At 45.0% G+C, this 140025-nt stretch overlaps 8 protein-coding genes and 1 long non-coding RNA gene across 28 annotated transcripts; 5 read left to right on the forward strand and 4 right to left on the reverse strand.

Annotated features, from left to right (window-relative positions):
• Positions 1 to 857: 857 nt before the first annotated feature.
• SMPDL3B (sphingomyelin phosphodiesterase acid like 3B) lies at positions 858 to 7614 on the reverse strand. The gene is made up of 7 exons (XM_023941017.2): positions 7252 to 7614; positions 5763 to 5860; positions 5131 to 5274; positions 4406 to 4578; positions 4080 to 4260; positions 3366 to 3499; positions 858 to 2328 (listed from the first exon to the last, which is right to left on the reverse strand). Exons 1-7 carry the CDS (start codon positions 7542 to 7544, stop codon positions 1936 to 1938), a joined length of 1416 nt encoding a protein of 471 aa, XP_023796785.2. The 5' UTR covers positions 7545 to 7614; the 3' UTR covers positions 858 to 1935.
• A 391-nt stretch (positions 7615 to 8005) lies between these two features.
• Positions 8006 to 12473, forward strand: RPA2 (replication protein A2). The gene is made up of 9 exons (XM_086863433.1): positions 8006 to 8103; positions 8248 to 8360; positions 8437 to 8538; positions 8638 to 8751; positions 9442 to 9516; positions 10557 to 10670; positions 10935 to 11045; positions 11131 to 11225; positions 11872 to 12473. Exons 1-9 carry the CDS (start codon positions 8088 to 8090, stop codon positions 11954 to 11956), a joined length of 825 nt encoding a protein of 274 aa, XP_086719559.1. The 5' UTR covers positions 8006 to 8087; the 3' UTR covers positions 11957 to 12473.
• Positions 12474 to 13104: 631 nt separating this feature from the next.
• XKR8 (XK related 8) lies at positions 13105 to 16047 on the forward strand. Its single transcript, XM_086863434.1, has 3 exons — positions 13105 to 13570; positions 14134 to 14330; positions 15025 to 16047. The coding sequence occupies exons 1-3, from the start codon at positions 13275 to 13277 to the stop codon at positions 15756 to 15758; spliced, it is 1227 nt and encodes a 408-aa protein (XP_086719560.1). The 5' UTR covers positions 13105 to 13274; the 3' UTR covers positions 15759 to 16047.
• An 894-nt stretch (positions 16048 to 16941) lies between these two features.
• Positions 16942 to 59882, reverse strand: EYA3 (EYA transcriptional coactivator and phosphatase 3). Of its 18 annotated transcripts, none has more exons than XR_015279336.1 (20): positions 59530 to 59831; positions 59139 to 59458; positions 56679 to 56798; positions 45958 to 46052; positions 44032 to 44075; positions 41912 to 41991; positions 38991 to 39057; positions 38161 to 38303; positions 29176 to 29258; positions 27613 to 27796; positions 26698 to 26837; positions 25842 to 25925; positions 25168 to 25257; positions 23793 to 23851; positions 22614 to 22771; positions 21940 to 22054; positions 21457 to 21578; positions 21107 to 21207; positions 19240 to 20242; positions 16942 to 18447 (listed from the first exon to the last, which is right to left on the reverse strand). XR_015279336.1 is itself a non-coding variant. In XM_086863418.1 (20 exons), the coding sequence occupies exons 4-20, from the start codon at positions 45988 to 45990 to the stop codon at positions 20162 to 20164; spliced, it is 1722 nt and encodes a 573-aa protein (XP_086719544.1). In that variant the 5' UTR covers positions 45991 to 46052; positions 56679 to 56798; positions 59139 to 59458; positions 59530 to 59831; the 3' UTR covers positions 16942 to 20161. The 18 variants fall into 18 exon arrangements, 14 of the variants coding, with proteins under 14 accessions (XP_086719544.1, XP_086719547.1, XP_023796780.1 ...); XM_086863418.1 differs by adding an exon at positions 33830 to 33967 and having other exon boundaries at positions 16942 to 20242; XR_015279337.1 differs by lacking the exon at positions 56679 to 56798 and having other exon boundaries at positions 59530 to 59610.
• Positions 59883 to 60947: 1065 nt separating this feature from the next.
• On the reverse strand, positions 60948 to 71159 carry PTAFR (platelet activating factor receptor). The gene is made up of 3 exons (XM_023941010.2): positions 71061 to 71159; positions 67047 to 67233; positions 60948 to 64838 (listed from the first exon to the last, which is right to left on the reverse strand). The coding sequence occupies exon 3, from the start codon at positions 64782 to 64784 to the stop codon at positions 63717 to 63719; it is 1068 nt and encodes a 355-aa protein (XP_023796778.2). The 5' UTR covers positions 64785 to 64838; positions 67047 to 67233; positions 71061 to 71159; the 3' UTR covers positions 60948 to 63716.
• A 1300-nt stretch (positions 71160 to 72459) lies between these two features.
• Positions 72460 to 82812, reverse strand: DNAJC8 (DnaJ heat shock protein family (Hsp40) member C8). The gene is made up of 9 exons (XM_086863439.1): positions 82640 to 82812; positions 81635 to 81736; positions 79866 to 79922; positions 78207 to 78273; positions 77494 to 77588; positions 76606 to 76677; positions 75372 to 75463; positions 74364 to 74439; positions 72460 to 73239 (listed from the first exon to the last, which is right to left on the reverse strand). Exons 1-9 carry the CDS (start codon positions 82700 to 82702, stop codon positions 73117 to 73119), a joined length of 747 nt encoding a protein of 248 aa, XP_086719565.1. The 5' UTR covers positions 82703 to 82812; the 3' UTR covers positions 72460 to 73116.
• Positions 82813 to 82850: 38 nt separating this feature from the next.
• ATP5IF1 (ATP synthase inhibitory factor subunit 1) lies at positions 82851 to 83691 on the forward strand. Its single transcript, XM_086863440.1, has 3 exons — positions 82851 to 83011; positions 83186 to 83298; positions 83415 to 83691. Exons 1-3 carry the CDS (start codon positions 82916 to 82918, stop codon positions 83551 to 83553), a joined length of 348 nt encoding a protein of 115 aa, XP_086719566.1. The 5' UTR covers positions 82851 to 82915; the 3' UTR covers positions 83554 to 83691.
• A 5139-nt stretch (positions 83692 to 88830) lies between these two features.
• HNRNPR (heterogeneous nuclear ribonucleoprotein R) lies at positions 88831 to 111355 on the forward strand. 3 transcript variants are annotated; one of them, XM_086863436.1, is made up of 11 exons: positions 88831 to 89147; positions 95252 to 95420; positions 97703 to 97821; positions 98239 to 98346; positions 98821 to 98934; positions 103323 to 103499; positions 105390 to 105525; positions 106606 to 106811; positions 107517 to 107666; positions 109739 to 109860; positions 110038 to 111355. In XM_086863436.1, exons 1-11 carry the CDS (start codon positions 88935 to 88937, stop codon positions 110648 to 110650), a joined length of 2127 nt encoding a protein of 708 aa, XP_086719562.1. In that variant the 5' UTR covers positions 88831 to 88934; the 3' UTR covers positions 110651 to 111355. The 3 variants fall into 3 exon arrangements, with proteins under 3 accessions (XP_086719562.1, XP_086719563.1, XP_086719564.1); XM_086863437.1 differs by having other exon boundaries at positions 88877 to 89147; positions 95255 to 95420; XM_086863438.1 differs by lacking the exon at positions 95252 to 95420 and having other exon boundaries at positions 88991 to 89147.
• Positions 111356 to 123972: 12617 nt separating this feature from the next.
• On the forward strand, positions 123973 to 126961 carry LOC147649255 (uncharacterized). Its single transcript, XR_015279340.1, has 3 exons — positions 123973 to 125684; positions 125808 to 125838; positions 126728 to 126961. It is a non-coding gene; the product is annotated as an uncharacterized LOC147649255 (long non-coding RNA).
• The last annotated feature ends 13064 nt before the right edge of the window (positions 126962 to 140025 follow it).

The raw sequence follows: 140025 nt of genomic DNA on the forward strand, positions 1-140025 counted from the left end.
GCAAACAGCAAACTGGACACAGGTAACCACAGGGCCTGCAGTGCAGGGTTGAGAGGAACTCCCCAGCTTTGCTGAGTTCAGTAATATTTATTTAGGGCATACATAAGTTTTTTCCCAGTGCAGCAGCAGCTGGGGCAGGTTCCCTTGCACTGCAGTGTTGACAGAAGGTTGAAGTTCACAGCTCGTGTGCCAGCTGCTCACCCACTACAGGCAGAAATAGCTGGAAAAGGTGAAGGTGTTCCCTCTGGGGTCTGACACTCAGTCTGGGTGTGTTCATCTGTATTAAATGAAGGATTGAAAGGGAGGAAAGCTGTATAATAATCTGAAGCTCTCTGCACTGGTAGTGCAGAGATGGGAACCAAGTGGAGACTACTTTGCAGCTGAATCAATGAACTAAAGAAATTGGTAATAGTGTCCAGGAACACTTGGCCTTGCAGAACTTGAGTTACCACTGTAACCCCTCCTCCCTGGTTTGGAAATTCATAAATAAATAAAGGGTGCAGCATCCAGCCCAAGAGCTTGATGTGAGGTACCCCATGGACACTGAGGTACCAACACATCAGCCCCTGTGCCAGCAGGCCTGGGACAGGACTTGGGGTGATGAGAGCTCCTGGGGCTCTTCAGGAGAGCAGGAATAGCTGCCAGAGCAGAGTAGGTGAGTGGCCAGGTGAAGTGTGTACTTATGGAATTACACCAAGGGCTTTGAAACTTCAGTGGCACCAGGAGAGACCCCCAGGACTGCAAGACATAGCTTGGGACAAGCCAAGGACCTGGGGCTGTGCAATGGCTGATGCTGGGCTCAGATGTCAATTGCTGTTTATAATGTTTTTTTCAAAAAAAAGGCAAATACAATCAGATCATCTGAAATTTTTTACTCTCAAAAGTCTCAATTGGTGGTAGATAAAGGGGCAGCAATGTTTCTGTACAGGTCTTCACACATAGGAGCTGTGTGGTGGCTCTGCACTTTACCTGCTGGGTGTGGGAGAGGGAATACTGGAGGGAGTGTGAAGTAAGAGCATGGAGTAAGGATCAACACCTTCAGGTTTGGGTTGCAGTTGTTAAGTAACCCTTCCCCAAAGGTCCTGGAACCTGTAAAGCAGTAAGGAGTATCTGACATTCCAACATCACAGAACAGAGCTTCCTCCCTTCCATCCCCCCCATCAGGGCCCCAGGAGAGCCCAGAGCCACTTTCACACACAGAGCACTGATCCTGCTCCCCCTCCACCCACACCTGGAGTCCAATACCAGCACTGCACTGGCTCCCTCCAGGGCCTCAGCACAGCTGGCAAACCCAAGGCTGTAAATCACCACCTCAGATCTCACTGCTGCCAAGCCCAGCTGAGGGAGGGAACACAGTGGAGCTGAGTGAAGAGAGCACAGAAGAGAGTGGAGAGCTATTTATGCTCAACAGTGAGGCACAAATCATCTGTACTTCATCTTCAGCACTGAAACACCAAAGTTTGCACAAGTCCAGACACTGCCACCCCACCTTGCTTTGCTCATAAGCCACAGGCTGCTGTGGAGCAAAACCACCACAACACGACTTCCTCTGTGCAAACTTGCAAAAGTGTGTGCCAACATGAGGAATGCTGGCAACAGCCTCTGGAACCTGTGGCAGCTCCCTACCCTCACCCCTTGCCAGTTCATGCCCACAGGGAGGCCTGGTCTTCATCTGATTTGTGAGGCTGCCCCAGCAGTCCCAGCAGAGGGGAGACACTCCTTGTTGTAGTCACTTTGGCACAGCAAGGCTCTCAAAAACGTTGCTCTTCATACATCAAGCTTATCTAGAAAAATTCAAATCAGCATCACAGGCCTTTTAGTAAACACTGACAATTTTGTCCTGGCTTCCAAGCAAGTTCTCAATGCCAAAATCACCAATTCATGTGCAGGGTAGTGTCATCTCATGCCCTCCTCCTTTTCTCCTGCTCTTGGCCATCACAGCACTTGCTGAGGACTGAGAAATCCTAAGAACACGCAGAAAACCAAAAGCCAAACACTGCTGGCAGCAAGGGCAGAGCTGTTGGTTTTCACACACTCATCATACTTTATAAAATCAACTTCCCTGATGGCACACACGTGATCCACACGGCATTCCTGCTTGCACGGCTCCAGGTCATATCTGGCAGAGTTAAACTCATAGTACAGCTGCAAATAGTGTGGGTCCCTCGAGATCCTCTCCAGCACCTTCTGCATGGAGCTTGCAGAGCCATCAGGGACCTGGAAGGCTTCTGTCAGCCTGTACTCTTCTTCCCACACTGGGAACTCTTCCTCCCGTGGCAAGGCCATCATGTTGGCATGAGTAAGGTTCAAGTAGTAAGTCACCATATCCTGAGGGAGAGAAAAACAGAACTGAGGAGACACCAGGACAAGATTAACCCTGGAGTGAGACACTGGGCTGGGCTTGGCCCCCCACCCCAGGGCCCAGCTGCCCTTGATGGGGTTTCCTACTGAGATGGGCACCTGGGGTCACCTCAGGTGAGGCCCTCCAGAAACCACCCCAAACAGAGCCTGTTCTCCTAAAGGGTGAAGGGGTGGCTTTGTTCTGCTTGACTTTGACCTGCAAACATCAGAAGCTTTGAGCCTGGACTGCTTCAGACATCAGTCAGTTACTCTCAACACCGTCCAGCAGCACAAGCAAGGGCTGCAGGAACCTTACTTACTGAGCAAAGTTATCTTCACTGTGAACAAACTGAAGAATCAAGTTTTTCACAGCTTCTGTTCTCAGTCTCTTGCCCTTTCTCTCTCTGCTTCACTGGCTCCCCAGGCTGCACAGCATATTTTAGCATTCATTTCTATGTTATCAATATGTAAACTGAGCAACTACAGAGAGTTTCATCCACTACAAAGCAGGGCTTAAGCACCAGTCCCCCACCTAAGCACCCATCCTTGGCAAACAAGATGGGAAACAGAAGTTACCCCTGCAATTCACCTCCATTCAGATCCACTTTTTGCCTCACTTTAGCAAGTAGAGGGACACAAATAATTTTCAGATGGTTTAAAGGTCTTGGAGGGGGTCTGACAAGTCTGTTATTACTCAAAGAGTAATTCTGTGATCCTTATCTCAGGAGAAAAGCAAGTGTCAAAGGAAATTTGCTAAGGACACGAAAAACACCACAAAAACTCTGACCCTGCCCAAGGGAATTCATCCCAGCAGGATGGGAAGCTGCCAGGGCCATGCTTCGATTCACTGACGCTCTGACTAAATCTTTGTGTCTGACACAAGGCTGAAATATCCTGGGTCAGTGCCCTTCCCTACAGTCACTCAGCTTCTGTGGACTGAGAAATCCTGAAGAGCCTGTTCTTACTACAGGGAAGAATTAAAGTTGCTCCAGAGCTGCAGTGTGGTGCACACAGGGATCCCCTACCAAGACCTGAAGGGTGTCCTGATCATAGTGGACCACCCGAATCGCAGGGTTGTTGGCTCCATTGCTCACTCCAGGTAATGTTGTTTTCCAGGGAGTCACTCCAGGGGCCAGGAACATGACATTGATTGGAGTACCTTTACAGAAATGCAAAGCAAATTGTGACTACATACCATGGCTTGTCCCACACCCTGTCCCCATCACCGTGAGCACCTGGAGCAGACTGTGCTGCCGACAGCACCTTTGTCACCAGCTCCTGGTGCCACCAGACACACAAAGATGATTTTGGAACAAAACTGGGGACTGAGCACAGGGCTGCTGCAGCCAGGAACGGGCTCTCCAGTGCTGGCAGAGGCTCTTGCAGTGAGGGTGGCCAGGGAACCACACTCAGCAAAGGTGTTCACCCAGAGCACCCCACACGCACAGATTCAGCACTGCTCCCTCAGCAATGCCCAAACCCTTCAAGTGGGAACAGGCAAGAAACTGCCAGGCATTGAGGGGAAACAATATATGAAAATGAATAGGAAGGAGGGCAGGAGCTATAGACTGGGGGTAGAGATGAGAACCACTGCTGCCTTTTGTTGCCCAAAGCATTTCAGAAGATTTTGCTGGCTTCTCAGCTGCTTTCAGCCAACAGCCACTAAAAATTCCCACGGACAGTGACTCTGGGAGCTGTCAGAGCTGTCACACAAGCGCTTGGGTGACCAGAACAGGTACCTGTGTCGCTGTAGAACATGCGAAAGCTGTCAGTGTGGTGGTGCCCAAAGAACTGGGCAGCGATCACCCTGTGGTGCTTCTGCACAATTCCCAGGTAGCGCTCGTTAAAGCCCTTGCGGAACCAGGGCTTGCCCCGTTTCTTCTCAAAGAAGCCAGGAGGGACGTGCCCCACAATGTAGACCTACAGAAGCAAGAGCTGCCCTGAGCACAGAGCCCACACTACCCATGGAGCAGCAGCCAGCTGCAGCTGCATCCAGAGGGAGCAGAGCAGGAAAAGCTTCTGGGCTGGGGACAAGCCCAGGTTGTTTATTCAGTCTTTTTAATACCATTTCATTTGCTCTAGAGGCGTTGGTCAGGGTTTCTTCCAGCCACTGGAACTGCCCCCCAGGATCCTCCTCACCAGCTGTCTCATCATTCTGGTCATAGTACAGGTTGGTGTTGAGGACAACAATCCGTCCCCTCATCCCTGGGCCAGGCAGCTTTTCACTGTAGAAAGCTCCTTAAAAATGCAACCAACAGAGAAAGAGCTGGAGGTCTGATCACACTGATGGCTGTGATCCCAGATCCCTTTGTTTCCACCTCTCTCTATTCTCCTTAACAATAGCCACAGCAGGGTCACTGCCTGGAACAGTGCTTTGACCACTCCAGGATGTGGATTTGGAGTGACTCTTCCCTGTGTGTCTGTCATTCTCATGCCTCTCCCAGTGAAGGGAGACCTGAATGGGTAAGATGGGCAGCACCAGGAGCTGGGCAGCTCTGGAGAGCCCCAGCACTGCCTGCACCAGCTGCTACCTTTAAAGGTATTTTTCCTCCCTCTGCAGGTCACCACTCTGCATTCTTCCCAGTAACTTGACAATGGCAAGAGAAACTAAAGTATAAAATAATTTATCTTCTTGCAGAACTCCAAGACAGAAATCAGCATTAAATTGGACCCTACCTCTGCAAATCCTTTATTGCTTTGAGCATAGAAGTAAGGAAAATGGTTCATAGTATTCTCCTACCACTCCTCATATCCCCAGCATGCTCTAAACGTGAGCCAGTGGTGCCAGACCTGTTCTAAAGAGAGGAAGGGAGGCATCACTCAGCCAGGGCCGCCACAGTTCCGCTGTCTGGTTGTAGATCCTGTGCTTCTTCCCAGGAAATTGATTCTTGGGGTGGAAGTCATGATTGCCCATCGCTGCATAGACCTTGGTACCTGGAGACAGAACCAAGGAAGTGCAGGGGAGGTCAGTGCTGCAGAGCTCCTCCAAGCTCCCTGAGGCACTCCCAGCCTTGGGAAGAGAGCTCTGCCAAGCCAGTCACCCTCTGCCCCCAGGGGCACCACACAGCTCTGACCCGCCCTGGGGACACGGCACCCACAGCCAAGGGACTGAACTGTCACCAGCAGTAATGCTCCTTGCCCCCTGCTGACACAGGTTATGTCTGAGGGTACCTTGCAGCCTTTTCTGCCTTCAGTACTAATGACAGAAACCTTTCTTTTCCTCTCTCCTGAGTGAGCTAACCTGAAACACGAGTATGCATCAATGCTGTATGGCACAGTAGAATTGAGGCCACCAAACAAGTCCCAGTGACCACAGCCCTTCTGTGCTTTTCCCTGTTCCAATTTTGTCATTTCTCCATCCTGGTTAACCCTTCCCATGAGTCTCTATGCCACACTCTCTTTCTCACCCCCTCAAATCCTACCTGGAAATGTCTCCTTTATCAGAGAAGTCAGATTTGCTATTATGTGCAGAACCTTTTCTTCTCCGAGCTGCTCATTGGGCACATGGGGAGTGTCATCTCTAGAAAAAGAGAAGCAGCACAGTCACTGTCTGGGACTAACAGGGCCTGTGCTTACAGCAGTGAGCAAAGCAGAGAAACTTGCCAACTCCTCTCTGTGCCTCCTAGAAGAGAAAGTTTAAGCTTTTGGGTGCAGAAGTCGGTGCTATGTTGACTGGCCAAGACACTGAGGGAGTTTCAAGAAATTGCTCACAGGGAAAATGAGCTCCACTCCAAACTTGCCAGTCAAGGAGTGTTCAGACAAAACTGTCAGGGATGCACAAGGTGGGATTGTTGGGGTGTCTGTGCAGGGCCAGGAGTTGGAATCCATGATCCCTGTGGGTCCCTTCCAGCTGAGGATATTCTGTGATTCCACAATTCACTTTACCTTAAAACTCCTATGCACAATGGTGTGAAGGGAAAGCTCCCTCTGCACGGGGAGTGTCACAGGCACTAAAGCTACCTGGAAATACTGCAAGGATCAGCACTTGGCAATCTGAGGGCACCTGATCTGCAATAATGAAGCAGAGCTGTTTGCACAGCTGTGATCACCATGAAACAAGGGAATGCCTCCAGTAAGGCAGCAATCTAGGGCTGCTCCCTGTCTGTGTTTGCATTAACATGCTTACAGCATTTGTAGAGGATGCTGGGCAGTCCAAAAGCCTACTGGAGAGAGAGAGAGACCATTCAAAATCATGTCAAAGAACTGGGGGAAATTGCTTGAGAGAAAATACTCAACATAAGGTCACAAGAACAAATAACTACATCTAAGCAGGAACAGGCATCTGCAGGGGCAGAAAATGAAAACACAGGACAGGTAACAGTCCTGCAAAATGACCTGGAGGTTACAGCAAGCTGAGGCTGCACTATCAGAAGAAAGACAATATACACAATCACCATGCAAAACAAAACTTTTACCGCCTGTAAGTGCTGTTGAGGCCTCCCATAGGAGACCCACCCCTGGAAACCATACCAGGGGAGAACATCCTCTACTGGGGAGGTTCCTCTGACTCTTAAAGCAAAACCTGTCTCCCTGGCACCTCATCAGAGCCAGAAGCAATGCTGCAGGCTGCTTGACACTGCTGTGACTGGCAGTGCCGGATGCAGGGACACACAGCCCCTTCCCCTGGGCATTGCTGGTCCTCGGAGTCACTGTGGAATCGGACACGGAGGGACAGGATGCACAAAGTACACACAGTGAGTGGTGATCCTTTTGTCACCTCACTGCCAGGAGCTTCTTGCCAGTGTCGAGAGCCCTCGCTGGGGTTGTGCTTTCCTCCAAATCCCTGTTTTACAGTACGAGGCACATTCTCCCTCCTCCTTTTCGAAGCGGGGACGGTGGGAAGAGCCCTGACACCCCACGAGCTCCGTACGGGCTCCCCTGCCCCTCTCCCGCCCGGCCCTGGTGGCTCACCCGGTCCAGAGCACGAAGTCCGGCGCGGGCAGGCGGCCCCGCATGGCCCGGGCAGCCGAGCCGAGCAGGCCCCAGGGCGCATCGCACAGGTAACTGCCCCACGGCCCGGCGGGCCCGGCCCGACCCCCGCCCGACGGGCACGGCCGTCCCGCTGCCGCCGCAGCCTCGTACCCCGGGTCCCAGTGCAGGTCCGTGAGGTGCCAGAACCTCCCGGAGGCGCCGCCCGCACCGGGCAGAGTCACGGCCAGTAGGCACAGCAAGAGCAGCACCACGAGCTGGCCCATGGGCTGCATGGCAGACAGCGCTACCACTGCCTTCACCCTGCGCTCAGCGCTCAGCCCTCACCTGTGCCCGGTACCGCCCCGGCACCGCCCCGGGACCGGCCCGGCACCGCCCCGGCACCGCCCCGGCACCGCCCCGGCACCGCCCCGGCACCGCCCCGGCACCGCCCCGGCACCGCCCCCTCATCCCGGCCTGGCCGGGCAGCGCCCGCTCTCAAGATGGCGGCGGCGGCTTCTCGGCGGCCTGTTGCCATTGGAAGGAGCGGGAGCGCGATTGGCTGCGGGCGGCAGAGCGGGGCTCCGGGATTGGCTGCGGGCGGCAGAGCGGGGCTCCAGGATTGGCTGCGGGCGGCAGAGCGGCGGCGCTCCGGAATTGGCGGCAGAGCGGCGCTCCGGGATTGGCTGCGGGCGGCAGAGCGGCGCTCCGGGATTGGCTGCGGGCGGCAGAGCGGCGCTCCGGGATTGGCGGCAGAGCGGCGCTCCGGGATTGGCGGCAGAGCGGCGGCGCGCGGGGCCCGGCGCGCGGGCGGTGGCGGCGGCTCCCGGAGCGGCGCCATGTGGAGCGGGCACGGTACGCGGGGCCGGGTGGGCCGCGCCCGCCGCCTCCGGGGGGCCCGAGGCCACCGCCGCCGCTCCCCGTGATGGCGGCAGCGCTGGGAAAGGGGGCTGCGCCCCCGCCGCCGCCGCCTCACGGTCCCTCTCTCTCCCCCCTTAGGGAATTTCGATGGCGGGTACGGCGGCATGGGCGGCGCGGGGCTCCCGGGCGGCTACACGCAGTCCCCGGGCGGGTTCGGGTCTCCCGCCGGCGGCCAGGCGGAGAAGAAGCAGGTAGGCCGGGCGGGGCGGCGGGCCGGGGCCGGGGCCGGGGCCGGGGCGGCTCTGACGGCCCCTCCGCCCCGTGCAGCGGAGCCGCTCGCAGAACATCGTGCCCTGCACCGTGTCGCAGCTGCTGGCGGCAGAGCAGGTCGACGAGACCTTCCGGATCTGCGACGTGGAGATCTCGCAGGTGGGCGCCGGGGCGGTCGCGGCCGGGATGGACGCGCGGCCGGCCCGAACAACCCTTCCTCATCCTCCTCCTCCTCATCCTCCTCATCCTCTGCCGCAGGTCACCGTTGTGGGCATCGTCCGGCACGCGGAGAAGGCGCCCACCAACATCCTCTACAAAGTGGACGACATGACGGCAGCCCCGATGGACGTCAGGCAGTGGGTTGATACTGATGTAAGAGTTGTGTTTGCTATGAACAGGCTTCTTTGGCAGCTTTTGAGAGCACTGGGTAGAGAAGAGTTGTAGAATTGTACAGTGTCTTGGCTGGAAGGAACCCGTAAGGATTATTGATCAGCACCAACTCCCTGCTTCTCACAGAGCTGTTTTAATCCAAAAGATACTGCTTTTCTGGGAAGTATTTTAGGGATAACATGTTCCTGAAATCCAGGGGAGATGCTGCTGTAGCAGAGGTCACTGGTGTTGTGTGTGCCTGCCTGTTTAGTATAGCTGAGTTCAGTTGAACAGATTTGAGAGGGTAATCAGGCAGTTTCCTTACTGCAAGTTTAGCATGAGTTCAGAAAGGGCTCTGGCCTGCCCCATCCTTCAGCCAGATTATGGAATTCAACATCTAGTCTTTTATTGTTCAAGGTTTCTTTCCTCTTGTTGCACTGTGAGAATCTCTTATAAGTGGACAGAGACAGCAGAGCAGGCAACTGGCTCTGACTGCTCTGAAATGTATACCTGTGTTTTTATTCATTTTTTATTTTCAGTTATGTTTCTCTAACTGCTCTTACTGGACGTAGGAATGCATGTTGTTTGTGCTTGCTTGAGATGAGCCTGCTTTACTAAGTTGCTTATTGTAATAATTGAGAAATGGAAATATGAAACAGCAAACATCTCTTTTTTTTCCTCCCTCTCTGTTAGGAGGCAGGAGGTGAGAATGTTGTGGTACCTCCAGGAACTTATGTTAAAGTAGCTGGTCACCTTCGGTCATTCCAGGTAAGCTCATGTTACCTGTGAGTCGTGGCCATGAGGCTGGAGCAGGGCTGTGAAGGATTTGTGATCTGCCTTAGTGCTAGGGGGCTGCTGAAAAATAACTACTCAGTTGTGGTCTCTGAAAAAATCCTTCAGTGTCTCTGCCAGGGTTTTATTTAATAATGTTCTAATTGTTCCTGAATGCAGAGGACTATTTAAAATGAGAATCCTTTCAAAATTCCCCTTGTCATCAGTGTGTTTTCAGCAGAGCAGAGTTCTGGCCACCAGGTTCTGTAGTGTGGGTACTGTGAGACTTCAACCAAGTTCTCATGGGGAGACTTCATGTAGCACTTAATGTAGCATCTGTGGTTTGAATATTCAGATAATGGTGCATGTGCATTAAGGTAAAGTGCAGTTAATTCCCAGCTGGTTAGAAAGAGCAGTGACTCTGTCTCCACTGTCTTTCAAAATCACATCCTGCTTTCTTGCTCCCAGTGGGATGTGGGGGGGGATTTGAAGGGTCAAAGTGAGAGAACCCATGAGGTCAGATAAAGGCAGTTTAATAAGTAAAGCAAAACGAGGAATTCATTCCACACTTCCCATGGGCAGGCAGGTGTGCCTCTTCCTCCTTCTTTCACCAGTTTTATAACTGAGCATGACACTGGCTGGTCTGGGTTCTCCCGTGGGGCACTGGGGGTCCCAGCTGTTTCCCCTCACAGCTTCTTGTCCCCTCCCAGCCTAATACTGGTGGAGCTGTGTGAGAAGCAGGAAAGCCCTTGGCTCTGTGCAAGGGTTGATGAGCAATGACTAAAACATCCCTGCATTATCAGCATTGTTTCCAGCACAAGTCCAAAACTAGCCCATGCTACTCTACCCCAGCCAAAACCAGCACAAGGTGAAGGTCAGAACATTTTGGAAGAACATTTCTCTGATGCAGAGCTCTCTCCCCACTGCTATCCCGCTCCTGGAGGGGATGGCTGGGTTGGCTGTTAGGTATCTCTGTGTTGCTGTGCTGTAAATTGTTTTCCTTGTTTTGTGTTTGTATTTTTTTTTTCCTCTGAAAGAATAAGAAGAGCTTGGTAGCATTTAAGATCATGCCTCTGGAAAATATGAATGAGTTCACCACACACATACTAGAAATCGTCAATGCACATATGATGCTCAGAAAAAATCTTATGGTACGTACAAAATCTTGATTCCATTGTGGTCCTTCCTGGGTGACTGGTGACCTCCCTCCCCCAAAAGAGGGACCTTTTGCTGGGAAAATTGCCTCACTGTGGGGCTGGAAAGCTTAAAGCTGGGCAACACTGAAGGTGTAACAGCAATCCACTTCTGTTCAGAAGCTGTTTTTACTTACTGGCTTAGAGATAACAGTGAGTCTTTAACTTTGTGGGCTGGGGCAGCCTGGGTAACCACAGCACTTTTTATTCTCATTATTCCAGTCAGCATCAAGAGTGCCACAGTCATTTTCCTCCACTGGGATAAGTGACATGGGGGGCTACGGAGGAGGTGGCAGCCTGCCAGTGAACGGGCTCACAGCAAACCAGAGCCAGGTGGGTGCCAGCAGCTTTCCCTGGAGCACAGCAGTGGCAGCAGAGGCTCCTCAGATGTGATGTAGTGTGCTTCTTGCTCATCCAGGTGCTGAACTTGATCAAAAGCTGCCATGTCCCAGAGGGGATGAGTCTACAAGACTTGAAGCTCCAGCTCCACAGTATGAGTATGTTAACGATCAAGTAAGTGTGTAGAAATGAAGGATGCTATGGAAATCCAGGCAGTCCTTCCAGAGGCAGAGAGAACAGTGGACAAGCCCAGACACTCACCTGTGAATCAGGGTGGGTAATTCAGGTGGTCCCAGCACCACAGGAGCCAGAGATTTTAAATGATTCACTGCCCTGAATGAATGAGCTTGTTGCCAGTTGCTTTGCTCCTTGTTTTCAAACCAAGCTGTTTATCAGCTCAGTAGCATTTCTCCTGCTCAAGGACTACCTTGCTCTCTGCACACTGATAAAAAATCTAGGAATAGGCTGTTCTATTCTCCTTCACTGTCTCTTACAACTTCTTTCTGAGACTTAAAAAAGTAGTCATTACCTTCCATGACCTGTGTATGTTCTGTCCCCTCTGGAGTAGGTGGTGGGTATTATTTAGGAAGTGCAGAGTGGTGGCTCAAGCAGAGTGTGAGCTTCAGTGGGATTGCCATAGCTTAGCAGAAACTCCCTGTGTCCATGAGACAGAAACACCAAAAGCTTCCCTTGGCAGCTGCCCAGAGGGAACTGTGGGAATGGGGTGTGTGAGTGGGAATTACCTGGCAGAAAGGTGGTGACTTACTCCCTTTGCTAACTAATTGCTAAATACTTACCAACTGTGGGGTTTTTCTTCAAGGCAAGCTGTGGAATTCCTCAGCAGCGAGGGACACATCTACTCCACAGTGGATGATGATCACTATAAGTCAACAGATGCCGAGTAAAGTTCCTTCCATCTGATTTTAGTTCCAAACAAATGTTTGTCCATGTTTCAAGATACCTTGCTGAGCTCTGTTACAGGAAGAGTGACCTTTGCTTTGTGGGAAGTCCTGGTTACTCAGGTGAATGCCAACTCCTTGGAATTCAAGGACGAGCAGATTGTGTGTGATTCTGGTAATTGGACCTGATTGTATGCTGTGACCATGTGACAGAGCATAAACAAACATGGGAAAACTGAACTCCTCAAAGCTTCAGAGCTTTCACTTTGTTTTGGCTCCTTAGAGAGTGCATGTTAAAAAGAGCCTCTTTATTTGTCCTTTATTTCTAGAGCTGTTTCTCCTAACCCAGCTTCCATTCCATTTTCTTTACAAAGTGGGTAGCCAAGAGTAATCTTCCTCTAATGTACAGCAATCATGCAGAGATGTTTTTATTTAGTTCATGCATTTAAATCTATATTTGTACTAGAGCTAATCTTGTTACTAGAACTTTTGAACTTTTCCAATAAAATGTTAACTTGGGGCACCTTGTATCATGTGTGACTCTAGAGGCTTCTCTGCCTTGAAGAAGAAAACTGCTTGACAAAACGTGGGGATAAAAGCACAGCTCATACTTCCAGTTTAACTGCCCTTATTTTTTCCTTAGCTTTTTACTTTGAAGGTTCAAACTGAAGTGAATGTTTAGCCATTAAGAAATTAAATAATTGTACTGCTGAGGAAAACGACACATATCAGTGTTCCAAACAGAGCCAGAACCATTTCTGCCACAAAAACAGACTCCCCAAGGAAAGGGTTATTTGCCCTAAGGCTGCTAGAGCTCCAGAATTGTTTGGACAACGCCCTCAGGTTCAGGGTGGGGTTATTGGGGTGTCCTGTACAGGGCCAGGAGTTGCACTTAAGCATCCCTGTGGGTCTCCACCAGCATGCTATCCCGGTGCCAAAATACACGCACGCTATGCTTTTAGCTGAAGCTCAAATTCATCACACCATGTGTGATTAATAAGGTTTTATGCCTCGTGCCGGGCGGTCGGTGGGTGAGGACTGAGCCTCACGGGGGCCCAGGCGGGCCCGGGGCCGCAGGGCTGCGGGAGGAGCGGGCAGGGCCGGCTGCTGCTGCCCGGGAGGGCCCGGGGCGGGACCCAGAGCCCAAGGCGGGACCCAGAGCCCAAGGCGGGACACACAGAGTTCGGGGCAAGACACACAAGAGCCCGGGGCGGGACCCAGAACTCAAGGCGGGACACACAGCCCAGGGCGGGCCCTGTCGGGGCTGGGCCCGGCCCGTGCCGGCGCCGCCACCGCCGGTTCCGGGCCGGTCCGTGGGGCCCCGATGTCTCCGCGAGCTGCCCCGCCGCGGTTCGGGCCGCTGCAGCTGGCGCTGGCGGCGGCGGGGACGGCGGCGGCCACCCTGGACCTGTGCATGGACGGCTGGGTGGCGGCGGAGTACGCGCGGCGCGGCCACCCCGGCTGGGCCGCGCTGTCGCTGTCGCTGCTCGCCGCCGCCTCAGCCGCCGGCCAGGCCTGCAGCTGGCTCTGGCTGCGCTCCGACCCGCCCGCCCTGCGCCCCGCCGTGCCCCCGGCGCTGCTCGCCGCCCTCCACCTCCTACAGCTCGGCTTTTTCTTAAGGTACGGTAGCCCCGCACCGAGTTCCCCGCGGGTCCCCGCTCCGCCCCGGCCTCCCCCGGGTGCCCGGCCCTCCGCAGCCGCCTCTCGGCTCCTCCCGGCGACGGGGCGAGCGGGGCCGCGGCTGTGGGGAGGGCCAGGAGGCTCCGGCGCAGGGCGGTTCGGCCCAGCCCCGGGCTGAAGCCGGATAAAGTGTGCCGGAGGGAGCCACCTGTGTCCCTGCAAGTGAAGTTTCCCTCCGGCTCTGCTCTGTCTCCCGGTGCTGTTGCCTTCTGGGCAGACGGAACAGCGCCCCGAAACCTTGAGGGGAGGAGCGAGGCCGAGCCGGGGGAAGGGAATAATCCAGGCAGGTCCGCTGAGGTCGATGCTCAGTTTTTCACACTGCCGCTTCACCCATAGCCGGGCATCTATGTGGTGCGTGGTTTGGGCAGGGGCAAGGAGGGGTTTGGGCGTGAAGCAGCGGGGTTTGTTGTCCTCTCAGGAGTTTGTTGGGCTGTCAACAGCGCGGGGACCAAGGTGTGTGGTGCCTTGCGCGGCCGCTCACCAGCAGCTGGGTCCCTCCACAGGTGCCTCCATGCTCTGAAGGTGGGCTGGAGGGTGTGCTGGGCGAAGGAAGAGGAGGAGGATGAGCAGAGACACATGGCCTTCCTCTCCCATGACATCAGCATGCTGCGTCTCTTCGAGACCTTCCTGGAGAACACCCCGCAGCTCACCCTGCTCCTCTACATTATCCTGCGGACAAACAAGGCTGAGCTCTCCCAGGGTGAGGGGGCTGGGGCCAGGGGAGGGGACTGTGGGGGTGCAGCCTTGGGCTTGGATGGGGCAGATCAGAGGGGCTGGAGGACCCAGCAAGACGCTTGTAGTGTCATTCTGCTCCCATGTCACTCCTTCCTTTGACATGTTACACTATAGGGTGGACCTCTGTCCTGCACTCACATGCCCCAGTAGATCACGCTGGGCTTGGGGTGGGGGTTTGAAGCTGGGGGACCACTGTAGTCATTCTCCTATGTGCCCCAGGAGAGGCTTAGGGACAGGTGAGAAGTCAGGCACCTTCTGGGGGAGTAGGGAGGTGCTGATGTTGGTGTGGGTGAAACACAGGCCGCTGAGCAGGTGCTGTGGTGTGACTGCAGGGAAATGGGGAGCCCAACAATGTGGGAGCCAGCACTCACCTGCCTGTGTGGGCTGAGGGCTTCCGTGCCTGGGAGATGGGCTTTGCAGAGCTGTTCAATCCCAGCACTTCTTCCTCATCTTCTGAGCAGGGTCAGGCACCAGCCTCCTTGTCCTTGGAGGGCAGAAGGCCAGGGGAGAGGTGCAGGTGCTGATGCTCTGACCCTGACAGCAGCTGCTTTGTGAGCTGGGTTGGAAACTCATTTTAGCAGTGGTGGGCAGGGAGGGGTTTGAGCCACGCTGGGCCACCTTTGGGTCCCCCCTCAGCCTTTCCACCTCTGTGTTTGCAGGCCTGGGGATGGGCACTGCGTTCCTGTGTGTGTCCTGGTCTCTGCTGGACTACCACCAGTCCCTGCGCTCCTTCCTGCAGGACAAGTACGAGCTGAGCCTGGGCTCTTCCATCGTCTACTTCCTGTGGAACCTCTTCCTCATCTGCCCCCGCATCCTGGCGGTCGCCCTCTTTGCCCTGCTTTGGCCCTACGGTGTGGCTGTCCACTTCCCACTTGTGTGGCTGGCCATGTTCCTCTGGGTCAGCCTGCAGGGCACGGACTTCATGGAATCACCCGGCCCCGAGCAGCTTTACCGGGCTGTGGTGGCTGTGATCCTCTACTTCAGCTGGTTCAATGTGGCACAGGGGAGGACGCTGCACCGCAGCATCATCTACCACGGCTTCATCCTGGTGGACAGCTCTCTGCTGGCCCTGGCCTGGCTCTGGGGCCGGGCTCCCTCTGAGGAGCACTCATACCTCCTCCCGGTGCTCTCTGCTGCCCTGCCCTGCTACCTGCTGGGGCTGGGGCTGAGGGTCACCTACTACAAGTGGCTGCACCCCAACGTGCAGGTGCAGCAGGAAGGCAGATATGACGAGGTGGATGCCAGTGGAGGGAGTGATGGGGTGAAGTTTCGCTCGTTTTTGGAACCAGACCTTGTGAACAGGAGGATGCAGTGGCTGGCCCAGACCCATTTCTCCTTGTCCCAGCCGGCACAGCAGCACTTCCTGAATGGGGCTGTGGAGTCTGCTATCTGAGGGCAGGTCCTCTGAAGGGACATGAGGGGGAAGTAGACTTGTTGGTTGTGCCCCCCAGGCTGCTGTTCTGGACAGCTAGAGGGGTCTGGCAGAAACCAGGGGTGATGTGGAAACACCTGATGAGTCCCAGGGCACACAGCATGGGCTCCCATGGCTGGACCCTCAAGGAAAACCAGTGTTTGTGGTGAGTCCAGCACAATGTAGCATATACCTGCTCTGCTGTGTTAGGTTTTCTTGTTATTTATTACTAGTTTTTTTTAAAAAAAATAAAGAGCACTGGTTTATTTTCTCCGTGCCTCTCCTGTGCTTGCTGCTGCCACTCCTGTGCAGGGGTATAGGTGGTGGGTCAGGGAGAATTTTAATTTCTCCATGGTTGTGGCTATCTGACCTTTCTGTTTCTAGCCAGGATTTTCATCCTTGTGTTAGTTTTGGTGTTAAGGTCAAAGCTCACCTGTTACCATTGTGTTCAGGGAGGGATGGGGAAGGAGGCCTGTGCTGGCAGGAGTGGTTGCAGGGTGGGTCAGGGCTTCTGGCTTATTATGGACACCTCATGCTCCCTTTGCTGCCATTCCCACCACCACAGCCTGGGCTGCGCTCCCAAGGCCATGACCAGGCTGGAGTTGGCCATGGCTTTTCTCAGCCATAGGTGGCCGCTGATGTGGCCAGCACTGGGGTCAGTGCTGTGCCAGCCCCTGGGCACAGACACCCCTTCCCAGATGGGGTTGCCTCCACCCAGCTCGGTGCCCAAACCCAGGCAGGCCCCAGAACAGCCCCTGCCTTTTGCTGTTGTCCAGCTGGCAGCTGTGGCTCATCCTGGCTGCCCACAGCACTGACCTTGGGCTCTTTCCCCTCACATCCCTCCCAGCACCCTATCCCAGGAGGGAGCTTCCATAACGAGGAGCAGCTGGAATGCTCAGCCCTGCCCAAGGCCAGCAGCACCACAGCAGAGGGTGGAAGAGGGCCTTGTGCAGAAGAAAATGGGAATGTTTGTGCAGGAAGCATCATGTGCCTCCCCTGGGCACCTCAGCAGGGCCCAGGAGCAGGTCCATGGCTCCCCAGGACTCCCCAGGGCCACTGGGGGCTCTGGTGGCTGCACTGTGACCTGTGACACCCTCAATGCTCCAGGTGCTGCCAAGCCTGGCTCAGGCTGTCACAGGGGCAGAGAACAGGCTGAAGCACTGACTATAGAAAATAAAGACTTTATTATTTTTTTCCAGTTCACAGGACAGTTCCCATTACAGACCATGAACAGGCAAAGGCCCCACAGCCAGCAGCACCTGGGACTCGTCCCTTGTAGCACAGCACAAGAGGTGCTGTGGGCTCCAAGGGTCCCACTGCTTCCCACCAGTGCCAGCACAAACATCTCCCCAAGGGCTGTTGAAGGCAACAAGTATTAGTGAATCAGGTGGTTTTTAAAGCCTCTGTGGCTGTGTTGAAGCCGAAGGGGAAGCCAGCAGCACCCAGGTGAGCTCAGGTGCTCTGGGCCTGCAGGCTGACTGTCCTTCAGGTGTTCAGGTTTGCTCTCCCATTACCCCTGACCTGACTGTAGCTGAACTGGTGACAGACACAGGAGAAAATCAATGCTTGGATAGAGATGATGTTCTTGCCTCGAGACAGGAAAAGGCTTAAATTCAGCCAGTAGAGGAAAAAACAAAATAGCCAGGTCACCCCTTTATTAACAAACACAGAAATGTACCATCAACCTCCTGTTATAAAAGTACTTTACATACATTCAAGGAAACATCATATAAATACCAGTATGAAATGTCAGTGGCTGCGAGTTCCACACTCAGCTAAAATTTTACCAACATCTTAAAATTTCCTTAAAACATTTGAAGTAAACAAACACAAAGCACAGCCAGCTGCCAGGCAGCTCAGGCCAGCAGGTCCAGCACCTGCTGCCAGTGCCTGGGCAAACCCAGCCCCTCTCCAGCACGGCTCTGGTCACGGCTCCTGATGGGAGTGAAGCACTCGGGCTGCTCGGCCGTGCCGGTGCTGGGAGGTTAAGGCACAGGTTTTAATCCCAAAGTTCAGCCAGCTGGAGTACAAGACGTGCTCCTGACAGGCTGCTGCACAGGTGGGACAGCTCCCAGACCTGCTTACAGGAGACCTTTGGATGGGCTGAGGGATGTTCAACATCAGCACAGATTCTTCTGATACTACAACTGAGCCCTGATCCTCTGGTTACATTTCCAACCCTGGGAGCAATGAGGTTGCTCCTCACCACAGCTCTGGCACTTCACAGGGACCTCAGAGGAACTGGACTCTATGGACTCAGCAGTAAGGGAGCTGGAGCTGCCTCAGCTGCCTTGGAGCAGGTGTGAACACCTTTGGTGTTGACAAAGAACATCCCTGGGTCCTGCTCCCCTTTCCAGATCCACTGCTGAGCACTCCCAGCCCAGCCTGTTTCCTCCCCCAGGCTCTGCGGGGCCAGCAGCCCCCAGGGCAGCCAAACACCTTTCCCTCTGCTGAGCTGCCCAGTGACACCCACAGCAGACTCCTCAGATTCTCCTCATGGGATGAGCAGTTCAGCTGCTGGCAGGCACAGCTCCTACATGAACAGCATGTTCCTGCTGCAGAGCTCCTGGGGAGACACAGACCCAGCATCCACCTGGGATCAGAGCACAAGGCCAACACCTGGCAAGGAGCTGAATGGAAAAGCAGATCACTCCTGACTCCAGTGACCACCCTGGAGAAAGAGAATTCTAATTTAATTAATCTAAAAAAAAACCCAAAAACCCAAAGAGAAACTGGGGCTGGTACCATGTGAAACAGACCTCCCAGGTCCAGTCCCTGAGCACGAGGTCTCCAAACCCCTGGCTCTAGGCACCTTCTGCCCCATGGTCACTGGAGCTGGCCCAGGAACAGCTGCTCCCAGGGCACAGCAGAGCCTGTGCCAAGCTGGCCCAGCAGCTCCTTGATGGAAATTAACCCTCAGTAATGAATGCCATGAAAGGAATGCAGCAAACACATCCCTTCCCTGCCTGTAAGGGCACAGCAAATGGGTCCTCCCTGCAATGACAGACTTTCAGCCCAGTCTCCCGATGGCTGATGTGGGGCTGATGACCACGATCTGGTGGGGTCTGGGTGCAGCCACAGGTCTGGCTCTGCAGGAGCAGCAGCAGCAGGTTCTGGGGCACAGCACACACCTGTCCTCAGGGCACCTGATCTGGTGCCATCAGGGTACATGGGGAGACCACCAAACACAGCCTGAGCTGGCACAAAACCAGCCCCTGTGCCAGCCCCAGTCCCTAGCTGGCTGTTCCTGACCAGGGCAGCTGCAGGTCACTGACTCCAGCCTCTATTCTGACACAGTAGCAGAAAAATCATCATCACCATCCCTCCCAAGTGCTCCATGCTGCCAAGTCACAGTGTCTTAAAATTAAGTCCCTCTTAACAAGGTGTTTGTTCTTCACTATGCAGTTAAGCTAATGCAAAGAATATAAGAAAACTGAATCTGATTCTACTAAAAGGAACTTACAAATAGGGTCAGGAACACAGAGGTGAAGGTTATACTGTAGCCAGAGCCTATTCTGCAACATTCTTGAGGATTTAGGAATTAGGTTATTCCTACTCCAGGTGAGGATGCTGTTCACATCTGAGCAGTCTGCACCAGTCTGCTGTACAGGCAGTTTCATTTTTCTTTGCAGGGAAAATCTGTGAGATGTACAGTCCAGACCAAGGCTGGAATCCAGTGATCTCCTGCTGGCTAAAAGGGCTTGTGCACACATTGAGTAGAAGCCACTGGGATCAACTTGGAACACCAATACTTGCCTCTACAAGGAACCACATATCCCAGAAGCATTCCCTTACCTTTTTATCTTCCAGTAATCCCACACTGAGGAAATAACATAAGGACATTGTAATAAATAACTTGTTTTGAACACCCAGGGAAGGAGAGAGGACACATTTTACAGCAATAGAGGTATTTTTGACATTTTCATTAATATTTCCTATGAAAAAAACCATAGCTCTTCGGCTTTGCAAAACAAGGGAGGTTTAAGCTCTGCCATCAGCATTTTCCTATAAAAATAAAGTTTTGTGTTTACTTGGGTTCTACAACTAAGCTGAATAGAAAGGAGAAGGCTCTTAAAAATAAATCTGCTGTTTTATGGCCCCTCCCTCTGGAGACACCTGCCAGAGGCATTCAGCTGGCTCTGTAAGTCCCTTCTGCAGACAAGCTCTAGCACTTCTGAGTCTAGGGCTTCTTTACAGGACACCTCTGGACTTGGCAGGGCCCGTGCTCCCAAGGAACAACCTGCTATCATACTCCACTGTACAGTTTGCATTAGGTATGTTTTCTTCATCAAGCTGAAAAGTGACTCCCCAGACATGTGAGATTTCTGCCCCCCAGTGATGGAGAGGGCCTGTGGGAGCTGCAGTCACGTCTTTGCTCCAGCTTCTTACAGGAAGTCTAACTCAAGGGCTTGGTGAAGGGACACGAGGTCAGCGTGATTCGTGATCCTCCAGAAGGGCATGTTGTGCTGTAAAAAGAGAGTACAGTCAGGTTTATGCAGGGATTTTCAGCTGAGGTGGAAGCTGGGTAGAGCTGCAGGGCTGTGCAGTGTGTTGGTTCTGAACACAGCTCTCTCAGCACAGACCTTGGACACGTGCACATCTGTATCTGAAGCCCATCTCATGTGCACATCTGTGTGTGCCAGGCACCAGCACTGCCAGCTGCTTGTGATGGAAACCCTGGCTGTGAGCTGCTGCTGCACCCAGGAATGGCAGGGAATTTCCAGGGCCCCAGGAAACCTGCACAGGCAACAGCTCTGGCACATGGCAGAACGTGTGAAGTCTGCAGAGTCAAGGTCCTGACAGTCATCTTTGCACTTTACTACTAATCAGCACAACTGAACAACCCATCCAGGCATGTCCAAATCAATCAAACTCTTTGCTCCTTGTTTGCAATCCAGCCTAATGGCAGGTGCTGTATTGTTCTGCTGCTGTTCCTGAGCCCTGACTCCTCCACACTCCTGAGAAACTGCGATATCCTGATAGTCACAGGCTGTGATCAGCATATAGAACCATAGAATCATCAAGGGTGGAAGGGTGGATTCCAAGATCTCTGAGTCCAGCCTTTCAACATGCTACATCCAACATGCCACACTAAGACACTGCTGACAGGGACAGTGTTATATGCAATCCTTAATAGTAAAAGCAACTTTAAACACCCAGGAGCCAGAAAACTGCCCATCTTAACAGAATGGAAGATCTCTTGCATCAAAGGCAAACTTTGCTCCTGGCTGCCCTGGCCTGAAGAGTTCAGCCTTGGAACAAGAGTCCTTGCAGGCAAAGCCTGCCAGCAGCTTCCCCTTGCATTGTCCCACCCCTGCAGTCAGACCCACCTGCTTGGCTGCGACCTCCTCATCACGCCCATCTCCAATCACCACGTAAGTGACCTTCTTTCCAAACCGTGACACGATCCTCTCAAAGCAGCTCTCTTTACCTGCCAAAGACAATCCCCCTGTAAGGAGCCTCAGGCAGAGAGAAATGGAGCCTGAACAGGTCCCTTCCTCCCAGTACAGAAACACTTGTCTTACTGAGCAGGGGCAGCACCCAGTTCAGCTCCTGAGGCCAGAAGCCTGGAGCAGGTGGACCACAGCACGGAGCTGCTCAGCTGTAGAAATGGCAGTTCCCCATGTAAAAATCCCAGCTAATCCTCAGCAGATGCCACAGAGCTGGCAAAACCCCTTACCTATTTTTGTAGCACTATAAATATTTTCAATGGGAAACACCTCGCCCAATCCATACAGAAGAACTTTGGCAAGAGCTGGCATCAGTTGGGTGGTTGTGATCAGGATGTTCTCACAGTTTTTTCTAAAAGAAGAAAAACACTTGTAACAGCACATCTACAGGCAGTGCTGCCAGGACTGCTCTGGGAAGTCTGATCAGCTTCCTCATGTGCTTTGCTGTCCTGCTTTCAGAAGGCATTTTAGGACAAGTTTTTGTAATTTTTGCTTTGCTTCTGGCAGAATTCCCTGTCAGAAAAACCATTTGGTGAGCATTAGCCTTGCTAATTACAGTTGTTGCAGCAGAGAAACAGGGGTGGAGTTCCTGCCCTCAGTCACTTGGCACCTGTGCTGTACAGCAGCAGTGATGGGGCAGTGCCCAGCACAGCACTGCACCCGAGGGCCAGAAAGGGCTGAGAAAGCCTCACAGGCACTTCCAGGTTCCATACCTGGACTGGATGAGCAGCAGGGATTTTAATGCAGTTTCCAGCCAGGAATCTGTCAGCACTTCTATGTCGGTCCTCAGTCGCTGCAGAGCTTCCCTCTTCTGTGGGCTAAGCAGGCCTGGAAGGTGAGGAACACATGTTTGCCTGGCAAGTCTGACACGGGGAGGGCTGTCCCCCAGTGCCTGCTCTGCAATAAGTAACAGAACTGAAGGCCTCTGGAAGCTGGACTGTCTCAAAGAAATGAAAGAAACCAGCTCCCACTGACATGAATGAGGTCAGATCCAGGAGTCTGACCGTGGGGAACTGGGCAGACACTTGTCTGCAATTATTTCAAAGCATTTCTCAGGATACAGGCAAAGGCTCTTCTCTCGTACAAAGCACTCACAGTAGCAGGGGTCCAAGGCCAAAGAGCAGGGGAAGGAATTTCTACAGCCACCCTCTCTCTCTGCTTTCTAAGGACCCTTTCCACTTTATTAAGTGGAATATCTTAATATTAAGATATTAAGCTCTTTCATGTATAATTTTTTAAATCACCCTCCCTTCTTTTATTGCCATGCTTGTAATTGCTTTTAGATATCATTTTCTTCAAGCCTCCAGTTTTGAATTAAAAGCAGACAGAAGTGGAGACCACTTCTGCTCCTGACAGTGCTCAGATCTCGGTGCAGGTGACCACTCACCTCCAACGTTAGTTTTGTATTTGTTGTAGATCTCGCGTACCCTGCGGTAGCGGAAGGCCAACTTCCTCATCCAGTCCACTCCTTGCACACCCACCGAGGAGCTGTGGTTTGCATTGCTTCCCGAGCCACTGAACCCATCCGTGGAGAAGTTGTAGTTGCTGTTCCAGGAAAGCAGATGCGTTAGGTGTGCCACAGCAGCAGAAGCACCACGGCATTTCTGGCAGGGCTGCCGATGGCAGTGCTGGCAGCAGCTGGAGAACACCTTGGAGAGGAGCTGCACAAGCACCGTGGCACCTGGAGAGCAGAGCCTGGCTCTTGTGGGAATGCTGACATCCAGCTACAGCTGCTGCTGGCTCTGAACTGCTGCACTGATACAACCCCTTTCACATCCTCCACGACAAAACCTTCCTTTACTCTTTGGCTGCTCACTCCTCTGCCATACGGAACATCCTGCCCACTGACCCCTTCCTCATCCTGCAGCAGTTAACCCCAGCACATCTTCCAAACATAGCATCCATGCCTTTCCACCACAGCTGCAGCTCCACAAGCAGATGAGCTGCTTCACCAGTTTATGACTGCATAAAGCAAGTCCTGCTTCACCACTTTCCCTGTATTTCCTTCTCTCTGACAGATTTTTCTCAGACTTTTTAATGAGCCAATTCAGCTCAGTTAAAAAACCTTCCTCCCCATGTTTGATAGTGAGCACCATAAGGTCTCAGAGGGATGCAAACCACAGGAGGACTTTCAAAGGTCAAGATAATGGAACTACAGGATGGTATAGGTTGAATAGGACCATCAAGATCATCTCATTCTAAACCCCTGCCACAGGCAGGGACTTCTCCCACTAATCCAATTAGAGTGACCATTGGATTAGGTTACTAATCTAATGCTGTCATCATGAGATCTGATGAGTTGTTTCTCCATTCCTCACTTGTCATTGAGCACAGAGGCAGCATTCAACAGTAATGTAACAGTAATGGACAATGTAATTCACAATATAATTTCAAAACTCTTAATATGCTTTGTAGGTCTTCAAAGAAATGCCTCCCAGCAAACACTTTGCCAGGTTTCATCCCCTGCACAATGCTGAGCTCCATCCTTTAACCCCACCTGCATTTGAAGGCTTCACAAAACCTGATTACATCAACAATACATCTCCTGCATTCATCACTACAATACCTTAGATCTTGGCCATTGTCATCAGATGCCACATCTTCTATGTGTACCTGGTCACACTCCTGTTCAAGACAAAAAAAAACCCCAAAAATAAAGTCATGTTGTGGTAATCCACACTGACATTTGCTGATTAAAGAAACTGTGATAGAAATCAATCCCTTCACACCTCTCAGCAGCAACAAGCCATGCCACACTGCCTCCACAAACCCACAGAGCTTACACTAGCTTCATCTGCCACTACTGGATTTTAATTCCCAGCCCCTAGAGGTCCTTGCCCAGCCTGGGATCTTAAGTACCAGAAAGGATTGAAACAAGAGCATTTCTATGGCATTTTGAGTTGTCTGCCAAAAAAAGAACTTCAACACTCACTGAATAGGTTGCACTCAAAGCTCACTTGTCACTTGAAAATCTTCTGCCATTTCAAAAAAGCGAACACAAAACAAAAATACCCCAAAAGCACATGATTTGGTCAAGCATTGCTATTCCATTTTCTCAACAAGGGTCAGTAGAGCCACAGCAGTGTGGTAGCACCGACTCTAGTGCTGAGTGCAGCTGATTTAACTCACTAACCAACACCTACAGCAGTGCGTTTGTGGCTGAGCACACAGCTAAAACATTGATGAGTCCCCTTCCAGCACAAGCACAAATTTGGCATTTTCATTTATTTTTTTTGTTGCTTTCTTCCCTGAGGTAAAATGAGGGAGGTAACTCATCACCACCTTTGCCAGTGGTCACAGCCACAATGGAAATAGCATTTAAGTCTCTGTTTGCATCAACAAAAGCATCAGTGACACATCTACAACTAACTGGTACCTGTTCATATTCACCCTTCCAAAGCCTAAAACTAGTGCTGTCAATTCTGAAAATTACATTGAGTGGAGTTACATCAAAGACAACACAGAAGAAAAAGAAAGGGTGTTGTGGGTCCTGCATGAGTACAGCCTGCTTGTCTATGCAGCATGTCCTTCAAAGCTGTTCCACAGCCAAAGTCACCTCCTGCATTCTGTCCTTGGCTTAGTCACAGCCCTTGAGAACAGACATCCTCAAAACTGCCTTTTTCTCACATCTCTGCTCTCCATTTCAAAAGAAAACCAGTGGAAGCAAAGTGTTCACCAGTCCAGAAATGCAAATACAGAATGGATCAGACATCACTCTATTTATTTGTACAGATTCAATCAAAAACCCAGAAGAAACTGAGAGAGCTCCTGACACTAGAAGGCTGCAGAATGCCTGTCTCAGCTAAGAGTGCACTTCTGATTTGGCTGTGCTTACAACAAGCAGTTAAGAGGCTCTGAAGCACAGAGCCCTCACAAAGAGTGAGGTCTAATTTTGACATGGTAATGTGGAATTCTGCTTTTCAAACACATTTGCCATGTACCTCCAAGTCATTGAAAAACAAGTGAGTATCAGCAACTTCAAAAATCATCTCCTCCATGGACAGACCTGAGCCAATCACTAGAGTTGGATCCTGGAAAAACACAAAAAGAAAATGTAAATGCACCGTAGATATAGGCAGAAGAAATTGTCATAAATCTCTCATCAGTTAAACTGCACAGAGTTTTCCACTCTATATCAAACCTGGCATAATTCCAGCTACATTCAATGGTGTGAACTACATTTTCCGTAATATTTTAAACAACTCACTTAAAAAAAACCCAGAAAAACCAAATACTTCAATGCTCCACAGAAGACTGATACATTTTCACAGTCAGCACATACAAAACATTAAAAAATCTACAATGTATTTTGAAGGAGAAAAACCACTTCTTTTCCCTAAGTACAAGGACCTCAGTTATTTATTCAATTCTGCTCATTTCAATGAGGATGAAACCAGTTTGACAGACTTGCATTGTAAGAAGGGACATGTTGGTGATGTCCATGTCCTAGCTCTGCATAAAGCCAAATTTAGTATTTTCCCAGCCCCAAACTGGCAACAACTTAAAAGTATCACCATAGAGAGTTTAAAAAACCCCAAACTATTCCTTTTCCAAAGACTAACATTTAATTCTGCATGACAGAAATGGGTTTTCTTCAATGGAAGAGCAGTATTACCTTGCCATATTTTTGAGCATAAGACCCTGTGAGAAGAGAGTGAAAGATGATGATGGTCTCATCCAGGTCCCAGAGAAACACCCGCTGCAGAGAGAACAAGAGTAGGTTAGAGCTGAGATATTCCAGGCACTGAACTGCAATAAAGGAACTGCCATAAAGGAAATTTTAGAGTTAATTTTGTGGTTAGCTGCAGTATGCTTTAACAGGTATGAACAACAGTCATCATCTTACAGGCTGAATACATTCAACTCTTCAGTTTATTGCAGTGAAGTTTATTTACTGCCATGGGCAGGGTCACCTTCCACTACACCAGACTGCTCCAAGCCCCATCCAACCGGGCCTCAGATACTTCCAGGGATGAGTCAGCCACAAATTGCCTGGGCAGCCTGTGCCAGGGCCTCCCCTCCCTCACAGGGAAGAGATTTTTTTCCTAATATCTAATCTAAACCTATTCTCAATTTGAATTCATGGGGACTGACCTTTTAGTAGGGGCTGCAGTGACAGAACAAGGGGAACGGTTTTGAACTCAAAGAGAGTAAATTCAGATTAGATGTAAAAAAGACATTTTTTACAATTAAAGTGGTGAGGCACTGGCACACAGTACCCAGAGAGGTGGTGGATGCCCCATTCCTGAAAACATTCAAGACCATGTTGGAGCTGAGTGGGCTGACATCTATTTGAAGATGTTCCTATTCATTGCATGGTGGTTGGACTAGAGGACCCTGAAAGGTCTCTTCAAGCCAAACCATTCTATAAACACCTTCCATTTCCACAGAGATGGAATGAAAAAAAGGGAGGAGAATTTTCACCATCACACTATTCTGCAATGCTACCTCTGGAAAAGATCACTATTTACCTCCAGTTCACTGTCCTGTGAGGAGGAGGTATCTGCTTTCCTCTTCCCTCTGTTCTTTCCAGGGATGTTTTTTCTTGCTTGCTCATCTAACTCTTTACTAGCTGTTGCTCTTGGTAGCAAAGGACTTGTGGATGCATCTCCTGGAAGAAGAAAAAACACACAGCTCTCATCCCCTTGTGTCTCAAAACAAACACCAAACAAACAGCATTGACCACAAACCACCTTAGCAAAAGCTAAGATGCTACTTTACTATGTGGATGCAGTAGTAGTTGAACCCTGATTAGAACATAAACCATGATTTCTTTGTCCCATCATTTCAAAACAGCTCTGTCTGCTCAATTCAGTCCCCCAGAACTGAGCTATTGCAAGAGCTACTGCCCTGCAGAGCAAAGCCAGAGCAGACACCCTCCATCCTAAGGCCTGGAACCCTGCAGTCATTCACTGCCCTGGACTTACTCTATCATTCAGCTATGTCTATTTTATTTTAAAGACAGTTGAATATAAAAGAGCAACAGTAATGATGTTGGCCATGGACACACAGCCTGGCCATGACTGACAGGGACACGTGAGAGAGCCTGTTCTGCTCCTGGTAAGAACACCCTTCCCAGGGAAAGAGTACACCACCACCACCTCCTCCTCCTGCACCTTTCTCCCCTGCAGCCAGGTGTTCAGGGTACTCCCTCTCCCCGGGGCACACAGAGTACGTGCTAGGTGTCCTGGAATGGCAGCAGTAGAAAACTTCTGTTATCTAAGTTTACTTGGCCCACCTTAATACTCTGCACACCAGTGAGACCAGCCTGACAAGTGTCCCATCAGGCCCAGCATGACAAGATGCTGCAGGCACCCTTTGGAGATGTTTCCCCACAGCTGCCCCTTGCACTGTTTAGCAGAGGTATTTTACAGAGCCCGCCTCACCAGAGGAAGGTCTCTGCACCGCCCGTGCCAGCACCAGGGCATTTGGTTTCTCCTCTGGGTATGTGGTGGTGGCTAATGCCAAGCTCTCCGTGCTGCTGTCTGCTGGTGGCACCACGCCGAAGCCTGAGCTCGGGTAACAGCTCTGGTACTGACTCTGGCCGAGGATCGTGTACGTAGGATATTCCTGTTGGAGGAAAGAGTTAGTGATGGTAGGACACCTCATTCAGAAAACACTCTGAATCAGGATGATTTTTGTATTAGAATATCCTGTCCAAGAAAAATCCCAGCAAGGACACAGTCTGACTATGCTGTTTCATTCTGCTGATGTAAGATGTTCCCAAAAAGGGCTGAGAGCTCTCGCTGCCCAATGGCTCCTGCACAGGCAGGTTTTGCAGAGGAGACCAGTGATCACTGGGCCATTCCTCTGCTTCCAGTGTCTGCAAATACTAATTCATAATGAATTCATGAAATTACAGTAACAGGGGAGTTGAGTGGATGCCAAGACATCAGTGCACTCTGGAATGTGTGGTTTTGTCTTGCATTGGACAGTGACAAAAAGTGACCTTGGGCCTCACTGAGGGCACAACTACAGGATAAATGGCCCTGCCATCCTGACTTCATCAAGCAATAATTCTGCATGCTGGAAGGTATCCATTTATGAAAACTACTTAAATAATTTAGGAGATCACTCAGCATCTGGAGCTGTGATTAAGGATTTTGACTTCTGCTACTCAGTAAAAAAAACAGTGACCCCAAATGTCACATCACACCACTCTGGTACACAGTGCTGTCTTGACTCCCTTGAAGAGCAGCCTGGGTTTGTGAACCAGGTACCTTGGTCTGAAATACCGAAAGAAAATCTTCTTTTCTCCTTACAGTTCCAAAAAAGTTTATATTTAAAAAGCAACAGCATAAGCACAGAAGGATTTTTGTGTATCCATTGCGTTTTCCACAGTTCCTGTATTCTCTTTCTAAAAAGCTGGACACTGAAGGCTTCCTCTGTATATCCAAGTACTCAAATGGTAATTAGACACCCACAGAGGAAAAAGGCAGGGGGTAATGGTCTTTGCTAGCTTGCAGGGCTGTCTCACTTTGTTCTAGTGAGAACATCCTGATTCTACCATCAGAATGCACACCCTACTTTATTGGGTTGGGGTTTTATTTGTGTACAACCTCATTTTCTATTCTTCTCGAGGGAGAATAAAGGCATCCAAAAAACATCCACCTCTAACCCTCCTTGCAGGTTTAGTCCTCTAAATAGCTGAATTGTTTCTTCCTCTCCATCTCTCTTGCAGGGATCTCAGTTTTAAGACTCACCTCACAATTTGCAGATGAGGCAACAGCTTTGAACAGATGAAGTGAGTTTGTTGCAAAGGCCAAAGGGAGAAGCACCGTGGTCAAAGAGACACAGGAGGGATTTGGTGACTTTGAGTTACACACTGAGCCCCACAACTCCAGTACCACTGTGCTCCACTTGAAGTGACATTTCCATGTTAGTTTTGAACAAAGTGTTAAACAAAGGTAAAGGAGATGGTGCACATAAATTGACCAAGGAAGTTTTACCTGTGAGATGCTGGCTACTGCTGATGTGGAAATATTGACAACAGTTGAGGATGTAGAGACTGGACTGGCATTGGTAGTTGATGCTGTAAAATTGAGAATTACTGCATTAAATATTCTAGAAAAGCTTAAGAAATGAGAAGTTGTGAAATAAATACTTACTGCTTCCAGCAGCACTCTGCTACTAACAGCCAAAAAAGGACTGGGCTGTATTTTGACACCAGCCACATTTCAATTGGGTTTACAGGAAAGGAGAGCTAATATATCTTCAAAAACAGTCCTTTCAAATGGTTCAGAAACCTTTTCTCTCCACGGTTGCTAAGCAATTGGTGTAGAATTAGAAAGGTTTTACATCCTTACTACATGTTTTGATAAAACAATCCCATTCTGATCAATCAGTAGCAGTTGAAAATTAATCAGAATAAATCGAGAAAAAGGACATAAATGTGTTTAAATCAGTTCTGTTAAAAAAAGAATCTGCATCAAACTTAGAATTCTTAATCTAATTAGATTTCAAATTTAAGGAAACATTAAGAATGTTTCAAATAGTAGAAAAAGAGTGTTTCCTGCTGGACAAAATGAGCATCTCTCTCAACATCCCTCTGTCTAGAACTGCTATTTGGATGTAACTTTCTGAAATAATCTGTCAACAGCTCATAGGACAAATTCTTACAAATGTGCAGTTGTTAGTACCAACTTGAAGATGTTTCATAAACTTTGTGGCACTGCATTCCAATCTCCCAAAACACAGAAGAAGCTGCTAGAACAGCACTTGGGAACACCAGTTGTTTAACAGTTTTTGGGGGGCTGCAGACACAGGGCCACTCCATTAAACATTCCTCAGCATGGGGTTTTGGGACTCACAAGGATAGCAACAAATAATTAAATCAGCAGGAACAAAACCAGATGCCACCAAGAACTATTTTCTTTCCTAAACCACCTTGTTCTGCACACAAATAAAACTAAAAAAATCGCTTTTAGATTCTTATGTAAAGAATTGCAGAAATTCACAGTATTCCTATTTTACCATGCCTCTAAGAAAACCCCTTATTTTCTGCAAATACCACCATGCAGAATTCACCCCAAGAACTTGAGCTTCTGAAGGCTTTAGTCCTGCTCCCCCAGGGAAACAGACCCACCATGAACTCCTGAAGAGTGCATGTTGTGCTATGGAAAGCACCAATACTACCTGGGGCCTCCTGGAAAGAGGAATGGATCCAAAACATGCCTCCAAAAAGTTAAGAAAACAAAAGAAACAGATCTTAAAAGATGTGTAGAAACCCACAGTATTTACAGGAGATGAGAAATACAAAGGGTGTCATCTCTGTGGAAGCAGAAACAAAGGGAAGTAATTAGCCCCAGAAATATTTAGAAAAAGACAAAAGGGCTGCACTGAACAGCAATAATGGCAATGAAGACACTCAAGGACCCACAGTAGCTCCACAGCTACTTGAAGCCCAGCTGTGCAAGCCAAGGAACCTGTCACAGACACTCTTCATAAAGTGCTCAAAAGCACTCCTCATAAACACTGCTCAAAATCAGGGGCCAGATTCCAAATAAAGCTCTTTCCAATTCCACATTATGGAAACTGTCAAGGCTGTTACCACCTTAAGAGAAGGTCCCTGCCTAAGCCCCTGTGAGGCTTTCCAGAAAAGACCCTTGCTACCTGAACAAAGCTGCCATGCAGCTGGGACAGAGCAACTCTCTGGAAGATGCTGTGACACCACTGCTCTCAAGACTTTTATGGAGAGGAAACAAAGTGATTCTTATTTGCAATGCTCTGCAGCAGCTGCTTCTCCACTGAGACTGGTCACAGAAGTTAAGAAATGAGAAAAAAAGTTTCAAGGTTTGGTGTTCCCTCACATGAACTTCATTGTGTGTTAACTCTGCTCTCCCTCCAACAGGTTCTTTTAACAATCCTGTACCTAAACAGTGCTACAGATCAGATTTTTTCAAATAATTCCCACCACACAGATGAACCAATTGTTTCTGACCTGTGGGCCACTTTCTTTTACCTGTGAATGGGCCAGAACCATTCAAAAATACTTGGCACAGATTTGCCAAACATGACTTCAAGGGCTGGGGTTTAAACACCAGCAAGCACAAGTACTGGATTATTAAAGATGCCACGACTCTTTTCCTCTTTTCCTTCCTTTATCCCCTGCTTCAGACCTCATCCTCAGACATTACATCCCTGCCTCCCCTACCTTATTAATCCCAATCTGCTTTGCTTCATTTTCAAATAGCCAAAACCAGAACCATGCACTGAAATTCCCCTCCAGTGGGTCAGCATTACAGTACGACTATGTCTCACCCTGCTGATTTGAGTGGACAGAAAAGACAGATATTCCAGGGATTACTATTAAAACAACTCTGTCCATCCTTCCAGCTCTGCTCTCCACCACCTCCCTGGCACCAGCCCCTGAACTGACCTGACCCCTTGGTTTGCTGCTTGAGAAGGAAATGTAGCAAATCTGAAAAAGGAAAATTTTCCTGCAAGTCTGCAAAAAGTTGTTCCAAAAAGCAACAGCATTTGCACAACTGCAGTGAATTTTACACACTTTGGGGTGACTTGTGCACACTTTCAGAGAGCAGCCTGCAGGGAAAGCTCTCACATCACACATTCTCTCAGCAGCACAGATTAAATCCTTTTCCTGTGTGAAAGCCTGACAAAGCTGGGGTTGAGCAGTCTGCAGAAGATTCCAGGGAGACCTTAGAGCCCCTTCCAGCATCCAGAGGGGCTCAGAGAGAGTTGGAAAAGGACTTTGGACAAGGGATGGAGTGACAGGATAAGGGGGAATGGCTTCCCATTGCCAGAGGGCAGGGCTAGATGGGATACTGAGAAGGAATTCTTGGCTGTGAGGGTGCCCAGTGAAGCTGTGGTTGCCCCATCCCTGGCAGTGTCCGAGGCCAGACTGGACATGACTTGGAGCAACCTGGTCTAGTGGAAGGTGTCCCTGCTCATAGCAGAGGGGTTGGAAGTGGATAATCTTTAAGGTCCCTTCCAGCCTAAACACATTTGTGATTTTATAATTTTACAGAGCGAGGCCTGACATGGGTCTGTCACCTCAGCAACCCCAGGGAGCCACCTGCTCCCCATGGGACATCACTGGGAAATCTGGCACGGGTCACACTGTGCAGAACCATTCCTGACCCTTGGCAATTAAAGCTGGTGTTAATTAAAGCAATTAAAGTGACACAGTAAGTCGCTCTGCTGGTGGGACTACAGGAAGGAGGGTTATGCTGGGAGGAAGAGAGTATTTCCAGTATTGCTTTCCTTGTGTTATGAACGTGAAAAGTGAATTAAGAATAAATATTACACTGGGCCATTGACTGTCATAATAATGCAAGCTGAGCAAGCACCATGACATACCACATGACTTTTCTCCATGAGAGATATGCTAGAACCCACTCACTGCTAATTTTAAGAATTATCCTTCTTTTCTTGGCTCTCATGAGACCACATCTGGTTATGGCATTCAGTTTGGCCCCTCAAGCACGTGAAATCTGTTGATAAAATTTGGTGGGTCTGGTAAAGAGACACAAAACCAGCAAAGCATCTGGAGAACCTGCCCTGCAAGGGGCATTTCAGGGGAGAGGAACTGTCCAGCCAGAAGAGGTGGTGGCTTTGGGGGCTTGATGCAGCCTGTTGGTACCTGCATGGGTATTAGTGAGAGGACAGACACAGGCTCTTTTTGCAGGTGTGCAGCAGCAGGAGGAAGAGAGAAACGGTCAGAACATGAAACAGGGAAAGCTCTGAGTTGGCAAAAGAGAAAACACTTCATTGTACTGACAGCCAGTTCTGGAACTGGCAAAATTTCCATCCTTGGAGATCCAACTGGATAAAGCTCTGAGCCATCTGGTTCTGAATTCTGTATCAACTACTCTTTGAGCAGGAAGCTGAACTAAAAATTTCCTGAAGTCCCTGAATTATTCTGTGAAAATATTCCACAAGAAATTACTAGTCCCTGAAATGCTTTATAAAATTTCCAGAGAAAGAGACAAATTTTCATAATTCCTCACCAAAACATAAATGACAAATTCCAGCCTAAAGAAAAGGTATCAATTTGTACACATATGCCATAAGCAACAACATTCCATTATTCAGCTATCTGGCACATTCAATCCTAAAAACTACAGTGGAAGTTGGTGAAATTCAGCACCTGCTTTCTTAGATGTGGCACTTCCAGCAATTATAAAATATTTGAATGGTAGTTCTGTACTGAGAAATTCCCTTCCTAGCAGCTCGACACTCGGTGTGTGTGATATGCAAGAGCCATCTACCTCCAGAAGGAATTAAAAGCAAATGTTTAAAAATCTCACTGCAGTCAGCACATTTCCTGACATCAAGCTAAAGACCACAAAAAGAGAAATGCAAGAGCATTCCCAGAAAAGCATGCAGGAACACAACATGTAGTCTCTTTCCCCTTCCCACTTGCTCTTCACCCTGTTCAGCCCAGCAGCATGGCACGAGCCAGCCTGGAGCACACACAGGTAAGAGGCAAATACAAACCCAGAAACACAAAGGCACAAAGAGAAAAGAGGCAAAGCATGAAGAAGCATGCACATACCAAGGACAAGCGTGCAAGCCTCTCTAGTTTGGTATCTGGACTCATTTAGGTGGAGAGAGATGCAGATAAAAACCATGCCAAGTTACCTTCAATGGAATAAGAATAATGTGCTGGGCTGGGCTGGCTTGTGGTTAACCCTGTAGTGCAGGTAAGAACACTGTGCTGACTTGTAGATGGAGTCTGAATTAAACCACTTTCAGGTTTCATACCTGGCCACAGTGCACCTGAATCAGATAAATTGGACCAGTTACAAACAAATATGCTGGGACCAAACAGCATGCTCCCACCTCAGATTAAGATTTTTGCTCATCACAAAAGCAAGTAACAAATGACACATGGAAAATGTTTAATTTCAGCAATAGTAAGTGCTGTCAGGCTGTGCAGGGATTAGAGCTGGTGACAAAATGGCTGAAAAAGAGAAAATTAAAAGCACCAAGAAGACTAATTTGCAAAGCTTTTAACTAAAAATCTGTTTGTGTCACTAAGATTCACTGCCCATGCAGGTAAAGGACCTGCCAAACGCTGTGATTTTGGGCTGAGCTGCACAGCACTGCAAGTGACATCAGCTGTTCCACACTGACACCACAGCTGGGATCTCTGAAGCTCAACACTTCCACTACTTCACTGGGCTTTGGGATGAATATTTTAAACCAAGCCACAGGTCAGGAATTTTCCTAGACTGACAACAACAAATACAGAGCTAAAAAAACAAGAGAAAAAATCTGAATGTTTCTTCAAAATTTCCTGTTGTTTTGGAATGCTTTTGTAACAACCCTGGGCACAGCATGGAGAGTAGAGTGACTATAATTATTTGTGTACAGGGCACACTTAGCATGTGGCTCAGCTCAGGTGCTGTGTTAAGGTCGAGGTCTGTGCACTGACGGGTGCCAACAGTGTCCAACTGAGGCAGCTCAGCTCAGGCCTCACTCTTCAGGGCTCTTCAGGCCTTCATTTGAGTGTCTCCAAATCTACAGCCAAAGTCAAAGACAGTTCTCCCTGGCCCTGGTTAGAAAGCAGAAATATTTTGAAAGAATCTACATAAAAACAAGCAGGAGTGTGCAAAGCAGAAGGACAAAGGACGTTTGGAGCTGGACAGAGTTCAGGGCTATCAGAAAGACCACCTTCCTTTTTAAAAACCCTGAAAACAGTACCAAGGTTGCAGAAGCCACCTGCAGCCCTTCACCCACTCCAGCAGGATTGAGCCATGGGCTGTGAGCTCTAGGTTTCTTACCTAGGAGACATGGGAGACTCCATCAAGTTGGACATGAGCATCAGCTCCAAGAGGTCGCTCCATGCTGCAGCTTTGTCAGAATTAAATTCTGCAATGGCCCTTTGATTTTCTACATATCTGATCTCAAACTGAGACCTATGAGTCAATTTAAATCATTCCCCTCTGCACAGCCACCCCAGGGTTTGACTCTTCGACTCTCAAGTTGTGTCTTCGTTAAGGTTTCAAACCTCCAGAACCTCAATAATTAGCAAACAAAAATGAAAGACTGATTTAAGAAAGACTGCAGATACATTGCAGAAACTCCAGAACAAAATATATGGGAAAAAGATCCTCCAAGGAGAGTGGGAGTACCTGTGTTTAGTCTGGAAAGGGAGTGCCACCATCTTCAAATGGATGAGCAGTTTTTACAGGGGACAGTAACCAGAAGCTCCTTAGGGCACAAGACAGAGGGACAAGGAGCAACACAGTGTGATGGTCTCATGACATGCAGAAGTGCCAAACAACCTGATAGTGAAACACAAACCCACCCTGAATGCTCTAGGATGATGCCCACAGTGTGGCACCAGGTCAGACACAGGCAGAGGGGTTGGCAGTGCTGGAGCTGATTCAGGTCATGTGCTAAGGCATCTTTCAGCCCCTGCCTTCCACGACTGCCTTGTTGTTACATGTCCTCCTCTCTGTACAGCCAGGCACACTCCTGGAGTGGTGGCATATGTTCTTCCCCTCTCATCCTGCAGGACAGCGTTGTAAGACAGCACAGCTTCAAGGATGATGGAGAAGAAGCTGTGAGAGGGGAAATGAGACTCTTCCATGTCCCGCGGCAGCACTGTATGCCTCAGAATGTCACAGCACACATCTACACACATGGAAAGGCCCCACACAGGACATCCCATCACTTGTTGGTTTTTCTTGAGTTAATGTAAGCCATCACAACCATGGTGTTTCTCATACCAACTTACAGCTACACATTTGCAGCCTGGATGTCACTACTCTTACTTTAATGCTTCTTTAAAAAAAATCTCCCCAGACCACAAGGGCATGCCATGCAGAACAATGCTCTGAACACCAAGAGAGGTGACAAATCAGCAAGAGCAGAAGCCATCCCTTCTATAAAAGGAGCATCCTGACTTCAACCACCTCAAGACTATGGTGTTTGTCAGCTTGCTTGAATTTCATGCTGGTTTGCTCCAGTTAGATAACCCATGGTGGCTTCCTTCTGGCACAGAAACAAATACTCGGTGGAAAGACACACCAGCCTCTGTAACAAGCCCTCTGGTAAAACATGTGACCAAGTTGTTGGCCCCCATCTGCTCACTGGAGATTTTGTGAGCAGAAGCAGTTTCCAGAATTCCCTCTGCAGTGTGCATGTTCAATCCTCTACCCTCTACCTCTCCATCAAACCATGCAAGGTCCATCTTCTCTGCATGACTCAGCAGGTACTTCTCCAGTAGGATTTTCATTACTGGAAATAATGACTTTTAACATCTTCCTAACACTTGATTTCACACTGAAAATTCAGGTGTTTAACAACAGACCTCAAAATCCACACCAGACATTTCAGTAACTGATGACATTTTGGATATTTTACAGATTAAAGCGCCTTTGAAGTCAATAGAAAATGCAGATCTTCTTCCAGATCTTCAGAAGAACTTCCAGTGTTACATTTAAACTATAATATTGAAGCAGCTGAATATCCCCATGCTCCAGAATCCTTTAAAAATGGCTTTTTTAAAATGAACACTCCCCCCAAATATAGCCACCACTACTGCCACCAACAAAACATCACACACACATCACACTAACAAAACCCCTACACCCTCCCTCCAAAATTGCAGAAGTCTAAACCACCATTTTACACAACTTCACTGGAGCACTCCACATATTTACAAATATTTCCCTTTAAAAACACCAACATGTGACACATTAAAATACACAACAGCACACGAAGCAGCCTCAATGCACCATGCACAACACACTATCAAGAAACACTAAATAAATGAGGCAAAGAAAACCATCAGCCACTGTTCAGATACAGCACAAAATAGTGCAACAAGGCACTGAAGCCAAAGTGCAGGCATCCAGTGAAGAGGAATATGTTCCAGCAACCATTAGTAATTACAGTATTAGTAATTTAACTTATGTTTAACAAAGCCAAGTCTGGATTTATTATCTTTTCTGCACCATCTTTCAAATATATCATGACAAATCAATTGTTTTGTAACTTTTAGAAAAGTCCATCCTCTGTCAGCAACTAACAAAAGCCAGAAATGTAGCTGCTCTTATTCAAAGACATCTAATTCTTTAACTAAAGAAAAATTCATCCTTACACACATCAAGGTACTAAGATTTTAGCACTACAGATCAATCTGCAAGAGGCTCAGTGCATATGGTTGTGCAGTACAACCACAAGCTCCTGAGACATATACTTAGAATCAAAAATTTGGAAAAGTTGGAAAAGACCTTTAAGATCAAGCCCAACCATTAACCCATCACCATCATGTCCACCACTAAACCATATCCTCAAGTGCCATATCCATATGTCTTTTGAACACTGCAAGGAGTGGTGATTCCAAGCACTTCCACAGGCAGCCAGGGTGCTCCCCAGGTTCCCTGCACGGTGGCATGATGCTCTCCCCTCTCATCACTGTTGCATGCTAAGGGATAAAACAGCCTCTGCTCTTTTCCATTCTTCTAGAGCTGCATTTGCAAAAACTGGAATAGCTATCAAGAGGGCTCAGTTATTAGAGCAAATTATTTGCCTAGTAAACTTGGAGACATTTTAGCATGAGCTCTCATTTGGTGAAAGATGAAATAAAAATGTCTTAATCTTGGACAACAAAAAGGAAATGAAAAAGCAGAGTTGTGGTAAGGGGTGTTGTGTCATTTCACTAACAAGGAAACAGCACAAACGTAGCTATACCACAACTAGAGATAATTATGATCCCAAACCAAGAACCATATGGCAAACTTCATGGGGAGATCCAAAGTAACAGCTTTATAAAAATCTTATTTTTTAAGCTGAAGTCCCATCAAGAGCTCAGTGCCCATCTACAATTTAAGCTACGCATACGCTCTCCTACAAACTCTTCTCTCCAACACAACTAGTTAAGCTTAACATTGGCTTTTTAATGAGACATAAAACAGTAATTGCAGGCACGGAGAAGTCTTTGAAAAGTCACTTTTTACCGAAAGGAGGTAGTCCGTAGGTCTGGGTGGTCTGGGGGTAGATGGTGTAGGGCTGGGACTGCTGTAGTGCTTGGTACTGAGGCTGACCAGGGTAAGGGCTCATTGTTTCCGATACTGGTACAGAAAGGATATGTGCATATGGCCTTAGTGGAAAGAGAGAACAAAAGTCAGAAAGAACTATTTACAGTATGCATCTTTCAGCCTTCAAACCAGAAGACACATTAAAAAAATTGCTCCAGAAAGGAGGAACTACTCAGACTGACATGTCCTCTTAGTGCAATAAGCTCCTTGTGCTTCCCAAGGCAGGCTCGTGAGTTAACAGACACTGCCAGGAAGTTCCCTCCTCCAGGATGCCAGAGCATCCCATTTTCCTGCCTTACCACACCAGACCCTGAAGCTACTGTAATCTAGCAGTACCTGTAACAAACAGCGGGACACACACAGCAACTGCACAAAAACAAGCAGCAGGGGGTAAGGCCTATCCTGCTCCAACAGCAAGAACTATAAAGATCCCTAAACACAGTGAATGGTGAGAAAATCTTATATTCTCCTAATATTTATTTATGTTCAATGTGTTTATTTGACAAATATTATGTGCATTATTCACCAAGACTATCATGTTAATTACTTGAAGGGTCTCATTTATCTTTGTGAACATAAAACAAGTCAATAAATCCAAAGGGTGAGTTCTGTAAGTTCAGTGTCCTCAGCAATGAGTATCTGCTGCCAGTAGTGGGATTTACAGCATTAGAGAAATGTATAAAGATACAAAAAGATTACTTCAGAGAGAAGTAGGAGTTACAGAACTCAGTAACAATTTCTTGACTTACTTTGCAGAATACATTTGTGAGGTATAATCATTTGATGACCTTGGGATATAATCAGTGCATGTCATAACTGAAAAAAAAATAGTTTGTGTAATTACAGAGGTGCTTTCAAAACCCACATATATATATATAAAATAAAAGAAAGACAAGTATCAATAGTCATGGTACATTTTAGTCAACACACAGTATTTACAAAGAGTTTTAGTGCCCTGAATATCTGTTTCAAAGCAAATTCTCAAAAATACACTGTTAAACTGGCACAAAAATGTTTTGCCAGCTCACAGCAGGTAGATCAGTCAGTCACATTCCTCCCTGTGAAACAGTGTTCTTTATCATTTTGTGCAGCTATTATAAAAACACTTTGATTTCAGTCCTCCCCAAAACCCTGCATATTTGCCAAAGGGGCTTCATCTGCACCAAGCATAACACTTCTATGTCCTGGAGCAGAGACCAAACACCTGTTTTGCCAAGGTTTCCTCTTCCCCTACATACTCTACCCATGCATGGCTCCAGCAAACAGTCTTTCCTGTAAAAAGGAACACCTCCAGCTCTATGAACTTAATCACACACAGCCAGTGAAGCACAGCTGCAGTGCGCAAGGCTCAAAGTCCTCTAAAGTAATCCTGTAGTTACATTTAACCAGATGTTTCCATTTTTCTGCTTGAATAAATCCACAGCAACTGCACTCTGAAAGAGGTAAGACAGAGTGGCTCTGCTGACAACCCACAGAGGAAATGTTTCAAATGTTCTCACTCAACACAGCCTGTGGCTCTAGCACACGTTGTGTGGGAGACCTCTCTTACAGCATTCCAGGTTGGGGTGGAAAAAGGGGATTGGGCTCCAAGAGCCACTAAAAACCCCTTGGATTCACACCAGCTGACCTGATTAAATACTCAGTTGTCCATCAAACTAGGAAAGCAGTGATGGACAGGAGCCCAGCACAGAACCTGGCCCATGCCACCAGCACAGTGCAGTTGGCTGCTGGGAGCTACAACTTCTGTGACTGTGTTATCTGCACACTACATGGGTTTATCAGTTCAGGTCTAGAAGCACCATAGCCAAGCCCTTAGCAAACACAGCTGCACTGCTGTGGATCCAGCTGATTCCCCCCTGAAAGCAAAGCACCCAGGGCTTGCCCAGGAGGTACCCCAGGCTAACAGTGTACCCCTTGTGTGGGCCCAGGGACCCTGCTCCCCCACCACTACCATTACAAGAGACCCCATTTTCCCTCTCCCTCTGGAGTGACTCGATTAACAGCCTTCAAAACGGCACAAGGTCACAGGTAACAGCCTACTCTGCCTTGGGATTTGATCCAAATGCCAATAATGTGCTCACAAAAAGTCCATATTGGAGCGGCATTATTGCTCTGGTATGACCACGTAGTTAACTCTGAGTTACACTGAGGAAAGCAAGACAGTCAGCACAGGCAACTCTAACCCTAATGTGCATTCTGCCACCTCAGTAACCTTCTCCTTGTGTAATCTGAACACAAGAAGTACAAACCATCAACCACATGTGCTGAACCTCCCAAATGATCCAGGAACCACCTTCCTCTGCTCCTCAGTGTTTGCCTTTACTCACAGTGTGAAACCCATGTAGCACAAGGATTCAACAGGAAACACAAACCGGCAACTTTTGGAGCTAAAGGCTTTCCTTTAACACCTGTCAGTTCCCACACCTCTCCTGCAAAAATGTTTAAGATTTGTGGGAGGTTTTTTTAAGAATTTTCATCTGAATAGTTATGTAGTAATGATATTTCTAGAATTTGTAGCTATAAAATTGCATACAAAGAATTAGGCATACATAGGCAGAAGAAGCAATTATTTTCTCTGAGTTTCTGAAACCAAATTTATTACATGATAACCTTTTCATTTTAAATAATTGCCTTCTTCTTTTCCAGATTAGCTGATTTCCAAATAACTGATTTTTAGTAAGTCTTTCATCATTCACTCATCTCAGAAGCTTCTGTGTACAAGCACAGAGAGTGGGATAGGTTTTCTGAAAATAGTTAATATGTGTTAATATGAAAATAGGTGAATATGTTTTTTGAAAATAGTAAATAGATGGACTGATCTTAGATTGAAATTCCATTTACTGTCTCCCTATATTTTTTTCTTCATTTAAACACCACCATATAATCTGGTTACTCAATAGCCTTTATGGTGTAAAAAAGCAAAATTCCCACAGTAACACTGCACACAATTTCTGGGATTTGTAAATGGCTTATCCAGTTAGGCAGCAAGTTTTGTAGGCTGAAATTTCTCATAACTTCTGCAACACCACAGTACATGGATTAAAATAGCAAATATTAAATCAATTACAATGGGAAGTTACACCTTACACACTTTCAGCTAAGATGAGCTGACTTACACTTCGAAATATGTATTGGCAGTCAAAGGTATTCCACACAGGAATCTGACTTTCCTACTAACTTCCAGCCCTCTTTTTCCAAGAGAAAGGACTCCACTTTGCACTTACTATGCAATCTTTGTATTCCCTGCCTCTTTCCTCTCTGTTTATTTCCTAAGAGCTTTCCACAGACACTCAATAAATACAATGCAGAGTCTAAGATGAAGTGTGTGGTATATTGCTACAAAGGACCCAACCAGCTGTGTAGAGATGATGATTTATCAAATATATTTACAATAGGCATTATATTGACATGATATTGACTCAACCCTCTAGAAGAATCATGTCTAAGGCAGTACTCAGAAGCTGAGGGGCAGTGACACAAAAATATTTGTTAGAAACAGATATTTCCTTACCATCAGGCATTAACACTTTGTAAACACTACAGCAAACGTTCACGTTACAACTGATAGCGAGGGCAGGCTAAGAATTACAAGGAGGAGACAAAGCTTGTGGTAGATGAAGCCAGGGAAAGACATGAGGACAGACAATGGGAGAACTGCAGAGATACTCACTCTCACTGGACATGGGAAGGTTTGAACCAAGGTTTGAAGATTCAGTTTTCTGATCGCTGACTTCTGTGTTGCTCACATGACTGCCAGGACAACAAAGGCTCAGTATTAGCATTATGAATTCTTAAATTAACATCCTTGGGCATCATAACCCCTGGGTTCAACCCTTCTGAGCAAGGGAAACTAACTCTTCACAAAACCTAGCCCTGTGCTCTTTGCTGTTTCATGAAGAGATTCTGAGAGAGAGATCTGCAGCTGGAGTAAGACATAAATGGGACATATATATATATATAGACATATATTAGATTTATATGGGGTTTGAGTGGCCAGGGTTTGGTAGAGGGGGGACGTCAGGGGTGGCTTCTGTGAGAAACATCTCTTGGCACCTCCATTCCCCCAAGAACTGCTGCCAGGAGAGGTGTGTGGCCCTGCTCCCCTGCCCACGGGCACTGTCTCACTGCTGGATTTGTCCCTGAAGACTGGTGTTGAAACATCCTTGAACTGGGGGTCAGTCACTTCTGTACTTAAATATTTGCAGGTTACTGGATTATTTTGGATCTGCCCCACATTGTTTCAGTTCCATGTTAATGCTGCTTTGTTCATGCATAGAGTAGGAGGTACAGGTAATTTCTGAATTAAACTGGTTTTTTCCTTGATGATTGCCTTCCTGGCTTTAATTTTATTATTGCTTGTTCTGCAACACAGCTTTTCACAAGGTTTTGAGCCACCTGTGTGCTGTTCTGACATTCTGAGACTGCAGTTTCTCAAGGGTGGAGGAGCCAAAGGAACTGTTTATTGCTGCTGAGGGGAGACTTCTCCCCTTGTAGATCAGCTGTGCACCGAGCATGGCGCTCTCTCCCTCCATGATCTGACTCCACCCAGCATCCCAATAAAAAATAACTGCACAGTTCTGTGTTGGATGAGCAAATTAAACTCTCAGGAAGAGCCTAAATGTGCCTACACTGAACTACAGAGGGAGCAGGAGGCTGTACAAGAAATAAACCCAAATCTTACAACACCTTCCCCCTCCCATCCCTGCTTTCTAGGCTCAACTAAACTGATTTTCTCTCCCTCCTCCACCTCCTGTAGTGCAGGGGAAAGGGAGAAACAGGTCCAATAAATTCTTTTAAACTAATCCATCGGTCAAAATCACGCATAGCTTTATCAAAACAGAGTCAGATTATTTAAACAGAATATTTAATCGAGTTAAAAATGCAACTTTATCCCTTCCCTCTCTTCTATTTTTAAATACTAAAAATACATTTTTAAATGTCTACAATTTTAAAAGACAAGGATGTTTACGCATCCATAGGGAAGCCGTGGTTGTGCTGAAGCAGGGTGACACAGAGGAAGAAGGGAGAGCAACCTGACACATTCAAACCTGTCATGCTACCCTCAGGCCCTCTCTATCCAAGAGAGGGAAAAATCTCTCCCTAGGATCTGATTCCTCTGACCTCAGAAAGGGAGCTTGTGTGATCAGATCAAAATTCTAAATTTTAGAATATACCACATCCACTCCTGCAGAAACAGTGTTTCCTCCTTGCTCCTACTGGAATGGCAGAGACTCCAAAAAGAAATCTTTCTTCACTGTATTTGCTGCTACTCAGAGAAACAGAGTAATTCCTAATAAAGCTATTCTCATTAAAAGTAGTAATAATAATAGTTAATTCCTAAATACAGTATCAGAAAGCACCTACTGAGGCTAAATATAGTATCACACAACAGCTTTAAATAGGAGAGGCTAACAACCCAAGAGTTTCATTTCTCATTTTCTCAATTTCTCCACACAGTTTCACTAAAGATAGTAGCACAGATATTATTTAAATATCCTGAATCTCACCAAATCAAATGCATATTATGTCAGTCTCATTCTGTAAAAAATGGGTGTGATTATGCCATTAAGACATTTTGTGGCCACTTTTATAAAGCTTTATACCATAGGGCCAGTTAATTATTTTGTATTGGGAACTTAATCAAAATTATACCTAATACAAATGCAACTATATCTTCCATAACCCTGTAAAAAAATAAATCAAGAGGCAAATTTCTAAAATGAAAGCTTTATAATTGTAGAAGACCATAAAGAAATACTCCACACTAAAATCAAATTTAAAATCTCATACCTCAGGTTCTGTTCTCTGGATTCCTGCATCTTGGCTTTTTTCACCTACAAAGACAAAAATGTTAAGAGCTACAATTAACACAAGCTGGAGGGTTCACAGTGGTGACTGAACACCCAGTTTTGTCCTGCACTCTGGTGTAACTACAGGCTCTTCATCTCAAAACAAGCTTTTTCCTAATTAGAAAACAAGGACTAACACTGGGTCTTGTACAGCAGAATTGTCAAGCTATGTTAGGAACAGGTGCTGAGATATACAGCCATAAAAAATGGCTGGTAAGGACAATTTTGTGGAAATTGAAATAAACAATTGTAAATTTTAAGAAAATCTTATTCTGCACAGATTCAGCATGACAGCCACAAACTTTGCTCTTTGTCCCCTATATTTTAATATTGCATAAAGATAGGAACATTAATGCTTTTTCTGTAATAAATTAGAAGTTTTGACTCCTGACTGAAACCAATGCAGCACTTTTTCTCATTTTGTAGGAGCCAGCTGGATCCTGTTCCTGTACAGGGTATTACACCACAGACAGCACTGGCTTGAACACAAATTTGGTTTCTGCAGGCTACAAACATTACTGTGAAACCCTCAGTAGGACGCCAGGGTGAGTTTCTCCTGCAAGAACATGCCATTACACCCAAAATATTACCTCACTCATTCATCATGATGCATCTATTCTCATATTCTGTCACAGAATGACTGACTGGTATCAGAAATTAAAGGAAATCTTTAGCTGAATATTGCAGCAGAATCTGCTTAAAGGACACACCACTGAAAATTAGCTGTACCCTATCTCTCTTGCTCTGAAGAATAAAGACAGGTTTTATTATATAAGGATGTATTTAGAGAGATTTCCTTTTTTAATACAGGCAATTCATTTTTAAACTCCTCAAACAGCTGGAGTACAAACTATATGGTTTTGCTGCTTAGTTTCACATTTTGTGGATATTACTCAGGCCCATCATCTGCAGGTGGTGGCAACCAAGTTCTGAATAATTTTAAGTTTACATTTGCACTTCATTGGATTTTGTTCCTAAGTCATAAAATTGCATAAATGACATTACAATGTATTTTCTAAGTAGTTTAACTGAAGTACATTAAATCCTCACATTAAAAAGGCATCAAAATCTTTTCAATTACAACACATCCAAAGTGCCCTCAAACACATTATTCTGTTTCTCTGTGCATTTGACAAGATTACAAACATCACTTCCATTGTAACTTGGCAATTTCTTGTAGAATTTGTACCAATTATATTTTGGGAACTGAACATTAATATAAACATCTCCCCTTAATTCCTATGCTATTATGTTTTAGATACACAATTTAATTCATCTCACACTGTATTGATAATTCTCTATCCGACACTTCTGTGTTGTGATAATATCAGTTAATGATAATGCAAACAGAATTGCAAATACTTCATATACATGTAGCAACTTTAACCTTCAGACAGGCTTCCAACCCCAACATATTGTTGCACTGGTGATTAAAAAATGCCTTCCACTTGTGGAAGCAATAAATCACAGGATCTTTTCAAGATCTCAGGCATAAGAAGAATTAAAGACTATACACTCTGTAATAACCAGCATGCTGATTCTGTCCCTGAAATAGTGAATTTTATTATTTCTACAACAAGCTTGAAGTAAGTCTGGTTTTCTGAGCATAACAAGTAATCATTTTGCATAGAAACACTATAGAGTTCAAGTACTTATAACTACTCCTTTCCTACTACTGCCTGTACAATTATAGTAAGTTAAATGTACAGCACATTTTACAAAGAACAAAATGCTTTTTGTCCTCTGGATAAATACACTAAGTAAAAGCCTTCTTTTCCAATATTTGCTAAAATAACTGTATACCAAAATTGTGAGATCACTAATTTGTTTTATATTTTAATTTTCAGCCTTTTTAAAATGTACTTACTGGTTGTTCAGGTAAGTCTTGTGGCTCTTCCATGGGTATTACTATTTTAATGCTTAAATGATTCAAATCGTGTGTTCCTCAGCAGCCTTCAAGCCCTGTTAAAAAAAGGTGTTCATAGCTTTATGTACTTTTGGAGGGCTTATCATGTAGACTATCAGAGAATATTAATTGTTATATACTCCTCCCACAAAACTCATGTGGCCATCTCCCAAATAAAATACAAAATTCATATATGGAAAGATTTCATAAACAAGGGATTTAGCTTTAAGCTTTGAAGATACAGATTCCTCATGCACATGGTACATTTCTACATCATTTACTAGGACCACACTGACTGCAGAAGCTAACACACTAATCAGACACGTGCACCATGATTTTAAAGACACTTTAAATGATCAAGTCTGGTCTACTAGGTCAGTAAACAGCATGATTCAATCTAACCTGTTTTAATTTAGAACATTTATATAACAATCAAAAAAAAAAAAAAAATCAGGACAAGACTGTACACCTAAATGCATTTACACACAGTGCTGTTCCCCACCAAATTCACAAAGCAAGTTCATTATTTCAACTCCACCTTTCAAAATGAGAAGTTTGATGAAATTTTATAAAATCATTTTTATTTTGGAAGCATTTAGCAGAGATCTTATACATCAAAAAGCTGCTGCATTCCTTAAAATCATGAAAAAGAAATTTTGCAGAATATTTTCACAACCTGATTAACTTCTGCAATTTGCTGAGCAAAAGATAAAAGGCCTGTGTCCTCCTGGCTTCTCCCTCTGCCCACCTGATGTGCATGAGCAGTATGATGTGTGTGCTTGCTTTCTCCATCTCATTTTGGAGCCACTTTATTAAAACCAACCCCAACCTCTTCAGAGCAGCTTTTCCTGAGCTGCCTCCTCACCTGCTCTCCCACACGCCCTCACAGCACAACTTCAGGGGATTGCAGAAATTAGAAGAAATGCTGAAAAACACTTAGTGGGTTGGAGAAATTAAATCCAGTGACTTTCTGTGCAGAGGTATAACTTATTCCTGCCTCCAGAGCCACGAAAGTCTAGCTCTGTCTGTAGTGAAAGGGCTGTTTTACACACCACTCCTTCCTCTACCCACCCTCTCCGCAGCACTCAGGCACCTTCAAATCATGGGATTATCCCCACACAAAACTCACTGAACTAGTTTTTACAGAAACAACTTTCTGCTGTCCTGAAAACCATGTCTGTGTCCCCTCCCTGGCTCGTGCCAGACCTACTTAACGTGCCAGCACGTGCAGCCTGCCCGCAGCCCGGTCCCACGTGCCAGCCACAGGGATGCTGTGCAGCCTGCCATCATTTCCTATTAACCACGAAAACACAAAAGGTTTCCTCCTCATTTGAGGACAGGTCTTACGTACCAGGGTGTATTGTATGTGCCAGAATAAAATTTCATTGAGGGTTTGAGGATTTTGCAAGGCTGCCATCCCTAATCAAAGCTACTGTTACTGCCTGAACTCTGAACTGAATTCACAATTAGTCTCTTCCATAACTGAGGTTCTTTGGAAATGACCCTATTCACAACACACAAGTCTACAATACAAAGCACTACTGTCACCTTTACAGTTTTTCCTCCACCAATTTCAATCGGTTTTAAATATAAATCTTATTTATTTTTTGTAGGAAATAACAGAAAAAATAGGACTGAAAAGAAAATCTGCCACTCAGAGATGATAAAAAGGAGTACAAAATACAATGGCCAAAAGCAAGATTTGAAATTCGTACTAAGAGGTCCTGTCCCTCATCCTTCACTTCTGCTATTCAACACTGGTTTGTTGTGTAATTTCATAGAAGAATCCTAAACTAAACTCTTCAGTATGGAAAAATATTTTACATTACACTGATCCATACAGCATTAACTTCCCATGCCATGCTTTGCTTAAAAGCTGTGAGTAGCTCTTTAACTTTGATTTTGAGAAGGGTTTAAATAATTACAAAGACAAGTCTGAGTCCCACTGGAATATGTTACATGTGTGAAGAAAACATTCTTCCCAAATAAGCTGGGCACCTTGTAGCAGACGACTGAAGCAAAGCAATGAACACAAAGTGCCTGCCTCAATAGCAGGCAGCACTTGACCTCTGGTGGCTTCATGCCTTCTCCCAGGGAAGTGAGCATTCCAAGTGAGAACCTGGCCTAGGGTGGCTTTGTTCTTTCCCTGTACCTCCAGAAACAGCAGCAGACACCTCACACAGGGCAGAGGACACCTCACACTCGAGGTGTGACCCCACAGACCGAGCAGCAGTGTGGGTCTGGCAGAAATGGAGGCACTGAGCTCCACATCTGGGAGCAAGGGCTGAGGGATCTCCCCCAGGCAAGCCCAGCAGCAGCTGACAGTGGTGTGGGAGAAGGGAGAGCTCCTGCCTCTCCCATCCTCCTGCACCTCCTGCCTGCCTGACACTCCCTCCTTCATGAAAGCAGAGGCTTGTGAGGTTGAACAGAAGTCTGGATGTAGGATCTGCCAAGGGAAAAGAAAAAGAAAAGAAACACCAAAGTGACGCAAGCACAGTCTGACAAGCTGATGTCAGAAAAATCAGCTCTGGCTCTGCTCAGCTCTGTTCCAGGGGAGCCAGCAGGATGAGGGTCAGGAAAAACAAGCAAGCAGAGCAGCAGGATGTCCCTTTTCAGCCACAGCCACAGTAAATGAAACCTTAATTTTATCCACAGTAAATGAAACCTTAATTTTATCATCTCTTTGATGTTCCACTTTGATGAAGCAGACATGACGGTGATAAATATACAGCAGCCTTTTCACCTGTATCACCCCCCCAGTCACCAGGTTCTCATGCAGAGCAGGCACACTCCTTCTCATGGCTGGGCACAGAAAGCCCTTGGATCAGGGCATGGCAGGAACCTCTCCCTGCCTCTCTCCTGCTGCACTGAGAGGCTGAGTGAAGCTGCTGTCAGCTCCAAGGCTGAAGCTACCAGAGGAGGATCCAGGGAGCAGCTACTCCTGCCCTGCTCATATCCCTGTCAGCCCTCTCCACCACAGCTAATCCCAGCTGCCCTCCAGCCAGCTCGGTGGGTACCTGCCCCAGGGCCCCGAGTCCCCCCAGGTGCTGTTGGACACCTCCTCACCCAGCATGAGAGGTGTGAACAACCCAGAGCTTGGCTTTCCCAAAAAACAAACCCAGCATCTTGCACTTGCTCAGCCTCAGCTGTCTCACAGGAGCACACAGAGCCAGCAGCTCACCAGCAACAAAGATGATTTTTAAAAGCTGAAAATACACAACGCTGATTTTTTTTCTGGGGGGGGGGGGAGGGTGTTTTCAGGGGATTTTTTTGGTTTGTGGTTGTTTTGGGGTTTTTTTGCACATCACACTCAACATTAGATTTTAACTTGTGTAAAACTCAAGTGCACTTCAGGTAAGCTTATCACACATTATTACAGAATATTTTTAAACTCTAACTGAACACAACAGAGGTATCAAAGAGTCAGGGGGTGAGAATGCTTCTGTGGGCCACTGTTTGTGAATGAGAACAACAGTACAAAATGGAAGCAAGTGTGCAAGAAGCCCTTAAATGAGTTGCTGCAATGAAACAAACATTCAGAAAAATGAGTCCATTGTTCTGCTTCTGGAAACCAGCAAAGTACCACACTTTTTTCCTTTATGGGATGATATTTATTAATTACCCAATGAAAACTATTCTGTAAGATGTGAATTAAACACCAGGTTTTATTTCATCTAGACTTGTTTTGAGTAACCATCCTGTTTAATTCCAACTTGCATGGAACACCAGCAATGCAAAATATTAAGAATTGGGTTTGCATGTAACTTAATTTAGTTCGCTCAATTTAAGGAGCCACATTATCTAAACTTCAAACCAGAAGGCATCAGAGCAGAGGAATGGGCTGCAGAATCACTCTCAGCAGCTGTCTTCTGCTCTGCACAACATTTTGATGCCAATAATTCACCATTAAAAGCCCTGGAAAGTGATCTCCAGTTTTTTGCACTAAATCCTGTTTTAAAAATCCTAAAATACAAAGTCCAGCTTAGTCAGACCTTCTCAAACTAGATACTCTGGATAGAATTTCTGAAAGCTGCCTGCTATGAGCAGCACCTGGACAGACTGCTATTTACTTTTAGCTTGTGTTTTCAAGCCCATCTGCCTTGGCTTTGAATATAAAGTTTCATGCAAGAAACAGTTCTCCCAAGCTGCAAATAATTAACATCAGGATACTGTGATAAAACCAACACACAGTAATTATACTGATTAGAAAAAAAAAGCTAATTGACTATGGTTTTATATTACTTTAAAACAGTTACTATTTTCCTAAGAACAAAGCTTTGATTGGGGAAATGAAATGACATCTCTTAAACAGAGTTGGAATAAAATCATAGGATCATTTATTTTGGAAAAGACCTCCAAGATCATTAGGTCCAACCAACACCCAGCACTGCCAAAGGCCACCACTAACCCATGTCCCCAACATGTGTCCCCTTGTCTTTTAAATTCCTCAAGGAATGGTGACACCTCCACCTCTGCCCTGGGCAGCCTGTGCCAGGGCTGAACAGCCCTTTCAGGGAAGAAATTTTCCCTAAAATCCAATCTAAACCTTCCCTGGCACAGCTTGAGTCCATTTTCTCTTGTCCTGTCCCTTGTCCCCTGAGAGCAGAGAGTTGTGGAGAGCAAGAAGATCCTCCCAAGCCTCCTCTTGCCCAGGCTGAGCCACACCAGATTCTCCAGCTGCTCATCAGACTTTGTGCTTCAGCCTCTTCCCCAGCTCTGTTCCCTTCTCTGCATACACTCCAGCCCTTCAATATCTGTGTTGTAGTGAGAGGCCCAAAACTGAACCCAAAAGAGGGGGACAATCACTTCCCTATTCCTGCTTGACACACCATTTTTCACACAGGCCAGGATGACCTTGGCTTTTTTGGCCACCTGTGCACATTCAGCAGCTGTCAACCAGCACCTCCAGGTCCTTTCCTCATGGGACCCCTTCCAGCTACTTTCCTCCCAGCCTGCAGTGATCCATGGGATTAGGATACACTCCATTCCCTTGTCCAGAACATTCATAAAGATATTAAGCAGGTCTGGTCCCAATACTGATGGGGCACTCCACCAGTGCCCAGCCCCAGGGATGTAGTTCCGTTCCCCTTCACTCTCTGGGCCCAGCCATCCAGTTTTAAACCCAGCAAAGAGTACACCTGCCCAAGCCCTGAGCAGCCAGCTTCTCCAGGAGAAAAGGTATCAAAAGGTTTACTGAGGTTCAGGTGGACACATCCACAGCCCTTCCCTTATCCACCATGCAAGTCACCTTGTTGTAGGTCAGGCTGGTCAGGCAGGATCTGCCTCTCCTAAACTCATGCTGGCTGGGACTGACCCCTGGTTGTCCTGTACGTGCCACAGGATGGCATGGAAGATGGTCTTTTCTACAAACTTCTGTCCACTGAGGTCAGGCTGTAGTCCCCAGATCCATTTTCTGACCCTCCTTCTAGATGGAAGGTCAACAAGCATTCAGTCAAGTGGGACCTTCCTGGTAAGCCAGGATGGCTGGGAAATGATGGAAAGAGACTCAGTGAGAACCTCTGCCAGCTCCTTCAGTGCCCTTGACTGGATCCTTTCTGGCCCCAGAGACTTGTCTAAGTGCTGTAGTATGTATTTATAGAAACATTTTTTATTGTCTTTTATAGCAATGGCTGTAATGTCGTGTACTAATCATTTTATACGAGTCACTATGCAGTTATTTTCACTCCTCAGTTATTCAGGGATCACCAACCAACAACAAACAGCAACAAAAATACATGAATTAGGCAGCAGAATAGTACAGTCTTCCCTTATTTTCTGGTGGGGTATTTCATGACCATGTGCCCCATGGTGCTGCATTACACACACACACAGGATGGAAGCACGCAGCCAGAGCAATCCAAGACATCACCCAAACTGGAGCAGAGCTTTTCCTCACAATGTTTTCACTCCATGCCACTCATCACATGACAAACAGCTTCTGACAGAAAGGAGCAAAACTTGGCAGAGTGCAGCATGGCAGATCTACCCCCCTTTCTTTTTTTAGATTTAATTAAAATACCCAAATAAAAACAAAAGTAGAAGAGACACATATTGATATTACTATGTACTGCACAGCTGATGAGTGCTTTTTATTCTGAAGGTTTGACTTAAGTTCTAATCTTCAGGCAAAACATGGTTTAAGTCATCCCCTGCACTGGCAATGGCTTGTGCTCCTCCACATTAAGGTGTAAGCAGGCATGTGAACATGTTTTATTCTTCCCTGTATCTCAGCTTTCCTATATCCAATCATTATAGTATTTCACCTGCCAAGCTGATGAAATATTTCCAACTTATTATTCAACACAGGCAGATCAGTGTTCTGACTATACCAAGGCAGCACATCCAACCTGCCGCCCACTCCTACAGGATCTCTCCTGAGGATTTGGCCAAAACAGGAATTCCCTAAAGTTTTGAAGAACCTCCCATTTGGTTTGAAACAGCTTGATTAAAGATCCCAGGAAATGACAGCATCAGTCTGGTTTACAGAATAAAACAGCCCCTTAAGGAACTGCCAGGAATTGAACAATTTTGTGTACTAAGCTTCATTTTTTTCTTCCTTCAGGCAGAACCAGAATTGTGGAAATTCTTCATGTGATTCTTGCATCATCACAGTGATGCAAACAAAATGAGTAAACTGGCACATAAAATATTCCATCTTGTGAAAAATCAAAATAATGTTAAAGACACTTAAAAGAAAAGGACTCCCCATAGCAGTGCAACCCTGCACAGAGACAGGAGCAAGCAGGAGGGGCTCAGTGAACTTTCCTCCTCCACCATGGAATGAAATAACTCACACAAGTCACTTGCTCTAAAGCAGAATTGGCAGTGGCACAATACATGCTCTCCTTCCCATGACGTGCAGGAGTTCATTTCTAACTGCCAAATTCAGGCTGCACATCCATGTCTGTGCCTGTTACCCCACAGCTTCCAAGCCAATGGGAATAGGAAACCTTACTGCAGTGTTTGAAAATCAGCTGAAGAAGGAAAAGGAAGTGTGATTTCCAACCTCACACTGTGGTGCCAACCCCTCTGCCCCAAGTCCTACTTTCTAATACTACTGACTCCTCAAACAGCTTTGCTCTCCAAAACAAGTCTTGAAAATGCCCTCTAAAATCCATCTTCAAGACACCAAGCTTTCTCTCATTAAATCCATCTTCTTTGTAAGCAGTTTTCTCCTATTTCTTTGTCCTGAAGCAGAGCTGAAAAAGGACTCAAGTTCATGAATGGAAGCTGGGCTGCACACCAGCCTGCTGATTCCCTGTCTTGAGCAATCCAGCAGAGCTCACAGCAAACACTGATATTCCACTATTGGCTTTTCTCATCCTCCACAAACACACACATGGCCCTAGCTACAACACACACAGGTATCTGCAAAATACTGTGACAACCAGAAGAATAAACCTTTGTGATGAGTGCTGCTGGAGGATTCCCCACTCTTTCTCTGTGCTCCTTCCCTTCCTTATCAACCAGGAAATATCAATATCAAACACTGTAAAAGTTACAAAAAAAGCATTTTGTATGCCCTATTTCTGAAGGTATGGATGGTCACAACAAGCCTCCAAATGCTGTCCTGTAGGACTGAAAACTCATTTCCTTAAAATGGAAAAGAAGTGCTGTGAGAAATAAAATAAGAAATAAACACAGTGAGGAAAAGAACTAAAATCAAACATGGAAATACAAATCTAGTTTTCTCTTCAGCAATGCCTGTTCCATTGACAGGAAGCTCTCCATGATTTTTAGACCCTTGAAGGGATATCAGTGTTTTGACTGTCTGCAGCTCACTCTACTTGACTGATGACACATGCTTGTTTTCCCAGTTCTTATGCAATGCTTTTTCAATTCGGGTTTGAAACACAGCAGGGAAAATTTTAATGGGGAAAAGAACTGTTTTCACAAAAGGAAGATTTGGAAAGAACAACTTCATCCTCAAGAAAAACAACTCCCACTGAGCCCAAAAATCATGTGGCAACTCCTGCTAGACAGAGCCAACATGCATCACCCACAGGGCACAAGAACACAGAACTGCTGCTACTTTTTAGTGACAAAACCAGAGTACATGATGATTTACAGAAACATCAGCCAAGCAGAAGAATTGATTCCCTCCTCTCTTCCTGAGGATATCACTTGCAAAGAGACTGGGCAGATTTTCTCCTGAAGACCCCACAGGGTGGGGTACCTGTAATCTCACAGCCCATTACATTTTTGTGTTTCTGGAAATCAATAAACAGGTCACAAACTTCTAGAGCTGTAGCCCTAGACAGAAAAAAAAAAATGCTGTCTGATTTCCATGGTTCTAAAAACAAACTTCCCAACAGCAGGACACACTGCCTTTAATTCCTAAAAGCAACTTCTGACATATTCTAATAGATTAGGACATTTCCTGAACAAAAGACTAAACATTTTTAACTTCCCTCAGTAAGACAGCAAATCTGCATCAGATTAACCACAAAAAAGAATTACTGACATTATGCAGTTCTAAATTTTATTTTCAATAAAAGATTTGACTCATACATATCAAAAAGTCACATAGCCAGCACCAGAGGCTACCATGAAATGCACCTGTACTTCTATTAGAGAAACTCTTTCAGTACTCAACTGTACCAGGAGAACTGAAGATGACAAATAGCAAAATAAACAGCCAGCTTACAGTTTGTTCAGAAGGCTGATCTGATCTGTACAGTGCTATGGAGGGACCTGAAAAGGCAGTGTCTGATCATCAAGGACAGCTTTCCCAAGCACAAGAGCCCAGTCCAACCCAAGAGGCAAGAAAATGAGCAAATGCAGAGGGAGGACAGTTTGGCTGGACAGACAGCTTCTGACTAAGCTCAAAAAGGAAGAATCTGGCAGGTCAAGCAAAGACCAGATACCTATGAGGACTTCAGCAGAACTGCTGAAGCGTGGCTTCCAGGAGGAAATGAAGATCATGGAGATATCCTCATTGCTATAAATATATTTTCTTCAGACCCTGAGAATCAATCCCCAACTGGATAACAAACAAATCCCAGTAAAACCAGTGCTGTACGTCCTGGAGTGCCTGATGACCACAGAAAGAGCGCAAGAAGAATGCAGGCAGATTAATGACAGGTCATTGCTTTACTAACAGATCTCTAATTAGCTGACCTGTGGCAGTGATAAGATTGTGCACTTCATTTCAGCTGACACCAGAGCTGTCACATGATACAAACTCCTGCAGTGGCAATCAAAGCACATCGAACCCAACACTCTGCTAAGCTACAACCAGTTTTATTTGACGACTGGGACAGGTGAGGAGCAGAGCACAACTCAATTCCGCAGCTCCTGTGGCACTGGAAGACTGAGGAACAGGACTGAAGTTTGCACAGAACCAGGGGCTGACACACATCTTCAAGCTGAACGACAGCCCAGGGAATTTTTGTCTTCTTGCTCACCATGTGTACCAGGTAACCTTTGTGAAAGAACAGCCCACAGCACTTTCTGCTAAATTTTAGCTCTAAAATCTGTAAAATCAGTATCAAGACCTTACCCTAAGGGCTGTCATCTCTGACTTAGGCCTAGTCTGCAAAAATCCAGAAACATCAACAGAGCAGGACCCCTGGCATGTGAGGTATTACTGGATAGAAGGGGAACAAAATAAAGTAGAATAAGAAGAATTAAATCTCATGAGTCTTTGTAGCTCCTCAGAATACCAGCCAAGCTAATGAAGAATAGAAGTGCCTCTGTTAACTCTGAATCACATCTTCTAGAAAGGCCAGCTTTCCTTCCTATACCCCAAAAGTTCTGGATGGACACGAAATGAGGATTTAAAGTACACAGAATAATCAAGGCAACAGCTTCTGAAATTTCAAGAGCTATTATAGAGGTGGAGAACAAAGCACCAGCTATGTTCTGTAAATGGGACCAGACTTGCATGAACTTCAAAGTCCTGAACCAACAGTGTTGCTTTCCCCAACAGGTAGATAAGAATAACTATGCCTTTGCTAAAAGGCCAGCATGAGGAAATCTGAAGTACAGAAAGCAAGTATCACTGTTTTTTCTACTCAAAACACCTCCATGTAGTTTTGAAAACAGCTGCTACATTCTTTTCTGTTCTGAATAATTAATATTCACCTTTTCCTGAATATTCATTTTTCTACCCTGATCATCTTAAGTCAGTAATATTTAAGCAAGAATTTCTTAAGCTCTCTCATAAAGTAACAGGGGAAAAAAAAGGTGTCACAGAAAAGACACTAGTATGGGGCTGACTTGGAAAATCCCAGAAATTGAATAATAGTGCATTCTGTATAGAAGTAGGAACATCAACATCACCCAAGGTTTAGAGCTGCCACACGCTTCACATGATGTTCCAGCTGTGACTCTCAAGATCTGTCAGTATTCAAACACAACCAACAAACATTTCAAGACACGGCAGGAAGCTCCTGGGATGTAAGAATAGTGTTCTGCTCAAGTCTTAACTCAGGAGAGACCCATCTGCTGCAGAACTAAACTGTTCCATCACCTCTGAAATTAGGCTAGACATACCCTTAACCCCAAATAAAAGTCTGTTTATGAGACGGAAGGAGTCCCCAGTCAGCTCCATCACAAAATTATATTATTTTTCTAAATATAAGGCTTGTTTTTAGTTAGCTTGTTCCGTTACAGGACTGATGAGTGACAACCTGGAAAAGACAGGGCAGTGATTGGTGTGAATCACAATGGCACCATACCCTGAAGAGGCTGCTGTGCCCTGCTGTGTCACAGCACTCTCCTAAACACCATGTTGGGTAAGGCATCAGGAGGAGATCCGAGCCCTTGCAACATCACCTTCACTGAGGCTCTGGAGGCAGCTGCAAGAAGAAAGAAAGGATTTGAAGTTACTCCCTCGGGTACTGGAGTGCCTCCAGTCATGGCATCTGCACAAATTATCCCAGAATCACTGCTAGAGAGGGGCCACCAGAGAATACTGCTGAAGGGATGCTGGCTTACAAACAAACAAAAATCTACACAAATTAGGATGAAATAAAGAAAATAAATTAAGAGTAAGACAAGGCAAGAAAAGGCTGAAAAATACCTTCCTCAATATATAACCAACCATTGAGTGCCACTGGTCACGGTATAGGGGCAAAAACCACTTCCAAGTTCCTGTAAGATGTCTGGAGGTGGGTGGTCTGTAGACACTGCTTGGTGCAAGAATATATATAAAATACCAGTTGTTAAGTCCTGACACAATTCCATTTCAGGCTCAAAAGTTTCCACACCTCTCCACCCTAGCAGTTCCTTTTCCAATCACTGGGTTTTGCAGACCCAGTAAAAGTTTATCAAACATCTGTTTTTCTAAGAGCAGATTTCAGGGAAGAAGAGCAGAGACTTGCCAAGAGGGGAAAAAAAATAACCCGAATTCTGCTGAGAGTAGAGGCATGGAGCTACTCAGATCCCAGTGACAAATTATCTGCTTTATGACTTGAGTACCATGGCTTGCACACAGGAACACACTACTTGCCTGACTTTCAGTTCAATTAAAGTATTTCAGTATATTTTATCTAGTTTTATCTTTAGCCATCTATAACCACCTTTTGGTACACAGAAGTTACGTGTTAGAACTTAGTTAATCTACTGTAGAGGGGCTCCAACTCATTCACACAACACATGGAAACCCATTTAGTGTCCTCTGATATATTCAACTTAAAATTCATTCAACACCTGGGTATTTCCGGGGCAAAGTTTTGAGAAGTTACAAATAATTCCAAAGTCACCAATTACTTGGGCTATTGCATACATCTGCAACAGCTTTTCAAATTACTTGAAAAGCAAAAATTTTTTGATCAGATGTGTTGCACAACTCAATAACGCACAGTTCCCCAGGTGCCATAGCTACTGCTGAGGTTGAGGGAAGAGCTGAGGGGGAGACAAAAGCTGCAGGCAAACACTCCAGGAATTGCAGCAGCTTGGAAACTGTGGGACCTCAAGCTCAGCAACCTTTCAAACACAGCAGCGAGAATGTACCAGCAGATCACTGCTTGTGTGGCAAAAGCTGGAGAACAAAACTCCACAGGTAAGAGGGATCGCACCATGAGGTGACAAGGAAAATCCCTCAAACACAGTAGACTCAGCCCAACAAGCCTGTAGGCTTGCAAGCTGAGAAAACCACTATGTTCATGCATTTTTAAAGGTAACTTCTTATGAAACCGCTGACTTGAGGCACATGAATTGTGATTCTCAACTAAACATACATTATTCACCTTCCGGAGTTTAAGATAACCCACAACAGACAAAACTGAAGAAAACCAAACAAGTGGCAGATAAGATTTATATGATTATCATTATCTTAATCAGTATGCTGACTGTTAATTACCAGTAGAAAGTTACTACAGTACAGATTAAGTGTACCACAGAAGCAGAGCTAGCTCCATTCTGAAAGCAAACTCCACCATGACTCTTTGTTCGATGCTCCATCAGAATGGCTATAGCTATGTTCCATCAAGGAACAGCTCTAGTCTGGAAACCATTCAGCCACACCATTGCAGCACAACAACCAACAAGGCCTTCTGTACTGGAGCTGGCTGTACATAAAGCTCCAGCAATTCTGCACAGCATTCCCAGAACCAGGAACATCCAGAGGAGCCGATGTGCATCCAACCTCGCTTGTGAGGCCCAAGTCCAGCCCAAACATCCTATTAAACTGCACAAGCTCCAGAACAAGCAGCTAAACCCACCCAAGAGCGATGCAGGTGTGCTGAACCGTGCCCTGGGGAACAGCCTGCGCTCGGCCCTGGAGCCGCGGTCCCTCCCGCAGCCATCTACCGAGCCCTGGGCAAGTCGCGGGCCCGGCTCTGAATCCAGGCTCCCTCCGGCCGCTCCTCACCGCCTGGCTGAGCCCGGGCAGCCGGGCAGTGCCCCCCTTCCCCTCCTGCTTTCTCTCAGCTCTCCGCGCCCCAGCAGCGGCGAAGAAGCCGGGACAGCCGGGCACACCCCGCCGGGGTCGGCGGCGGCGAGACAGGGTCCAGCCCCGCGGCAGCGGTCCTGCCGCGGCCCCTCGGGCCCTCGCTCCGGCGGAGGCAGGGACAGGAGCACACGCTGAGCACACGCGTCGGCCTCACCGCTCCGGCCCGCCGGTCCCAGCCCGAGCCTGCGAACAGCACCTCGGGCTGCGGGAGTGCTCCGTGCGCAGGGCCCGAGCAGGTTCTTACCGAGAGGCGGCTCCGGAGCCGGGCCCGGGGCCCGCAGCGGACATGGCAGCGGCGCCCGCGCTCCCCGCCCGCCGCCGGAACACAGCGCGGCGCCGGCAGTGGCGTCACTGCCCGCCCGGCCCGGGGCGGGGTGAGGGCTGGGGGCTGAGGGATCGGGGCCGCTGCTATGCGGAGCTGCCTTAGTGGGTCTGGGCCGTGTGGCCCGGTTCCCGGGACTGAGGGTCTGGGCCGTGTGGCTCGGCTCCCGGGACTGAGGGTCTGGGCCGTGTGGCCCGGTTCCCGGGACTGAGGGTCTGGGCCGTGTGGCTCGGCTCCCGGGACTGAGGGTCTGGGTCGTGTGGCCCGGCTCCCGGGACTGAGGGTCTGGGCCGTGTGGCCCGGTTCCCGGGACTGAGGGTCTGGGCCGTGTGGCCCGGTTCCCGGGACTGAGGGTCTGGGCCGTGTGGCTCGGTTCCCGCCGCTGAGGGTCTGGGCCGTGTGGCCCGGTTCCCGCCGCTGAGGGCTGAGGGCCCAGGCCCGGGGCCGGTGCCGTGCGGAGCTGCCTTAGTGGGTCTGGGCCGTGTGGCCCGGTTCACGGCCACTGCCGCTCACTGTCCCAAGGGGTATTTAAACAGAGCGGGGCCCGGCCAGCCCGGCTGGCTGCCCCCAAAGCCGCTGCGTTACCGCTCTCCTCAGCCGGGCCGGGAGAGAAAACACAACGAAAGGCTGGTGAGGCGAGAGCAGGGCAGGAGAGATCTCTCACCCAGCACCGGTACGGCAGACATGAGCATGAGCCGGCTGGCGGATGTTTAATTTATTGCGAAAGAAATCAGAGTAGGGTAATGAGAAATCCACATCTCAATCGCCCATCCCTCCGGGCTTGTCGGACTCGGCTGTATTCCCGATTCGCTCCCTCCTCCCCCGAGCATTGCAGGGGGTGAGGAATGAGGATCACACGTTCTCTCCCTCCCTCAAGGGATGGACTCCTCAGAATTTTACCCGCTCCACCGTGGGGTATTTCTCACGGGATCAGTCTTCCAGGAGCAGGCAGCTCCACTGCGGGTCAGCAAACTGCTCCAGCCTGCTCTTCTCTCTCAGGGGTCCGTGGGTCCTGCCGGGACCCTGCTCCAGCACGGGCTGCCCAAGAGGCCGCAGCTTCTCGGGCATGGCCCTGCTCCGGCCTGGGCTCCTCCAGGGAATCTCAGCCCCAGCAGCACCTGGAGCAGGTCCTGCCCTCCTTCCCCACCGCGGCTGGGCTCTGCAGGGCTGTTTCTCACATACTCTCACTCTTCTTTGGCTGCGAATTGTTCCTATGCAATAACAGTTTTTCCTTTCTTATTATGTTATCCCAAAGGTGCTGCCACCATCACTGATGGGCTGGGGTCTGCCCTGGAGCCAAATGGCTTTAGCTTTGTTGGACATGGGGAAAGCTTCTGACAGCTTCCCACAGAAGCCATCCCTGCACCCCTCCCCACCTCCTGCAGAACCACATCCTAGCCCTGCAAAAACTACATTAAAATGGTTTGTCACATCACAGCCACACAATTGGTCTGTATAAATTTCCCATATGCAGGTCAGAGAGTTCAAGGGGTTTTGTCTGGCTCTAGCAGATTTTTTCAAAAGTTTTTCCTATCTGAAATTATTTCTTCCCCTTCACTCTTAGCAGGTAGAACCTTGCTGAGCCTTTAATTTCACCCCTCCCAAGGGTTCACATAATGTTTTTTTTAAAAAAAAAGATGCATTGAAGCTGTTCCAATGTAGTACCAAGGTTTTCCCTCAAGTATAAATACAGAAAGATGAGAAAGTGGGAAAAGTTAAAAGTCAAAACACTTGGGGAACACATTTTATTTAGAAGAGCTTTTGAGGATCCATTTCATTGCAAGGTAAAGCAGAGTAATGCAACATTGTGGTAAGAACAAGAAAGTATTTCCAGGAACAGAAAGTAGGAGCTTAGCCTGGTTCTTAGAAATGCATTTTTACTGATTAATTAGCGTAACATCTCCTGAAGTAGCCTTGGGGCTTTTCCCTCTGCTTTTCCTCTGATGCAAGTTTATGTTTGTTCCCTGAGCCCACAGTGCTTGCTGTGGAATAAAGCCTGTTATGTACCCATGGTAAAGAGCTAAACTGTAAACTTTTGCAAGCTTTCCAAGAATCAGTAGATCATGCATCTGCCAGCTTTCCATGTAAAAATCCTTTCCATTTCCTCCAAGAGTTGCCAAACTCCATCTATCAGGGCTTTAGGGTCTGTGAGCTCTGCTATTGCTGGGAGCCAAGGGGGGAAAGCAGGACCCCTGCTGCCAGCTGTGAGAGCTCCTCATCCAGAATATGCCCACAATGCAGAAACAAAAGCAGATTCCTCCAGCAAGACAGATTTAGGCTTTTAAATTACAGAAACTTCTCCCTTCCTGCGTGCTGTGGATCTGCAGATTCAGGGCGCATCTTTGAACATGTCTGAGGAGCATGAGGTACTGGCAAGTGTTTGTTGTGGATGGCCTTTTGTGGAGCAGAGCCCAGGAGTAGGAGGGAGATACATTCTTATTGTGATCAGACTCTTTCCTCTGGCACTGGGCCTGGAGAGCAGGGCTGGCCCTGGCAAAGGCCTTACAAAAATAAACATCTTAGTTCTTTTCCTCACTGGCACAAATAAGGACAAAAGCTGCCTGAGGAGGTCCAGAGGATACATCTGAAGGACCTGTATCAGGTCAAGAAGGCAAAGCAGTACAAATACTGGTCCTGTCTTTGGAAAGATTTGAGCTTATCTCTCCCATTCTTGGGCAGGTGTGGAAAGGCTACTACCCTACACATGAATAATTGGTGTCACAGGTCAGATACACTCTTCCTGTCATCAACAGACTAGGTCTTTTAGAGAACCAACAACTGTTGTGAAAACAAGTAAGTTCCCTTCCCTGCCCAATTTCCTGTGCTAGATTGAGCAATTTGGGTCACAGAAGGAACCCCAAGTGTCTCATGACTGGTAACAGAACTCAGCACTCATGGAAAACCACTTTTCTCTGGGCCCCAGTGGACTGCATCCGGCCCTGGGTCAGTGGCCTCCAGTGCTGTTGGAGTGTGTGAATTATTTGTCTGTCAAGTGTCCTGACATAACACTTCACTTGCTGTAGATCAAGAACTAGTCAGCTTTGTGATAAGTATAGCATTGGATAAAAATTCGTGAAGGATATCTGTAATACTGTAAAGATACAAAATAATCCAGAGATTCCTTCCTGAGTTGGGCAGTAACGATCGACAGGCAATCAAACCGGACAATAAGAGTAGCCCGGTCGAGATATCCATCTGCGGGAAATCTATTCACCCACACATCTAGACTCTTTGTTAGACTGTGCCCATCCCGGGTTTTGCCTCAGGACACAAAAATCCTTATAAAAACCCCGGACTGCAGTCCCTTCTTCGTGGATTTGGGAAATCTGTACCTCTGGGTACAGACCCCTGTCCACCCGGCGCTGCGCTGATCTATTTATTGTGGTTTTTCTCTCGTTGCTTGTGATTAAAATTATTTTATAATAAATCGCTTTTTATATTAACCCTATTTTGCCATTGCATTTATAACAGCTTCAATTATTTGCAGCAGAACTGGAAAAGCTGGAGGAAGGAATAATGTAATGGCTACAACCCTAATTCAAATAAATAAGTACAAAGAAACAGAAGCATTTTAAGCTTTTTTTTTTTTTTCTTTATCATAATGCCCATGCTGACAGTAGCCCTCTGTTATCTGGAGCCTCCTGAGCAAGACTGGCTGTCTGTCAGAAATTACTAAATTGAGTGCATGAGGCCACTGGCTGGCCAGTTCTGCCCTCACACAGGAAGCCAGGGCAGACCATGGTACCCTTTGGCCATAATGCTGATCTGGTGGAGGGAGAGGGGAGGTGTGCTGAGGCACAGCAAATTTCTCTTCCTTTCCTTCTCTGCTTTACTGACTCAAGATCTGGAAGCAAAGATTCATAATAGCTTCTCCCAGACATCTATCAAGTTTAGATCCCAGCAGACCACGAGTCACTAAGAAGGGATGAAGGGATTGGAGGTGCAGATATTTGACAGCAGTTGAGGAATTCCGTGGACTACATCCCTTACAGCCACTCAAGAGCTTCATCAGCTCAGACTCTCTTCACAGGATCATGTAAGCTGCTTAGAAAAGCCACACAATGATACTCAGAGCTCAATCTGTTCTTCCAGGTCTTTTAGAAGTCCCTTACAGCTCTAATACTGGATCCACTGTGAGAACTGGGCAGGCAGAGGAGCAGGGATGATGCTATCTGGACTGGCTCAATGGGTAATTTTGGTGCGCTCAGCTTCTAGCTGCTCACTGCAGAGGCTCAGTGACACTCTTCTTTCACGTTAAAACAAACATCTGAGCTGTTCTCAGCGCCCATGAGAGCACCAGCCCGGATAGAAGGAGCTTTGCTGCCAGATTATTGCAGGTTCCGGTTCTGCCCGTTGCATGTGACAGAAGAAATGAACATCCATTCTTCTGTCTAATGGGAAGAAGAAAATGTAAAATCCTGGTCCTCTGTTGTGTCAACAACTCAAGATGAGCGAATAATTCACACCTCTCCATGTGCAATCAGAACATACAGAGTGGTCCTAACCCATCCTAATGGCATCCTCTTGGTGAATGGTGCCCTCAATCACCGTGTCTGTTGTTTGCCTGGAGCATTTGCGACTCCCTTTCATGCTTTTCAGGTTTTCTGAAAGATGCTTCTGGAACTTCTTGGTGAGGAAGCAGTAGATGATCGGGTCCAACATACAGTTCGTACTCAAGAGGCACAAAGTCACCTGGTGAGCATCGTTGAGCTGTTGGCGCAGCTGACAGTTTTCCTTCTTCCACTGCTCCAGAACAGTCAGAGTCCAGGGCAGGTGCACGATGTGATGGGGCACAAAGCAAATGATGAACACAGCCAGCACTGTGCACACCATCCAGAGGGCCCTTTGCTTGACGTGAGCGCTCTTCCGTGGATGCACTGACTTGGAGAACAAGGTCCTGATAATGACAATGTTCCAACCTAGTATTAAAAGGAAAATTATATAGAAGAGGATGCAGATGATGACATGAATGGCGAGAACAGCTGAAACACCACTCGAGGAGTCATAGCGCTCAAAGCACCGCGTGAAATTCCTGGAGTTAACCTGCTCCTGATTAGTATTATTGTCAAAAAGGTAATACAAAGAGCTGCCCACTATTAGGATCCAGATAGCTGCTGATAGGTAGATTCCTCTTCTCTGGGTGGTCAGCTGAGCAGCTTTAATAGGATTAGTCACAGCTTGGTAACGGTTGTATGTGATGACCATTAGAAAAGCAACAGAGGAGTAGGTATTAACAAAAAATAAACAGCCAGCCACATTACAAAGGAACTCAGGCATGATCCAGTCCCCATGGTGGTGATAGTAAACAATCCACATTGGCATCGTAACTAAGAAGAGCAAGTCAGCTACTGTTAGGTTCACCATGAATATCTTGATTTCATTGAGTTTCTTGGTGGGGTAAATACGGGTGAAAATCCAGAGAACATAGCAGTTGGCAACAAAGCCCAGGATGAAGATAATACTGTAGAAAACAGTGAAGAGGTTGTAGCGAAACTCAGAGTCTATGTGGCATGAAATGTAGGAATTAGCACTGCCTTCTGCACCTCCTTTGCCCTTTCCAGACATCATGGTATGAGTGGGCACGTCTGAAGCACAGTTTCCTGCCACAGCTTTTCTTCTTACCTAGAAACAAACAACAGAAATCAAGCTGATGGATTGGCACCATTGCTAAACCCCACCTTTCATTGTCAGTTATCTATGACCATAGGAGTTCTGCTGATGCCTTGGTTCCACTTAGACACCTGCCCTGTCTCCTTGGTCCATAATCTGTTACTCTGCCCTGTCTCAAGCTTCTTAATCTTTTACTAGACTCAGGAGTGTTTTCTATGACTCGTCCTGTCCCTGCATCTGGTTCTCCTTTCTTCCCCTGCCACCTCCCCCATGCCTCTGTGGGCTGAGTCCCACTCTGGTGCCCTTGTGCTCAAATGTTGTTCCTCATTTACACATTTGCACGTTGGCAATTTTCCTCTGCAAATGGGGAAGTCAGCTGGAGCTGGAGCTTCTTCTGCCTTTTTCCGCAGAATTGCAACTCTCAGTACTACTCTCCAGTTGTGAAAAAGGAAGGCAGCAGTCATCTTCCTGAGAGTCCTGTCCTTCCTCACCCCTCCCAGGTCCCCTAAGGACACGACAGTGACAAGATTTGGACCTTCCCAGGCAGCTGCATGCTGGGCAGTGCTGAGTTCCAAGTGTCCTGAAGCTCAATCTTCCAGCCACGGTCCTGCAGAATGCACACACAGTCCCAGCAGTGCTGGGAGTTGGCCCCAGGTGACACATGTACTTCTCACTCACCTTCATCTTTATCACCTTCAGTCACAGGGAGTGTAATGTTTGATGCACTAGTCTGACATTAGAATAAGGAATAAAATCCCAAGAAGTCCTAATTACCTAAGATCAATAGAGAACTTTGAGGTTTTTTTTCCAAATCTGCATTATAAACTCACACTGCTGTGTCTATCTGCAACACCAGCAAATAGTTCTGGTGCTTAGGGCTGGGAGCTTTGCAATTAAAGCTGATCTATTCCTGTGGCAGCAGAGCTGAGCATACCAAGAGTGGGGGGGATAAAACCAGGTAATGCATCTCTGGCAGGATTCATGAGGAATCCAATACCTGGGCACAGCTGTTGTTCACAGTCCCTTCAGATGGTGCCCCAGGGCACTGTCCACCCACACCTCCATTTCTGGTTCTGCACAACAGGATGGTGGCCACCAAACTTTGCCCAGGAGCTCTGGTGAACTTTACTGTCTGCAGACTGCCAGGTTTAGCAGATGTTGTGGAAGTGAGAGTGAACATGCAGGTCCTCTCCACGGCAGAGGCTGCACAGGTGGGCTTGAGCCACAGGGCAGTGCTCTGAAATGGAGAGGTGGGTGTGAGAACATGCTCTGTGGCTGCTTCCAGTCTGCTGAAATCTCTGGCAAAGAGATTTCAAGGTGTTCTGTGGGACATGGCAGTGCCATCTCCTGGCCCCAGCACCACCTGGTAGAACTCATCTATCTTTGCATTAGGAGGAGTGCTGTGCCAACGCCAGGGTCCTGCAGGGAATCCCGAGAGAGGTGTCCTTTCCTTCTCATGAGCCAAGTGAGATGTTCTGCTGAGCACAGCTAGAAGGGAACACAGCACCATTCCCCACGGAATTTACCCAATGGCCAATTCCCTCTTCAGCCTGAGGAACCCAGGCTCATGTCTCCATATGCTTGTGAATGCCCTGAGCCCCGGGCTCAGAGCGCTCTGCAGGGGCTCCTCAGCCTGTCCTGCTGAGGCAGTTCCCCTTTCTCTGAAGCCTGTTCGTGCTGCCCGTCCCAGCAGAAAGGCAAGCAGGCACCACAGGGAAGGTATGTGTGGCTGTGGATCCTGTTCTCTGCTGCAGTAGCCTGTGCCACCTGGCCAAACCTCCTGAGACCTCCAGCCCAAGCCATTGCCTTTCCACAGTCCCCCAGCCAGGAATCCCAGGTACCCTCAGCTTCGCTGGAAGCAGGGCTGAAGGTGGAAGTAACCAACACAGACAGAGCACCTGCTGATCCTGCTCCCGGTCCACAGACTCTGCCATGTGCCCTCCCAGGCAGGATTTACTGGCTTACCAAGACAAGCAAGCTCTGCCATCAGCAAATGTATATTCCAAGAGGAATGTATTTGTTTTAAGAAGAATAAGGAATTTAAGGAATAAAATTTGTTTTATAAGCAAATATCCAGAGATTTCTTCACAAGAGCAAGCTACACTGTGTCGACAAAGAGCTCTCCAAGGAGTGCAAATGGAGGAGCAGCATTGCAGCTGATGGGTCTGTGACTGCCCTGTCAGTAGTGACACAAATATACAAAGTATATTTTCTACTTACCGGAGTTGAAAAAATTCAGCACAATATGTCCATCTTCAGCTTTAGTAGCGGTGGGGGTTTCACTGAGGATGCTTGGTTGTCTCCCAGATGTTATTTTCCCGTCCCTGAGGCTGGACAGTCTCCACACTGGCAGCTCTTAAGAACAGGGCACCAGAATGCAAGCAACTGTAGCATGACTGCAGAGTCACTAGAGGAGAGGAAATGTGTGACATCAGCAAAGGAAATGAGAAATAAAATAAGCTGTGGAGGAAAGACAGCCACAGCAAAGGTCTGGAAAGTCCTTAAGGCTTTTTCCTCAGAGTATCTCTGCTTCTGATGATCCTGAAAGAGGGCAAGATTGGGATTTTCCTCTAAAGGCAGAATAGAAATTCACTCTGTGTCCCCAGTTAGATTTGGGATTAGACAACTTTCTGAGCATCTTCTGCCCAAACAGATGAATGGCAGCCACTTAATAACTTTCAGGAAAGGAAGAGATAGGAAACTCATATATGAACAGACTCATTTCCTAGTAGTCTCCTTCAGACTTATGTTGGAACTAATTCAGGGATTCCACCATCCCAAGTCTCCCTTTATCTCAGGGATATCAGCAGACAGAGACAGCACAGCAGGGCAGATTGTTACCTGTCCCACACACCATCACATTATGGCCACTGTTACCTGTGGCAGCCTGAAGCTCACTCAGAACGGTGACACTGATGGTGGGGTGCTCAGAGCCACCACTGACAAGCAAAGCTGCACACACATCTCAGCCAAGCTGTAAATCCCAGGCTGTCCCCCCATGGCGATGATTAACCTGCCCTCTGTGCCTTCCTCTGTTCTTACATCTGCATGCAGCACGGATGTGAGCTTAGAGCAAAGACCTCTCACCTGGCACACCTACAGCAACCAGAGCCCTGAGTCTGGTGTTTGGGCTCACAGCTGGCAGAGGGGCCAAGGTGGACAGCAGCAGTGCTGCTCTGTGCTGCCTTTGGCTCAGCTGGTCTCAGGAGTCCCAAGGTTTTGGGCTGCACAGTACCAGGCTGCCATGCCAGAACCCACCCACTGTCTGTGCCAGTGCCTGGATGTCTCCAGCCAGGGGCAGGCAAAGCCCCAGCACCAGCCTGGGCTTCTTTGCCTGGATTGGCTCTTCCCTGTCCCTTCTCCAGAGAGTGCAGGTGACCTTTCCCAGGGCTATTACATAGAGAAACACCTGGTGTGCACTTCAGCACAGTGCTCTGAAGGTGTAATCCAGGTGCCAGGCAGCCCCCAGGATCCCTAGGTGAGCTCCAGCCAAGCTGGAGATGTGCAAGTGCTCTCCAAACTGCAGGACAATCCGTATCTTGCTGCTCTGAACCCTGTTCAGGGAGAACTCCAAGACAACCTGAAGTCCATGGACACCACAGCTGGCACCACAGCACACGGTGGCCAAGGTATTTGGAAGCCCCCTGAGCAGAGTGGAACCCCTGTAATGTGAGGGAGCCCCATAGAATGGCACCACATGGGATGGAAGCCTTGGCAGGGTGGGCTGCACTAGGGGCTGGCATGAGGAGCAAGGGACAGCCAAGCTCTGCCTGTCCAGCCACACGAGGGAGAGCTGAGGCTCCTGCAGTGACGCTGCAGAGCTGTGCTGGGATGGAAGCTGCCACTTCCCTCTGCCGCCAGACATCCTCCCTCCTTTCCCCTTCCCATCAGCTGCTGTAAGGATGAAGGAACTTGACCCTTCATGGATGAGACAGAGCCCCAGCTCTGCCCTTTAGGTTGTTCCTGGGGGTTTAAACTTCAAACCAAACAAGAGTGTGCTATGGAGGTTGGCTGACAGCCAGTCCAAGTCTCTGGGGAGAGCAACCAGCAATGTCAGGGACAAGGGGAGTGCTCGCAGGGGATGTGGCAACACTTAACAAATCTTGGCTTGCTGTCCTGCCACAGCCCAGCCTTTAGAGGAAATGAAAGCCCAGGGGGTTTTGGGCTGAGGAGGAAGCTTCAGAAGTCTTCATCCTTCCTCTGCTCAGCCCTGCAGCATGACCATTGTGCATCAGCAGGTCCCTTTGCCCCCATACAGTTCCCACAGGCAGCTCCTCCCTTTTACTCCCTTCCCACCTGGGAGCCCCTTTCCTTCTCTCCTGGCCCTGCTGCCGATTTCTGAGCATGTAACTGACTCCAATATTAAGATGGATTTTGCCAGTGGAGGCTGGGCTCCTTCAGCACTCCTGGCAGTCTGACTGTCCTGTGCTAGACACTATTTCCTGCTCTTCCCGCCCAGGGAATGCACACACCGGCTGACACTGACAGCTTTGCAAGGCTAAGTTGAGAAAAAAAAACAATCTTGAATATGCCTATGAATATCATCAGGCTAACTTGCAACCTAATAAAAAATAAACTTCTTTTACTCTGATTCCCATAGATGCTGTTAAGGAGAGCTGATAGTCCTTCATGTTGTACGTGCTGGATCCCAGAGCAGCTGTTCCAAATTCCACTTTCTGGGGATGATCCCACACAGGCTGACTGGTGGGCAGCAGCTGTTGCCCATGGGTCTGGCACCCAGCAGCATTCTCGTGGCAGCACATGCTGCCAAGGCAGGTGCCCAGTGCCTCCTGTAAGCCCCATCTGCCTCTGGCACATGTCCTTGTGGTCATTTCTTTCTTAGAGGTAGCCTGCTAGGAACACGCTCGCTTTGGATAACCACGTATAAACTTTGGAGGGATCAGAAACCAGTTGTTTTATAAGCAAATATCCAGAGATTTCTTCCCAAGAGCAAGCTACACTGTGTTGACAAAGAGCTCTGCAAGGAGGAGCAGCATTGCAGCTGGTGGGTCTGTGACTGCCCTGTCAGTAGCAAACGGACAAGATGAAATACCAACATGCAGCTTGTGACAGCACCAGCCACTGGCACACACATGAGCTTGGTCCCTGCCGATTCCAGTCCCCAGGACACATTCTTGTGTGCCAGGATGGGTCTTTGAAAAACCATGAAATTCTTTTGGAGCTGCAGCACACGCTCAGCTGGTGCTGAGTGTTACTGTCTGTGAGTTCCCACTACTCACGTAACACTGCACAGAATTTTCTTTTGCTCCTTGCAGGAAAGAAACACTAAATAAACTCACCTTCCCCTCTCCTGAGCACTTCAGAGCTGAGCACAATGTGTCCCCACCTTGTTACCAACCCTGCAGGAATGTGCCCCATAGCTGGGCTTGCTCAGCAGGAAAACACACCAAGCCATTGGCCAGAAGCCACTCCTGGGACAGTGGCAGCAGCAGTCCCTGGGTACCCTCTGACAGCTGTCAAGGCTTCTGCTGCTGGCTGTGCCACAGGGAGTGACAGACTGGCAGAGAATGTCACTGCTGGTAGCTGGACAGCTGGACAGGGTTAGGGGGTGAGGCAGGGAGCAGAGCAGTTGGTTCCCAAGCCCAGCCCTGCTGCACTGGGCAGAGGAGTGAGTTCATGGGCCACTGTGTCAGGATTTGTGTTCAATAGCCCCAGGCTGTCACAGCTCTGCTGGAGGCAAAAGCCACATCCTGCCTGAGCTGCCACAGCTGGACAGCAGTCCTGCTGCCCTCAACTGCAGCGAGACACCTCCTGCCACAGCTGCCTGCCCAGCCAGGGGCTGTGCATGAGTGACATGAGGACCTGGCCTCCTTGAGAGGCTCCAAGCACTCCCTCCTCTTCCTCGCAGGAGTAAGGTCCAGGCAGGGCCCCTCACTTTGCTTCACAGCATCCAAGCAAAGCCAGGGTTGTTGTCGCTCAGGGGTGGAATGGGACCTGGGTGAGAGCAGCCCCCTCCCCACAGCCCCAAAGGCACCAGCAGCACCCGCCTGACTCAGCTGTCACCATGCACATCACATCACATCACCTCACCCCTGCTGGCTCAGCATGCAGAACAAGGAGTGTCTTCCCACACCCATGCTGGGAGGATGAAGATGTCTCGGAAGCCCTTGGCCCTGTCAGAGATGCTGTGGCTCAGACCCAGCCCATGGCCTGAGTTACCCAGACATAGAAGGAGCTTGTGGAGAGCAAGCAGAAGGGAAAGGAACATCTTACCTTGGGGTCACAGAGCACCTGCTCCAGCTCAGTCACAGACCCCAGCCCACCAGGTGTGTGCTGCAAGTGGAGACACCAGCAGGGCCGAGCTGTGTGTGCGCTCCTGCCTGGGAAGAGGCTCTGACAGGAAAGAGGGCGTTGTGCTGGCTCCCAGGTGAGTGACTCACTTCCCCTCTTGGCACTTGTGACATGCTTAGCCGTGCCCTGGCTGCACCCTGGAGCTTGACATCAGTTCCTGTAGTCCTTCCTTGGGCAGGCAGCAGAAGGGACACAGTGGTTGAGGCTCCACTGGTGTGAGGGGCTTGTCACACTGCTATGACACCTGGTGCCTCACTGGCCATAGATGGGGTACCCCAGCCCTGGAGCAGCTCTAGGGCAGGGGCACTCCCTGGTTGGGCCAGGGGCACAGAGGTGGTCCCAGCTCAGCAAGAGGGGGGCCAGTACCCTCACCAGATCTGTCCTACTCATTTCCTTCCAGAGCCTGGGGTCAGCACACTACTTGTTCCAAGGCTTTCATGATAGGTACATTCATTGGGCAAAGTGCCAGGAAGGGCACTGCTCTGCTGTGGGAGTCCCCAGATCAGAAAACATCAGCCAGCAAATGCTTCAGGCAGGAGCAGCTCGTCCCTGTACCCCTCCTGCAGCATTGTAAGCCCCCGCCTTGGTCCTTGTGCTCCTTCAGCCTGGGAAGGAAGGGTGGTTGGGCACATGTGGGACCCACTCCTTCCTGCTGCCACTGGCACTGCTCTGCCCAGATTCCACGTGGGGATTCCCCCAACATATTCTGTGGCATTGCTATCACTCAGGTCAGGGGCACAGCATCCACCTGAGTCACTCATAACAAGAGATCACGTGTTTGTCTGCTCCCTTCATGCCCTATGGGTTATTTAACAAGGAAATAATGTTGGGGTTTCCTTGTTGGTAAGAATTGGCTCTTATTTTGGCAGGAAAGGAAGTGTGAGGCTTTTAAGACAGTCCTGAAGGGCAAGACTGTCACAACCCATAGGTGCACAAAGCACTGCTGTGAGGATCTGGCTGGATGCATGCCCTGGAGCTCCCAACTGCAGAGCTGCAGCAAACATCCCAACAGAACCAAGCTGCACCAGTTTAACTACGGCCTTTCCCAGCAGAGAAGGGTGCCAGCCAGGTTGTGAGTTAAGGCAGCCAGGCTCTGCCAGGAGCACAGCCAGAGGACAGTTAATGTCCCCTCTGTGTCAGGCTGGTGACACCACACTTGGAACAGCTTAGGCAGCTTAAAAGGGATGTGGAGAAAGGGAAAGGCAGAGAGCTGGCACCACAGTCTGAGCTTGGGGAACAAGCTGAACAGCAACAGCATCTCAGTGACAGCACTCCATTCACACTATTGTATTTTTTAATAATTCAAAGAAAAAAAACCCGATAATTTGGGTAAAAATTTATTTTACATACAGACCATTGCAGCTTAACTATTAATCAAGAGAAGTTATTTTCCTTTATAAGAATTGACCAGCTGGTCTGAGATTAACAGATGTCTAAGCCTGAGAGCTGGGATTTTAGTTTGGAAATCAGATCTTGGGGGCAGGTTCCTTCCACGCACCACTCAATGCAGTGAGAAGCTGCAGGCCTTAACTGCAGGCCAGCTGCACTACACAGTGCTGGAAGCATATTCCTAGAGTCAGTCCAGATCTTTCCCAAGCTGAACTCGCTGAGAAAGATGGCTCCTGGAAGGGTTTGGATGCATTTCCAATATTTTGTTCAGCTCTCAAACTAGAAACAGAAGTGGTGAAACAGCACAGTCTCTGTGAAGTACAAAACACCGAGTTACAGGGCAGCAGACACACGGGACAGCAGGAATGGCAGGGACTCTCCTAAGCCAAGTGTTCTACGTGTAGCGGGGCCCTGGCCGGGGTCATTCTCTGGCCCTATTTCAAACAGAGTACAAAAAATACTTCGACTGATAATTAATTGTACTGGAAACAAACAGTCTACTAAAAAGCAAATCTTACTCTAGGTGCCAATGAGTCCTTAAAAGCAGAGAAGGGACTTGAGGAGCTGCACATGGGCAGTGCTTCCAGGATCATTCACGCTGCTCCATTTTTACTTTGGGAGGTCTCAGGAAGGTCCTGTTTTTCTTTTCTTTCTTCCCCTTTGTATTTGCCTGGAAATTTCTCCAGCTGTCTACACGACCATCCCGACTTTCCTGGGAACAACAGGGAGGAAAAGTGGAGAGTTAACAAGTGCAAGAGCCAAAGCACAGGTAGTACATACCAGTTTCAAGAGATCAGTAGCAATTTCCCCTTATCCAACATGCAGTCCCTGACAGCCAGGACACAAAGACACTGGGAAGAGCCAGAGCAACACAGTGCATTGCAACTACAAGTGAGCTTACACACCAGTAGAAGGACTATGCTGGATTCTTGCTTTAGAAACCACCAGATTGGGTTGGGCAGTCCTTACTCTCTACAGAATCCTCAAAGGAAACAAGAAACCTCTCAAATGGATGTTCCTGATCTGTCAGCCCAGAATGTGCCATGTCCTTTCTCTGGCTCAACTCCTCACTCACTCTCCTGGTGCTGCAGATTGGAGGCAGGGAGAACTGAGAAGGGAAATGTACTGCTGCCTTCTCTCATGCTTCTTGCTCAAAGTCTCATCACATTGACACTATGAGAAAAAAAGGCCTCTGGTGCACTTCTTTCCAAAAAAAAAAACCACAAAACAAAACGCAGACCAACCCACAAAACAAAACCCATAAAAAAAGCCCCCTAAAGCCCCAAATCTCAGAACAAAGCCAACCTATGATCCCTAAAGGCTGAAAGTTTCACAGCAGGACAGAACAAGTCCAGGAAAGATCTACTTCTCAGCATGTAATCCATCCACTCCAGACCCATCTCTGCAATACCAGTGCTGCAGATGGGCTCTGCCTACAGCTGCTGACCCATAGCAGGGATCTGGATGCTGGGGCAACCAGACTGGAAAAAAGTATCACCAACAGTCCATACAAACACTTTCTAGATTAAGTTTTGGTGGTCACCAGTGACCTGGGCTAAGCAGCAATTCTATTTTACAAATAATGACAAGAATGAACTGCTGATAGAGATGAAAAATAGTATACCTCAATTTACCAGACCTGTTCCTGCACAGTTGATAACAAAGCCCTACTGATGGGTTCTTCTCCACACACATGAACAAAACCCAGGCTGGTGCAGATCTATTAAATTATCTTACAGACTTGCATACAAAAGGTTTCTCATCTCTCTAGAGGCATTCCCTGCAACATGGACAAGAATTGCTGAGGCCTATTCTGTAAGTTCAACTGCTGAATACCTCAAAGTTCTTCTGCCACTCCCGTTCTCGTTTAGCTTTCTCTTGTGCTTCAATTTCCTCTTCCCTCTGCCTTTTCCTAGAAGGAAGCCACAAAAGTTATGAACCCACAAGCATCCACTTTAAAAAGCAAGGCAATACTTTCAAAACATCTTGGAAAGCCCTCCTAATTTTTTGCCAGATTACAGAAGAGATAAATACACACACCTAAGATAGCACAGCAAATAGAATTTGGTTTCAAATTTGGAAGAGCAGAGAAGATGGTTTGGCCCCACTGAGAGCAAGCATACAATTAAGGAGTTGGCTTCTCTTGCTCAGCAAAACAAACTGGACTTCTTCATCCAAGAAGGTGATATCACTCTAGTGGTAAATCTCTAAAACTGTTGAGGGCACACATTCTGAGAAGTTAATAACCACTTCAGCATGCAAAGTACAAATTAAGTTTTTAAACCTCTACTTTTCACCTGTAATCAAAAACAATGTCCTGCAGCCATCTCCCACCTCACTGAGCAGCACAGAACCCTGCTGCAGGAAGTGTATTTGCAGTGAGCTGGAGGCATGTGATCAAAACACCTGAGATAGCTCAGGATCACACATGCCACAGCAAATTAAAATTAAAAATCAATCCTTTGCAAGATAATAGCATGCAGAATTGTGTTACCATTTCACTGTTGTGGCAGGCTTCCATGTGTACACATAAGAGAATACAACCATATAAAATATATTGACATCAACACAGGAGGGAAAATTTTCTGTGTGCTTTTCTCAAGCACAGGGCTCTACAATCCACGGGATACCCAGAGAGGTGGCAGAATCCACATTATAGGAAACCAGCTTGACAGGACCCTTGTTAATCTAAACCAAGGCTCTGCTTTAGCAGGTCAGACCAGATGATCTCGAGTGGTTTGTTCCAGTTTAGACTATTCTAAGACTCTCTGATCCCTCATCTTTTCTGAGGAAACATGAGGGGGAAGAAGAGTCTGAATTGCACGAGTGGAACATCATTTATACCTTTCATGCATTTCTTTTGCTTCTCTTTCTTTCCTCTTAATTTCCAGTTCAGCAAAGAGCTTCATTGTCTGTTTGTATACAGCTTGTTTGAACTGTAAAACACAAATCCAGCCTTAAAATAATGCCCATCAACACAGTTAAAGTCTGTTTTACATACAAATGTAAGCTAAGAAGAAAGCAAACCAGAGGTGTGCCCACATAACCCCTACCCTGCCCTGACAATAGCAGCAGCACAAAGAAAGGCATAAACCACTGCTGATTAAATTCTGGCCCTGACAGCAGTTAACAATAGCATATTAACCTCACATTAGTGTCATTTTAATTTGTATTCATGAGGCTGTGCCTAACAGAATTGTTCACTTCAAACCAACTTATTCTCGGGTTCAGTCTTGCATTGTTACATTTGACAAAAAAAAGGCAAAATGGTCACTGTTTTAGAGAGTAATTTTCCAGCAGATCTTCTTGATGTGTTGTAAAAATCTAGTATTGGCTTCCCAGTAGGAAATCAGTATGCTTAAACCAATTTTCATTACTAAAGAACAGCAAAAGACTTCTGAAAAATGAAAAATAGGATGGTTATGGGATTACTGTGGTGATATCAACAGGAAGAACTCACTTTCCAGGAAAAAAAAAGGGCAATGAGACTAGAAGTCAGTGTTTGTAACCAATCATTGTTACAGCCTCTCATATCACTGGATTTCTCCAGACTAGAACCCAAGTAAAAAGAACTAAGTTATGCCATGCCCTTTTTAATACAAGTGGTTTGTTGCAGAACAGCAAATCTGTCCCTCAGTGCTACATGAACAAAACAGATGAAACCACTCTTAGTCACAAGCTCATTTTAGCCACGCTGCAGTGAGTGCCACAGGTTCCTCTGCCAGCAGCAGGAATGCCACGGTTCCAGCAGTCAGAAAACAAGAAATTCCATTCAAAAAAGAGTGTATGATGCACAGGCAATGAAGACTTGCTTTGAGAAAAGAACAGGTATTGTATTTTGAGCTATATAATCTCACAATACATTTACTCTTTAAACTACAGTGAACCAATTGTCACAGTACACAGTTATCACCTGATGTGTGATACTCTACAGTTGCTAAGCAGAATTTGTTCTTCTGTAAATGTAAGGGTTTACAACATTAACAAGTCTAATAAGTACTTCTGTACTGGCTTTGAATCTTAATTCCTCAAAACACACCTCAAACTCTCCAGTTTCTCTGAACATAGTACAACTTACAACTTCAGGATCATCCTCCTCTACAGTGGGAGGTTTTCCATCCTTCTTCAGCTGCTTCTTTTTTTCTTTCACCTGAAGATTAAGAACAAAAATAAGAGCCTTAAAAATTTTATAGGGCTTACATAACTGTATCTAATTGGTTCTGCATTCCTATTCCAATGTATTGAAAGAACTCTGTTCTTGATTAATGTTTTGTTTTACACCAAACCCTCCTAGGCCCAGACACATACAAGAATGAACTGTAGTAATCAACCATACTGTGTTGGATACTATTCCTTCAATATAATCTCTTTTGGTTTCTTGAAAGATACATTCTTATTCAATATAAACCATCCAAAGCAGCAGGAAGTTTATTGTGCTTCGTGATATTCAAGTGACTAACAACAAACATAACTGCAAGTGTTCCTTGTGTTAAGAGCATCTGAGCATCTGAGATATCTCCCATATCTTCCTCAAGCTTTCTGTGTTTTAATCCACCCACATCACTCTAACTTCTTGGCCAATGCAATCCAAGCTCCTTTTCTTATAGGTCAGTTTTCCCCAAACTTCCCAGTCTCCTACTGTCACCACCTATTCTCTTCCACCTACACATATCTGAACTGCATCATTCATTCACAGACTCAGAAAAAAATATTTAGGTCAGATCATGTGGTCTGACCTGATTATTTCAAGTACCGAATTTCACTGAATTATCCTGCACTGAGCTCAACAGCAGTCCTGGACACAGCAGCCTTGTTTCTGCTGTGAAGACCTGGGAGCCCACCTGCACAATGCCATTATGAGGTTCGCTCAGTTTAGTGACCTAAACATCAATCAAGTACACCAAAAAGCAAAACACGAACAATTACCACTCACCCCCAACTCTGGATGTTCCCATAGAATACTCACAGTGTGTTCCACATATTCTTTTCCTGCCTGTATCACATCCAAGGCTCTCTTCTTTTGCTCCTGATCTAGCAGCAGCTTGTAAGCTTTATCTACAGCTAACAAAAAGCATCAATATTAATAGCACCAGTAGTCATGTTCACAAGGCATCACAAGACTGCTGCTTGTTGGCATTACTAATTTGGCTTCTAGAATTTGTGGAGGTCATTTGTTTGGAAGTCTGTTTTGACTGGGCTTTTTTTTTTTTTATTAACTACATCTAGGGAAGTGATAACGTGATTAGCTGAATGAGTTTTGGGGTACAGTAATGGCAGGAACTGTCTGAAACCTTCTGAAGGGAGCAGGTAAAAGCATCAGTCCTACCAGCTGTAGTAATGGGTATGAACACCTTACTGTGATGCAAAGCCCACACCTAAAACCATTGTTCTATTTATGTCATATGGTCTTTGAATAAAATCTAATGCACGGATTAAACAGTTCTTCTTAAACAATCCCAAAACCCCATGAAGATGTCTGTCCCTGTTGTGACATGACAATGCCATTGTTGCCACCTAGTGCCACCTGCTGAAATGCCACCACCTCACACAGCTGCTGCTATCACAGCTGCTTTTGCCCCAGCTGAAGCAGCCTCTCTGCCCCCTCCACCCTAATGAATTTTTAAACCAGTACCAGAAATCTGCAACTACTAACCCAGAGCAGCCCAGAGAGAGTATTACCTTCAAACGCCTTCTGGGCTCTATCTGCATCATCTTGGTTTTTGTCTGGGTGCACCAATATTGACAGCTGTAACAAAAAGGATCTTGCTGTCAAGATCATGGTAAAAGATGAAGAGTATTTCAGAGATTTTTGAGAGAAGGGAAACAGTCTCAGACAGAAAGAATCCAAAGAGATCACATTCCTTTGTACAGGGACAAAGCAGCTGACAACATGCAGAAGTATGTGCCAGTATGAGCTGACAGAACAAACAATCCCTGTAACAAAAAGGCTGTCCAAGAAAAGCTGTAGCTTGTGATGAGAGGAACAATTTAACACCCCTCAGCTGCAGTGCCTGGGCTGATATGAACCCCATCAAAGATCTGTATCCTTGGTCTTGACAAGAAATAAACAAAAAGATCATCTTCAAACAGTCTCTCAAAAAGTTCTCCAGCATCCCCAAGGCTGTCCAAATACCAAATTTTTTTTAAGAGTGGTCATTTTTCCTTAGGCTACTTTATTGAAACTTAAGAAAACTCCTGCCTGTACTCTACCTGGCAGATGCAGGACATGGATCATTACCATCCTGAGGGAAACCTTAACTGGGCTGGAAACCACGTCCTCCACATTCTGCTTCAGAAAGTTATTTCAAACTTTCCCCATATGGCTTCTTTTAGTTTGTTTTTTTTTATAGAGACCTTTTATTTTTGTTATTGTTGTGCAGAGCAGCAACTGAAACCACTTTAGTGCTGAAGTATACAAAATAACTACTTTAGGAGCTCTACAGCTGCCAATTTGTAGCTCCCAGGAAAAGGTTTGCCTTCAATCCTGAGCAAATTTACTTCAGGCAGTGCCTTTTTTCCCCCTTTGTCGGCTGTTCCACATTCTGCACTTAGGTGTTTGACTTCTTCAATGCACAATTCCATGCACATTTTTCATTTCATTAGCCTGAATTCGAAACATCTCCCTGTAGTGTTTTACCAGTCCTAGGCTGAGAACACCACACTCTATTATCTTGCAGAAGTGAGAAGCCAGCAACAACCAAAAGGTTATTCTCTCACTTCCACCATACAAGAGTAGCCCATATTCTGTTCCTCTGCCACCCAGCATCTTCCCATCTAAAGACACTCACACCATTAATCCAGGTGGAGGCTGCAGCCCTCCAAATACTATTTCTTTGCTATATGTCCTGATTAAACTCAAAACTTTTCCTGCAGGTCTGTCAGCAGAGGGAGGCTGGGATAATGTTTCCTGTGTTGCAGAACTGCCAGTAAGCAGGGCTGCCTCTTTTCCAGGTAACCAAACCATTAGAAATGACAATGGAAATTCTTAAATAAACTTCAGAGAAAATCTGGATCCAAGTCCATATATTTGAGAAAAATACATTTTGATCTTCCTTTTGAACTCAAGTTCAAGAAGCTGATTATACATGCCTATATTAGCTTGCAATAGCTGCATCATACATGGCAGAGACAAAGCAGCCTATCATGCTTGGACCAGGGACACTGCTGCAGCTCTCCTCTTCTTCATACAAGCACTGTTCTATGCATTTCTGCCAAAAATAGAACCCCTCTACCCAGAAACAGCTTTACTACCATTCTTGTTGTGCTCACACTCAGCTGCACAATCCTTACAGCACTTCTACTTCCCTTCCACAGACTTTGAGTGCAAAAGCTGAATACCTGTCGGAATCTTTTCTTTATTTCCTCATCTGTGGCTTCAGGATCCATCTGCAACACCTAAAAGAGACAATGAAAGCAGAGCAAGTTAGATGCTAGTCTCCATGTTTCAGGTTCCTGTCAGCAAGCTCTAATACTCTCATGAGGAGTGGCTGAAGTCACTTGGTTTGTTCAGCCTGAGAAGAGGAGACTGAGGGAAGAATTCATTACATTCCTAAACATCCTTCCAAGGGGCAGCTCAGGGGCAGGTACTGATCTCTTCACTCTCGTGACCAGTGACAGGACATGAGGAAACTGCATGAAACTGAGTCAGGAGAGGTTTAATTTGGAGATCAGAGAAAGGTTCTTCCCCAGAGGGTGCTGGCACTGTCCAGGCTCCCCTGGGAATGGCCACTGAGTCTGCTAGAGCTCCAGAAGCCTTTGGACACTCCCAGGGTGGGATTGTTGGGGTGTCTGTGCAGGCAGACACAATGATCCTGATGGGTGCCTTTCAACCCAGCTTATTCCATGATTCTTTAACACTTGGTTCACTGGCACAGAGACACACACCAGAAAGCTTGCCCCACAACAACATGAATTTTCACCCAGTAAAACAGAAACATTTCACAATCTTTTTGACATTTGTGACACCTCTTTTAGCAATGCTAGATTCCTCTGGCTATGCCAGTGTCCTTTCTACTGTCAAGTCTTATGTAGACAGCTACAATCCATAAATTGGTCTCACCTTTCAACGAGTCCTATAGCAATGTTCAGTCTGACCAAAACATATGGTGGTTTGGGGACAATGTCAGGTCACTCAGAACGTTGGACAGGAAACATACTACTTTTAAAGAATTAATTCATTTTATTATTTTGAAAGAAGACAGTAGAGGTTTACTGTTTGGTTTCCATGAGTGACACCACTTGTTTATTGAACTTTACAAATATGGCAGAGTTTAGGAACTCTTTTGTGAATTCATTTATTGAAAGTAAGATTTAAGCAACAAGTGAGCAGATGTATGCTTGTCTGACTCAAAGAATCTGTAAATAAAAAACACTCTCCCACAGGAAAGCTACAGTCTACTCTGAAACAGTTTTCTTATTTTAGTCTTCAAGTACTAAGACCTATACAAAAATGAACATTGTCAAAGTGAATCTGCTGATTCATCTGGCTGACCAGCCCTGAATTGGGACTACAAAAAGCACCTGAGGCTTGAAAAAGTCAGCAAAGATAACACCAGGGGGACAGCCAAATCCAGATGAATATCATATTGTTTATTTACTGTCATCCTCAGGCTTTCCTACTTACTAAGACCTTATAACTGACTGCAACAGGAATCAAACATTATAAAGTGCATCCATTAGCCAATGGTTCCTCATTGGTGTGACCACTGAGAGACCTTTTCTTACCCTATCCACTATACCAGTTCAGTGGGATGGACACCCAAAATAAAATAAACAATCAGAAATGCTGAATTAAGAGAGCTATGACCAGAACCTGCCAAGTTGCCATCTCCAGCTACCACCTTCCTGTTCAGAAAATACCCAGCCAAATTTTCCAGTGCTGTTGTATGAGGGAAATGTGACAATATCATTTGTGCTGCCATCAAACACTAAGAAAGACAGTGAGCACATATACACCATCCTGCTGTCCTTTGCAAACCACCTGCACAGGAATCTGTATCTTGAGATTTTTTTTTCTTTCCTTATGTTGTCTTTTACTGGAATAAATACTCAGGAATCAGGAAGCTCATACACCAATTCAGAAAGGAGTGTAGAATGTTCAAACTAACCTCAAAAGGGTTTAAGTTGAAATATGAAGATCCAGGTCGGGTCAGCCGGTCAATTTGGTTTTTTGATGTTAAAACAGAGTCTCGTTTTTCAATTTGCTTTACCTGAAGAACAAGAGTGATCTGTATCAACTGACCACCACAACATCCTCACCTATTTATTCCATGCTGTTAGTATACCAGTCATTTTTGTCATGTACTACAATTCATAATGCCCCTTGCTTACCCCAAGCCTGTAGTTATTTTCACAGGCACTAACAGCAGATATTTTTTATCCTTTCCTGCAGCCCAGTAGTATTTTCAACATCATATTTTAATGATAAAAAATACTGCAGAATAGTTCTGCCTGTTTCTTCTATGGCGTGTTCTACAGCTATGCCTTCCCTCCTCCCCATGCACCTCCAGCAGTTCTGTCACTGTGATTCCTTGGAAACCACGGCATTTTTACTTTTAACCCCTTGTTGGCAGTGCAGCCCTTTAAACACATTAAGTGATGCTGATGCAAATGCACAGGCCCACTTTACTCTGACCACAGCTTCTTTAGTTCAGTTTTTACCCTTCACAGTACTATGCCGAACCAAATCACGTATTTACATTTAATGTTCACCTTTATTTAAAGCAACACGCATCCACCGCTCAGGAAGCACGTTCAGCTGGGCCCCCAGAGCGGGCCCGCGGGCCCTGCCCGGTGACAGGCTGCCCACAGCGAGGCCGAGCAGGAGCACGGCGGGGCCACACGCGCAGGGACCGCGAGCGCACGGCTCCCCCCGGGCTCAGCCGAGCGGAACGAAGCCCAGAGACGGGGTCCCGTCCCCCGCCACCACCAGGGCTGTGGGAGGGCCGGACCGAGCACGAACGCACCGGCACCCGCCGCTCGCCCACCCCCTGCCCAGCGCCGATAGCGGCTCCGCCCGTCCCGCCCGCCGGCGGCCCCCGACCCCGGCACGGCCCGGCTCCGCAGGGCGCGCAGGTCCCGGGGCGGCGGGCGGGCGGGGGCGCGGGCGGTACCTCGTTGTAGAAGGTCAGGAACGCGTCCTCGGCCGCGCCCGCGCCGGGCCCCGCCGCCGCCATCGCCACCGACACGTGACCGCGCCGTCACGACATGTGACCCCGGCGCGCGGCCGGATTAAGAGCGCGCGCGGGGCCGGGGCCCCGCCTTGTGACGTCACAGAGTCAGCCCCACCCCCGGCGCCGCCGGGCCCTGAGGCGGGAGGAGGGCGGGGCCGCGGCGGCGCACGCGCGGCCCGCCCGGGGGCCCGTCCGGCGCTCCAAGGGCAGGCGGCTATGGCGGCCGTGGCGGCGGTGGCGGCGCGGGGCGGCCTGCGCGGGGCTCTGCTGGCGCAGCAGCAGCGCTGGAGCTCGGGATCGGGTGCCGACCAGGTGGGTGTTCCGAGAGTGTCTCTTCTCCTCTCCGTCCGTCCGTCCCTTGGTCCGTCCTGCCCTCTGCCCGTCCGTCCGTCCCTTTGTCCCTCCGTCCGTCTGCCCGTCAGTCTGTCGCTTTGTCCCTCTGCCTGTCCGTCTGTCCTTCCGCGCTCACCGCCGTCTCTCCCGCAGCTGGGCGAGCTGGGGAAAGGCGCTGGGAAGGGCGGCGGCGGCGGCGGTTCCATCCGGGAGGCCGGCGGCGCCTTCGGGAAGAAGCAAGCGGCCGAGGAGGAGCGGTACTTCAGGTGAGCGGGGCCCGGGCCTGTGGAGCCGCTCCCCGCGAGCCCCGGGCAGGGCCCGGCCGGCCTCTCCCGCCGGCGCTCGGCTGCGGGGCTTCACTTCCTGCCGTCCTCTCTTGCAGGGAAAAGGAGCGGGAGCAGCTCTCTGCCTTACGGAAACACCACGAGGAAGAGATCCACCACCACCAAAAAGAGATTGAGCGTCTGCAGAAAGAAATCGAGCGCCATAAGCATAAGATCAAGCAGCTTAAAGATGACTAAGCTGGTGCTGTTGTTGAATGTGCATGGCCAATACTGATCATGGTGTAAAACAGCGTGAAGACTGTATTTTTTGGTCAATATAATCCAAATCCATCCAATTATGGTCTGAAACATCATCAAATAAACTACTCAGTCTCACTTTCTTGTTCAGTAACTGTTCAATGAAAACAAAAATAACCAACCTCACTCTCTGGTTTTAAACTATACTCCAAAGTAAAGCTGCACTCTTGAGTAGTCAGGCCTGTACAGGACTGGGTTTTTTTAGATTTGTATGAAAGAAATGACCATTTGTGCCTAGTGGGATAACTTTAAAGCTGCAAGAAGAGTTGGGGGAAATGGCACCTGTGTAGCAATCCTTTCTCAGAGATGTAACTTTGTTTCAAGAAAACTGTCTTTGTGGCCTAGGGGGGTGTTATCTCCACTGAACTAGAAGAGGACAAAAAAAATAAGGTTCAGTTGTTGCACCTAGTGTTTACTGACATAAACCAAGAGAGAAAAATTGTATTCATAAACTGAGAAAGAAAAATAGTGTTCTAAGTTCTGCTGGTGTCACTTGTGGTGGTCCTAGTTCCTGGAGCAAGACAGCCAAGATCCTGACTTCTATGTGAATGTTCTTTTCCACAACGAATTTTAACTGCCCAGTAGATTAGGGTTTTGGTTTTTTTTACTGCCTCAACTTCTCTATTCCTTAGCTAATTCTCTTTCTAAAGAAGGATGGATTAAGACTAATTTTATGCAGTTTCAATCACTATTGACATTTTAATGTAGGAAGCACATCATTAAACACACAGTAAGTAACCCGAAACAATGTGGCCTTACTGCGGTAAGCACTGACAAGAAGGGGACTTTATGTATCAACAAGCAGGTAAGAAAACATCTTTCCTTGTATACCTGCACTGTCATGTCTGTAAATCTGCCCAAACAGGCTTACTGTGCAGCACTGGCAGGGTGGCAACGACACTGAACTGGGTGGGTCTGTGCCTGGAACTGCCCTGTCTGAAAGTGCAGGAGGCAAATGATGCCTTTGATGTTGAAAGTGGTTTACAAGGGTGTGACTGGCTGGCTGAAAGTGTCCCAGTTTCTCCTGTGTTCCCTGATACATCCCCAGCCAGCTGCTCCCTTTGGGCTGCCCTCACTTGGTGAATATTGCAGGTAATGGTACATCTTGACTGCAGAGTAAATGACACCACTGTCACTCTGATGCCCTTAAACACTGTTCTTCAGTGAAGGTGTCACCCATGTGATCAGCCCTGGAAGAGAGGCTAAGGAGTGTCCTTGCCTGTGCTCAGGCTGTGGGAGATGGTGTGGTGAGTTCTGCCAAGGCAGCATACAGAGCTTTGCAGTGGCCTTTGTTCCTTTTAGCCGCGGCTAATTAACGAATAATTAACAAAATACAAGTACCTTCCCTTCCCCACCTCTGAACCTGGTGACACAAACCGAGTCATGAAAAGCAATATACTATTGACCTGTTTGGGTTACACCTATTTAAAAATCCAATTTTTTAAATTTTTCAGAGTATTTTTCCTATTGTATCTGTCAGCTGGGGTTGGCTTCCCCAAAAGCTGCAGAGTCACTAGTGAGATGCTTGGCATAACAGCTTCAGTGGACTGTGGAGAGCTGAATATATAAATATATAAATATTAGGACAACTCTGTATTCAGAAGAGAACAGATGAGGGTTTAAATTCACATCTCTGGGTTTTATTGTGCATTTTGGTGCACTAACCGTGTAAGCTCAGCCACGGAGACTCTGCCCAAACAGGGCAGGGATTTGCTATGAGACTGGGAATGCAGTGATTTGGACCTTTGTGATCTACTGTGCCACAGAGAGAGGTGTTACAAACTCTCTGAAGTCCCTCAGGACTGTTTTGTGTGAGTCAGAACCTTGCTACACCACAGAGCTTTCTTGCCCACTGGCAAGTGACACAAGCATTTGAATGACTTGCAGCAAGGATTTTGTCTGGGTTCAGTCACCACTTCCAGGGCCCATGGATGGAAAGATGCCAGCTACAGACTGTTTGCTGCAGGATTCCAGAGCAGGAATGCTAGGGAGTAAAACAAGATTATAGCTTGGACCCAGGTGATTGCTGGGGAGTTAAAAAGGCGCAAGTCTTCTAGAGACTTTCCAGGACTCCCCCTCAGTCTGTGCAACCTGGAAGACAGGGCTTAGCTGTCTTTTGGAAAACCAAATTCTTTGGGTTCAGAGCAAACCCAAAGCTGATGTTTGAAACTGGTAAAGCTGCAAGGATAGTGCTGAACTCAGATAACAGGCCATAGAGGGACTAATGGTTCTGGGCTTCCTCAATTGCTCTGGAATGGCTGATGGCATGACTAGTCCCTGCTTTGTCTCACGGGCACAGGTGTACACAAAGAAGGATTCTTCTCTCTTCTCTGTCAAAACTGGTGTATCTTGGTTATTTGCTAGTTCCTCAGGGTTGGACTGACCCTGTTCACAACACCCCGACTTCCCATAGCCACCTACAGCACAGCTCCATTAAGAGTTTCACTTCTTGGAGCAGTTATTATGTCTCAATAAGATGCTTATCCTTCTTTAACACCAATCCTCTGTCTGCACTTCTAAAGATCATGGCCCAACACTGCTTGGCCACTGCAGGAGCAGGAAAAGTGCAATTTGTTTTCAGCTCAGACTGAGCTGGTGATTTCTGCTGCAGCAAACAGAAGCTATTTCCCAAGTTGCTTGGTTTGTGCTGCATCCTACACAAATGTGATGGAAATTGCCAGGAATCCTTGGCTCAGGGGTGGAGAAAAAAATGAAAAGAAAGTGAGATCCAAGATCTTTAGCAAGCTGGTTTTAGTGCAAGGCACTCAGGTAGCCCAGTCTGGTCTCTTTGGGCCTTTTTGTCACACTCAACCTCCCCACTCCAGAGCAGATAAAGGGAAAGAGGCAAGACAAAGCACATGTGTGTGTTTTCCTAAAAATCAAATACACTGTCTGTGTGCTAGGCAAAATAAACGTGCACAGGGTAATAACAGTAGCATGGCCTCTGCAGGCAGAAATTTTCCTGAGCATTTCCCTGCTGTAGAGGCAGGGGAACACACTGGGGGTGCTCAGAAAGTTCCTTACTGATACATAAAGTTTGAAGTTTATTTAAATAGACATCTCCGTGCAAGTCTGGGATTTAGCATGCATGTAAGAGCTGCCCCCAGAGCTCCAGAGAACAAGATATTTGCTGGAGGTAGGCACATCTGTAACATATTATCCGTAATATGCTGCACTAACGATTGGTCAGGATAAGAAGTCTAGAGCATCAGGAAACATCATATTCCATATCTAAGTTAACAGCTCACCTACAAATTACAGCAGATTCAACTCTGTCATCTTGCCACTGATGTGGCACACACAGGAATTTCAGCCCAGTGTGGAAGAGAAGTGACAGACTGATGGGAAAACACTGAGCCTCAGCAACCTCTGCCCACTGAACATAGGAAAATGTCAACAGGTTGCGGAGTAAATATATAGAGCTGTGGAAAAGCTGGATCACTTCACTTCCTTTGCCCTCTGTCCCCTCATGGGTTTGGTCAGCATTTCCCCTCACAGGACTCACAGAAGGAGCAGAGCAAGGCAGATTCCTTGCCAGAGGTTGGCTCTCCCTCTGCATGGTCAGGGGCAGCAGGACTGTCCTGCCCTCCCAGCTCTCAGCAGTTGAGATGAACTCTCTCCTTGGTTCCAAGACAATTTTTGCTTTGCCTTGGCCCAGGGCTAAATCAGATCTCACATGTACCTGTTTGGATCCAATCACAGAGAGCTGTAACTAGTCTCATTCTGGCATTTTATAGCAAAAATTAAATTTGAGAAATCTAGCAAATTTCTAGCAAATCTAGGGCCTCCTCTCAGGCACAACTTGCTGTCTGGCACTAATCCAACTACCTGCAGACTTGTTCCTGGCTAGAGGTGTCCGAAGTTCAGATCATTTTGGGCTGTAGTGTGGAACATGAGACCAAAGAACAAAGCACTGCAAAGCACACAGAACCTAGGTTGGTAGTTGCTAGAGATATTCTGGAAATTATTTTCAATTTATAACACCACAGAAACATACATACCTCAATATACATTTTTCTCATTAGCCTACTCATGTTCAATTGCCAGCTGACAGGACATACATCATTATACTTCATAATTCAATCCTGGATACTATGTTATAAAAAAATTCAGAGCTTTGCAGGACATTTATTAATTGTCATTTACTAAAGATGCTCAGCTCCCTCAATTCCTCTCAATACTTGTATTGTGAGAACTCCTTTAACCCATCATTCTCAACTCCCAGAAAAACCGCTGCAGTGAACAGGGATGGACAAGACAATGAATGATTAGCCCTCCTTCCATCTCTACACCATAGCAGACCTTACATCCAGCACTGAAGAGCTGGCTCCACTGCCAAATCACAAGTCACTGAGGCAGTGCCAATTCTACAAGAGATGTAGCATGTCTCCCACCAGACAGGTTCAGCAACTCAGCCTGAACCTCCAGTATCTGCACAAATTTGCCTCCAACTTCTGGTTTGGAAACATTGGACACCACATACCGCTTCTTCCCCACATTACCAGTGGTGGGGTATCACACATACGTGATTCACCACACAGGTTCATGCCATCTTCAGGAGGGTAATTTTGGGATGAGAACCTTCTCTGTAAGTACATGAGCTACTCCTTTTGTTTACCGGACTCCAGATACACAATTTATAAGACCGTAGGTTCTCCGGGTTTGGTTTGACACAGCACTCCGGGACTCAGCCTGACCCAACCCAACACACATTGACTTTCACGTTATGCAACAGCACGACAAGCACGTGAAGGCAGCACAACACCATCGGTGCCAACAGGCCGATTTCTTCCCGACTTATCTATTTATTGTGTCCAGTCTGCACTCATCGAGAGCCTTATCAAGAAAATCTGGTGAGCAGGCAAGTAAGACCTAATCACCGATTAATTACAGATTAACATCTGCAGAGCCCCGCACGCCAGCGTCCTGAGATGAGCCTGATGCCCAGCTCCCGCAGCCGCAGAGTTTCTCCTCAGTGCCTCGGGCCTGGAGGGCCACGCGGCCAGTCGCCGTCCGGGGGTTCACACTTGGCACGGCTCGGAGAGCGCGAGAGGCCCCACGGGCAGACAGGGCCGCGCCGGGGTCCCGGGGGCACCGCGGGGAGCGGGGCCCGGGGAGGCTCCGGCTTCTCCCCCTCAGCACAGGCCCCGCCCCGGGCGCGCGGGGCGGAGCCGAGCGCAGCGGCCCCGCGCGCTCTCTTTGTTCGGGCCGCGGGAGGCGCTGCCCCTTTAAATGCCCCCGGTCCGGCCCTACCGGCGCGCCGGGTGGAAGGCGCCCCGCGATTGGTTACTGCTCCTCCCTCTCATTGGCCGCCGGGAGGAATGGCGCGTCCCGCCTCTCGCACCTCATTGGTGCTGCCGGCTGCCCGTCTGGAGCGCGGGCTCCTGAGTGGGCGAAGCAGCGGTCCCTGGAAACAGTTCCGGGAAACCCCGCGTGCTGCCGGGGTCGCGCCGCCGTCCATGAGGAGAAGGAGGAGCGCGCGCCATTTGCCGTCGCTGCTTGGGCCCGAGCTGCGCCGCGCCGGCCCCGCTCCGGTGAGTGCCGGGGCCGCCCCGCGGGGCAGGGGCGCTCCGCGGCCGCGCCGAGCCCTCCTGCGTGGGCCCCGCGAGGGGACGGGCAGCGCGGGCTGCGGGCAGGCCCGGCGCGGGCGGGGACGGGCCCGGGGCGCTGGCACGGCGGAGCGGAGGGGGGCGGGGGCCATCGCGGGGCTGCTCCGCGGGCAAGGCGGGCGGGCGCGGGCGCGGGAGCGGCGCCGGGGAGGGGCCGGGGGCGGGCCCGGCGGGTGGGGGTGGGGGGCGGCCCGCTCCGCCCAGCCGTGCGGATCAGGGTTGCATGTGACGGGCGGCCGGGACGCGCCTCTCCCGGGGCTGTGGGTCGGGTCGGGTCCCTGCTCGGTCCCTCCGGGCTTTTAAAGCCGCACTAGACCCGGTGGTTGCGGTTGTGCCCGGTCCGCTCTGCCCGCGGGCACAGAAGAACGCTCTCAGCTGCAAATGTGTCGCTGTCGCAGCGCGCCCTTAAATCTTAGGTTAGGTAGCGCATAATGTGGTAGAGCCGGGAGGGACAGCTGCACCCACCCGCAGCGCTCGGGTCTGCGCTTCCTACTTCCATTGAGGGAAAAACGCTTGTCAGGTACTTAAAGGAGAAACTTTCCGAAGTTTTGTTGTTAAGACATTGTTTTTCTTACATTAACTTTTGTCAAAAGTCTTTATTAAATCTTGAAAAGTTTTGCTTAAATGCGTCATTATTGCAAATACTTTAAAAATACTTTGTTTATTCGGTCTGAGCAGCCTTGTTACCTGTCAGTTTTTGAACATGCTACTTAAGTACATAAGCTGTGCTGGACTACTCTTTTTGAAACAGTGTGTTGGGTTCCCTTTTTCACGTTAATGACTCTAAAGGATCCCACTGGCACTTCGTGCTGCAGAGGACATTAGTGCTCCTGAACCTGGTGCTTTGGTTTTTTGATTGTTTTTTTCTTCCTTTGAGACTACACTTAAACACAGTTTTTTGGTTTTGTTTTTTACTTGTAAAAATAATATAATGAATTTTGCATCTTGCAGCATAAGGTTTTTGTAACCTATACAAAATGTAGTGTTTGTGAACGAGCATTGTGTGCTTGATAATTTGCCATCCTTGAAATTCCCACAAGTATTACATGTCCTTACCTCTCAGATATTCTGTCTAGGTGATGAACACTGTTGAAATAATACTCGAGACTCCTCAAATTCCTAGTTTAGTCAAAAATCCCAATACTCCCTGCTTTGTTAGGCAGACATGTGCAAAATACTTTGAGGATAAATTCCTCAGAACAAAGCTAATTTTTGTTGAAGTGTTTCTTGGAACTGGAGTACCAGGATTGTTGTTTGGTACAACCCAGACAACCAAATAATCTATGAATAGCCAACTCCAGTGAGAAATGAGCATGGGCAAGCTTTATGGTTTAGGTTAGCAAAACATAGGAGCTGTTAGTGCAGTCAGTGTTTTTTAATGGCACTGATGGGCATGTTGCTAACCTGCTGTGCTAAAGTCATCTCCCAGTCATAGTTGTGTGGGTACTGAGGCAGAGTTTGTTTCTCTGTGGGCTGTGCTGGTCTCTTGCTTAGTATCATGCTGGAGGTTCTCAGATTTTTCTAAGAGGCTGTGGAGTGAGCAAGGCATAGCTGGAGAAGTGAGGGTGCTGGCTGCATTTTGGCTTACAGGTAGGGAGAAATCCTGGCTACTGTGTAAAGGTTTTCAGGCTGTGATGACTTCAAAATAAGGTTTCTTGTAATTCGTGCTAAGAAACACTTAGCATATCATAATTAAGCTATTAAAATGTCCTTTCTGTGATTGGATAAGTTAAGGTATAAAAGAAATGGCTATAATGCCTTCATGTACAGAATAAAGGGCCCGCCCTTTTGTACATGCCTGCATGTACAGAAATGTTTCTGGACAAGTGAGGTTTTAATAAAACCCCAGTTCGGTCTTTAAATGTGAATTCTCGTTTTTCCCCCCACTTGTATGTTTATCTTCCTTGCTTGACAAGAACCTTCTTGAAGTGTGAGGCATAACTATAGGGACTGCATTTGTTTTCTTGTGGTCAGTTAAAACAACAAAACCAAACAGATGTCCCCCAAACTTCCTTCAGTGTTATTTTTAACATGGTTTAACTTAACTGCTCGACACAGATAATATATTGGTTAGGAGGAGTAGCAACATAAACAAGTGGAATGACTTTGGTGCAGTGTTTTTATGTGTGCATTACTTGGCTTCCTGTGCACCTGAGCTAAACAAGTTCCATTCCTGCATGAAACTTAAGTTCAGCAGCAAAACCAGTATTGATATATAATCATTGTGAAGTTCATTATGGTTGTTTTAGATATTGTCCTTTTGCCAGAATTTTTCTGTTCCTTCTCAATTAAGCTGTTCCTAAGCATGTTTTGAGTTAACTAGACTGAATTTATAATTAATTGGATGGAGTTATACTTAGATAGTCTGTAGGTGGCAACCTCTGTTAGAGGCATGGTATAAGATAAAGAGAATAGTAACATCATGGCTACTTAACCAGTGATTGTCAGATTAAGGCTTGATCAGGTATCTCTTTCTAAGATGCCATACACTGTCAGGACCACACCTCTGTTAATTTTTTTGTTTTTCAGAAATATAAACTAATTGAGCCCTTTGAGTTATGAAACACTGGAAGCACCTGTAGTTTTAACTTCCTACTTGTCATATGAGAGCTTAAAAAAGAGGCTAACAACTTTGTAAATCACTCTCAAGGTGCAGGAATTTTGATGAAAGATAGCAAACAGCTAAAACCGTGCTTTATATCATGAAGTATTTACAGTCTTCAGAAAAGCATTGTTTGCAACAAAAGTGTGAAACTTGGAACAAGACCGTTCCTGGTATGCAGTTAGGAGGTGGTGAGGCAACAGCGAGAATTCTCCTTGCCTATGTAAAATTGCCCCCAATGTCTGTTAATTTCTTCTGCTCATTTGGTAAGCATGGTTTTATGTACACTGCTCTAAATTAATCAATTTCTGCATGTTTCAAAAACAAATACATATCCCACATGTACTTATATACATAATTCTTTATTTATAATCCACCTGATTCAACAGTCCCCCTCTTTTCTAGCTATTTTAAAATCTGATTTAATGCAGATGAAAATGAATGTATGCGGGTGCTCCTCTGCATGGCCTGGCCTGCTATAGGCTGAGTCACATGGACACACTGCGCTTGCAAACAGAGTGAGCACTCCTCTTTAACATGCTTTAAGTATTTTTTAGAGCAGGATAAAAGTGTTAAAGTAATCATTGCGTGTTTTAACTACTAGATAAAATTAAGTTTAAAATATTTTTCTTGTTACCTACAACTAATTGATATTACCTTGAGGGAGAGCTAAACAGTGTTTTTCAGCTATGACTTACACCCACATATCTCTGCTGAACTCAAAGGGAAGATTCAGTGTTATAAGAGATGCAGTTTTGCTTCTTGGTGATTGTTGTGGAAGAAAAGTCAATTTAATCTCAGATTTCAGGCCAAGCTTGCCAAGCCATTAGGGGATCTATTGCTATATCTGTGAGAAGAAATGTATGGCTTCTGGATGTTCTTGGTACCTGAATATTTGGCAGCTTTCAGATTTTCCTACACTATATTTCTTTAATTAATTTCCTGTCACACAAACTTAATTTAAAAGAAATAGCTAAAATTCGAGCACCCAAACTGAACATGCATTGCATTTGATTTTAATTCTTTATGAAGATACAAATTCTTCAGCAAAAATAAACAATACAGTTAGTGAATTACAAAGCTGAGTATTAATTTAAATTACCTAAAAAGCCTACTTTAAGAAGCCTTTGAGCTGTGATGCTGTGTAGTAATCTGTTTTGTAGGGTTAAATATTGCTCCCCACACTGGTGTATGCTTGTGGTCAAGGCTAATGTCTTCTTGCGCAGCGAATTTTGCCTGTCAGAAGTTTGAGTCACTGTACTCTAGAGGAGGTGTTTCTACCTGGGCACAGCATAGCTTGTCAACCTTTTGTTCACTTATAGGCAACACTGAAAAAAGTGTTAAACTTTTGGGTATGTGCCACTTGGGTTATCAAAAAACTGTCCTTGAGTGTCACCATAAGCCCTCGTAGTTCAGAAGGTCCCAGTAATTGCTTCCAGTAAATTTTCTGTATTTATGTGTTGCTATAGCCTCTTAGTTCATTATAGTTTGGTTTGTTTCTTTTATTTTTCTTTTCCTGTGTACTGAGAAGACAGTATATGTGTAATTAAATGATTTTATAAGAGAGTAGAAAGGTGAACACAAAAATGCCCTCCTCTTTATATCATTTTTGTGTGTTTCAGCTTGTGAGTTTTTGAGAAGAGGGGTTAAGCATGGTACTGTACCCAAAGCATTTTTGGTGTAATTGAACCCCCTCTACCCTGCACTGTTTCAAATTTGAGATCTTGCTGAGTCTGTCTAGCAAGCAGACATGTAGCTGAGTTTTGCCTTCTGTGATGTTCATAACCTATAGAAAATTGATGTTCGTTAGTGTTTTGATAGTTAATACCTGTAAGGATAGGTTAGCATTATTGTAACTTTAGGTAGCATTTTTTTTTCTTCTGTAATTAAGCTATAGTTGCTTTTAAGTAAACTGAATTGGTTAGAAAGTGATTTTGTCGAATAACAGAATGTGTGTGTGTATTTATATAATTCATGTAGCTATGGAAAACTTCCTTTCTTTTCCACATTAATGGCTCAAAAAAGTGGCATCTGACAGAAACAGTGTGAGGCTGCTTTAGATGTCTCTAAAATTGCCCTTCAACATAAGACAGCCTGAGTAAAATCATTACTGTCTGAAGAAAAATGATTTGGTTCTTTTCTTCCCTTGCTCTAGCTTGCAGATCTTCATAGGATATCTTCCAACCAGTACATGAGATGTAGTCGGGAAGGGCTGGGTGTTCAAGGAACTGTTAGTGGTGTGCTTTTACTTGGAGACTTGTTTTGCAGCGTAGTAAATAGCTTGAGGCCTCAGCAATTTTTAAAAAACCTGTTCTTGAATCATCTTCATACCTGTATTCCAGTACTTAATTGCATTGCTCCAGCCATGCTGCATTGTCTACCTGGTTATCATTTCGCTGCTGCTCATCAACTTCTGCCCTATCATTTAAAGCCCGAGGCTTTTTTCATTTCTGAACCTAACAGCTGATCATCCTTATGTTCTCTGCCGGGTAGTTGAAATGTCTCTTGTCAGCCTTTTTATTTGAAAGCACTGAATATTAGCTGGCTGGCTAATTGGGAAATTGAAACAGTCTTTAATGAATTGGGCAAAGCCCACTGGAATTGTCTGAGAAGATAGTTGTGCATTTTTTGGTGCACGTATTTGGAATCAGTTTGTTAATTCTGAAAGCAAGTACTTTTATTAATATTAAGAACTGAAGATGCTGCAGTCATGCCTTCCTTTTAAACCAATAAGGTATATACTATTGAAATAGTAGCTGTGATTTGTACAGCTCCTATTTGAGGGAAACTGAAAGCATGGAAACTGTTGCGTTGCAGCTTCAAATGACAATGTCCATCAAAGTGCAATTTTTCTCTTTCTGTCCTTGAGTTCTGACAGCGTCGTGAGAAAGCGTGTGGCTAGTCTTGTGCAGCATGTTGGGTTTGAAGGAAGACATGGCGACAAGCCAAGCAAGTGGAAATAAGTATTAACAAAAAACAAGTATTAACATTTTTATGCCTTAAGCTACTCTGCAGGGTTATGTGTTCACTACATTTTAAACAATTGTTTTAAAAGTAGCAGAATGGGAAATGGAAATAGCACTAGATCTTCTGAGTCTTTGCTGAAGGATGTTACTGCCGTGTCCCCATACATTCTAGCTGCTATGGTAACCAGTTAATGACAATCAGTAGATGGAGTTTAGACATTGTTATGTACATGAAGTACATTTTTAAAAAGTTATGTAAATTCTTCCATGTACATTTTCCACAGTATTAAGGGTTGTACTTTCTTTTGAAACTTAGATCAGCTGCATCCAAAAAGTATTAAATAAAACTTGATACAGGTGATTTTGCAGCATGTATACAAATTAGTTTAGATAAATCATGCATTGTCCTACAAACTAGTTATTTCTGGCTTATTGTAATATAGCTCCTGAATTTTTTCCAGCAGCATAATAAAATGGCTAATCAGGTGAATGGTAATGCGGTACAGTTAAAAGAAGAGGAAGAACCAATGGATACTTCCAGTGTAACTCACACAGAACACTACAAGACACTGATAGAGGCAGGCCTCCCACAGAAGGTGGCAGAGAGACTTGATGAAATATTTCAGACAGGTATAATATGCATTTCTTGTTTCTGATTGGTTATGAAAGTGAGGGCATACCATTTTCAAATTTTTATAGATTAAGATTTAAAAATTCATTGTTTTTGATCTGTGTAGCTCTGAATGTTTTGCTACTTTGATTTCCCTAAAGGCAAATTGGGTTTGACATTGACTAATTACTTGACACATCCTTGGAGTTGTATGTGATATCTTAGTTGCTTTAGGGCACAGAGCACTAGTTTCTCAGACGTCAAATGAAGATGTATGTTTCCACATACTAAACTGTACATTTTTTTTTTTCTTCAGTCCGAATCATCATTTTGCTTTTATGTTTCTACTGTCACTGTCACAGTGATTCTAAAACACTCAAAGGCTGGATAGGTGACTTAGTGAAGGAAGCAACTAGCTTGTCTTGCCTGGGACTACATTTGAATTGAGTCTGCCTGTGGATTTTTTGTTCTCTCCAGTTCTGAGTGGACAGTTTAATCCATGTTGGTTATTACACTGAAATGTTCAGCCTGACACTAACAAAGTTGAGGACTAAGCTATCTAGCAACTTGAGTAATACCTTGCTGGTAGCAAGTGGTCTCTGCAACTTCAAAAGAGGTTTCTTTATATACAGAGGTTTTCCTATTTTGTTTTTACAACCACCCTATTTTATCTTATAGAGAGAGGCTTTCTTTTCCTTTTTAGAATGTGTTCTGTGAACAGATTTACAAGAAGCAGTAGAACTGCTCTATGTGCTTACCTTGAATGCCTGGGTGGCAAGATGACAGTTTTTGTTGAAAAGAGTTAAAATTACACTGATCAAGTGAAGGCAGTTCAAAGTCAATACCTTATCAATCCTCAGTGTGAAACTGGCTCATGTGGGTGATGTCTTTTGGAAGTCATTCACAGTGAGCTTTCTTCAAGCCTTTGCCAGCTTTTATTGGCTATAGAGATACACTTTCCAACTGTGAGTCATGATGATGTGCACTTGATGGTCTGAGAGAAGGTGTAAATAAATACCTGGGCAGAGTAACTCGTGGGGTTCTAACATGTGTTGCAGTTAGGTTGTGTTGTGAGGAGTTCTTAAGGAGTTTGAAAGCTTTTCAGCCCAGAACCTGACTACCAAATATAATTCCACTGCATGAGTAACCTGAAAACATTTATTTACACTTCATTAATGCCACTGAAGATGTTTGCATTGTGGAGGGGTTTGTCAGTGAAGCAGACTAGTTTTGACACTTGAGCCAAATTTGGGGTTGAATTTAGCAATTTTTTTATCTGCTGAAGTCTTCTATGAAAATACAGGTGCCTTCCAATATGCAGGATCACTTCTGAAATGTAGTCCTTGGGCTTGGCACTACTGTGCATTTTCAAAATCAAGTAGCAGTGAAATAATCCGCATATTTTCAACATCAAGCTTTTGCAAAGTGTGTGGAGTTTTTGGTATTTGTCCTAAATTTGGATGTATGATTTTAAAAGTGTAAATCTCAGCCTATATGTCTGACTCCACAACTGATGCAAGTGGATTACAAAAGGAAAAAAAGAACAACCTTGTAAAGATCCTTAAAAAGAAAATGCTTCAGAACTGGTCCAATGTTTCTTGGGGGAGTCTGTACCTGTAAAATTAACATTAGCTTTTTCGGGTACATAGCAGGGCTCAAAATAATACCTTTTTGAATTCTGGCTCTTGGAACTGCATAGAGCAACAAAATTAGTTTAAAAAACACCAAACAGTGTTTAAGATACACATGAAATCACTGACTCCTGGTTTTTTGAAGCTGGAGGAAAGAATGAACAAATAATTTTTGCTTCCTAATATTTTGTGGGGTAGAGCTTCCTAGGTATCGTCAGTTGGGTAGCTCCTTTTTCCCATACAATAGGATACTTGTAATGTTCACCTGTCAGTTTACTCTAGAACAGCTCAACTTGAGAGAAGGAAGTGTGGAACTTAAAATGAGGGCTAAATGAACAAAATTCAAATTACTAAAAGTGAGCCAGAGTTCATTGTTTCAGACCCTGGTGTGTAATACTGCTTTTATGCAGCAGATTGCATTCCTGAATGCTAGAAAACTGTTACACATGGGATATAATCTTGCACATCAGTTAGTGTTTAGGTATATACATTTTAATTTAACTTTTTCATTGTACCCATATTCTTTCATATACTTGTGTAGGAATATATAATTAAATGTATAATTCTGTTGCTATGGAATGTAACTTTTTGGCTTTAAAAGCAAAGTGCATAGTTCTTAGTTTGTATGAAATTCAACAGAAATCTGTAACTTCTTTATCTTTAACTTTTAGGCTTGGTAGCTTATGTCGATCTTGATGAAAGAGCAATTGATGCTCTTAGGGAATTTAATGAAGAAGGAGCCCTCTCTGTATTACAGCAATTTAAAGAAAGTGACCTGTCGCATGTACAGGTAAGGTGAGAGCCCCAGGAGTGTGAGCACATAAGTATAAATAGTGTCCTGGCACTACTGGCAGGAGAGTTGTAACTTAGAAATTTACTGATGTTGCTGTATTATATTTCAAACCCAAATAACAAGTCTGTTAAAAATTGCCTTAAATGTGTAGGTATTTGAGCACAAAGCAAAAGCTCCCAGATAATAAAAATATGCGTGCAATAGAGAAAATAGGTTAAAATGCTGTTTGAAATATAATGACTTTTTCAATCTGACAAGTTTATTCAATTAATTATTGTGTTTTCCTGAAGGATTCTTTTGACATTTGATTTATTGCATTGACTTGAAGTAGTGACTTCACGGAGTATAAGATTCGGTGGTTTCCCAGGGCTTGTCATACACACAATTGAATTATTTTGTAAATTGTATCTACAGAACAAAAGTGCATTTTTATGTGGAGTTATGAAGACCTACAGGCAAAGAGAGAAACAAGGCAGCAAAGTACAGGAATCAACGAAGGGACCAGATGAAGCAAAGATTAAGGTAACACTGAGAGATACTGATTATTCTGTGCTAGCTGATACATTACTTGTGCATGGACTGAATATGAGCTTAAAAAGCATCAGTACCAACTGGATAAGTATATTCACACTTTGCTTTAAAGAAGTGTATGTATGATGGAGATTCTGTAGGGAAGGGTTGTTGGAAATGCAGCTCTTTCTCATCACACAGTTGCCAAAATTGTCTCAGTTGTTCGGTGTTCTGCACTTCATGGGGTGCGACATATAAAATGGAAAATAAGAGAAAAGAAAAACAAATGTTGTTCTTTATGATAGCCTTTTAAACCCACAAAACAACAGCGTTTTTTGTAGGTTCTGTCTCTTCAAATATACCTTATCAAGTGTGGCAAGGAGCACATAAAGAATTGCTTATCTTGGAATGCTCTTTTGTGTTCTGTAGATTTTATCCCACTGCCCTCTCTCTTGTACGTAGTCTGACTTTTTTTTTTCTTTTCAGGCTTTGCTAGAGCGGACTGGTTACACTTTGGATGTAACTACAGGACAGAGGAAATATGGGGGTCCTCCTCCAGATACTGTATATTCTGGTGTTCAGCCTGGCATTGGGACAGAGGTTGGTATATACAGATGAATCTGATAATTGCTTTATATACTTAAATAGGAAACACTTGAAAGTAAACTATATTACAAGTTTAATGTATTTTAGAGGAAAATATTCTTCTGTCTATGTCTTAATCAGTCTTTCTTACTTTTCAGTATTCTGAAAAAGACAGAAAGATAGGTTAAAGTGGAGAAAAAAATGGTGGAGTATACTAGGAAAGGCTATACAAAATTTCTTATAATTAAATTATCTTCAGGTTTCACCATAAAGTTTATAGTCCATCTTTTGAAAAGTGACCATGGATGCATGAGTAGGTAACATGTGACTTCGAGATATTTACAAGAAATGGAATTTAAGCAACACTGGCTTGGTTTCATGTAATGTGCTAAATATGAAAAAGACTTGGGTGTTGTATGAAGGTACTTACATAAAAAATTTTGAGCTGAGATTAGTAATAGTTAAGGATTTGTATATTTGCTTTTGTTTCAATCTATATGAAAAAATACTTGATGATTGTATGGATCAATAGTGAAACTAGCACAGCTACTGAAAAGAGACCATGTAGCTTCAGGTTTCTGGTTTTGTTTTTATCTCAGCATTTAGGAAGGTGACTTAGAGGTTGTTGACCAACTTAGTGATGTTGCCAGGGTGATTATGTGATGTATAAAGTTATTTGATTTCACCATGTCTCACTGACATAAAGAAGCATCTCTTTACTGAGAGGGTGGTCAGACATTGAACAGGCTTCCTAGAGAGCTGGTGGGTGCCCCAGGTTTGTCAGGGTTTAGGAGCATTTGGACAGTGGTTTTAATAGCATGATTTACCTTTTGGTCAGCCCTGAAGTGGAAAAGCCACTGGACTGGCTGTAGGAGGTCCCTTCCTACAGTGAGTTACTCTCATGACTGACAGTCCTCAACTACTGCTCTTAAGTATATTGTCCAGTGGTGGTTTGGCTCTTCAGGAGTTCACAGGAAAATTTAGGGGCCGTAAATTCAGCTGCATTTTCATACTATGAAGAGTATGTTTTTATATTTCTAAGTTTCCTGGAGCTAGAACAAGTAACTTGTGGAAACTCCCTTAGTGGAAATACTTCTGCCTTGAATCAGCTTTAGAAGCAATAGCAAACCCCAGCCAGCTAGTTCCAGAAATGATACCTCTACCAAATGAATGTATTGCTGGCATTTTGTGGGATTTAAGGACTGATTACTGACTTAGACATGCTGTTTGGTTTGACAGCCTGAGATACTGAATATGTTGCTGAAACTGGTGTATGTTCTATGAAATGTAGACTTTAGCTCCTGCTGTTGAGCTCTGAGGCATAGCAATCAATTTAAACAGGATCCTAGGATGTGGTAGAGCATGTTTGCACATAAGTGATGAGATCATTGTGGGCACTTTCTGCCACAATGACACAGATGGGTTTTTGGTTTTTTGTGGGGGTTTTTGTTTCCTTTTTTTCTTAAGCTTTTGAGAACCACTTTTTGTTTGTTTCTGACACTTCTAATTATATAGTAGCATATATGCTCCTTTTCCAGTGTTAGGGATAAAAAAAAAATTAAGTATTACTTTGGATTGTGACAGTGCATTTTTTCTGTCTGAAACTTAATTAAATTGTACTGAAGCTCTTGTAGCTTGTGTCAGCTCAGATATATTTATGCAGACTTGTCACTCATGTGACAATAATGGCAAACATTGGGTTCTTGAGGATACCCAAGTACTGTTACTGATCTGAAGATGTGTACTAGGTAGACTTCTTTCTCTCTAAGGTTCATCAGGCCTTTCTAATGTAAATATCTGTACACCAGCTAATTTTTAAAACATAAAGTGGAATTAATTGCCTGTTAATTGTGGCTTTAGCTCTCAAGACACAGGTGAATATCTTGAGAGCTAAAGCTACATAATGCAATAAAGTATTAATAAACTGTTATGGGAAGCAGTCCCATGTATTTTTTGGAAGGGGATCAGCTTTAGGAGCAGTTGGATTTTTTTGGAATGTGATTCTGTAGAGAAATAATGAAGATAAAGTTACAGCTGTGCAGGTTTTAAGGAAGAAAAGAATGGCAATAGGATTTGTTATATAATGTGTTATTTTGTATTTCCATAATATTATATTATACACTATACTATTATATATATTATATAATACTATATAATACAGTATTATATAGTATTACTACAGTATAATGTTCCTTTTACTGAAGGACTTGCTGCTCCACTGTAATATTTTGCTTATAGTGAGGTCACATGATGTTGATGCTATGTATTTGGGGTGTGTATTGATGAGAATAAAAGCAGTTATTTGGGTGTTTCCTTCTCTCATTACACTCACTTTGTCCTTTGCATTTGCACACATTGATAACTGCTTATCCACAGGGGCTTGTGCATTGCTCCTTTGTTATGCTTTAAATTTCTATTACCTTTGTTTCTCTGCCTTTTCTTACCTCATGTTACACCTACTGTTCTTTTTAAAGTTAAATGATAGTTGGAAAAGTTTCAAGGACTTTAAAATGTTTTTTCTTTTTTCTTTCCAAAGGACGAAGTCTAGTCTTTAAGCAATTATTTGGAAATTTATGGTTATAATTGAACCTGCTCATCTTCCTAGCAAGCTGCAAGCAAACTTAGGTTTGGTTATGAAAATGCTTGAACTGTGTATTTCTTCACTTGGGTATTCTTCGAGGTTCTAGTCCCTAGCAGGTTGTTTTGTAATACATGCTCAACACTTTAAATACTGTCACACTGCTGCATGTCTGATACAGGAGTTCTTTCAGAGATTTTTCTATAAACGACCATACTGGATTTGAGAATGGTCAATCTCCTTAATGTCTTTCAATTTATAGATAAGTTTTCCATTCTTTGAGATGCTGAAGCTCTTGTGTTTATTGTCAAGAAGATGTGAAGAAGTATCACAGTAAGGATGATTTCTAAAGGGAATGTTCATATTCCATGAAGGAAAATTAATTCAGTAGTGGTGGTAAATAATTAGAATGAAACCTTGAACTGAAAGATGATAACTGATGCGTGTAACTTCTCAGTCTCTGCTTAGGTCTGTGTGCTCTATGCTGATTGAGATTTTGTCTTTAAAAGCTGCAAATTAGTTAGAATTAAGTGTTCTAGAAGTAATGACAATGTAAATACCTATCTAGATGAATACCTTGAGCTTTCTAGGGAGATAGTGGGGAAAACCTTTTGGCTCTGCCATTAAACTTTAACCTAGTGTGATAAATCGGATCCTTTCTTTTTTCCCCAATAAGTAATGTTCAGTCAACAGTCACACTGAACTGACGGGGTAAGCTTTTAAGAAATGTTCTGGAAAGTGAATTTCAGGAATAACTGTTTAACGTGAAATATCTAGAAGTTCTACCTTGTTCTATGTTTTTTAAGTTAGTCATATTCTCCTCATGAGTTTGTTATATGCATGCTTACATGGGCATGCTGAGTGTCATTAGTTCTGAAATTCTGCTATGCCTTCAGTGTGAGGTACAATTATGACAAGGCCTTACTGAGAAGGGAAGTGTTGACTTGTGGCTTTTTTTTATACAAAGAAGTTAAAATAATATATTATTTACTATTATTATATCTATTACTGTATAATAATATATATCAAAATGACATATAGTATTATAATGTATTATTTATTTATTTAGATCTTAATGGATTCTTGGAATATTTGTTAGTATTAACAAGGAAGAGGGTTTTAAAGTTCAGAGGAGAGCTGCAGTGATTAAACAACTGGGAGGATCTTTCTAGGGATCTCAGCTAAAGATATTAGCTCCTTAACAAAACTTAACTCAAGTTAATTTTAAGGAACAAAACCACATGACCTTGCAGGTTTGCTTAAGTAAATATTAAACATTCAGTTGGTGGAAGCAGAAACAAATGCAGACAAGAAACAAGAGTACAGTATATAGTAAAAGTGGAAAACATGCATCAAGCAATTAAATGGAAATTATTATTAGTAAATTATTTTTCCATCTCTGTGGCTTTCCAAGGAAGATTAAATTAAAGAGTTACTTGAAAATACTGCAAGAGTGAGGAAGTGCTTGGCCTGCTTTAAGATATGATACCAAATTAGATGGTCTCTAAGGTCTTAGCTTTTAATTGCCAAAATTAATACCAGGTAAGAACCATTTATCTCTTCAGCAGGGGAAATTCACAGCCTTTTCAATATAAATAACAAATCCAGGATTTCTATGTGTAAAACCTCATACAAATGGCAGGAGGATTAGAGCACTTGGGACATACAATAACATCAGCTGTTGTGAAGACTGCACTGGTGACTGAAATGTTTCTGCTCTGCTGGTTTATCTGCATTGTTCTTCCTTTCCTAGCAATCTTCAAGTGGTAAAAAGAAGCTTGTATTTCTGAAAAAGCTTTGTTTCAAGTATCCTCTTCCTTTTTAGGTTTTTGTTGGTAAAATTCCCCGAGACCTTTATGAAGATGAATTGGTACCACTCTTTGAGAAAGCTGGTCCAATTTGGGATCTGCGTCTCATGATGGATCCTCTTTCTGGTCAAAACAGAGGTTATGCTTTCATTACCTTTTGTAGTAAAGATGCAGCACAAGAAGCAGTCAAACTGGTGAGTTAACTTAATTCCAGACAGGTCAAAACAAAGCAAACAGAAAACATATTGGTAATTTCTTAAGTAATGAAGTCTTTAAAGCATCCATTGATAGACTCAAAATTTTACTTTTTTAAAAATTGCCTCCTGATTTCATTAGTAAGTACAGATACAATTTACAAGACTGTTATTTGTTGTACTTTACTGTGGGCGATCAGAGCACTTAGGTAATTGTTAGGAGCCTACTTGATTCCAGCTAGAAAATACATTTTTGAAGCTTCAGTGTGTTTTAAGTTTCATCACCCTTTCTACTGTAAAGAGTTAACTGGAGATGCCTTGTTTAGCTGCTGATGCCATGGAGGAGGTCTCTGAGTTAGTTCCTTCAGTTGTTTCCAGTGGCCTTTTGTTCTTTCCAGTCATGCAGTCTCACTGCTCACTGTTTGGAAGCTGACATGCATGCACCTAGACAATTTGGGATAAGACATGGAGCAATAGGGGACTAAAGGGTGAGACAGCAGTCTGATTGGGGTCTTGCCTCTGCCTGAGAGGAAGAAGTAGAATTAGGCAGATTTGGGTTTATCTCCCAAGATTTTGAATATGGGTATGAAATACTGTGTATACTTTGAACCAAAACAGGTCAAATGCCTAATCTCAATTGCTTTAGTGGAATTCAGCTCATCCCGAATGAGAGATGAAGATGAGGGATAAAATCTGAACACCTTAGTTGAGCTGGTGGGAGCAGGGAAACCTGAAACCTGGAGAAATGTAAAAGCAGTTAAAACCACATGGGCCTTTTCCTTGTGTCAGCAAGGCACCAGTGGGAGTGGGATTGATTGTAAGCAAAATGGCTTTGTGTAAAACACAATGTGAAAAGCACATTGAGGTTAATAAGTTCATGGCACCAGAACAAAAAGCTTTGCTGTGTTAGGAATCACTTAAGTATGTGAAGCAAATTTCTGAAATGCTTTTGTCTTCCTTGGAGTGATCTTGTTTGATAGTCTGTGGGTACCTTAGGATTTTTGTAGAATATGAAGAAGGTTCCTGAAGGTATTGCTGTCATTTGTAGGGCTTGCGTATCAGCTGGAATTAGAATGGCTAAAAACCTGCTTTTAAAGAATTGCATGCAATTTTCAGAAGCTGGCTGATGATAAAACATCCATCCTCTTTGCTGTGTTTGAAAATCCTGACTAAAACAAAGACTATGTCTATCTCTTTTTTCTTGTTTGTTTTTTTTAAGGCCGAATTCTTGTACCTTTAAAGGCCTATTGGGAGTCTTGGTTTTCACAGTAATCCAGCTGTGGGTACAGCCATGAAACAGTGGACTAGGTTTTTTTTAATTGAAATTTTAAATCTTGACAGTAAAATTTTTTAATCCTGTCATATACAAAGACAAAAATTGCCTGCTATTGGGGGTGGGGTAGAAGCCAGGTCACAGAGTGATGTAGACTGTTGATTGTCTTGGCAAACCTTTTTAGTGTTCAAAGCTATCCAAGAAAAGAGGAAGAGCTCCCTGTATCTTTAATGCCATGTATTTGCTTACTGATAACAGCAGCAGCAGCAGTTGACTGACAGCAGAGGAAGCAGTAACCAGTTGCTAGAAAGCTCTTTCAAGTCTGAGATAAACAGTAGGTGAATTTGTATACGGTCCCATGTTGTTACTGTTACTGCAGGTTTTTTGTAGCTTTCCATTCAACAGGACTTTTGAAGTTTGTAGAAATCCTAAGGCACTGTTCTTCCAAGTGAATGCCAACACAAAAACAGCTGTTCTAGGAATTCTCTTGCAGTGCCAATTCAATATGCTATATGTAAAAGTAGTAAACAATGAAGATAATACCTGATTTTATGATTTGGGTATATTTTTATGCATAGTATTGTGGATAAAGCAAATGAATGGCTTTGTTTTTTCAGTGTGACAACTATGAAATCCGTCCTGGAAAGCACCTTGGAGTATGCATCTCCGTGGCAAACAACAGGTTATTTGTTGGGTCAATTCCAAAGAACAAAACTAAGGAAAACATATTGGAAGAGTTTGGTAAAGTCACAGGTAAGACTTAATGAGTCCCAGAATACCATTTAGCCTCTGTTTTATAGGTCTAGTTATTTGACTGATGTGTTCAGGTATCGTTTAAATTATTTTCAAGTTGGATTCCAAGTTTGATTTGGTTACAAGTTTTATATATATACTATATCTTAAGGTGAAGTGTAAAGGGACTCGTGGTTGTTAAATGAATAATAATATAACTTTACAATTAGAAACACAAACAACTCAAATGAACTCTGAAAAACCAGCACACATGAGCTCAGTAAAAAATGGAGGTCCCAATTCTGTTACTTGTTTTAGCTTTCTCTTGAAGGCTGTGCATTTGTTACTGGATCTACAGGAGGTACTGCTGTCAACATGGAGAAGTTTTTTGGGGAGCCCAAAGCAAATGTATTCCTGAGCAGTGAAGGGACGGAGGGAATACTAAACTGGTTTAGAGGGAATATTATTAGAGAAATAGTTAATAACAGACTAATTTTTGTCCCAGGTTTTCAGCATTCTCCAATATGTGCAGCAAGTAGGAAGAAAAGAAGTCAGCTCATCACTGAAAGGGTGCTTCTGCTTTAGATAAGAGATTGAGTCACTTGCTCTTGTTCCTGTAGGAGAGCTTTAACCTCCTGCTTCTTTTTTAGGATTGCTATTTATAAGTATTTCAGGGAAGTGGTGAAAACAGAAGGTGAATATTCATTTAGTTCTCTCTCCTCTTTTTGGAGAGATGTGGAAGATGTTCCTTCTAGGTTCTGCAGGAGGCAGGGGAGAGGTCATGTGTTAGTGCTGGCTGCATTTCAAAGATGTAGAAATGATTTAAAAAGTATAGAAAACTTAAACTGTGTAAGTTGCTGGGGTTGATGTTTTGCAGAGCCTAATTTTGAGGTAAGTTTGTTCTGTAGAATTTCACTTACTAGGTGATGTGTTTCTGGGTAAATTGGATGGATATCTATTTGTTTTGCTTTTCTTATGCTCCCACTCCCTTTCAGGTGTAAAATTCAAATTCACTACAAAACACAAGTGAAGGCATTTTAGGCTAGACTCTAGATTTTTTTCTTTCCTTTTGAAGCTCAGTACTAAAGATCTGTTTTACAGAGGGTTTGGTGGATGTAATTTTGTATCATCAACCTGATGATAAAAAGAAGAATCGAGGATTCTGCTTCTTGGAATATGAGGATCACAAGTCAGCAGCACAAGCTCGCCGACGCCTGATGAGTGGGAAAGTAAAAGTCTGGGGAAATGTTGTTACAGTGGAATGGGCTGATCCAGTAGAGGAACCTGATCCAGAAGTCATGGCGAAGGTCAGTAAAGACTTCACTGGATGCTCTTGTGCTTTGGGAGGAATTTCTTTATGCCACAGTAACAAAGATTTGTTCCAGCTGAACCAGGCTAGTTTTGAGGCACAAAAATCAGTTAGAGGGCATTTTCACAGTAAGCTGTGCAAATGGTGTGGTCTGAGCACTGTGGAGGAGTTGCCATTGGAAGATGTTGGAAATGTTCTGTTACTTACTGCTGTTAACATCTAAACTAGTCCTGTGCAGGGTTATCCTGCTGGATTGGCACGTCAGGCTGTGCATTTTCTGCTTTAGCTGTAATCAGTACCAGGTAGGTATTGCGTAAAACTATTTTCCAGAGTGACATGAAGGTGAAGTTCAGCGTGGGGAATGATGTGCACTTTATCCCAGTGTTTTGGGGTAACTCTTTGCTGTCCTTGAGGTCTGTTACTAAAATTTTGCTGGGATTTGTAGCATCCCAGAAGCAGAAAATCAAAGTTGGATATTCTTCTGGTTATGGAAGGGAACTGTGGAAGGAGAGAAGTTGTAGAAACTTCATGCAGGTAACTACAAGGCACTTTTTTTTTTCTTTCTTTTTTTTTTAACAGATACAGAATTAGTGAAGTTACCCAAATTTCTTAATGCAACAAAAAAGGGAATAATATCTTGATTGTTTCCTTTGAGGTTTGACTTCTAAAGATTACAGCTTTGTTTCATTTTTTCTTTAACCAGGTTAAAGTTTTATTTGTAAGAAACTTGGCCACTACTGTGACAGAGGAAATTCTTGAGAAATCGTTTTCTGAATTTGGAAAGCTGGAAAGAGTAAAGAAGTTGAAGGATTATGCGTTTGTTCATTTTGAGGACAGAGGTGCAGCAGTGAAGGTAGGTTGATTATTCTTTCCTTGCTAAGTTGGTGAGAGCACTTTATTTTGTATGAATGGTTTTAAGAAATTTTTTTACAGTAAATACTTCAATAAGACAAACCCATTTGTAGACCCCATTTAATAAGGTTCCCATTGTGAGAATTTTAATGCTAATAATTTTGTTCCTATGATTTCAGTAGCTAGGAGGATGTGAAACTTGAAAGGACAAAACTGTAGCAAGTTAACAAGTAGACTGGAAAAGAGGTGTAGAGCAATGCAGGAGAGTCTAGAGAAGAGGATAAAAAAAAGATCAACCTAGACAATTTTTCTGAGGAAACACTGGCAGAAGGTATCAGTTACCTCTCAAAGACCCCCGTTTAAAGGCTCTGTGTAGTTTTGGAGTGACAAAAGTATCAAATAGAAAGTGGGAAGTAATTAAAAAATGCTTTGTGAAGAAGAGGAGAATGGTGTTGGCAGCTCTTTAAAAACACCTGTTTTTAACTCTGCATACACCTGAGCTTTCTTCTCAATGACTTGTTAAATATTGAAGATCATTACTGTAAGCTTCAGAGGGCTCTTCCTTTGTGTCCATGAGCTGTTGAGAAGGTCATTAATATCTTCTGTCTGTGCTTCAGTGTATTGAATTCTGTGAAAATTACTCCCATCTGTTTTTTAAATCCTTGGTTCATGGGGGAAGAAGGCGAGTAGGAAGTGGTTTTTACATTTGTGAGTCTTGAAGCAGATATGTTGTATATGGTGTATGTGGCTATGTGGACAGTTCAAAGACTCTGTACGCCTTATTAATGATTTTATAGCCATTTAGTTGCTTAGGCAATTAAATTAATTTTACTACACCCAAGATTAGGTTTTAGAATACTCTTGAGTATAGCTTTACAATGAATATCACTCTTAGTTAAGGTTGAAGTTGGTTTGGATAGGTTTAGGCCATGTCTGAGGGAGGACAAGAAATTGTTGAAACAAGGGGTAAGTCAGCAACACCTCTGGATGTGGTTTTCTGTAGCATGTCTATAAACACCCTCCAGCCCCTTCCCAGTACAATTACGTGCTAAATGCTCTGTTAGATTTCAGCAACTGGAAACTTGCAGCAGTTAAGAAAAAGACAGATCAAATGCATCATTAATGCTCATCTCCAGCTGCAAACTGCCACATATGGCCTATGTGACTGCTTCATGGCCACTAAATTGGATTATGAACTTCATGAGATATTTTGGTGTGTGGGTGTGTTTTGGCTTTCAATGAGATTGTTATGGTATTTGTGTGTGGAATGCATGGAACTGGCTGATTGATTCAGGTGTCTACTGATTTTCATACCTTCTTGGAAATAAATTGCCATAATTTCTAATGCTTTTGAGCCATGTAGAGACATGTAGGGTCTTCATTAATGTAAATCTTAATAACCAAAAAAGTTTAATGCAAAGCAGATGAAACTTTCAGGTGAGGAGCTGGGGGTCTAGTCCTGATTGTACTTTTTGTACTAAGTTCTCTTTGTGGATGCATTTGATAGTAAAAAATTGCACATTCATTTTCTGGAGGATTCAGGGATTGCTTGATGAGATCACCAGGTTTCAGTAATCTTTTTTGGTTTTTTCTCCTCAAATATGTGTCCTCAAGAACTACTTGATTCTCTCAGTCACTTGACTCACATTCAGCTACCTGGGAACCCCAAATGTAACAGTTCTTTCTCTTGTATGCATATGCTCTACCAGGCTTATAAATGTCAGTGTGAGTAGTGAGAACTTGCGTATTTCTGAAAAGTTTCCAGGAGATAAAAGAACATAAAAACTGATGGTCTGACTTTATAAAAATAATGCTTAATACAATTTAATCCTCTTTTTTAATCTTACGATACAAAGAGCATATTTTTTAAAGAAATACTGTTTCTCTGTAACTGGTGAATAAAGTGGGACTTGGAAAAGTGATGTGCAACATTCTGTTTATGTAGCACAAAAGCAAAGCACACGGCATAGCTCAGCCTGGAGCAGCCCAACTGTCTGGTTTCTTGCAGAAAGTTTTAGTCTCCTTTTGAATGGAAAAAAAATTTTAGTTATTTTTCTTTTAATTTTTATACAGGCTATGAATGAAATGAATGGGAAAGAGATAGAAGGGGAAGAAATTGAAATAGTATTAGCAAAGCCACCGGATAAGAAAAGGAAAGAACGTCAGGCTGCCAGACAGGCCTCCCGGAGCACTGCGTGAGTGTCACCCTCGCACCGTGGTAATGCTGCACATTGAAGTTGTGCTGGTTTAGAAGAACCTGAGTGACTTGACTTTCCTTCATGTTGTGTATTGTTAATTAACAAGGGCAAATGTATACTGTACTTTGGGTGGATTTTGGAGGTAAATAATTCCGCGTTTCTTTTTCTTACCAGGTATGAAGACTATTATTACTACCCTCCGCCTCGCATGCCACCTCCTATTAGAGGCCGAGGCCGTGGAGGAAGAGGTGGATATGGCTATCCCCCAGATTACTATGGCTATGAAGATTATTATGATGATTACTATGGCTATGACTATCATGACTACCGTGGTGGCTACGAAGATCCCTATTACGGCTATGATGATGGCTATGCTATAAGAGGAAGAGGAGGAGGAGGAAGGGGTGGGAGAGGTGCCCCTCCACCACCTAGGGGGCGGGGAGCACCACCACCAAGAGGTAGAGCTGGCTACTCACAGAGGGGGGCACCCATGGGACCGCCGAGAGGAGCCAGGGGGGGGAGAGGGGGCCCTGCGCAGCAGCAGAGAGGACGCGGTGCTCGTGGAGCCAGGGGCAACCGTGGGGGCAACGTAGGAGGCAAGAGAAAGGCAGATGGGTACAACCAACCTGATTCCAAGCGCCGTCAGACCAACAACCAGCAGAATTGGGGCTCCCAACCCATCGCTCAGCAGCCGCTCCAGCAAGGTGGTGACTATGCCGGTAACTATGGTTACAATAATGACAACCAGGAATTTTATCAGGATACTTATGGGCAACAGTGGAAGTAGACAAGTGAGGAGGGATTAAGAATATTGGAAACATAGAATTGGCTATAGCTCTACATCTTTCAAAAAAAAAAAAAAAAAAAAATTGGCTTAATGTTTCATCCTTCAGTAGCGATTGGCTGCCATTTGTATTGGGCTGAAGAATCACTCTATTGTGTATATACTCGAGTCTCTTAGTTTTCTTTTTTCATAAACGCACTTGGACATTACTGGGCTTGCAGAATTCCTGAACTCCATATGGGGTTTCAGTGCTTTTATCATTTTAGGCTTCATTTTAGCAGTTTAAAAGCAGGAATGGCACACTGTTCAATCATGATTTTGCAGAACCTCTGGTTTTGGACAGTTTCTTCTTTTTCCTTTTTTTTTTTTATTTTTAATTTTTTTTTTTTTTGGATTTGGGATAGACTACATAGGAGTATGCTGTACATAAAAGTAAAAGCTAGTGCTTTGTCTTAGTAGTTTTAAGAAATTACAACAAATTAAGTTTTCTTGTATTGAAAATAACATGATTGTATGTTTTGCATTCCTAGAAGTAGGATAACTGTGTTTTTAAATTGTTATAACTTCACACCTTTTTGAAAATCTGCCCTACAAAATTTGTTTGGCTTAAAACGTCAAAGCCGTGGCAATTTGTTCCTTGATGTGATTGTATTTCCAATTTCTTGTTCATGTAAGATTTCAATAAAACTCAAAAATCTATTCAAAACATTACCTATTTCAAATTCAATTGTGTCCTAAAACATTATTTCATTGGTAATTCTTGTGAAAAATACTGTTTTCAAAGTATAACTGCCTATGTGAGTGATCAAATTCGTGCAAAATTTCCTGTGCTTTCCAGCATGTAGCACTGTGGACATCAGACTGAAAACTAGGAGAAATTACAGACAGCCCAAAAGGCACTCACTGTTTAATTGCTGGTCAATAATTTATCAGCATCTAATTTTGAAACTTTTTTTTTTCCTATTTATAAGTGTTGAATTGTATCCAAGCATTCACAGAGATCAAATTTAAATATAAGTCTTCTAATGTAAAGTGGAGAAGGAAGCAGATCCTACAATGGTGTTAATTTTGTTCCTTTGATGATGTCCTGTGGAGTCCCTGTGGAGGCTGTTCTGGTAGGATCCAGCCTTTTTGTATAACTGAGCTTACAAACACACAGGGAAATTATTTTGATCTCAAGCATCTTAGTCTAATCTAAAATAATATTTGACTAGGAATCAGAATTACAACTTGGGTGCTGTGGCACGCTAAGCTAACCTCTTGCTACGGATAACACAAATGTGCTCTCCAGATTCTGCTTATTTCTATCTTGACATTTTAATTTGATGTTCTGCCATGATGAACAATTTGCCTTAGAATTCTCCTGCCTTATAATAAAGGCTGTTGAAAAGTTTAAGACTTTATCTTTTGAGGGCATTGCTAGCTACATTATATTATGTGTTGCTTTGACCCTTGTCTTGGACATTCCCAGATGTCAATTTTAACTGGCAAATCATGACATTACTCTTCTGTTGCATCTAAGCCATTCTGTACCCCAATGAAGAACATTTGCTTCTCAAGAAAAGAGAGAAACAAACGGATTTATACTTTCTCTAAAGAAAACTATTGCCGGACCTCTAAATATCCAAATCCAATACATTGCTCATACTTGATTTACAGCATTCCAAACACAGACTATTGAGGAAGTTAAACTTCAGTGGTCATACTCCTCCCTTTGTCTTCTATTCCTGTCTGGTGTCTCAAGTGTGTTATGTCAGAATATACCCAGTAAGATGAGCCTCCCCACACTGCTATGGATCTGGAATGGGATTGCAGGGTTTGAGTTGTGACCTGAATCGAAGATGTCTTTATCTCCTTCTCAGAAATGGGTTTGCCCATGTCAGGCTCTTCCAATTAATAGAATTGGTCATAAGTAGCTTAAAAGTGCTTTTTTAAAAAAATCAGTATCTAGTATGTTGGGGTTTGGCGTTATTTTTCCCCACTTCATAAAGTTAATGGGGCCAAGTCATGTCCTTCCTGTTTCTTACCTGAGCAGTGAACTCAGAGTGCTATTGCCTGAGTATACACTTCAGGCTTTGGCTTGTGAAAACGAGCTGGTTTGTAAATCTGTTTTAACACAAAAGTTTTGCTGCCCTATCTGTATGACTTTCTGGTAGTTCTACAGCTCTTGTAGTGCTTAGCAGAACCCTGTAGTCCCAATAAGTACTGGCTTTTCAGTATTCATTGTAAAGGGGATCTAGTGCAAGGAGCTTAATTGGAATCCTGTTTCAAGTCCTCTCCATTCCATCTTGGAAGAAGGTAGTTTTCCCATGTTGCACATGTTAGCCTAGGAGAGATGAGGTGCTAGAGTAAATCCTGTGGGGGGCGTGGGGAGGAAGTGAAACACCTCAGTTATAGTGATTACAAAACTGCTGAGAAAGAAAAAAGTTAAAATTGTCTTCCTCAAGAACTGTAAGGCTGAACTTGTATTTACTTCTGCCCAAATCACCATTTATACTAGTAAATATGAGGAGTGAGCTATGCATTTTTATAACTGAAAATCATAACAAACTCAGTAGAAGTTTATATTTACAAGAAATAAGTTCTTTGATTTACATGGTTTATAGCTTCTCAAATTCACCTTTTAAATTTGCAGCAGTACTTTTATTTAATCTTTAGATAAGGGGTGCTACAGCTTACTTGAATAGTGGTGTGTGCTGAACTTGAAGAACTTAATGAAAAGATGGAAAAAAATTATCAACCAAAGATACTATAGTACAGTGGAAAACTACCATGCCTGACTCAAGGGAAGAAATTCTCAGCACAATTTTGACATCTAGTTAAAAAATAAATTTAAATTTACTCCTGTGCATTTCTTTTGATTGTTTCTTCAGTATAACTTAGCAAAGATCCTCTATAATATGTTGAAAATGGATTTCAACTTACACACCAATATTCAGCTTTTATGTCCTGCTGGCATTGGAGGAAGGAGCCATGAAATGGAGTTTTAATAATCATTTGATCACTCATTTATAGCAGTTGTTTAAATGTCTGTATTGATAAGGTGTTTGACTTAAGAAGCAAGTTACCAGATTCCTAGCAGTTCCAAAACTTGAGCAAAATACTTTTACAGCTACTGTGTTATTATATACTTAATTTCACTTTATTAACAAGTTAGTTTACTAAACTCAACTTATAATTTTACTATTTCATTCAGCATAGTTTGCATTTTTTCAAAGTGTTAAAGGTTTAATTTTTTCTAGCAATTGTTTAAATCTCAGCTTCTGTAGTCTGATTATTAAAGAATGACAACTGCATTGCTTAGACCTTTCCAAAATAAACTCAAAGTAGAAGATCACCGCATGATTTTGGTGACTCTGTATAAAAACCTGACCATTTTTTGTCCCTTCTATGTTTGGACATTAAGCCCATTTCTGTAATTTGAACTACACAGAAAAAAACAAACCAGAGGGCACTCTTATTATAAGGCTAGGAGGAAAATAAGTGCTGAACAAAAAGTCTTAAACGTCTCAAAAATATTTGGTGCCAAGACCTTTAGACCCTACTGAATGAATGTATTTTCAGCAAGACTTAATTGTTATCCAGAAATGCTGGTCGCCCATCCATAGAACAGCAAGGACCTATTCTAGAAATCTGTCATCAGCAATCTTTGATCATGCATGACTTGAGGTGGAGTATGTGTGTGATTAAGGATTGCTGGTATGGTGGATGTTGTCAGTGGAATTCTGTCACTCATGTGAACTACGTGAGTAGCTCAGAGCCTTATAGAAAGAGTGTACCACATTGTGTTCCTGTTTTTTCTAAAACAACAACAAAAAAAAAGAAGTTAGAGCTTCTGTTAACTTAGAATTTGAATGAAGCTGTTGTAGTCTATTGGCTTAAATTGTTCTTTTGAAACCCAGAGCAGTTTTGTTGAGCATGTGTTGGTTGATAAAATGTGTAGAGTAGGGAGAAAAAAAAAATCACTTGTACTAAAGGGGAACCATAAGTTTTTGGTCTCATTCAAATAAAATAGTCAAGGTGGATCTGCGATACTTGGTTATTGATCAGGAACTTCTGAAATTTTAGAACAGGAGAATCCCTCTGAAGAAATGTTTTAACAACTTGGAGGTTACCAGAAGCTCTGAAAGACAGTTCAGAATATATTTTCTGATGTCCAGAAATCTGCAAGTGTCAATTTTGTATTTTAACTCCTTCCTTTTACCTGACTATCAGGGAAGCGTGATTGAGGCTGACCTGACATGTCATGATGTCGACTTGCTAGGTGGGGTTCGCAGGGGACATTAACCTTGGAGTTATCGGTAAGACAACTTTCTTTCTCATTTCCTTCAGTAAGGTGAAAGGGTTGGTGTGGGAGGAGGGAGGATATGAGCTCCACAGACCTGAGCACTGGAATAGCTTTCAAAATCTGCCATTACCATGGAGAGATTGCAATCGTGGAAGGTAACGGTTGAGGTTAAATTTGTCCATGTTCAAGAGAGGCGTGCCTGCCATAGGTTCTTGAAATTAATTTGAAAATAAAGATGACTTGCACTTCAGAAGAAAGGTGGATGCTCTTTCAGGGGTGCTGGAAGCATAAAACATTTTAAACATTTAAATTTTTCCTCTCTAATTAAATCCAGGTATGGGTTGGATTTCTTTCCCCAACTGTGAAAAAGCAAAGAATTTGCAGCACACTTCTTCAAAGCTTAAGAATGCTGTTAAGAAATGTGTCCAAGTAGATCTCTGGAAAATAATAAAATTTTGCCTTGGAAATAACAAAAGTGGCATATCATGACTTTGCATCATTTACATATTGAACATGATAATGCTTAGAAGGCACTGATTGAGAATGGCTTTTGTACCAAGGGACAGTTGTAGTTGATCCCATTATGAAATCCCACTGGATTTTAATAATCATCTCTTTTTGTGGAGGGCATATGTTGATTCTAGACAAACAAATAGCAAAAGCTGAAGAACAGGTTTGCAAATCAAATACTTGGACATGTTGAATTCTTCATGGCACCTGCTCATCTTGCACCTTTCCTCAGCCAGCAGACTTGTCTTTTCCTGCTTGTACGTTCATGCAGTACTTGGAAAGGAGCAGAGAAGTTGGAAAAGCTTACTAGGCTAGAGGAGCATTCCAGGTGCAGTCATTGTTTACCGTGGGACTGAATAGCATGCCAGTTCTGACACCAACTGCAGAAGAAATGTGCCTGGTGAGTACAGGTATTTTGTAAGGATTTTTCAGAAATGAAGTGTTTGTTTAATTCCAGATGAACTTGACTCGGCATACCGCAACTTGAGAACAGTTATGATCACACAAAGTCATCAATGTTGTTTCACTTGAAAGATCATAAACAGAAAAAAGAGGATCTCTTTAATTCTGGATTTTCCAACCTGTGTGTCCCATAGAGCTGCTGATAGTGAGTGTAGTAGGATGTTGCACATTGTTAGGTAGCCTGTCTGGGAAAGGAAGCAGATGGCAGGGTCCTTACAGGAGAAAAAAAACACTGAATGGATCAGATTTTGCACGTGTAGAATTTGGAGATAGCTGGAAATAATTGGAATGGGACATGCTCCTTTCATAAAACATCAGTCTCTTATCGGTGAAGTTTATGAGTTTAAAACACAATGTCAATATACATATTTATGTGATCATGAGTTGCCAAATTGCATTAAATGAAAAAAAAAAAAAAAAAAAAAAAAAAAAAGAGGAAAAAAGAATGAAAAGCAGACCAAATTCCAATTCTGCTCTCCTCACTTCAGACACAAGATTCACTTTTTTCCTTCTTTAGGACCAGTGAGTGTACAGTCTTCTCATTGAATTTTCCTGTTGAACTTCATGCAGAGCTTGTGTAAGTGTAGGATATACAGTCTTTTCTCTCTGTTTTTAAATCTTCATAGCAGCCTGTGAGAGATGATTGTATTTCTGATTTAATTTCAAGGAATGAGCATCCATTTCATCAGCACCTGTTCACATGCCATTATTCTTTCTGACATACCTTCAGACATTTCAGATTTGGTGTGCAGAAGGTGCATACCCAGCTGGAATTTCAGAGGAGATGTGGTGTAAGCATTAATTTCATGATAGGAAAGGAATCTAATTCTGGAGAGCATTCAGCTGTCTTAGCAATGGATGCTTCTTTCTGTTCTGAAGTTCCCTGCTGTGCTGCTTTAACTGCTGCAGAAAAAGGGAAGTAAAATGCTGTATGGGCTAAAAGTCCTGTGCAGTTTTTTAAAAAAGCCAAAACCAACCAACCTTTACAAAAAACCCAAAGTCCCAAACAAGGAAAGCCAGCATGGCCATGCTCACAGCACCCTGCAGACTGGACACCTTTTCCTTCTGTCCCAGGGAAGGGCAGAGGAGTTGCAGTAGTGTCTTTGCAGGTAGGTGGTAGCTGGTCAGGTTTGGGAAACACCCCTCTAATACAGCAGTTTAGAAACACCTGGATCATTTTTCAGTAAACATGAGTTATTGGCAAAGATGGCTGTAGTCTGATATCAGGTCTGGGGCCTCTTACCAAAGTTTGCTGAGTGCTGCTCCAGGAGGAGGAAAAGAACTGTGAATGCTTTCTGTTTTTGCTGGTATGGCCACTTTTCAGATATTTTATAAATCTGTTTGTGCTGCAGTGGGTGTTCTCTTCGCACCTTGAAAGTGTCCTTGATGCAGTATCAGGAAAGTAAGAGTTGAAAGGGTTATGGTGAGGTGTTCCCAGAACTCTGCTGGGAATCCAGAGATCTTGTACAGTGCTAAAACTTAAGCCAGGAGGATATTAGCATACTGCAAGTCAAGTTCAACAGGGTCAAAAACTGGAGGAGTGTAGGTCGTATTCTTTAATACCCAGCTAGCTGAGCAATAACCTCATAAGTAAGGACAGTCATGCTTACCTTGTTGTGCTTACTCCAGGAAGTTGAGCAGCCACCTTTATTCTCCTGTTTCCAAACAGTTCTGGATTCAGTTTAAAATTTTTGGTGGACATGGCTTTAAAGATGACTCTTCACCATAACCATTTCTGTCAAATTTGTTTTTCTTCCCCACTGTTTTTCTTTCAGCTATTATTTAGGGGTTCACTACAAAAACCCTATTAATGAATACCTAGTTCGTGTTTATGCCATACATGTTGTTTTGGATTTCTGTAGCTTTGATTTTCCAAATTGTTGTACATTTGCAGGATGCTAATACATTGCATTTCATCTAACAAGCACCCTGTAGACTTTTTGATAGAGCACTGCTGAGCTGAACACTTAGGTCAGAGGCAAAATTCAATTTCAGGTTGAAGAGTGAGTCTGTAGCAGTTCTTCTGGTGAGCTTGCCAGCAGGATTTCTCAGCTGCTTCTTGTTCAGATCCAAAGCGATACTTGGCCATCAGTGCTGTTCCCCTTGTTACAACGAGGCTGCTCTCTAAAAGCAGTTCTTGCTACTCTTATACAGTACAAACCAATAATTACAAGTACAGACATTGAATTTAAGGTTCCTGAGAAATGAGGATGCTTAAACCCTTAATGGTAGCATTGTGTCTTCTTGCTTCTTCTCTTCCTTTCCTCTCCCATGTTCACCTTGGTTGGTTGTTCACCTTGTCTCCTTATGCAGAGGGAAAGAGGAGAAAAGTGTTCCCTGCAGTGTCTTGGATCTCTTGAGCCAACAAGTTGCTGGTGCAGATGCAAAGCCTTGTTGCAAAGCTGGAGATTTTTTTGAGTGGACTTTGCTGTTTTTCAAAAGATACTTTTGATATGATATGTAAAGGTAAAAATACTGCAGGATTCTTCAAATTTCATTGATACTATTCTTTATCTACATGAAGTATGAGAATTTGAGTTACTAATTTTTTCAGCATTTCTAGATGATAGTGAGAAATGTAGGCATGCACTTAGGAGCTAATTTGCTCATAAAATCATTTTATGCAAAAAACCATTCAGCTTCATCATGTTTGTGAAGCATTAGAATATATATTTTTTTTAATGTTCTGGTAAACATTAAATCTTCTCTGTGTTTCTTTCATGGCAATTTACAGAAAATAAATGTGCTTTTTTCCCCTCTACTTTTTTTGCTTGACTGACTGTTGGTTATAAAGTTTTAGCCTTTTCTGTCATGTCATATAGATGTTTTCATTTACATGCCTTAGGAGTGGGTTCAGAAGGGTTTGCAGTGTAGCATGCAAAATCTAAAGGTCACAAATTAAATCTATTTCACTGGACCAGAGTGGGGTCTGTGCAGTGAAGGCTGCACCTTCCCCACTGTAGGAGGCTGTGTGGCCAGAGAGGTATCTTCACCAATGTAGGTCATCTTTTTTCTTTCACTTGAAATAGCTTGAAAAATCCTTTTTGCAACTAGGCTGGGATTTAAAGTAGAAGCAGCTAAAGAACATCAAATGTGTGGCTGTATCAGTAGAAGCTGCTGAAATGAGATACAGATGTGCAAGTATTCGAGTAGCTCTTTGTGATTTTTCTGGTATGAGATGTGTGCAGTGTGGGATGGGCAGAGTGTTTGTTTATACACATGGAAGAAAACTAATGTGGTTGTTCAGCTCTTAATTGCTGTGATTAGCTCTACCCCTTCTTTGACCGAGGAATAAGTAATAAAGGAAATTTGCATTTCAGAAATACATGAAAAGCAGTGCTCTTCTGTTCTAGCAAAGTCTAGACTCTAGCATAAGGGTTTAGAGTCCAGTTTTGCAGTGGGAATAATCATCCTTCTCAGAGGCAACACTTGGAATGTTTATTCCTTTAACTTCAGTAATTTTCACTCTTAGAACTTTTTATACTGATTCTATGTTTTCTGTCTCTTATACAAAGGCCATATATTTGAGTTCTTGAGATTCAGGTGTGATATTCATGAAGATTATCTCTGCAGGGTAGAGTTTTTTTGCATTCTGAAGAAAATTGCTTAATTTTTTGGTAAACTTGTCTTGTTTGAACTGTCAAGTGCAACTGAAAGCATGTGTCTGCAGATACAATCTTCTGAGCAGTTCCTACTGGGGCTATTTCAGTGTTGTTGTTTAAGTGAGTGAAGAGTAGAAGTGAGTTTACTCAGAAAGTTTTCTACTTGATTCTACATTCTACAGAATGACTAACCTTGGGAAAAAGAGGGGACATCAGACATTTTGGAGAATGGTTGTACATTAGACCAGTATGGGCAGTCTTCTTCACTAATGGACTTTATTCTCCCTTTTGAAGGTCTCTTAAGTAGTGAAGAGTGGAGTTTGTCTCAGAGGGCTGTAATTTGTTTGAGCTGGCTGGAACAAGTATTTTATGCTTAAGTGCACAAAGGTCCTTGAAAACAAAGCTGACTTAATTAATTTCTCACACTAACACTGGTTTCTGGTTTGGCTGCAGTGCAGGTTTTGTTTGGGGTTGAGAATGAGTGGTAGGGAGGAGCCAGGATACTGCTTTTTGTGTACCCCAGGTAGATGGCTGTAGGAGAATTAATCATACAAGAGGGTGAAGTGTGGTGGATCCCATAATTTACCACACGACTTTCCAAATGGGAAACATTTCTGCTAGTCTGATTTTACTGGGAGAGTGTTGGTTACATCTCCTTGATATTACATGTGGCCATGTTTCCATAGGCTGGCAGCCATTCCTTGCCAGAATGAGTAGCTACGTTAAAGGAACCGTAAAGAAGCTTCCAGGAGTTGAGCAGGAAGGCAAAGACAGTGAAATATGTGAAATTATTTCAGGTGCCCAGTTTAAGATGTAGGCAGGTAGTGATGGACAGTTCCCCAGCTGAGGACAACTGCTGCAAGTTATTTGTAGATTTTCCTTTCAGTTACAGAATAAAATAATGTGGTGATAATACCCATATGCAAGCCTGGGAGAAATGAGTGCTGGCTGTGAGATGCAGATAGTGGCTGCTGTTTCTACTAGCTGTAGACAGGGAATAAAGCAAGTGACACAGATCTGTGTGGGTGAGCAGGGGAATTCCACCCAAAGACTGGAAAGACAGTGGCACCCCTTGTGCATTACAGGATCTTGTTGAAGGACTGCTCTAAGTGTGCTCTGGAGTTGTCTGGCAGGCAGCATGCTGAAGGAGCTTGCTGTTTGACTTCAATCTCCCTGTAATATCTCTGAAGAACACATTTGGGCTGTGGTTCTGGAGTGGGTCATCTTGCTTTCCTGAAAGTGTGCCCATCACTGACCAATAGACTCCACTTCTGAGATGTGCATATCAGGCAAGTAAAGTCATCTCAGGTTTTTGAAGCAAAAATGAAGCTAAAACCCTGAATTGAAGTAAAAGTTTCCAGAGGAATTTCCATGGGCAGTTAAAGGATCATTTGAAGTAATATCAAAGTTGCATTAAAAGAAATCTGACATACTCTCAGTCTTCTGTGTTGTTATGTCTTAAATTTTTCTAAATATGATGGCTGTGTACAAAGTAGCAGTATTATTTAAGTAGGGAGAAGAAAGCTGGTAAAGTTGCAGGGTTTTTTTAGAAAGTAACATAAGCTTTTTTTTTGTTAACAGAATGCTTGCAGTGGGCTGTATCTTTCTATTTTCATCTCTTCCTCTCAGCTCAATTAGTCCCACTAGGAGTGCACCCTTTGGAGAAAGGATACAGGATAAAACTGCTTTACAAATGTATGGTGACGATCATGGCAGCAGTGGAACAGCTTTTTCCTAGCATGAAATCCAAATCCAAAGTAGCGACTTGCTTGTAGGCTGGGTAACCAGGAGAGGAGTAGGAGGTACTCACACTAAATGATATCTGTGCTGTCTTCTGTGGCTGTTTCAGTTTGAGCTCCTACAAGCTTGAAATGCAAAGAAGTTGTGTGTTCTACATCTTTTTAACCATTGTGTATCTCTCACAAAGCCTCTAGTAATAAGTTAATTCATGCAGGACAGACCACAAGGATGTTCAGTTTAACTTTTTTTTTCTATTTAAAAATACATGTTTTGCAGATACTGAGTTGGATCTGGCCATAGAGACTGTGAACTTTGCTCTTGGTGTAACAGAAACTTGGGGTACATAATTCACATTGATTCTCTATTGTCAGGTACTGTGTTGGTAGGTGAAAATTAGATAATGATGCCTGGATTGATTAATCCCCTGGGCACGGAGGAACTGCAGTGTATAAATATGTAAGAAGACTTCCAGGAGGAAGCGTGGGATTGGCAGAGCCAGGTGGTTCTCAAGCAAAGTCAGACTCCTTTTTGATGCACAGAGCCTCTGCTTGTGTTGGCAAAAAATTCTTCTCTGTTCCAAGCTGAGACCACAAAACCTTTAGCGAAAAAACCCCCCACAATCAGACTTTTAATACTAAGAGTCTGAGAATGATTGCAGTTACTTACAGAGATAGGATTGCTTGATGAAAATTGAGATGTAAGTGTGATTAGATGTTCATTTGCTTGTTACACTCATGGTTCAGTCGTGTCATTATAACACTTCAGCCAGTGCAGGCGTCTTACAGCTGCCTGTAAGAAGAAATAAGCTATTTTAGAAACTATAGTTATTAACAGAAATCAGGCTCTGAAGAAGTTAAACCTCATTTTTATATCTTCAGTACACAAGTGCCTGCACCCCTTTATCTACCAATAAAGTTTTAGCTTCCATTCTCGTCTCATAATCCCTGAAGAACATTCATGATGCCATATGAATTGAGTTGGTAAGTTACCTCTCCTTGTACATGTGGAGAAATTTGATTGCTGGATTTGCTGAAAGGATTTCAGGACTTCATTTATGCCATCTGGTATTACAGCCTCTACACACACACTAGGATACTAAAGCTGTGGCACAGTATCAAGTCATTTGGAGCCTGGATATGCTTTTAAATTTACAAAAATCTAGCAAAATTCCTACTTCCCTGTAGGGGACTCTTGGCTTGTGGCAGTGCTATGGTTGTAGCCTGCAGGGCAATGCTGCTCTTCACCACCTGACTGATGCAGCTGCTGGCTGATGTCTAGCAGAACAGGAAACAGGTGGAAAGCGATTACTAGAGCACAAGTATCAATCACATCCTGGATTCTTGGGATTCATGCTCCTAAACTTGTTAGAATAATACCTGGAATGATCAAGATATGCTCCACTACTTAAATAAAGTTTGTTTTTAGCCCAGTGGTTTTTGAATTGAAACTGCTCAGGCAAAACTTGTTTTTGAAGTATTTATAATTGTTTCTTACAGTGTTGTACACAAATTTAGCTGAATCTGGACTGAAGGGATTTGGGCATATCAGTAGATGGCTTCTCAGTGCCCCTTTGCAACCTTACACTGGGGAAAAACAAAAAAAAAGAAGAAAACTGATGAGAAGTTAGAAGATTATATGACTCCCTAATTTCTTTTCAATACTTATTGCTACATTCTTTGAATATTTTTCTGTTCCTAAGTGTTTTCTACATTTCCCAGATTTAGGCTTTGTCCCTCTCAATCTCTCACAGTTCATCATGCACCCGTAGTCAGCATGGTCAGAAGGCTTGGCTCATACTTACCTCACAGTTTAGAACTGATTCTCCTTGCAAACATTTTAAGAAGGAAAGCCAAAAAAGTTACTAGTATTTCCCATCTTCCTGGTTTTCTATTTTTTAAATTTAAGTGATTGGTAAGCTGGGTTTTAATGAGCTTTTAGCAGAGGTGAGATAGAGAAGTGTTTGTGTATCTGCTCATTGTATTTGTCTGAAAACATCTTTTTGGGTGTCAGCTGACTCAGTGCCTTCTCAGGTACCTGCTACTTTGCCAGCCTCAGGAAGAATATTTGTGCGACTGACACAACAAGAGAGGCAGAGGAGGATAAAAAAAATATTGTATTTTCAGAAGTGGAGCTCAGTGCCTGCTTTTTCACATGTGGTTTGGGTTGGGAGAGGAATTGAACCAAATAGTTCTGGTGTTTTGTTCATTGATACCTGGTGAAGAGCAGCACAGAGCTGCATGGCCTGGCTGAAGACCTTGGAGCTGGAGAGAGGTAAGGCATTGGTGCACCTTTTCCTTGCTCAACCCTTGCTTTCTTCGTGCTTGACCTATGCCTGCAGCCTCTCTCTTTGGTCACAAAGGTGTCAAGCCCCACACACCTGCATCCTTTCCAGTTTATCTCAGGGAAATTCTTGGTCTTGCCAAAATCCAAACAAAAAGTGTAGCTTTGCCTGCAGCTTTTCAGCTTTTATGTGTTTTGCCACAGAGGTCTTTTATTGTCTGTGTTTCCACTTCATGTGTGACCCTTTCCTGCTTGGGCTTGGATCTGTTCCCCTTTTTATGATGGCTCTTCAAGGCTTGGTCTTCCAGCCTCCTACCTGGCTGATGTTTACAATAAATAAAATATTTTCAGACCTTTTGTTCATTTTGGTGGGTTTTGTCCATGAATAGGACCTCCTGACATCATTTAGAGTCCAGGATAATGTCTGAGGCGTGGCAGTAGTAGGTGATATTTGAGGTGGTGTTGTTAGAGGTGATTCTGTTTCATTGACTCTAAAAACCTTCCCATTTTGTTGAGGTGTTCCCATCTCTGTAGTACTGCCTTCCTGGCACTGCTGAGCTGGAAGAGTTTCCACCTTCCAGGGCATTACCAGAGGTAACAGGAAGGATGAGATCAAGCCTTTTTTTGTAGTCTTGCTCTGTTGTCTGAGCCCTTTCTGATATAAATTGCATGTCTTGTGACCCAGGAGTTTTAGGTCCAGAAGACAGCTTGGTTTGAGTGAGCTTTAGAGCTTTATATCTGCACACTGATGGCAGGACCCCATCAACCTTCACAGCTTCTTGGAACAGTTATTTGTTGGTTGCATTTATTTAAGGCAAGTGATTTTCATCTGGGTTCTTTGATCCTAGGTCTCTGGCATGTGCTGGATCATCAGCCTGATTTAGCTTATGCCTCTTGATCTCTTCAGGCTTCTTTCATTTTTTTGAGAAATAGGATGTTGTGATTACAGCTCTTGAATCTTAAAATCTCTAGTTTCTCTGGAATTGGCTGTTTTGTATTCATGGCTTTTGGCTGTTAGTCTGAGAAAATACTCTTGGGGAGTGTGGTAGTGCACTGCCTCCTGTGGTAGCACCTTGCTGGTGACACCTTGACAGGTAACATCACTTGCATAAGCAACACAAAATCTTGCAGCCTGCTTATTTGTTATTCATGTGAGTATGTCAGAGTCATTTAGGACTTCAAATCCTTGCCTTGTCTTAAAAAAAAGAGTAAGAAAACAGCATTTAATGTCACTGCTGCACAGTATTATACATTGCCTGAGCAGATGTTAGTGAAGTGACTGTTGCATTTTATTTCATCTGCAGGGTGTTCAGGTTGATCTATCTCTGAATAGTTTCTCTCTCTTTAATGGCCAGTTTGGAAAAGATGATCTGTTCCACAATAGCTGGGATTTCTTTTTATTCTTCATGCTTAAGAGAAGCATCTAAAAAATATCAGGTGGAACAGAATTAAAAAGAAGAAAGCCTTACTAGTAAAGTCAAGAAATGTGGATATTCATTACTTACCATGGACCAAACCTCCAAACTGGTATTCAAAACCTGAAGTGTAAAAATAGCTGAAATCAGCTCTGGCAGTGTGTCAGATTTCCTTTAGTGAGCTGAAGCAGTAGCTCAGGTGAACATCACATGCATTCTTGTTTCCAGTCAAGTTTTAGCTTACAGATAATTGTATGATGCAACAAATTGTAGCTTATTTTGAAAAAAAACCCAGAAAGGGTCTTTCCAAGTTTACCTCAGTAATTTGGGATATTTGGTGCTATGTGAAATAGGTGACTTTATTTCACTTACCTTTGACTTTATAGATAGGCAGGAGGATGATGTAACACCTGCTCATGCTCTGCAGTTCTGTAAACTGTGTGTGTGAGGGTTAATTAACTATTTGCATATTAATATTGCTCCCTAGCAATCTCAGATTATCCACCATGTTCATGAAGAGCCGTTCCTGAGATGGTGAATTATATTTTATTCATGTTTGCTGTTTTTGTGTCTGCTGAATGCCAGCTCCCTCTTTTCCATGGGGCAGGATCTCTGCTCTTTGTTTTAATAATTTTCTCCTCTTTGAAATGCCATTATTTCTGGTCTGTTTTTAGATGGTGAAGGATAGACACTGTGATGGCCACTAAAGCATGGACTTGAAGTGTGCACTCTGGTGGCAGGTACTCCTGTTTGGTCCCGATGGTCTGATGTGTCTGAGGAAGGCTTAGACGCTGTGTTTTTAGCTGTGGTTTTCTCCATTTATTCATTTCAGTGTTGATTGAAATGTTTGTCTTTATTTATAGCATATCCAACAGCTGTGTTGCAACAGAGAAGGTAAGTTCAGAGCTTGGGGCTGGGAGTGAAGGGGTTGACAACCAGGCTCTGGATAGTTAATTTGTTTTGGTTTTTTTCTGATACAATCCTTGTATCAGATTGTATCAGATTGTATGTTGGATTTATGGACATCTGTCAGACAGCTGCTAAAACCATTAAAAATGGCAAGAAAAAGGGCATTTTTATATATTATATGGGGAGGAAAAGAGACTAATTTGAGAATCAGACTTTTAACCCTTCTTGTGGTATTTATTTGTCCTTTAAGATACAGACACAGATGCAAATTCACCAATCTGTTCAGTGAGAGGTTTTTCCCCAGTCATTTTCCTGATGGAGAATTAGTATTAGTGTCACACTTATTGCTAGAAACTATTGAGCTGGTCATGCTCATTTTTCTCTGCTGAGCTCAGTGAGTTCTGCTCTTCACTCTGTGATGGGAGATTGCTGCTTGTTGTTAGCTGTGCTTTAGTGACAAGAATCTCTGTGTTTGGTCAAGTTTAGGACACTTTTGTTCTAGAGCCTAATATAAACATTAGCTAATACACATCTTGATTCTCTGATGTGAGTTACAAAGGACTCACTTGTCAATACATCTGAATTACCTTGTTTTGACAGGTAGTTAAATCTGTATCTCTTCCTTAGCTAACAAAGCTAACAGTCTCAGATATGCTTTGCTAGGCAGAATCACATATAGACAGCAAGGTTTTATTATCTATGAGGAAAAATGCATTATAAGAACATAAAACCTAGATAACCTTGAATGAAAACAAAGAAATAAAGTTTTATGAGATACAGTATATTAATGCACCAACTTGGATGTAGGAATTCCTGAGTAGTAATTTTATTTTAACTATCATTAAAGCTCTGTGTACAATCTGTACTTCTGCAGGAAGTGTGAAACATCCCAAGGATTGGCTGGCTGGCTGAAGAACCCCAGCACCTGCCTTTCATGGCAAGTGACCTGAGCATTGATGTGCCCATGGTAGCAGTTCAGGTGGGTGTGTTACCTGTATTAACAGACTTTTCTCGTTCTCTGCATTGTACCAGAAACTGCACATGCCTTGTACAGTCTGTTTGGCCCTCTTGTAATGTCTGGTTTTCCTAATAAACATCTTTTGAAGTCTTTGCTTTGTGGCTGATTTCCAAGGGTCCAAGTTCCCATGTGTTAGGTACATCCTTCTGATGTGTTTTTTGGATCGTGAAGGGAGGAGAGGAGAAACTCACAACTGCTTCCTTTGAATAAAAACCTTATTTGAAGCTGCTACGTCCACACAAGACCTTTGCTAGTAGTTTCTATGTTTTGAGTATTTTCTTGGAGTGTCCTGATGCTTAAGATCAGACATAAAACCATTGTAAGCAAAATCAAAGAAATTTGTCATGAAACAAAAATAATTCTGAATGTTGGTTTGGGACATGATGGTGAAACAAATGGGAAGTTGTGATCTTGGGCTCTTTTTCCTGTGATGTGCCAAGTCCTGTGGGGAAGCTTCAGCCATATGAAGGTGAACTACCTTGCACTTAGATGAATACCAAGAGTTTGGCTTCATCCTGGCTTTCTAGTTTCTGTTTCAGAGGAGGACTGCAGAGAGAGTAGAATGCACCCAACGGTGTGTTTTCATTATTCCTCCATTTGGTTCTTTCCAGGAAGGATGGAAAGTAGCCTGTGTGCCCATGCAGATCTGTTTTCAAGAGGTGAAAATTCGTGTGCATGTGTATATTGACTTCAAAACCCCTTTTTTTCTATAGCAGTGTTCTGGCATGTCGTGGAGATCAGTTTGGCTTTGTTTTTCAGTTCAGCTGGGCAGACATTACCAGAATCCCTCAGAAAGACACTCTTTTTTCCTATGCTTAATCCTTTTTACATGCAGCATTGTACTAATCTTGCTGAATAGCAGGAATGTACGTTTCCTAACAACAGCTACTACAGAAGTGTAAATTAAGAAGCTGGCATGAGGTTATTTTGGAGACTTGGCCATGAAAACAGGATTAGAGTTAATCCTATAACAAATATGTTTGGCAACTTAAAAAACATCCAAACCCAAACATATTTGGCAACTTAAAATCCAAAAGTTTTGATGTTTGATTCAGGTCTAACCCTCCTCAAACAAATAAAATCTTCTTGAATGTCTCATTTTGGCACATTGTGGTGTCAGTGCTGTGTGTGCAGTCCCTGGTGTGGCCTGCTGGCAGGCAGCTTGCTCCCTTGGAACAGGATGGTGTGATGTTGGATTCAATCAAAATTCAGTGAATGTTTCCTTTTATGGAAAATGTTTATCCTGTGAATAACCAAGCAAATCACTTTCATGGGGAGAGAGGAGACACTTTTCAACTAGGACTGGCCTGAAGGAATTACTGGCTACAGATGAGGAGTCATCCCCAGCCCTGCGAATCCACCAGAACAGGAATAAACTTACTTTGTTTGTGTTTGATTGTGTGAATTCCTGCTTTTTCTAAAGGCACCTGTGAATTGGAAATGAATCTCAAGTGTAAGTTGTATTCATGTGAGACCCTACCTGCAGTGCTGCATCCCCCTCTCTGAGGTCCCCAGCACAAGGAGGACAAGGAGCTTCTGGACAGACTCCAGAAGAGGCCATGGAGATGCTCTGAGGGCTGGAGCCCCTCTGTTCTGGAGCCAAGCTGGGAGAGCTGGGGATATTCATCTGGAGAAGGCTTTGGGGAGACCTCAGAGTCCCTTCCAGTGTCTAAAGGGGCTCCAAGAGAGCTAGAACAGAGTTATATTCTCAGTATTTTGCTTTTTTTTTTTGCTTCTGACAATTTAACTTGATCAGTCATAGACAAAATTCTTCATGGCATGCAGTTCTTGCATTTTAAAAATTAACAAGCAGCTCTTTACAGGTGATTTTATTGCCACCTGCTGGAGTTTAAATAAAAATTCAGGTGGGTTTTTTTTTATATTTTGGCTACCTGAAATGCCCTTGGATGAGGGCAGGTGCATTAGAGATGTACTCACAGAAATGCAGGCTAACCTGTCCCTTACCAAACCACTCATTGACTCATCATTTTGTTTGTAAAGATGAACTGAGAAAACAACCAGAGGCCAATATTTGAATTTTATAAGGAAATCAGAAAAATTTGACAGTAAATGGAACTGGAAAATAGTGTGCAAATGTCAGTGCTGTCAGCTGAGGTGGCAGATTCAGCCTGGGGTGCAGCTTTGGGAATGAGGACAGCACAGAGACAGGGCAGTGCTGGGAAACTGTGACCTGCAGCTCCAGAAACAAACGTTTCCAGACAACTGCAGCAGCCTTGGTGATAATTTTGGGGATTTTTGCATTCCTGGGCCTGCCCTTCATCCAAGAGGGGCTTTGGAATGGAATTGGACAACTCTGCAATATAAATTTGTTACTAATCCTTTCTCCTGAGCTGTGCTGCTCTTAACTCTGCTGGTCAGACTCTGCAGGAACCAACGCCGCCGGCAGCCCGGGTCCCTGGGAGTTGGTTATGTCGGTGCCTTGATTTTTGGGTGAGTGTGGAAGATGTGCCTGGAAAGCACCCTCTAGCCAGGATCACTCAAAATTAGCTTCTTGTCCCATTGTGGCCTGGGGGTGCACCAGGAAAGGGAGTACAAAGTTTCCTGGCATGGATGGCTTGGAGGAACCTGACCCACCTGCAGCTGATGTAAAAATGTTAAATTAAAGAACAACAGGTGACAATGATTATTTTTGTGTTGATACTGTCATGAACTGTCAATTGTGATCTAGTTTAAACATCTGCCCTGTGATCACTCCCAGTGCTCCAAAGATTTATGTTTGGTTTCTGTCTTGGGCTTCGCTGTTTCCACATCTGAATTCTGATGCTTTTTCCTGTATTTTCTCTCTATGCTGCTGCTTTTTGCTTTATGATGAAATGGATTTCCTACAGAATCTTGCAAACATGAAAAGTAATAAAATCTTTTTGGTTATGACCTCCCCAGAGCTTCACACACCTCAGATTTTAGTGGTAGTTACTACAGACCCCTCTCTCTGTCCCTCAGGGGCTGTGGGTGCTCAGAGATGGCTGGGTGGGGTGAGGATGCACACAGAGGATGCTCTGAGGGCTGGAGCACTAAGGAGATGGGCTGGAAGAGCTGGGGCTGTTCAGCCTGGAAAAGGATCCAGGGAGACCTTAGAGCCCCTCCCAGTGCCTAAAGGGGCTCCAAGAGAGCTGAGAGAGACTTTGGATAAGGGTCTGGAGGGACAGGACAAGGGGGAATGGCTTCCCACTGCCAGAGGGCAGGGCTAGATGGGATACTGGAGAGAAAATTTCCTCTCTGAGGTGGGGATGCCCTGGCACAGGGTCCCCAGAGAAGCTGTGGCTGCCCCATCCCTGGAAGTATTCAAGGCCAGGCTGGATGGGGCTTGGAGCAACCTGGGATAGTGGAAGGCCCTGCTCAGGTGTTATCCTGAACTTCAGTGAAACTCCCTCTGTGAAACAGCCACATCCACGTGGCAGCTCTTCTACCTGAGTATTGTCTGCTGTGACGATGTCTCATTATCTGTCTGCCATGCTGCTGTCATTGCCTCCCACATCTGAGTTCTATCACTGAGCTCCCTCCTACATCAAAACTTTCAGAGCTTTCAAGGGAGGTCTTCACACTGAAATTCTGTGAAATCTGAATTTTTGAATGTTATTTCTGTGACCTGGCTGCCTCAGCTGGGAACCTGTAGCTCTGTCTGCCTTTTGCTTTGGGAACCTCCAGTCTGGGATCTCCTGACTCCTTGCACCCCTGTGCAAACTGGAGCCACCTCCTGTGGGGGCAGTGAGTGTCTCTAATCAGAGCAGAGATCCTGAGGCCCTTTGAGTGCATTAAAATACTTGGGGATTCATGATTTAAGTATGCAATTGCCCTCATCTTCCTTGTGCAATGTGGGAATGGTTTTGTGCACCCTGTGTGCCTGTGCTTTGGGGGCTTGACTGCTTCCCAGCCCCTCAGGCTGGGTCACATCTGGGCTCCCTGGAGAGACTCACTCCTGCCCCAGAGTAAATCCCTGCTGGGGCTAGTGCTCTGGTTTTTCTCTTTATTTACTGTTTATTAGCAAAAGAGTGTTTTCCCGGTGGGTGGGAAGTATGGCCCCTGGCTGCAGCAGGGGAGTGGCTGCTGTGGGATCTGCCCAGACAGAGATGAATATATTAATCTGTAGATAAGTGCTAAACGCAGGGAGGCTCCTGTTCCAGGCAAAGCCCCCCTGGAGCCTGTGCCTGGAGAACTGCCCGAGCCAGGCCCTGCAGGCAAGGACCTCCTCTCCCAATGTGCTCCTTTTCAACCCTGCTGTAGTTTTCTGTGACTCAGCAGGCTGGAGGTCCCTGTGTTTGGGAAGCACAGGACACCCTGTGTTCCTACCCAGCTGTCACCTCCTAAGCAGGGATATCCCTACAGCTGCTGGTCTGAATGCAGCCGGTGATGACCCTGCCAGACCTCAGAGGCTGGGCTGGGGACAGCTGTTCCCACCTGCAGCCTTTTGGAGGACTCTATTTCCCTCTCCTGGTGGAGGTGTATCCCTTTGCATGGATGTAGCTGTGGGAGGGTTTGGCACTGCAGGAATGGCTCTGGACTGCTGATTCCTCCTGAGCAGCGGGTCCTGGCAGGAGGGAATCGCTGATGGGATAATGTGAGCAGTGACGATGCTCCTTCCAGGCAGCTCTGTGCAGGATACTGTGACCTGAACACACAGCTCCAGTGTGTGGCTGCAGGCAGGACATGACTGTGCTCTCCAGCCAGGCTGAGAGCTGCTGCAGAGAACCAAGTGGGAAGGGTTTTCACCTGGGATCTGATTGCATGGCACATTCAGAAACCTCTGAATAGGACAAGAGGTATACCAGGATCTGTGTGTTGTCCCATTTCATTGAAGCATGGCCTTGGCATCTCCCTGGCATGTGAGCTCAGGACCCCTGCTCCTGCTCTCCTGGCTGTCCACAGCAGAGGAACTCCAGCCCTGTGCTGCCCTAGGCCTTTTGGTAGGCTTGGAGGAAGTCACTCCTGCTTTGGGAGGTTTGTGTGAAACAGAGACATGTCCTGGTGGTAACATTCCTGAGGACTGGCTCAGTCAGCAGCAGCTGGGGCTGTTGCTGCTTTCCCACTAAACACTTCTGTGGGGAGGAGAGGAATGGAGTGGGCTGGACTTAACAGTCTGAGTCCCATGTTCACTATCCCTGTAAGAACTGAGCAGGGCTGTTGCAGCCACCACATCATAGATGTTGTCCAACTGGGACAAATCCCATTTACCCAAGACAGTGAGGCTAGAGAAATCCACCAGCTTTAGTTAGAAATCTTCAATGATTGCTCCTAGTGAGGGGAATGACTTTACAAGCTCCCCAGGACACACATACAGAAAAAACTCTGCAGCCTGCATGGCCAGACATCCTGGCACTCTGCAGAGTGGCAGCAGAAAACAACCTAATATCAGCCTTGCATAGCCAGAGCAGTGACTAGAGACCCTGTCCTGCTGCTGCCCTGGAGGCAGGGGACAGGACACAAATGGCCATCTGTCAGGATCTGACACTTCCTGCAAGAGTCCCTGGGTCCTCGTGGCTTGTGGCAATCACTCACCCACCTCTTCAACTGCTCAAAGGCTGTGGAATTCAGCACAACAAGCCACTTAATTGGCTGCAGCTCTTTGCTCTCATTTCACGGTAAATACATATTGGGGGTGAGACAGAGCTCAGCCTGGCTGCAGTCAGCTGGGCTGTGCCAGCTTCAGGCACAACAGCCTAAAGTTTTGCTTTTAATATCATTTTTTCCTACTTTTTTTTTAAAAAAAATTGTACAGAAAAGCTGTAAAATAAAACAGGTATTGTTCATGTACATATTTTATCTCTTCTTTTGACTGTCCAGGTGATTTGGGGTGAAGTGAAATCAGAACAGACGTGAGTTTGGGGGAGTTCCTGACGCAGGGTAGGATCTTAAAATATTTTCTGTGTAGTCCTGACATATTCTGCTCAAATGCTGTGGTATAGCATCCTGGGGAGGGTGGTACTGCATATCAGAGAGGAGGAATTTGATGATTTTTAGGTCTACAGGAATAGAAGTAGGACAAATGCAAATGTGCTGAGCGAAAGCACGGTCCTTTCACAGAGTGCTTTTGCACCATCCTGGGTCTGGAGTGTGACACCTTCTGAAAACTATTCTAAAATGGCACTTCTGAAAACTATTATAAAATGCATTTGCCCACAAGTCATCTTTGTACTGGCACATCTGCCTGATCTAAGGTTAACAGAGACCCTTGGGAGCATTCTGAGGAGCTGCTGGAAAGGTTCAGGTGGTCGGTGTCGAGCAGCAGATGAGGAAGGCTCTGCCTGAGCAGTACCTGCAGTGGGAGCACACTGGGACTGTGGCCAAGGGGGTGCATGAGTGGCACAGGAAGGCTGAGGAAGCCTGTCCTGTGGAGCCATGCCCTCCCACGTGCTGCTCCTGAGATGACAAGTTGGCAAACTATGGAAAAAAGTGTAGGACTTGATGTGGAAAGCAGGAATCAGCAGAATTAGCTGCTGCTGAAATGAAGAAACCATTTCCTGTCCTATAGCTGCTGTGTGCCTCAGGGGGAGACCTCTAGGTGGACTTGGGCAAAGGAGACCTTTGCTGTCACTGTCTTGGACAGCTCAGGTGTTCCTGTCACCTCTGTTGGTCTTTTCTCAGTCATTGCTCTGGCCATGGGTGTCAGGACTTCAGACTGGCTTTCTGCTGTGAGCAAGAGTCTGTCTCTTGCCAGGACAGGGATAAGGTGCAGAGACCTGTCCCCATGGTCTGTGTCCCCCTGGGTCAGGTATGGCTGGGTCTGGAGTGATCTGCTGCCTGCTGGTTCCAACAAGGACAGGGGAAATCCTGGCTCTGGTGCATGCAGGGATGTGATGGGAGGATAATGACCGAGTTGCCACTGTAGAGACCTTCCAGCAGCTCCTGGGCTGGTCTGGGAGGTGTCCACAAGTCAGGCATCAAATAGCACAGGGTTATGCTGCATCCAGAGGAAGAGGCTTCCATATGGGAGAGGAGACAAACTCACTTGGAAGTTGCACTTAGATCCAGGCTGATGTCAGGGGACAGGGAAGCAGCAGGATGGGATGTGCAAACCAGGCACATTCAGCCCTCCAGAGCCCTCTGACAAATGCTGGGCCCCCAGCACATGTGCCCTCCCCAGGGCACACATTCTTCATCTTTAATTCCAGTCTGTTCTTCACCTTTAATTCCAGTCTTGGTGGACAGTGGGAGGACTTTTATCTTCTATTCCCAAGGCATTTACACTTCTTAAGTTTATCCCAGGCAGGTATTTGTCTGTTGCTCTGGGGTATTGATGTTGCTGTGCTGTGGTGGAAAGCTGGCAGGTGCTAGGAGATAAAGGAGGGTCTATGATTTCCTGCACTGAGGAATCAAAGGATGGTTGCAGGGAGGAAATCTCTTGTTGCTTATGCTACAGAAATTATCAGGTCTGCTTTAGGTAGAGCAAGTGTGAGAAATCAATGCTGAGGACAAGCTTACATGATTGTAGTTCAAAGTCAGCCACTGGGATTTAAGCAACTCATTTGATTTAGGAGTAGCACTGCATGATGGCCAGTGGAATGTAGACAGTCATGTGAGGCTCTTGGATAACAGAATCCCAAGTTACTGGAGCTGTGATGCTTCACAATTAAGGCCCACTAGCCCCTGAAGTGTCTCGTTCTCCCTCACAGATGCCAGAAGAGAAGAGCTGAAATCCTAGTTTTAAAGGAGGACACCAGAAAGCACATTACAGCAGCCACCTGGTGCGAGGAAGTCACTGATGCTGGGATATGTAACACATCTCCAGTGTCAGTGTCATGTGGTGCCATGTACTAAGGAGTGCTGAAGTTGCAGTCGTCAAATAAGTGGTTCAACAAACAACACCCATTTGGAAAGAAGTTACAGGCTTAAAAGCTAAAGGAACATTTAGAGCTGGCTTGGGAAACAGAGGGACATTGGAACAGCTGAAAGCAAGAAAGGTGAGTGCTTTGTGCAGCAGAGAATAGGGAACCCACAAGAGAAGAGACTTTTGACATAGCCTGGTTTTGCAGAGGGCTTGATTTGTCTTCTGCAAGGGGAGTGAAATGACAAAGTGTGTTTGATGAAAAATGAAAACAAGAAGTCTTGTTAAAGATGTAACAAAAGAAGAAACCAAAGGGTGCAATACTTACAGAAAGTTTGAAGCCATCAAGAGCTGGGTTAGACAATGCCATGGTCGGCCTGAGCAGGTTTGGTGGATAGCCCTACTCCACATGGGAGAGGGGACTGGTGACTTCCAGGGTTCCCACTACAGCACTGCTCTAATTCTGTGACTCGCCCCTTTGGGTGAGACAGGCTCAAGAGGACTCAGCTCAGCTAACCCGGGTTAGCGAAGCTCCTCAGGCAGCTGTGACACCACTGGCTGTACAAGGGGTATAAGGGTGTTTTCAGGCTGTCCCCTGCCTGCTGCCTGCTTAGAACCGGCCCTGAACACATCCTGCAGTACCAGCCCTGTGTCTGCACGTGGGACCTGAGCTGGTATTGCCAGGCTGCAGAGATGGTGCCTTGTGTGAACCTGCTTCTTACCTGAAGGACACCCAACTCATGGCTCAGTCCTCAAACAGCAGCTTTAACTGGATGTTTTCCACAATGTTCCTCTGTCCCAGACATCTCCAGAGCCATAGGAAGTTGGTTCTAAGATGACAACTTGGAGAAATGAAAGTGTATTGTAAGCACACTATGTTAAATAATGCAGCATATGGACAGCATGGAAGTTAATTTTTAAAAGGTTTGTCTGCACTAGTTCCTGATTGCTCTGTCATCTGTGGCATATTCTCTGACCCTCTTCCTCTCCATGTTGCTCAGATGCTATTGTTTCATGAGAATTTCTTTGAGTTATTGGTACTTCAATGTGGTTTTTTCTAATGTATAATTACTGTTGATTTCTTTCTGCATTAAAAATAAGATTATTGTGTAATTTTTCAACTTAATGTCTTGGTTTCTTATGAGGGAATAGTCATTGAGTTAAATTATTGATGAAGGTAACATTACTCCTGCTAGAAAGTGCCGTGACAGGCAGTAAGTGTGTGTGAATTGCTCAGGATCGATAACGGAGTTTTGTCATGCCCTCAGTGCTGGGTGCTGTGACAGTGCCAGCCCAGTGGAGCAGCAGCTCTGCTTCCAGCACATCTCCACCCTCAAAGGTTTGTGTTACCACCTCAGGGCCATGTGAGCTTCCAAAGGAGATCCTGGGATGAAGAGGGCACGGTCCATTCACCTTGGGAATGAGCAGCCAGGAGGAGAGGAGGTAACTGACACCACAAGGTCTGGTCAGCTCAGCCATCCCAGCTCCTGCACTATCAGGGTTCCAGCAGATGCTGATGTCCCAGCCCTTGGTGGAGAAGCTCTGCTCCAAGGGTGGACACTCATGGCCAAAGCAGAAGGGTGCATGGGTTCATCCCTCATCCACTCCTGCTAATCACCAGTGCTGTTGTAGATATAATAAGGAGCAGGCAGAAATTTGAAAAAGGCATTAAGTGATGAGAAACTGGCTGGTGCTGTTTGACCTCGTCACACCACTGCCAAATCTCTGAAACAGCAAAACCAAGGTGGAAGCTGGAGGGCTCACCAGGACACAGGGAGTGGGGGGCTGTCCTCCCTAGTGCCTCTTCTCTTCTGGCCAAGGACTGGATGCTCATGGAGGAGGGAAAGGGGCTGCCTAGTGCTGGGGCCATGCCCTGGGATGTTGGGACTGGGAGAGAGAACATTTATACTCGTGGGAATGGGGTTAGCAGAGGTGAGTGCTGGGAGAAGGGAGAGCTGCCTTGTAGCTCAGGGCTTGAGTGTGGTTTTGTCCTTTTGTTCTGTGGGTTCCCCACAGCACAGTCTTGGTTTTCCACATCAGGTTGGGTCCCCTCCTGTTCCCATAGCTGGGACATCACCACCCCATCCCTGCAGAATTTCTTGCCAAATCACACCCTCTCTTCATCTCCAGGTCTTCACAGCCATAAACTGTTAAACAAATGAGCTCTGATTTGTTAAACCACCCTTGCTGTGTTCTGCTCTCAGCTCCTGAGTTAATGTGGACTTAATCTGAGAAGCCAAGTCAATAGGTCAGGAATGTGTCAGAAGTGGTGCAGTCAGCCCTAGGAAATACAGCTGCCACTTAGAGATGTCTCAGTAAGCTGGAAGAACGGGTCAATAGGGATCTTACGGAGTTTAACACAGGGAAATACCTGCTCCTGCCCATGGTATGAATAACTCTGTGCAACCATGACGAGCAGGGGACAACTGCATGGGGAGCAGTTGCCTTAAAAGACCTGCACAGCATCTTCACCGGAGTCTGAGGAGAACCACGTGCTTTTCACTTCTCAGCAAAGTCATCAAATGTTCTGTTCTTTCAGCTTGTAGCCCATTGTCAAAGGGAAAACTAAGCATGATTGTGGACCTGCTCAGTAGTTTCCATTTAAGACACTCTGGAGAGGAGGGTTCTGACCCTGCTGCCCATTCAGCCTCCCTGTGCATGTGCAAAGAGAGAGGCAGCACCTCTGGTCCTGGCATGAGGCTTAGCTGGGCTGCCCTAAGCATCACAACCTTAGTCCAAGGGACAGCCTGCCTCCAAAAGTGCTTCAAGAACAAGTCCTAAGAGTTCCAGGAAAGCTGACTTAGTGCCAGTAGTTCCTTTGGGTGGAAAATGCTCAGTAAGGCTGGTCCTGAGTGCTACTTTAGTTGAAAAGAGCACATTCTCATTTGAGCGCTTGTGTTTTGCATTCTGTGTCATTTCCCATTTTCTCCTTGCAAGGTTTCAATGTTCCTGTTTTACTGATGCAAATACCCACTCAAAGCACTCATTGAGCTGGCTTTAATGAGCACTTTAATGAGCTGCTGAAAATTCAGGATTGCATTTGAAATGCTAACAAAAATGTCTGTCACTTTATTCCACAAACCGTAAAGGACTGTTTAATAGATCGTGTAGTCACAGAATGAAAGGACCTGGAAGGAACCAGCTGTAACGGCTTGCTTGGGACTTTTTCCAGTTGGGACCTTTTGACAGGCTAATTCATCTATGGAAATCTTTCACATATCCAAGCCAAAACCAGTGATTTTTGACTTTGCAGTCTTCAGACTAAATTTAGAAGTATATACTTGACTCTAAGTGCTATTATCAAAATGCTCTGGATGATAAATCTTTCCCCTAGGAAATTCATGATACCACCTCTGTAATCCATTTGAGAACTTCCTTGAGTATGGTTGTTGAAAGAAAATAACAGAACCACCAAGGACACCATTAGTACTCCAACCATCCTATTTTCTGAGCATCAAGTGCAATACATTGACTTAGTGAGTATGTGAATAGGAAGATTAATGTGCAAAGAGGAGTAGGAGGGTGTCTGTACCAGGAAGGAATATGGCTATGGAGGCGGTGAGTGGCTAAACAGAACATCAGTTGAATAGTGCTTTGCAAAGAAAGGGAGCATCAATTCCCACCTCTGTGACAGCTTGGATGTCAATCTGAGTAACCACAGAAAAGTTTCGCCCAGGTTCAGGCTGTCACCGGAACTGCAGGAAAAACAAAAACTCTCCAACAATATTTTTAGTGTTAGAGAATCAAGGCATTACTTTATTCTGGCCAGGATGTGCAACAGAAATCATTTCATTCACACACAGCCAAGGTTGTGCAGAGAAAATCATTCCATGACACATGACTTTGACTGGATTCTTCACATGTCTTGTGTGCGAAAGCATCAGGAGAAAACCAGGGTAAGGACCATGCAATAAAATTGGTTAGCACTGGGAAAAGTCTCATTTGTACCAAGACAAGATGCAGATGAGCTCAGCAGAGCACACACACTCCTACAGCAGGTGGATGACAACAAAGTACCACAGATGAAATACATATTTTCTCTTCCTGTTATGTTGATTGGGTGATTTGAGATTGCTGCTCAAAAGATCTTGTCAGGAAAATTAATCCACAAACACCAGAGGTTTATGTCCAAAAAGAAGACAGAGGAGTTCTGTAACTTTATTTGAATGAAGGGAGAGGCCATGGGGCATTTCCCCTGGGGTCTCTCAAGTCGTTGGAGGACACAGTCCCCTTTTTACTCCAATTTCCCCGACTGCATTTCCCTCTCTCTTTCCCACTGGCTGAGGTACTTGAGAAGTACATACTCCCCAAATTGCCTAGTACAGAGCCCCTTCTAATGTATAACCCCCTTTTCCTTTTGTTTCTCTTATTCTTCTCTAAGTCCAGGGATTTAACACAGTCTTGAGTAACAGCATGTGTCAATTAGTGGAATTCCCATGGAATTTCTGGTTCCTCCCCATGGCTTCTTCCACCTATCAGTATCTGGTTTTATCCAGCAGCAGGCCCACACTTTGTTTGTGAAGACACCTCCTTCTCATTCCTTTCAATCTGAAATGAGGAAGCACAAAGAAAGGGATTGTATGAATGGCTGAAATGGAAAAGCTACTTAAATGGACCACTGGAGTGCTTATGAAATTTGGCTTTAAGAAATACTGTTTATTAAATATGCTTATTGTTTAAATTATCATTAGGGTGATTAAATTTTATATTTTACACAATATCTGATTAATTACATTTAGTATGCAGGCTAAATCCTAAGACCAGAAGAAGATGACAAACTGTTAAAGTTTTTGGTGCAAAAATTTTCTGAAGCAAAATATTCAACATTTGCTTAGAAAAATGAGCTTCATGTATGTGAAAGAGCTAAATAACTCCAAAATATAAACCTGAACTTTTATTAATGCTTGAGAAAAATACTCCAGGTTTACTCAAAAGTTTAAAATCTCCTTAAAAGTTCTGCTGGACTTTGATTGCAGTGAATTTTCAGTTAGATGCTTGGATTGACCACAGTCAAAAATGTTCTTTTGAGATCTGGGGGATGGTGGCTCATAGAGGGTGATGTGGGGTTAGTTGTAGACACAATTTGGGGAATGGTTGTGCTGGCTCTTGTGTCTTCTGTGGGAACCAGACATCAGCAGGAGTCTCAGGGAAGGGATGGCTCTGTAGAGCAGCCTAAATCTGTCCCAGCGGGTGTGTGAGCACACACAGAGAAAGCAGTTAACACACACGACACATTTAGGTTTTCTATACATGGAGTGGGTGAACTTTCCTATCTTTGCACAAATATAGACTCAGTGCTGCATCACAGGACTCGCCTCTGCTAGAAACCTTCTCTGCAACACTCAGCTGACACTGAGTTAAGCAGCAAGGTTTT

The sequence above is a fragment of the Cyanistes caeruleus genome, chromosome 26 (genome assembly GCF_971803275.1).
Source record: "Cyanistes caeruleus chromosome 26, bCyaCae1.hap1.1, whole genome shotgun sequence".
In the NCBI taxonomy this organism is placed as follows: Eukaryota; Metazoa; Chordata; class Aves; order Passeriformes; family Paridae; genus Cyanistes; species Cyanistes caeruleus.

Bases quoted from the DNA above. Each gene is read 5' to 3' on its own strand.
- HNRNPR (XM_086863436.1), top strand. From the start codon at position 88,935: ATGGCGCGTCCCGCCTCTCGCACCTCATTGGTGCTGCCGGCTGCCCGT. The intron at 98,347-98,820 runs GTAACACTGAGA...TTTTCTTTTCAG, and splicing joins CAGATGAAGCAAAGATTAAG to GCTTTGCTAGAGCGGACTGG. The intron at 105,526-106,605 runs GTAAGACTTAAT...TCTGTTTTACAG, and splicing joins AGAGTTTGGTAAAGTCACAG to AGGGTTTGGTGGATGTAATT.
- RPA2 (XM_086863433.1), top strand. The intron at 8,361-8,436 runs GTAGGCCGGGCG...CGCCCCGTGCAG, and splicing joins GCCAGGCGGAGAAGAAGCAG to CGGAGCCGCTCGCAGAACAT. The intron at 11,046-11,130 runs GTGGGTGCCAGC...TTGCTCATCCAG, and splicing joins TCACAGCAAACCAGAGCCAG to GTGCTGAACTTGATCAAAAG.
- SMPDL3B (XM_023941017.2), bottom strand. From the start codon at position 7,544: ATGCAGCCCATGGGCCAGCTCGTGGTGCTGCTCTTGCTGTGCCTACTG. The intron at 4,261-4,405 runs GTATTAAAAAGA...TTGCTTCTGTAG, and splicing joins CCTCTAGAGCAAATGAAATG to GTCTACATTGTGGGGCACGT. The intron at 2,329-3,365 runs GTAGGGGATCCC...TCTCTCCCTCAG, and splicing joins AGGACACCCTTCAGGTCTTG to GATATGGTGACTTACTACTT.
- EYA3 (XM_086863418.1), bottom strand. From the start codon at position 45,990: ATGGAAGAGCCACAAGACTTACCTGAACAACCA. The intron at 27,797-29,175 runs GTAAAACTTCCT...TTCCTCCAACAG, and splicing joins CAGTAGCCAGCATCTCACAG to GAATATCCTACGTACACGAT. The intron at 25,258-25,841 runs GTAATACTGCTC...GTGTTTTTCCAG, and splicing joins ATGCTCAAAAATATGGCAAG to GATCCAACTCTAGTGATTGG.
- PTAFR (XM_023941010.2), bottom strand. From the start codon at position 64,784: ATGATGTCTGGAAAGGGCAAAGGAGGTGCAGAAGGCAGTGCTAATTCC.
- XKR8 (XM_086863434.1), top strand. From the start codon at position 13,275: ATGTCTCCGCGAGCTGCCCCGCCGCGGTTCGGGCCGCTGCAGCTGGCG. The intron at 13,571-14,133 runs GTACGGTAGCCC...GTCCCTCCACAG, and splicing joins CAGCTCGGCTTTTTCTTAAG to GTGCCTCCATGCTCTGAAGG. The intron at 14,331-15,024 runs GTGAGGGGGCTG...CTGTGTTTGCAG, and splicing joins CAAGGCTGAGCTCTCCCAGG to GCCTGGGGATGGGCACTGCG.
- ATP5IF1 (XM_086863440.1), top strand. From the start codon at position 82,916: ATGGCGGCCGTGGCGGCGGTGGCGGCGCGGGGCGGCCTGCGCGGGGCT. The intron at 83,012-83,185 runs GTGGGTGTTCCG...TCTCTCCCGCAG, and splicing joins CGGGATCGGGTGCCGACCAG to CTGGGCGAGCTGGGGAAAGG. The intron at 83,299-83,414 runs GTGAGCGGGGCC...CCTCTCTTGCAG, and splicing joins GAGGAGGAGCGGTACTTCAG to GGAAAAGGAGCGGGAGCAGC.
- DNAJC8 (XM_086863439.1), bottom strand. From the start codon at position 82,702: ATGGCGGCGGCGGGGCCCGGCGCGGGCGCGGCCGAGGACGCGTTCCTG. The intron at 78,274-79,865 runs GTATTCAGCTTT...TTTTTGTTACAG, and splicing joins TAAAGAAAAGATTCCGACAG to CTGTCAATATTGGTGCACCC. The intron at 74,440-75,371 runs GTATAAATGATG...GCTTCCTTCTAG, and splicing joins GCAAAAGAAATGCATGAAAG to GAAAAGGCAGAGGGAAGAGG.